Source organism: Miscanthus floridulus, chromosome 13 (assembly GCF_019320115.1).
Source record: "Miscanthus floridulus cultivar M001 chromosome 13, ASM1932011v1, whole genome shotgun sequence".
NCBI classification, from domain to species: Eukaryota; Viridiplantae; Streptophyta; class Magnoliopsida; order Poales; family Poaceae; genus Miscanthus; species Miscanthus floridulus.
This window is the reverse complement of record NC_089592.1, coordinates 18,158,006-18,301,104: the sequence shown is the minus strand read 5'-3', so window position 1 is coordinate 18,301,104 and position 143,099 is coordinate 18,158,006. Positions and strand designations below refer to the sequence as shown.

General features: G+C 43.3%; 9 protein-coding genes across 17 annotated transcripts; 4 read left to right on the top strand and 5 right to left on the bottom strand.

Moving 5' to 3' along the window:
* Positions 1-45,619: 45,619 nt before the first annotated feature.
* On the top strand, positions 45,620-48,226 carry LOC136501097 (uncharacterized). 2 transcript variants are annotated; one of them, XM_066496589.1, is made up of 3 exons: positions 45,620-46,411; positions 46,835-47,256; positions 47,471-48,226. In XM_066496589.1, the coding sequence occupies exons 1-3, from the start codon at positions 46,244-46,246 to the stop codon at positions 47,922-47,924; spliced, it is 1,044 nt and encodes a 347-aa protein (XP_066352686.1). In that variant the 5' UTR covers positions 45,620-46,243; the 3' UTR covers positions 47,925-48,226. The 2 variants fall into 2 exon arrangements, with proteins under 2 accessions (XP_066352686.1, XP_066352685.1); XM_066496588.1 differs by having other exon boundaries at positions 46,835-47,243; positions 47,471-47,604.
* A 734-nt stretch (positions 48,227-48,960) lies between these two features.
* LOC136501551 (choline-phosphate cytidylyltransferase 2-like) lies at positions 48,961-51,110 on the top strand. 2 transcript variants are annotated; one of them, XM_066497069.1, is made up of 8 exons: positions 48,961-49,290; positions 49,676-49,789; positions 49,896-49,991; positions 50,068-50,110; positions 50,204-50,359; positions 50,448-50,516; positions 50,601-50,711; positions 50,808-51,108. In XM_066497069.1, exons 1-8 carry the CDS (start codon positions 49,028-49,030, stop codon positions 50,895-50,897), a joined length of 942 nt encoding a protein of 313 aa, XP_066353166.1. In that variant the 5' UTR covers positions 48,961-49,027; the 3' UTR covers positions 50,898-51,108. The 2 variants fall into 2 exon arrangements, with proteins under 2 accessions (XP_066353166.1, XP_066353165.1); XM_066497068.1 differs by having other exon boundaries at positions 50,448-50,711; positions 50,808-51,110.
* An 806-nt stretch (positions 51,111-51,916) lies between these two features.
* Positions 51,917-118,184, bottom strand: LOC136500599 (secretory carrier-associated membrane protein 6-like). 4 transcript variants are annotated; one of them, XR_010770064.1, is made up of 13 exons: positions 118,072-118,184; positions 117,562-117,672; positions 117,377-117,439; positions 117,183-117,216; positions 116,980-117,102; positions 116,801-116,863; positions 116,629-116,722; positions 116,489-116,534; positions 116,218-116,285; positions 116,091-116,139; positions 115,907-115,972; positions 115,328-115,596; positions 51,917-51,996 (listed from the first exon to the last, which is right to left on the bottom strand). XR_010770064.1 is itself a non-coding variant. In XM_066495989.1 (12 exons), the coding sequence occupies exons 1-12, from the start codon at positions 118,120-118,122 to the stop codon at positions 115,564-115,566; spliced, it is 801 nt and encodes a 266-aa protein (XP_066352086.1). In that variant the 5' UTR covers positions 118,123-118,184; the 3' UTR covers positions 115,222-115,563. The 4 variants fall into 4 exon arrangements, 3 of the variants coding, with proteins under 3 accessions (XP_066352086.1, XP_066352087.1, XP_066352088.1); XM_066495989.1 differs by lacking the exon at positions 51,917-51,996 and having other exon boundaries at positions 115,222-115,596; XM_066495990.1 differs by lacking the exons at positions 51,917-51,996; positions 115,907-115,972 and having other exon boundaries at positions 115,222-115,596.
* LOC136500601 (secretory carrier-associated membrane protein 6-like) lies at positions 51,934-60,038 on the bottom strand. Of its 2 annotated transcripts, XM_066495992.1 has the most exons (11): positions 59,933-60,038; positions 59,423-59,533; positions 59,238-59,300; positions 59,044-59,077; positions 58,841-58,963; positions 58,662-58,724; positions 58,490-58,583; positions 58,350-58,395; positions 58,079-58,146; positions 57,953-58,001; positions 51,966-52,025 (listed from the first exon to the last, which is right to left on the bottom strand). In XM_066495992.1, exons 1-11 carry the CDS (start codon positions 59,981-59,983, stop codon positions 51,993-51,995), a joined length of 735 nt encoding a protein of 244 aa, XP_066352089.1. In that variant the 5' UTR covers positions 59,984-60,038; the 3' UTR covers positions 51,966-51,992. The 2 variants fall into 2 exon arrangements, with proteins under 2 accessions (XP_066352090.1, XP_066352089.1); XM_066495993.1 differs by lacking the exon at positions 57,953-58,001 and having other exon boundaries at positions 51,934-52,025.
* Positions 60,738-63,046, bottom strand: LOC136501070 (NADH dehydrogenase [ubiquinone] iron-sulfur protein 6, mitochondrial-like). The gene is made up of 3 exons (XM_066496563.1): positions 62,853-63,046; positions 61,143-61,227; positions 60,738-61,025 (listed from the first exon to the last, which is right to left on the bottom strand). Exons 1-3 carry the CDS (start codon positions 62,985-62,987, stop codon positions 60,913-60,915), a joined length of 333 nt encoding a protein of 110 aa, XP_066352660.1. The 5' UTR covers positions 62,988-63,046; the 3' UTR covers positions 60,738-60,912.
* On the bottom strand, positions 94,512-94,955 carry LOC136499543 (uncharacterized). Its single transcript, XM_066495160.1, has one exon. The coding sequence runs from the start codon at positions 94,953-94,955 to the stop codon at positions 94,512-94,514; it is 444 nt and encodes a 147-aa protein (XP_066351257.1).
* On the top strand, positions 109,250-111,859 carry LOC136501020 (uncharacterized). The gene is made up of 3 exons (XM_066496511.1): positions 109,250-110,041; positions 110,465-110,874; positions 111,102-111,859. The coding sequence occupies exons 1-3, from the start codon at positions 109,874-109,876 to the stop codon at positions 111,553-111,555; spliced, it is 1,032 nt and encodes a 343-aa protein (XP_066352608.1). The 5' UTR covers positions 109,250-109,873; the 3' UTR covers positions 111,556-111,859.
* LOC136501576 (choline-phosphate cytidylyltransferase 2-like) lies at positions 112,480-114,684 on the top strand. Of its 3 annotated transcripts, none has more exons than XM_066497092.1 (8): positions 112,480-112,860; positions 113,246-113,359; positions 113,466-113,561; positions 113,638-113,680; positions 113,774-113,929; positions 114,018-114,086; positions 114,171-114,281; positions 114,378-114,684. In XM_066497092.1, the coding sequence occupies exons 1-8, from the start codon at positions 112,592-112,594 to the stop codon at positions 114,465-114,467; spliced, it is 948 nt and encodes a 315-aa protein (XP_066353189.1). In that variant the 5' UTR covers positions 112,480-112,591; the 3' UTR covers positions 114,468-114,684. The 3 variants fall into 3 exon arrangements, with proteins under 3 accessions (XP_066353189.1, XP_066353188.1, XP_066353187.1); XM_066497091.1 differs by having other exon boundaries at positions 113,756-113,929; XM_066497090.1 differs by having other exon boundaries at positions 114,018-114,281.
* A 563-nt stretch (positions 118,185-118,747) lies between the features above and the next one.
* On the bottom strand, positions 118,748-121,200 carry LOC136501223 (NADH dehydrogenase [ubiquinone] iron-sulfur protein 6, mitochondrial-like). Its single transcript, XM_066496721.1, has 3 exons — positions 121,006-121,200; positions 119,282-119,366; positions 118,748-119,164 (listed from the first exon to the last, which is right to left on the bottom strand). Exons 1-3 carry the CDS (start codon positions 121,138-121,140, stop codon positions 119,052-119,054), a joined length of 333 nt encoding a protein of 110 aa, XP_066352818.1. The 5' UTR covers positions 121,141-121,200; the 3' UTR covers positions 118,748-119,051.
* Positions 121,201-143,099: the final 21,899 nt, after the last annotated feature.

Here is a 143,099-nt window from a genome sequence, read left to right as displayed (position 1 = left end):
CCACCCTCTGATCTAGATCTATCAGGGGCTACTTGGGAGACTCCAAGGGTTATGGCCCTACCCTTTGGGTTCGCCAACAGTCGTCGCTGCTTACCAAGATGCCCCAAGGGGTAGATTCACTGACCAGGTTGGAGATGTCCATCCTTCCATCGACCAGATCACCGACCAGCCTCCGCCGACCATCAACATGCTGCACATCGGCCGATGCCCCAGAGCATCCCTCTAAACCATCTTGGAGGAGAATCCGGACTCTGAGTCCCATAGCTCTATGGAGACCACCACCAAAACCACCACCGAGCTACTTCCTCTCTCTCCTTTCCACGGCGGTGCAATCTTCAACGTCAGTGTTGGCAGCCCCCCTCGGAATGGAAAAACCAAGGAGGAACGCACCGCTCGTGAGAACCGAAACGTCAACCATGAGCAGCATCGAGCAAATGAGGTTGCCCTTGTGAGGGCCAAGCAGCAGCTTGACTTGTAAGGAAGGCCACTCCGACGCAACCTCGATGATAAGTTTGTCCATGTTGATGGCCACGATGTCTATAAGATTCCAAGCGCCAATCTAGTAGTGGCCGCCAACGAGCTCGCCTGGCTCTCGTAGACACCATAGGTCGCCGCCATGCTTAAAGCGGCACACTATCAGGTCAATGAGATCCGCCAGGATTAGAGACCTTCATGCTGCACAACCTCAATTCACCGATTAGCCACACAAAGATCCAATCGCCTGCCCAAGTCGCTTCACCGACTAGCACCGCGACGACAAGCAACCCCTCTAGGGCAGAGCTAGGGCAACTGCATCGAACATCACCACCAACACGACCAGGAGGTCGACCAGGCCATCCGAGTGCACCTCAACAATCTCTGAGATGCACGATGATGTATTAATGAACGCTGCTTTGGTCGCCATGAAGAAGAAGTATGCCACTGCTAGGAGTACGAGCAAGAGTACAGTAACCCGGACTCAGCTCTCGAGCCGCTCAACATCGACAATGCTATAGATGATGGCACCGCCAACCCCGAAGGGCCCCCAACATTCATGAGGATGCTCCAAACACTTTAGTAGCCCTATGGTTTTAAGATCACTAGGGTCGAGCCATATGAAGGAAAGATGAACCCAACACAGTGGCTATAGGCTTACACCATTACTGTCCATGTCCGCCGGAGGAGACACCAGTGTCATGGCAAACTATCTTCCCATCATGCTCACGCCAATTGCCATGAACTGGTTCATAAGCCTTGCCCCAGACTCTTTCAGATCCTAGGAAGAGCTGAAAAAAGTCTTCACCGATAATTATATGACTACAGTGTACTTGGCTGAGCACCAAGCATGATCTCAATCGCATCAACTAGAAGCCATACAAGCTCCTCCGTAGCTACATCAGACACTTTTCTGAGATGAGGAATTCTATTCCCAAGCTTACATCAATGATATGGTCATCAAGTCCAAGATAACCGATGATCTTATCAGCCGACCTCGAAGAAATGTTCGCTAACCTAAAAAGGTACCGATGGAAGCTGAACCCTTCAAAGTGCATCTTTGGAGTTCCATCCGGTATACTCTTGGGCTACATCGTTAGTGCATGAGGCATCGAACCCAACCCTGACAAGGTCTTTGTCATCACCAACATGAAACAGACAACATGCGTCAAGGATATACAGAAGCTTACAGGCTGCATGGCTGCTTTAAGCCACTTCATATCGCGCCTCAGTGAAAAAGGGATATTGTTCTTCAAACTCCTCATGGCCTTCGAGCGCTTTCCTGGTTGGAAGAGGTAGACATAGCTTTCGAGCAGCTCAAGTTGTTCCTAACAAAGCCTCCGATCATGACTGGCGCCATGACCAGACAAAACTCTCCTGATCTACATCACCGCTACTTCTCCTATCGTCAGCACAACCATCATGGTCGAACACGAGGAGACCGAGCACGCCTATAAGGTGCAACATCTGGTATACTTCATCAGTGAGGTCCTTAATGAGCCTAAAACTCGTTATCCTCAGGTCCAAAAGCTGTTATACGCCATTCTGATTACGTGGTACAAGCTCCGCCACTACTTCGAGTAGTACAAGATCGCTGTGGTTATCGAGTTCCCTCTAGGGGACATTCTCCACAACAAAGAGGCCAATGGCCACATCATCAAGTGGGCTATTGAGCTTGGCACTTACTCCATCAAATTTAGAAGCAGGCCTACCATCAAGTCTCAGGCGCTTGCTGATTTTGTTGCTGAGTGGACTGAGAATCAAGAGCCCATTGCCGCTACTTGCCCCGAGCACTAGGGTGATGTACTTTGATGGCGCTCTCAACATCAATGGTGCTAGTGTGGGCATTCTGTTCATCACACCGACCAAGGATAAGCTCCGATACATTCTCCGAATACATTTTTTGGCCTCCAACAACACTGCTGAATATGAAGCATGTCTCCATGGACTCCATATAGCCATTGAGCTCAGCGTTAAACGCATCATGGTATACGGGGACTCCTGTGCTAGTCATCAAACAGCTCAATAAAGACTGGTCCTGCTCTAGTGAGAAGATGGATGCATACTGCGCCAAAATCAAGAAGCTTGAAGGGAAGTTCTATGGTATCGAGTACCACCACGTGGTACGCGATCAAAATTAGCTCGTAGACCACCTATCCAAGTTAGGCTCCTCTCATGTCATGATTCCATTAGGGGTCTTCATTCAAGATCTTCTGGCATCATCTATTAAGGAAGATAACAAAGTTTAGGAAGTTTCCCCCACCGAGCAGCTGGTACTTATGGTACCTTTGTCGGCCGCCGATTGGAGGGAATAGGTCATCAAGTACCTCACCAGCACCAAAGTACCGACCAACAAGACTGAAACTAACGCCTAATCCATCGAAGCAAGCATTACATGCTTGTGGATGGCAACTTGACGAGGAAAAGTGCTAAGGAAGGGATACTTCAGAAATGCATCACCCAAGAAGAGGGAGTGAAGCTACTTCTCAAAATTCACTCTGGTTCCTATGGCAACCATGTGGCCTCGAGAAACCTGGTTGGCAAAGCTTTCTGAGTTGGTTTTTACTGGCCCACGGCCATCTCTGATGTAGAATACCTCGTCCGATGTTGTGAAGGATGCAAATTTTTCGCCAAGCAAATACACGTGCCGACACAAGAGCTGCAGACCATCCTAGCTTTCTAGCCCTTCGCATACTGGGGACTGGATATGATTGGGCCTTTCAAGCCAGCGCTAGGTGGTTTCCGATATGTATACGTCGCCATTGACAAGTTCTCCAAGTGGATCGAGTACCATCACTTTTGGGACTTCTGTGAAGACCGATGCATCTTCATCAAATATGTCTCTGCTGCCCATCCTAGAGCCAACAGCCAGGTCGAATGGGCGAATGGCATGATCCTTGATGCCCTCAAAAAGAGGTAATATCAGAAAGAAGAAAAGCATCTAGGGCAGATGGCTCAAAGAGCTACCAGCTATGGTCTGGGGACTACGCACTCAAGCTAGTCAGCAGCACCGGTGTGTCTCCATATTTCTTGGTCTTTGGCTCAGAAGCCATACTACCAGCAGATATTGCCTTTCGAGCACCAAGGGTGGAAAATTATGATGAAGAGCAAGTCGTAGCTATTCAAACAGAGGACATCGATAGGGCCAAGGAAGAATGCCTAATCACCTACGTCTGCACAGCCAAATATCTAGAAGGCTTGCGAAGGTACTACAACTGCAACATCAAAGGTTGTTCATTTGCTGTCAGGCGACCTTGTTCTCCATAGAAAACAAAAATCTAAGGGATGCACAAGCTCTCCTCCCCCTAGGAAGGGCCTTACATTGTCAAAGAGGTTACCCGACTAGGGTCTTATCACCTATGTGACTTAGACGAAATCGATGTCCCCAACTCATGGCACATCGAGCACCTTATGCGTTTCTATCTTTGAAATGCTCTAGATATGTATTCTCCACTCCATGATGAATAAAGTTTTTGTCGCCACAATTTGTCTCCATTATTTCTCCATTATGGTTTAATCTCCACTTACGGTCGCCGAGCTCTAAGCTACTCCATAACGAACTCCAATACGAAATCGCCATAACTGTGCCGACCACATTTCTACAAATCTCCAATGTTTTCGCTGAACAAGTTTCTCCAAATCGCCCACCACATTTCTCCAAATCTCCAATGTATTTCACCAAATAGGTTTCTCTAAATCGCCGACCACATTTCTCCAAATCTCCAACATTTTTGCTGAACAAGTTTCTCCAAATTGCCGACCACGTTTCTCCAAATCTCCAACATATTTCAGCCGAACAGGTTTCTCCAAATCACCGACCATGTTTCTCCAAATCTCCAACGTTCTCCAAATCACCGACTACAGTTTCTCTAAATCTCTAATGTATTTTGCCGAATAGGTTTCTCCAAATCACCAACCACATTTCTCCATATCTCCGAAACATTTCAGTCGACCATCGAGCAGCACACGTTTCGCTCTATGTTCTATGGAGAAGACCTAGTCTCTGATCTCTCCCTACATGTGCTATGGGCTCCGCGCTCTGCTGTTATGGGTGGTCGGCTATGCGGTTCCTTGGTCATGCCTGTTCCTCCTACATGTGCACGGGCTCCGCGCTCGACGTTATATACTATGTGCTAGCCAAGGACCGAGAGCTCAGTAAAGAACTAACTGCTTGGATGCCACTTATACTACGTTTATCTCCAAGTTATTTTGCCAACCGCCAAGCAGCACACGTTCTGCTCTACGCTCTATGGAGAAGACCTAGTCTCTGATCTCTCCCTACACGTGCTATGGGCTCCGTGCTATGCGTTATGGGTGGTCGGCTGTGGTTCCTTGGTGATGCCTGTTCCTCCTACACGTGCATGGGCTTCGCGCTCGACGTTATGGACTATGGGCTAGCTAAGGCCAAAGAGTTCAATAACAAACTAACTGCTCGAACGCTACTTATACTATCTATAATTGCGTTAGGGTTATTACTACAATGATTCTTCACCACAAATACCAGCAAACTACATAAACATGCACTTTATAACATTTATGCACATACATAAATGTCTTCTACACTCTCGCGCACTCTAATATTCTCTGAGTAGATCAACAAGCCTCGCCATCGCTGTTCGTCTCGCTAAATAGGTCGATGTCGCCGGCTAGCTTCTTCACCTTGTCCTCTACCTCATCCTCCAGCTGCTGGTGCTCCGCCTCACCCATCCCTTTGATGAACCCAGCCCCTATCACCTAAAGGTCAACTGCTAGATAACCACCTGCAAGGGCGTGAGTAATGGCGGTCACAATGGCATCGCGGTTGAAGCTCTTGAAGTTCTCCCATGCTGCCATGCACCTTTCAATGATGGTGTCCGGACATGGCGGCCTGTCGTCAGGCTAAGGAGCCACCTCTAGGTCGACGTAGTCGAGCACCAATTTGACACCAGCAACTATGGCATTGAACTTGTCCCTCTAGGTCTAGGCATCCTACTCTAGCACATCGAACTGTGCTTTAACCCTCTGATGATAATCTACGGGTGTCACAAGAATCCATTGAGCCAAGCTATTACTCCAGCAATAACTCCAACCAAGAAGTACTCACCGTTTAGCTCCTTGGCCAGTTTGTTTGCTTGCCCTAACTCCTTCGCCTTCTCCTCTTGGAGTTGCTCAATGGCCTAGCGCAGCTGGCGGAGCTTCACATCTTGCTCTACAAGCACAACAGTCATCACCAAAAATATGGCTATTCAACTATACAAAGTACATTCGCCGATACGCCATACCTGCTTTCTACTCGGATACGTTCCTGAGCTGCTCGGACTTCCACTCCAGCTACTCAAAAGCACTTAATAGCTGCTCAGACTTGCCACATGGCTACTCGGACATGGTCGCCAGCTGCTCAGACAGGATGCCCTTCTAGTATTCCAGGTCCCGCGTGTTGGACTCCGCAAGGTCTCGCTCACGCTGGGCCCTTTGGATGTTTCTCTCTATAAGGTTCATCACCTCCTTGAGTTTATCGTTATCCTCAGTGAGAGGCTCCATCCTCTTTATTAGCTGGCGCTGCTGCTTGGTAGTCTAAGTTATCCCCTGCAAAAATGCCAAGATTATGAAGAACTCCGGTCTCCAACATCAAAGAGGAGCATTCTAGACGTAGTACTAACCTTGATCTGCTTCATCACCCTAGCAAGGGTAGACTCCAGTCTCCTAAGCTCCCTGGCGGTGTCCTCCTCCTTGACAATGACCACCTCATCGCTGTGCTTTCAGAGGATTTGAACAGCTTGGGGTCAAGGTTCATCACGCTCAATCTCCTCCACCTCGTCCTCCTCCACTGTAGCTGGAGGCACCACCTAGGGGCTTGGTGGCCAGGTAGCATGTTTGACCACACCCTCTGACGCCTTAGGGAGCGCTGTCTGCTCCTCCGACGCTGTAGGCTTCTCTACTCTAGATTCTGGTATGACGCCGACAATCTAGCCTATGCTCCCGAGGACCCAGCAGTTCTCGCCATTGCCTCGAGCGCTACTACCGACCCATCCACCGTCGACGCCAACCGTTTATCACTGCCAAGTCTAGCAGAAGGGGTGGTTGACTCCTTCGTAGGTTGTGGAGCACCTAGGGGCTCTGGGATGGGGTCCACCGGCATCTCCTCCACCCTAGGACCAGCCTTTGGCTACTTGTCATCCACCCTAGGGCTGGCCTTTGGCTGCTCGCCAGTCTAGACAGGCGGGGTTGGATCCTCCATACACCTCGCTCTGCATCAGATCAGGTCATCAATCGTCAAAAAGGATAAGGAATGATGACAAAGTAACTCCAAGGCTAGGATACTTATGGTTTGGTCTGTTGGTATAATTTCTTGAACCGACACTGCCTACTTGAGCCCCTAGGTGCGGCCATGGGGTCGATGCCTACGTCTTGGGGTGGAGGTCCCGTAGTCTCTACCATTGGCCTCTCCTCCGCTCGCCACTCTAGGACTCCCCTTGCCTGCTGCTCAGGGGCTCCTGTCACCTGCTATTAGGGAACTTCCTCCCTTTCCCTTAACTGTTCCTCTACGTGCGTGCTACTTGGTGGCGCCTTCATGCTCGATGGAGTAGCAACTAGAACTTTGTCATCATCCAACCACTCACACACTGTGGTCCTCCACGTTCGAGTGGTCTGGTCACCGTTAAGCGAGATGCCACCCAACTTGAGGGGGGTAGCACCCGCCGTCTTTCTCTTCTTCTAGTCCGGCTCGTCTACCGCTGCCCTCTTCCCCCAAACCTTCTCTGACACTAGGGGAGAACTCTCTATTCGACCAGCAGTCCGTGCCTCTAGACTCTGATGAGCCATTGGCCTGCATCTTCTTTAGGCCAAGCCAGTGGCCGGGCATCTACTCCCCTCAGCCAATCACCCCTCGACACGCCTGAGAAGTACACCACTCTTTCCTACAAATGGATCTTTGCATAAGTGAATAACTTCACTGCTCGGCAACTAATCATTGCTAAAAAGCATCACGAAACAAAGCAATTGGGATGGTTACCTAAGGAGGCAGATTTGTATAGTTGAAGACCCTCGTCTGCCTTGACACGCTGAACGAGGCATTTGGAGCAAATAGCTATGCAACCCACTTTAGCACTTCACTCCTCTTTAGCCTCCCTCGGTCTCTCTCAAGTGCCGTCGTCATCGCCCTTGAAGTCAAAGCCTAGGTGGGCCCTCTCCTTATAGGGCTAGACGCGACTGCGCAATGAAGCTTGCCACTACTAGTCCACCATTAATCTCCACGCCTTTTATTAGGTCGAGGAGCTCCCTCACCTGCTCCATGTCGGCACTGCTCAGTTTCTTCGACCAACTCTTTTGGTTCTCCAGGATGTGGTCAACGTCACAACAGATTGTAGGATGGCTTTGCTTCATGTAGAACCACCTGGTGTTCTATCCCTTCCGAGAAGTATTCAGTGATATAGCGATATAGTAATGGGCCATTGAAGGGTCAAGATGGTGGACTAGAGGGGGAGGTGAATAGTCCTTTCTAAAATTAATCACGTCGGCTAACCGAAACAAGTGCGGAATTAGAACTATTAGTCTAGCTAAGACTACACCCCTCTCTCTATGTTCTCTAGCACCTTCCAAAGATACTAATTAAGCAACAAAGGTGCTGGGCTAGCTAGAGCTCACCTAACCAATTCTAGGAGCAAGGTCACACAAACCTATGCCACTAGTACTTTATGCAACAAGGGAGCTCGTACACATGCTAGTAAGCAAAAGCACAAAGCCAACTAAGCTCACTAGCAATGCTCAATAACAAGGCAACCAATGCCAAATTAGAGAGCGCAAATACTTAGCTATACAAACTAACCAAAGTGATTAACAAGGTTACACAAACCAAACTAGCCACGCAAGGGAGCTACTTCTATGCTACACAAGCAAGAAGGTAACTAGTAAGCTACACAAGATAACTAATTACAAGAGCAACTACACAAGCACAATGTAATGAAAGTAATTACAAGCTTGTGTAACGAGGATGCAAATCAACGGGAAGAACAAGGTTGACACGGTGATTTTCTCCTGAGGTTCACGTGCATGCCAACACGCTATGTCCCCATTGTGTCGACTGCTCACTTGGTGGTTTGGCGACTAATTGGCATCACCCGCCAAGCCCTGCATGTCAGGCACCGCAAGAACCTACCCCAAAAGTGAGGGTGGCTCAATGACACGCTCAACTAGAGTTGCTCTTCGTGGCTCCTACGGGGCGAGCACAATGCCCCTCACAAAGCTCTTCTCTAGAGCACCGCACAAGCTTCTTGCGGGCTTCAACAGGAGACCACCACCAAGCCGTCTAGGAGGTGGCAACCTCCAAGAGTAACAAGCACCACCTGGCTTGCAACTCGATCACCTAGTGCCACTCGATACAACCTCATGATGCAATCGCACTAGAATCGCTCTCTCACACAATCGAATGATCACTATCAAGTATATGTGAGATGGAGGGCTCCCAAGCACTACTACACAAGCCACCAAGGCTCTAGTGTGCTCAGCTTACAGCCCAAGGCCTGACCATGGCTTCTATTTATAACCCCACAACCAAATAGAGTCGTTACCCCTTCACTAGGGCAAAAGTTGGGACGACCGAATGCTCCAGTCCGATCGACCAGACGCTGAACCTTAGCGTCCAGTTCGTGCGATGCACTGCCACGTGTCCCCTTCTTCAAATACTGTTTACCCAATCTCAACATGGTCATCTGTCGATCGGACGTAGTAGCTTGAACTTGACCAGACTCAGCAACCCCAGCATCTGATCATTTCCAGTAAGGTACCAGACATGACCGGACACGTCTGGTCGGTCGCTGATCGGACGTAGCACCAGCGTCCGGTCACCTCTAGCAACAATGCTATATCTGCATCATCATATGTCACCTTGACCGGACGCATACGCCCAGCGTCCAGTCACTTCTAGCACCAGCGTCCTGGTCGATGACCGACGCCTGCCCTGCTAACTGCCACTACTGACCGGACGCTAGAACCCAGCGTCCGGTCACTATGTGACTAGTGTCTAGTCCACTCTGTGAGACCCTATCTTTTTGAAACAGGGCGCCGGTGGAGTTCCGAACCCTTCTCACCTCTGTTCCATCGCCGAGTTGATCCACATCAACTCCAACTTCATCTCCTTTAGAAATGTGCCAACAGCACCAAGTGTACGTCACCATGTGTATGTGTGTTAGCATTTTCACAATCATTTTCCAAAGGATTAGCCACTCAACTTACCACGCCACTCAATCCTAGCGACGATGCAAAGTTAGATCACTCGAGTGGCATTAGATGACCGATATGCAAACAAGTTTGCCCCTCTTGATAGTACTGGCCATCTATCCTAAACCCAGTCATCAACTTCTCTACACACCTATGACCGGTGAAATGAAATGCCCTAGGTTATACCTTTGCCTTGCGCATTCCATTCCATCTTCCTCTAATGTTGATGCAACACATTCACCAACATGATCAATAATGATATGATCCACTTCATATCATCATGTGATCATATTGGTTCATCGATCTTGACTTCACTTGCTTTTCACCGTTGCCTTCGTCCATCGGCACCAAGTCTTGCTTAAGCTTCATCACCACAGCGGTCCATCGCTCCAAAGCCTCCGACTTGCCCTTCACGCTTGCAACCGGTCCTATCAAGCCAAGTCTTGTCTTGATCTTCTCCACCTTGATCACATGACTCAATGTCATGTCTCATGTGCAATGAGCTCCTTCATCATCACACGTGTGAGCTTTGCAACATCTCCAAGCCATTTTCACCTTCATGGCATATGTTGCTCACACATATGTACCTATGGACTAATCACCTAGTGTATCTCATATAAACACAATTAGTCCACCTAGGTTGTCACTCAATTACCAAAACCACACAAGGACCTTTCAGCCGTTACCTGGGCCTTCGTGCAACCATGCGACCCGTATCACCCATTTATCGCTGCAATTGGTTAATACTCGCCGAATATTCGCTGACTTCGTCGCCATTTATTGAGGCTCAGTAACCAATACTGAACAACCATTACTTTTGTTTTTTCTCCATGGTTTGACTTCGCTGATACTTTCACTTGTGGCTCTAGGACTATTCCATCTCTACAAGTTGGTTCTCCATGACGCTGGGGATTTTCTTCAGTTGTCTACTATTTCTAACCCTGGCACCACGTGACCATGTCATCTACTATCAGGCTCGAGGACTAAGTGGGCATACTTTCACCTTGCAGTGAATGTGCTTGTTCTCATCTTGGGGCTATGCATGAGGACTAGCTGCCTGCTTAGCTGGTCTTTTACTATTTTTCTACTTTAGGACCCTGGCACCACATGACTACGTCATCTACTGTCAGGCTCGGGGACTAAGTGTGATGAGGACATGGCACCTTTGGATACGAACAATGATTATAAGGTGCGCTCGTTCCTACATTTGCATAGTGGCTTTGGTTATAATTCACTTGGTTCCATATGTACATGTCGCTATTTGATTGTAGGTTCAAATGTGTTTCATAATGAAAGTTCATCAAAGTTGAACTTTTGGTTCATCGGCAGCCCGACAGTGCCTCATTGGGAAGGCCATAACTCATCCATCTAGGAGTGCGATCGAGGTCAATGAGCACTTGATGGAAAGCTTGTTTGATAAGCTTTCAAATAGATCTAGTCCCATCTCAATATCATGTCGACAAGGCCTCCAAATCACCAATATATTCTGTCGTTATTTTTGGCGGAAGCTACACTATCGTCATGGGCTTGTTAGACATCCTTGGGACCCAGGCCCAAGTTAGAGCATGCCCCAAGAAGATGGAGAACACCTAAGAGATGGCCTTGGACGTCCTCCTCCTTAGCCACCACCTTAGGAGGCCAGCAATGGCATCCAAGCCAAGCCAGAGGCCCAGTCCAATCCGAGTTCGAGTCTGCCTCGGCCGTCAGGACCAGTCTGCAATAAAACTGGACTGCCCAGGACGCATCCTGAACTCCGTTTTCAATGATCCATATATGGATGAAAGCTAATTTGATAAGTAAGCCAATACAAGTGGTTTCATATCAAAACCTCTTCGGAATCAACAGGCATAGTCAAAACAAGTCAGTGTCCAGAATCTAGTCAGGGTGCTGCGACACCTACTTTTGGTCCATTGGACCGTGTATCGTGTTTGGGCCCATTAGGGGGCGCGTCCAGGGTAGGCGATGACCCTAAGACCTTTATAATCATATGCCACCGCCATCATTAGGTTTTGGGTTTTGCTTAGATTATTCTATCATGAATAGTTTCACCGTTCATCGGTTTGTGAGACCCCAACTCGTGAGATTAATCATACATCTGCAATTTGATTGCGATCTTTCTTGTTCTTGCTTGTGTTCTTTGTTGCGCAGGTAGGGATTAGCCTTTTTGGCGAGGTCAATCTAGGTCCATGACTCGGTTGATAACCAAAGGAGTTGTGGTGCTAAGATTGCAGGGTTCAATCTTTCGATCTGAAGCCGGATCGGTGTGTCATTCTCCGCCACAACGATAGTTACCATCACCTGACGGAAGATTAGGATCCCCATCTCCATTAAGTGGTATCAGAGCTAAGGTATGCCGTCAGGTTCACTTTTATTCCCTAGTTTGAGTGTTTCGTATTCGTCCCATAGTCCAATGTCATATTTGTTTCCTATCCTATAACCATCCGCACCATAGCCTTTGCATGATTCAGTTTCAGAGTCCGCTTTGTTGAGTTTGTGTCCTAGGTCAAAGTCTTGTTGCTGGTTTAGATTGTGTTCTTTTCTAGTTTGTGTTGATCCCTCCACCCGCCGCTATGCCGTATCACCATCGGTTTGCATCTTGTGTCCACTAAAACCCTTATTCGAGCAGCTTCCTTAAAATAGTCATAACTTTTGTATCCGAACTCGAAATGGGGAAAATTTTATATCTACGGAGAACGCCAGAAAATTTTAGATCTATTTCATCCTAGCATAGCTAGGGTTCACAAAAATTAGATTTACGAAATTCGATTAGGAAAATTGAGTTTCTAGGGCCCACAAGTTTTGGTATGCTTTTTAGAGCACAGTCCTAATTTTCTATAGGCCACATCTTTTATTCAATTGAGCTCAAATTTTTTTGTGGTTTATTCTTGTGTGCTCCTTGCTGAGAAAAAAAATATCAAAAGAAGCAAAAGCAAGAAAAAAAGATTGGACAAAAAAAATAAAAGAAAAAAAATAGTAAAAGAGAATAGAAGATATCGAAAAGGAGCACATAAGGAACACTCAATAGCTCTATTGTTTGTGGTACCTTTTGCCTTATTCATATCCGTTGCTACCTTTAATACTTGTTTTCCTTTCATCCTTGTTTCCCCTCTTGTTTATCACAACTGGTGATAGGAACACGTATAGGCCAGCAACTAGGACAAGTGCTCTGGACATTTATTCAATATTGCTGTCTGTCACTGACTTGTGTGCCACATATATATTTGTTTTTTTTCGTGCCTCCCAAGCTCCACATATATACTTCAGATCAGTACAGAAAAAAGGTCCTTGCAATCTCAGGTACCACTACCTCATAGGTAGTCACTGAACCGGTCACCGGTTGTACCGCCCACTGCTTGCATTGGTAAGAACTTTGTAAGAGCTTGGTAAGACGCTTCCACTTGCTGTCAAAAGTGACACCACTGCAACCATGTAGTCATTTGATAGGGATAATATTTTTGTATTGTCTTTTGCTGTCTTCTAACAATGATAGGTTGTTCGTATCCACCGACTTATGATGGTATAGGTGCTGATGAGTACACGGAGTGGGAAATTGCCATCGACAACATATTTGCTACACGCTTTATGTGTCCAAGGAGGAAGGTAAAAATGCAGCTAGTGTTTTGCGACATTCTGCTTTATCTTGGTGGGAGTCTTTAGATCCTTCTGATAAACCTCAAACTTGGAATGATATGAAACTTCTTATGCGAGAAACCTTTGTTAATCCACCTCCTGTTTTGATTTCATATGATGAGGTGCACCATTGGGAGAAAGAATCTGTTGTTATTCCTCTTGCTATGACTAACCTTCTGCTAGGATAATATCCATAAGCGAGAGGATGACATGGAAGAAAATGAGGAGCTCACAACCTCATATGCAAATTCAGAACCATCACTTCACAATGCACCTATTACTCCTGCTGAGAACACAGGTAATGCCCATGGTGCTACACTCACTGAAAGGTGAAAATTGTCTTAATGTACTAAATTTTTCCACAAACCTATGCTATCATAGAGCAATTGTTAGTGGAACCCTCTCTTGATTTATCTTTGTCTCGTGATAATTTGCCTTGATGTTCCTTGTGATAAAGATGAATTAGTTGATGATGCTTTAGTTTTCCATGTTTTGGAACCAATTACTTATGCTGAACATAACATGTTGCTTCCCATTGCTACCGAAAAAAAGAAAAGAAATTATTGTATTCTTCAAATACTTTGGGTTATATTGAGTTTGATACTTTATATGCTCTTAGTAGTTTAGAAGAGAAACTTAAATGTGTTGAATTTCCATGGTTGTCTACTTGTACATATCATTTTATTGGAAAATATAATTGTAATGGAGAGTATATGGTGTATCGTGTCTATATTTGTTCAACTCTAAAATATCCTAATATTGCGCAAAAGTATGATCAACCAAATGATTCCAATTGCTATAATCTTGTCATGTCGAGTTTCCCTAGTTTTGTTATAAAGAAACATGTTAAATTTCAAGAAGGGGAGCAATGTTGGCTACTACCAACAACGTTTCCTTCAGCTAATCCTAAACCGAGGACGGTTTGTTATCAAGAAGGGGAGGATGATGAGGATATGGCACCTTCGGATACGAACAATGATTATAAGGTGCGCTCGTTCCTACATTTGCATAGTGGCTTTGGTTATAATTCACTTGGTTCCACATGTACATGTCACTATTTGATTGTAGGTTCAAATGTGTTTCATAATGGAAGTTCATCAAAGTTGAACTTTTGGTTCAGTCGGCAGCCCGATAGTGCCTCATTGGGAAGGCCATAACTCATCCATCTGGAAGTGCGATCGAGGTCAATGAGCACTTGATAGGAAAGCTTGTTTGATAAGCTTTCAAATAGATCTAGTCCCATCTCAATATCATGTCGGACAAGGCCTCCAAATCACCAATATATTCTGTCACTATTTCTAGCGGGAGCTACTACTGTCGTCATGGGCTTATTAGACATCCTTGGGACCCAGGCCCAAGTTGGAGCATGCCCCAAGAAGATGGAGAACACCTAAGAGATGGCCTTGGACAGTCCTCCTCCTTGGCCACCACCTTAGGAGGCCAGCAATGGCGTCCAAGCCAAGCCAGAGGCCCAGTCCAATCCGAGTTCGAGTCTGCCTCGGCCGTCAGGACCAGTCTACAATAAAACGGACGCCCAGGACGCATCCGAACTCCGTTTTCGATGATCCACATATGGATGGAAAGCTAATTTGATAAGGAAGCCAATACAAGTGGTTTCATATCAAAACCTCTTCGGAATCAATAGGCATAGTCAAAACAAGTCAGCGTCTAGAATCTGTTAGGGTGCTGCGACACCTACTTTTGGTCCGTTGGACCGTGTATCGTGTTTGGGCCCATTAGGGGGCGCATCTAGGGTAGGCGATGACCCTAAGACCTTTATAATCATACGCTGCCACTGTCATTAGGTTTTGGGTTTTGCTTAGATTATTCTATCAAGAACAGTTTCGTCGTTCATCGGTTTATGAGACCCCAACTCGTGAGATTAATCATACATCTGCAATTTGGTTGCGATCTTTCTTGTTCTTGCTTGTGTTCTTCATTGTGCAGGCAGGGATTAGCCTTCTTGGCGAGGTCAATCTAGTCCATGACTCGGTTGATAACTAGAGGAGCTGTGGTGCTAAATTGTAGGGTTTGATCTTTCGATCTAAAGCCAGGATCGGTGTGTCATTCTCCGCCACAACGATAGTTACCATCACCTGACGGAAGATCGGGAGCCCCATCTCTATTAAAGTGGGCACACTTTCACCTTGCGATGAATGTGTTTGCTTTAATCTAGAAGACTCCGTGCCTCTTAAGCTGAAGAAGACTATCTCCCTTTTGTCGTGGTCGGACTCTAAGTGGGCACACTTGGTCCACTGCGAAGAAATTTTGATTCTGAACTTGAGCTCCTTACACCCTTATGGTAAGTCGTACTTGGATTACACTGCTCGGCAATGGTTCATGCTGCTCAATAATGGTTCGCGCTGCTCGGCAATGGTTCACGCTGCTCTGGCAATTGCTCACAACTACTCAGCAACTCATCAGGGTGGTCGGACCATGAGTTTGACTGCTCGACTTTGTTCGCACCTGCTCGAACGAGCTCAAGACGGCGTTGCACAACAAGTACAAGGCTGCTCGGGGACTAGCTGTGGGGGGTACAACCCTAGATACCCATGACAGCCCACAAGATGAAGCCTTGCGGGGCACTGACTCTGCTCGGTGCCTCCAGCAAGACACCGAGAAGATATCCTAAAGATACTACGAGATCTATTAGGATATGTATGATCCCAAGATTCTTGTAATCTGTTATTACTTTCTAGGTTATCTCTCAGATCTAACCAACTTGTAACCCTACCCCCTGGACTATATAAGGCGGGTAAAGGACCCCCTCCAAACTCACGCAATATCATACGATAGCTAATACAAACCAATAGACCACATGAGTAGGGTATTACGTCATACTAATGGACTGAACATGTCTAACTCGTGTGTCTCTGTTGCCTTCTTGTTCTTGATTACACGTCTCTCTGCCGATCAATCTACCTTCGTGGGATACCCCTCGAAGGACTACCGACGAATATTCTGTCGACAATCACTCTAATTTAATTAGCAAATGTGATCCAAATTTCTTCATACTTGGCAAAGGTGATATAGAATAGATATAGGTTCCATTTTTTTGTGCAACAAGGCCAGGTTCTATTATCTGTGACATATGTAATTTCAAAACTGTTCAAAACATTGTTTTTGACAAAATTGCATTAGTGATCAGTTAAGACTTTTTGATACTCACTGACATTTTCTCTTCCTTAGCAATCCACATGTAATATGTGTATTTTGAGTGACCTCAATCCTGGCAACCGGCAATTGCAGCGTGGATGTTGGTCTGTTTTGATTTCGCTGATTGTAAGATATGTTAGGCCAGACGGCTGAAGTAGTAGTCAGTGTGATGGTGAAATTTTGGAAGGCATGACAGAGTGCACAAGGTCCGCCTTTCTGCATCGCCCTCCTTTGAACAGATGAACATGATAGACAAAGACAAGAATAGTAATATTTGTGATAGTTGGAATTACAGTAATTGGCTGATTAGGCTATAAATTATTAGTTCGTAATTATTTAAAAAAAACTCCCGAAATGGTTAAATCAATAGATTAACATATGCAAGCAATAAATGGCCATGTTCGCTTCTATTAAAATCCAGCTTCTTTGGCTTCTTTTTCCGACCGGAATAATATTTTTCTCTCACAACAAATCAGCCAAAACAGTGTTTTAGTTTCTTTTTTCAGCGAAGCGAACGGAGCCAATATAGATGAACAACAGATAATGTGATAAAAATACATATGCAAGCAACATATGCAGCAGAGACTGGGATCTAGCGTTGGCGATCTGTAGGGATGAAGGTACTCATAGAAGCTTCTCTCTCTCTCCCCCCATGTCTCCTTTATCTGACAGGGCTATAGGATAGGGTGTTGTTGACGCCTTGGATTCTCGGGCCGCTACTGGACCAAAGAACGCAGCGAGGATGCCACTCTTTTGTGGTGAAGAATAGAGAGGTTTACAAGCAAACCACCAAAGGATAACCAACGTGCTTACGTGACTGAAGAACCAGCTAGTTTTCAGGCAAACTAGCAAAGAAACCGTCGAAGCTCTCGCCCGGGAGGGACCCCGTTAGGACAAGGATGTCGTCGGATTGCCCTAGGTCAGGCCAGCAAGCCTAGGGTGCCATCCTTAGGTCAGTCGGATCAAAGGATGAACAGCATGGGGGTTGGAGAAGAGGATAAAAGGGTTGGAAGTAGAGGTAGTAGATTGATTTGTTTGATGATTGGATAGATGAGAACTCAATCGACCATGATCCTCTCATATATATAGAGGGGGGTGGTCTTATCCGAGTAGGAAACCTCTCCAAACCTTATTTTCCAAGTTTCCCATGAGTTTGGAATAGTTCGGATCGGAATCCAAAAGGACCAGATCCGAACATGATTTTCTGTCAGATATGTCGGAAGTTCCAACTTGGGTCGGAAGTCCCGATAGTCGGAACTTCCGATTTTTGTCGGAACTACTGACGTAGGGATAACCCTAGACACCAGAGCAGATTTCTTTAGGCTTCCCAGAAGTCCTAACACCCATCAGAACTTCCGACAGTCGGAAGTCCCGACTTGGGTCGGAACTCCCGACAACAGTGACATCTTTCTGAGGGCATAACTTCTTCATCTGGACTTCGAATTAGACGTTCCATATATGTTTTTTGACCATCTCAATGAGAGGAACGCAATGGTGAAGTCCATTTCACATTTTGACAACTTCACAAAATGGACATTTTTGGTTGTCAACATATGCCCCTTGTTTTCAGGTGAATGGTGCATAAACCTGAAAACACTTAATCAAATAAATTAAAACCAAACAGCGACGATACCCATCTCATTGGCTGCTCAGTGGCTAAGGATGATGTATACATTGGCCATTTTTTCTAAGGGCAATACATGTATCAGCCATTGTTTGGTGAGCACTTAGGCTTCTTGCCAAACACTTGGAAAGTACCCTTTCAAGTACCTCCCATTGAATGCTCTCGTGAGATGTTCACCTTGCAATGTCTCTAGCACATATGAATTTCCGAATATAACTTTGACCACTTTGTAAGGACCTTCCCAATTCGATGACCACTTGCCAAACTGATTGCTCTTCGATCCAATTGTAGTATGGTTTTTCACACCAATTCTCCCACTTGGAAGGATTTGCTCCTGACTTTCTTGTTGTGTGCTTTGGCAACTCGAGCTTTATCCTTCTCTATTTCCTTGAGAGCTTTTAATCTCACATCAGTCACCTCATCAATGTTATCAATCATCAAATCATGATACACAACAACTGATAAATCATTTTGTTTAGCAAGCCTGTATGCATCCAAATTCACTTCGACAGGCAACACGGCCTCTTGACCATATACTAACTCAAAAGGAGTAACCTTTGTAGTATCATGCCTTGAAATGTGATGTGCCCATAGAGCCTTAGACAAAACTTCATGCCATCTCCTTGGATTATCCTCAATTTTCTTTTTGATGAGCTTGATCAAAGTCTTATTACTAGACTCAGCTTGGCCATTGGCTTGAGCATAGTATGGAGATGAATTGAGCAACTTGATCTTATATAATTCAACAAATTCCCTCATCTCTTTAGACACAAATGATAGTCCCTTGATCTGTAGTTAATGTTTGAGGGATGCCTGAATCTATGAATAATATGCTCAGTAATGAACTCAATTACTTCCTTGTGTGTCATATTCTTCAAAGGAACTCCCTCGGTCCACTTAGTAAAGTAATCCTATAGCAACTAATACAAATCAGGTGTCCCTTCGAAGATGGGGGATATATTTGGCTAATGAAGTCTAACCCCAACCACGAAAAGGCCATGGTTTGATGATAGGATGAAGCACAACAGCAGGCACAAGCTGAATATTTCCAAACTTCTAGAACTCTTCACAACCTTTGTAGTAGCGAAAACAATCGGCCATCATAGTAGGCCAATAGAAACCGGCTCTATGCAATAACCACTTCATCTTTGGGGCCGATTGGTACATACCCATAGATGCCTTCATGGACTTCTCCCATAGCCACTCTTTCCTAATCTGATCCCAAGCACTTAAGCAGCAAATCTTCGGCGGTTCTTCGATAGAGCTCATCATTATGCAATACATATTTGAAAGCGCTCCGCCGAACACTTTTATCAATTTTGGCACTTGGACCGAACACTTTTATCAATTTTGGCACTTGGACCACGTAGATATCTCAACAAGGGAGTCCTCCAATCTTCTAAATCGGCCCCAACATCACTAGAAGTTATATTGGGCCGATTTGATAGCTTCTTGGGCGAATTGACCTGGGCTGGTCACAGGGGAGTCGGCTGAGCCAACAGGGCCAGTTGGCTTAGCCTATTTGGAGGTGTTGGCTTGGCCGACTAGGGTAGTCGGCTTAGCTGACTTGGCCGCAACAGAAGAGTAGTCGGCTGAGCTGAACTTGGTCAGTCGGCTTAGCCGACTGGTCTGTACCTACATAGGAAAAATTGAAATCTTCATGCATCGGCTATTCTTGAATATGGAAATTATGTCTACTGATTTCATAGCCAGATGCTTGTTGAGCTAACATGTTGGCCTTTTGATTTTTATGCCTCGAAATATGCCAAATTCGAAATTCGGCAAAATAATCAATAACATCAAGGCAAGCATCAAGACAAGCTCTTAGTGATCCTTCTAAACATTGAAATTCACTAGCAACTTGTTGTACCACTAGCAAGGAATCACCATAGGCTTCAACATGTTATACCCCATGGATTGCAATATGGCCAAGCCGAATAAGAAAACTTCACATTCGGCTCAAATGTTGGTGCAGATATAATTTTCATCGGCTTGATGTCTCCAATAGCACCATTGTGAGAAATAATGATTATGCCAATACCTTGGCCTTATTTGCAAGTCGACTAATCACATTGTCACATCCATGAAGTAAATCAAAATGCATATATCATGCCCCCCGGGCCTTAAGGCCATCAAAGTAAATTCCATGGGGGCTTTCTAATAGCACGATGGTTGCAAGCATTCATCGACTATATTTTATACTAAGGGTGATATCAAAATATCGGCCATATGAATTCATCCACATAAATATGCATAGCCAAAACAAAATATTTTGGCTCTTGATTATTGGTAAGAAAAATAATTTGGCAATCCTCCATAACATAAAGATCCACACCAAGGATCAAAATAAGAAGCTAAGGGATAACCATGCATACCTAGGGGATGAATTCCACATAGGCATAGGCAAAGAATATGGATGATGCCATGACCAATAATTTTGATGATTTGGTGCAAACATCCAACTTGGCAATTGTTTCTTGAATCTCCTCTCCTTTGTTTCTGTTGCACCACTTGCTTGAACATCATCCTTCTGGGCTTGAATACTTCCTTTAGGAACCCATGCCAAGCCTTTTCCCTTCAGCTTCTCTGCACTAAGCTTATGTAACTTCTTCTCTTGCCACTTTGGTAAACTGACTGAGCATATCAATTTTATTTCTATTTTGGACAGCGGCAAATCTTTCTTGATTTTGGGCACTCCCATCTTCTTTTGTTCAGATTTGGCACCTACAATATCAATAGATGATTTCCCCACTTCTTTGCCATCAATAGCCAAATTTTTCAGCAATGTAATCGGCTTTTCAATAGTTGAATTAGATCTGAACTCTTGTTCTTTCGGCCATCATACTTCACGTGGTAAACTTGCTTTACCGCTTTCTTCTTTGGTTGAGCTCTAGACCAATTTTGATCAAAATGGTCTTTATAAGATGATGATCTCTCTAAATTTCTAGGAGCTGCATACTCTACATATTCTGGCCTCAAATATGGTGGAACATGGTTCTCTTCATCAAACCAGCCCCAAGATGAATAAGGATAAAAATATGTGGGTTGTGGTCCATACGACATGGGAATTGGATGCATAAAAGGAGAATATGATACTGCTGTGTGAGGTTTATCTCCTTGCCGATTCCACTCTTGAGACTTACGCTTTGGAGGCAATTTTGATGAATGAACTTTCTTTGGCCGCTTGGTGATATTTGCTTCTCCTATCTTCTCATATTTAGCTAGAAGTTCCTCGAAGCTGAGTTTTGGCCTTTTACTTCTTTGTTTGTCATGGCCTTTACCTCCATTAGCTTTACAAGCATCCTCTTTCTCCCCATCTTGACAGACATGCTCCAAAGGAGGATCCTTAGCCGATTCCCCTTGCTCAACGAGATCAATCGGCTTTTGCTTTGGTTGGAGAGATTTCAGCTGCCCCCAGTGTCTTCTGGAACTATGATAACTTTGTTGTCCTCTAGAATATCTTCCATTTGCAATTCATTAACAACAACCTTGCCTTCACTTGAGGGCTCCACATCTCTCTCTTAGGCGTTCAAGCTTTGAGCTTTGAGTGAATCGACTAATACAAGCCGATTTAAAACCTATTTGCCATCAAGACCAATTGAATCCAATTGGTCTATGTGTTGAGCTTTAGAAAATCTCAATCATCCTTTATCAATGGCCGATTGGATTACTCGACGAAACATATTGCAACTAGAGGTATTATGATTATAAGAATTGTGCCATTTGCAATATGTAAGCTCTTCTAAATTTTTAACAGATGGCAAAGCATTATGATCAATGATTCTAATAAAATTATTCTTGAGCAAGACATCAAAGACATGATCACAAAAAGCAAAGTCAAAGGTGTACTTTGATTTCTTTAGCCGATTCTTTTGTGGAGTCGGCTTTAAAGCTAGGCAAATGAATGGATCGGATTTATTATCAATCCATTCGGTCACACCTTTGCAATTGCTTACAAGAAGCTTTAGCTTTGACAAATTACCACTATCGGCCTTGCCATATGGAACAATGTCTTGGCCGATAGAATCTGAATTTATTTTATCATCAACAAATAAATTGCTATTCTCAATCGGTCTATTACAATAATTAGCAAGGATATCTCTAATAGATGTAGAAATTAAAATAGTATGACCAGATTGGAATTTGAGCAAAATATTTGTGTTTTCTACCTTGTTGATCATGTTGAAAAGGTGCACGTCCTTGATTTGCATGATGTTGCTCTTCATCTCTAGAGAATGATCAACAATAAGTGCTGAATCATCCAAAGATGCATCGATAGCTGCCGAGACCGAGAAAGTTGGCTTAGCCGACTAGAAATCGGCGAGGCCGACTTGAGCACTAGCAAGGGCAGTTGGCTTGGCTGACTGGGAAGTTGGCCTAGCCAACTCAGGGAAGGTGGTATAGGCAGTCAACCTAGTTGACTCAGGACAGACAACAATCAGCTCAGCTGACTTTGAAGTTAGCTTAGCCGATTCTGAGTAGGCAGGCAGCCCTCCTTTGTTGCTTATAGGGGCTTGATCTCCATCAATGATGCGGTAATCACTAGATAAGTGTACAACCCCTTTAGCTCCTAAAAAATCAAGTCTAGCTAGTTTCTTGCATTTTCCATATTTTTTTGTAGCAAGACTTGTTTTTTGAGATGTGATTGATTCAGAAAGGATATTGTATTGTTCGGCTTTTGTAGCCGAACCTTTGCTTACATCCGGATCAATTCTTTCTTTCATGCCCACTAGCAATCCTCTTTTAGCCGATGACTCAACTGTGATCGGTCTTTTCTCTTTAGTCTTTCCAAAATATTCATAGAATTGCTCCTCTAATTGAGACCATGAACCAATAGTACATTGCGACAAAGATGTAAATCATGCAAAGGCAATACCGGTGAGAGATAAAGGAAAATTTCACACTCTCATATAGTCTTCTTTACCGGCAAAACCCAGCTGTGAGAGATATATACTAATATGTTCCATAGTGGCTTTATCATCTTCACCACTAAATTCATAAAAATCAGGTACCCACCAACCATTAGGAGTTTTCAAGTAATCATAGCATAATGGGTACGGTCTATGATAAGTGGGCACCTTCCATTTAGAGGAACCATATGGATTCCTAGCATGGGCTAAATCTTCATCGATTCGACTTGATTTGAGAGCAACAAATGAAGCTAAATCATGATTGTTTGCAAGTGCACACATTGCTGAATTTTCATTGATTCGGCTACAATTATTAGCAATATGTGGAGCCAAATCACGAGTTTTAGCACTCGAATGCCTTGCTAAAATTTCACTAATTCGGCTATGGTCAAGAGCGAAATATAAAGCCGAATTGTGAGCATTGATCTTTGCATAATGTGCTGAATTTTCATTGATTTGGCTATGGTTAATAGTAACACGTGAAGCCAAATCATAAGTATTAGCACTTAAACACCTTGCTAAATTTTCATTAATTTGGCTCAAGTTGGGAGTAACATATGGAGCCGAATTATGAATAGGAGCATTGGCATATGGTGCTGAATTTTCAGAGCAATTGGCTAAATAATTAGCATTGTTATAGCCAATTCTCTCATTCATCGGCATGTCTTGTGGTGGAACCACACATTGTGAACTTATAGCCGATGAATAACAATTTACGTGTTGTATGTTGCTAGTAGCATCAAAACTCGAAGAATTTACAACATGCATCAGCTCTTGACCATAATATTCATAATTATGATGTGTATGATGAGGAGCATTAACAAAAGTATTAGACGATGTAATATATCTAGTATCATAACAGCTAGCAACACCAATATGAGAGCTCATAGAACTTGCAAAATAACTATTAGGATCATAAGATGCATTTGCAAGTTGTACCTCAGGGTGATTGTAGTAATATTGTGATGCAACACCTTGGCTACTTCATGACTTATAACTTGACCGCCTTGCTGAATTTTTCAATAAGTAGCGCAACTTGTTGCAAAATCACAAACAAGATCACAAGGGGTCAAAACTAGATGCGATCGACCTTTTGGGCCAGATGTAACGGTAATGGCGAGCTCAAGAAGATAGATCAATGAAAAGTAAGGCTACGGTCAGAGAGATCGGTTATAAGAGATAGCTGAACCAATCGTCCCCAGCGGAGTCGCCAAAAAGTGTGTTGACGTCGGAAGTGATCCGAATCAAACACCAATAGGGCCTTGAACAACCAGGCCACTACAGGACCAAAGAACTCAGCGAGGATGTCACTCTTTTTTGGTGAAGAATGGAGAGGTTTACAAGCAAACCACCAAAGGATAACCAACGTGCTTACGTGACGAAGAATCGGCTAGTTTTTAGGCAAACTAGCAAAGAAACCGTTGAAGCTCTCGCCCGGGAGGGACCTCGTCAGGGCAAGGACGTCCGTCGGATTGCCCTAGGTCGGCCGGCAAGCCTAGGGCGCCATCCTTGGTCGTCGGATCAAAGAATGAAACAGCATGGGGGTTGGAGAAGAGGATAAAAGGGTTGGAGTAGAGGTAGTAGATTGATTTATTTGACGATTGGATAGATGGGAACTCAATCAGCCATGATCCTCTCATATATATATAGGGGGGTGGTCTTATCCCTAGTAGGAAACCTCTTCCAAACCTTATTTTCCAAGTTTCCCACAAGTTTGGAACAGTTCGGATCGGAATCCAAAAGGCTAGATCCGAACAGGATTTTCTGTCAGGTATGTCGGAAGTCCCGACTTGGGTCGAAACTCCCGACAGTCGGAACTTCCTGACTTTTGTCGGAACTCCCAACATAGGGATAACCCCAGACACCAGAGCAGATTTCTTCAGGCTTCCCGGAAGTCCCGACACCCGTCGAACTTCCGACACTCGGAAGTCCCGACTTGGGTCGGAACTCCCGACAACGTGGCATCTTTCTAAGGGACATAACTTCTTCATCCGGACTTCGAATTAGACGTTCCATATATGTTTTTTTACCGTCTCAACGAGAGGAACGTAATGGTGAAGTCCGTTTCACATTTGGATAACTTCACAAAATGGACATTTTTGGTTGTCAACTAGGTGTACTGCAACTACTGTTGATCCAGTCCACACATGGACAAATATAGGGCATCGATAATAGAGGCCCAGACAGATGAGCACATAATTGTATTTGTGCCTGGAATGGAGTTTCTATGATTTGTTTGGAGGATATAACGACACATTGTTTACCAAACCTTGCTTGGTCATGACAAAAGACCGGTCAGATTATACCTCAATTCTCATATGTATATGTATGATGACATATGAGTTAAATGCAATTTTCGACTAATGGGTGACAGACAAGGAAGATCGGGAAGAGTTATATTACATGACTATGAATCTAACCATTGCAGTGGCAAGCTCGAGTTTAGCATCAAGCTCAATTGGTTAATTAGGAAAAAGGGTTTAGATTTTGAGAGCACTCCTACATAAATACCGACAATAGGTATTGTGTTAGTGAGATGTCATGAATGGCATATTATAGGGCTGTTTGGTTCTTTAGTCGTTCCTAAAATTTATATCGCATCGAATGTTTAGATACTAATAAGGAGCATTAAATATAGATTAATTACAAAACTAATAACATAGATGGAGACTAATTTGCGAGACGGATTTTTTAAGCCTAATTAATCAGTCATTAGCACATGTTTACTGTAGCACCATGTTGTCAAATCATGAACTAATTAGACTTAAAAGATTCGTCTCGCAAATTAGTCGCAAGTATGTGCAATTAGTTTCGTAATTAGTCTATATTTAATACTATATGTATAGTGTCTAAATATTCGATGTGACAAAAATTTTAGGAGCTCCAATAAAAACCAAACATTCCATATGTCAAGTTCAGAGCGTGACATAAAGTGGTTTAAAGTAGACCGGGTCGCGACGGCAAGGATAGGAGTTAAACGGCGTGAAAAGACAATTACAACACCACCAATCATTTTAGAAGACATGTAGCAGAAGAAAGCGCGTACCTAGCAATAGCAAATTACTTGATCACTTTCACACTCTCACCTCGCATATATGGCCCCGTTCAGCTTGCTGAAACTTAGCTGAAATAACTAACTTAGCTGAAATAACTAAAAAATACTGTTATGGCTGAATTGTTGTGAGAGAAAAATACTATTCTAGCTAAAAAAACAAACTAAATAGTGCGGATTATAAGGTAAGTCGAACGGAGCCATTATATTGTACAGCAAACTACATACTTAACCTGTCTTCATCACATCTCTTTGTTGACCTTTTCTTCTCCCCTGGGCTACACTGAGGGGTGTTTGGATACTCCTCCTAAATTTTAGTCGCTGTCACATCGAATGTTTGATACATGAATGAAGTATTAAATATAGATTAATTACGAAACTAATTGCATAGTTTGCGACTAATTTACGAGACGAATCTTTTAAACCTAATTAGCCCATGATTTGATAATGTGGTGCTATAGTAAACATGTTCTAATGATGAATTAATTAGACTTAAAAAATTCATCTCGTAGAGTACCGACGGATTATGTAATTTATTTTTTTATTAGTGTCTGAACACCCCATATACCACACTCCCAATATAGCTCCTAAATTTTAATCAGTGGTTCCAAACACCACCTAGAACCAAACACTCTGTGACTGTCTGGCTCTGTCATTATAGGTTGTGATGTGATTGGAAGTGCTTCTGCAGCACTATTGTTGCTTGCTGCAGCCACACCACTCAGCGGCTACTGTACGAATCAAATAACCTCTGTAGAGCTGCTGTAGTCAAGCAGGACAAAGGAAAATATAGTTTAAGAGCAGGACAAGGTAAACAAGGAAGCTATATTTTTTTCCTCGGAGTCTGGCCGGCTGTCTTTGCTCACGACCTCACGTGGTTATCCTACTGTACGTGAGCATTATTTCTCTCCATGAAAGAAACGAAACCTCTTCATCATAAGTCATGGGCTAGGCAAGTGACGAGGATCAGGAGATCGATGGGGGACTGATGGTGTCCAATATATAAATGTTGCTCCGTTGAGAAGAATTGAACAGTGAGCGACACTTGTGTTGAGCTAGAATGCGTGGCGGTTTCGTTTCGCTGCCAAACATTATAAAGCCACGGTTTTTTAGGTAGTTGTTTGATGGCTACTGTATTTTTTTTTCACGAGCATGCCTCGTAACACGTATTTCATTAAGCAGACACAGAGTTTGACCGGTTCCAACATCCCCCAAGTAATCCATAGATTGCCGTGAAAGGATAAAAGCCAACACGACCCAAATAAACCTAACTTAAATTACATTACATAAAAGTTATGGAACCAATTGGGCAGGTGCCAACGAGACTAGTAAGCCTCCACAAACATACACTCGAACCCCGCCACGTCGAACTTCGTAAGCGCGCGAAGTGTGGCCCTTTTTGCGGAGTCGAACGGGCCCTGGAAAGACCGCTGGAAGTCTACCACTACCTAGTTATCCGATGACTGTGAGATGGTGGGTTCCCACTTGGACACAAGCACCTTCTGCGCTTGAAGGGTGGCATTAGGGGCCCGAGAGGCACACTTTGCCGCCAGACGTGTGCTACGACGGATGGTGACAGACGACGGAGGGCGACAGGTACGACATCGAGGTGGCGCCTTGAGGATAGGAGTCTTCAGCGGGGTGGAGACGTGCCTAGCAAACTCCCTGACGAGGCCCGAAGGAGAAGTTGGCATAGAGGTAGGTGGCCGATCATCACCATCCACCCCCAGCGCCTCAGCATCCGCGAAGCTGAGCTGAACCATCCGTGGTGGCGAACGGGTGTCCGTCAACAATGCCTGAACCTCCAGAGAGGCCGCAGTCGGAGTAGACGGGCGCCCAAGCGCTAAAGCACCCGCTGATCGACTGACAACAAGCGAGGCAGCGAGCTCAAGCAAGGCAGCAAGCTCATCGAGCATCGGGTCGACACAAATGGGAGGCCCAGTGCCCTCGCACAGCGCCACCACGAGCGGATCAGACTCTTGGGAGCAGCGTGCGACAGTAGAAGTAGCAATGTTGCCCGTCAAGGCAATGTTGATCTCCCTCGGTAGCTTCCTCTGGCGCCGCTGGCGTCGACGATGGAAGCCGTTGGTGCCCCCCATAGCCACCTACATGGCTCCATCAGAGCCACCATGTGGCACGTGCAGGGAGGGCCGTGAGCCGCCACCCTACCTCCGACGCCGTCGCTGCGGCATGCCTAGGCCACTTGTAGTCCCTAGCGAGGTGACGATAGCCGTGATAGTGCAGACAATGCCGTGGCAACCAGCAGGTCGCTACTCGGTGTAAGTAGGAAAGGCAGTTTGAAACATCTGCCGTGTAGCTCTGTCGGGATCTTCTGGGCCTATGGAAGCCGCTTCTTGGTCGAGGCGGCTGCAGATTGTGTCTCCTGTCGTTAGAGAATCTCACGCTACCCATCAGCGTCAGGGCAGGAGACTTGACCACACCGGCCAAGGCGTTAGAGGGCCGAGACACTGACCCTCCATTGGTCGAGCAAGTAGGCCACGCACCAGCTATGGACGCGGTAGTCTGCGACTCCACTGTCTTTGTCCATGTCCCTGTCATGCCGTGCTCGCTCTACCACAACTCGAAACCACAGTTGAGCAATTCTAGGCATGCAACAGGGATGTGGGCTGGTCGACAGACAACATCTAGGTAGGTTGTCGGGTGGTCATCATCGGACTCCTCACCGTCATCATCCGCCCACCAATGGCGCTTTGTGCGCCCTCCCGAAAGCGAGTAGAATGGAGCCACGTTGGGCGAGAGCATGGATTTCAGCGTCAGCGACGGCTATGATGGAAAGGGGATGTGTGGATACGCTCCAATGCTGCATCCCACAGAGGTGAGCTCGACGTTGGGGTGTCGATGGCAGATGCAAGGGCGACCTAGACGATGCGGACCCAGAAGCGGGCTGCACGGCTCGAGGTCCATCTCCGCCGAGGCTTCTCGGCACCGTTTGCTGCAGCAGCGATGTGCAGGGCACCACAGGAGCCATCGTGGCCATCGATGACTGCTGTGCGAAGGGCCCATAGTCCTTTTGGCTGTTGGCGTCCACACCGGCATTCGCCGGAGGTGGCCAAGATGGCCTCATCAACCGCTGTGTCAATGGCGCCGCTAAGGACATGTGCCCTCCAAATCTGGCACTCACACACTTCCCTAGGGCGACCACAACAGTGGATGCGGTGGCCACGGTGGCGACATCAATGGGGATGGGGACGGGGAGGGAACCCATGATGAGGCAATAGCGGAGGGGTTGGGGGAGGTGGAGGGGAAGTGAAGAAGGGGTGCCGGTGCTGCGATGCTGGCCGCCGCCGCCAACGACGATGACTTTGGGGAGATCAGGGCCGGTGGGCTAGGGTTGGCCTTCTCGGTCTACGCGTCATGAAACTACGAGCTGGCTGTAGTGGCAACGGCGGGGGAGGTGGAGGGGGAGGGGGAGAGGGGCGTCGGTGGGGTCGGGGCCTTAAGCATTGGGTGGGTCAGGGGGCTTTGGGGTTCCGCTCCACCGCAAGCCCAAGATTTGAACTTGCTACCGTAATTATAGCATGTCATACTTTTTAGTACCATGTCTCACACGTTATAGGCTCATTTTTTCTAAACTTTGTTACAAATATGACTTCAATTTTTCTCACCATGAACTGTGACACCCATATAGTGGGGATAATGTTTAGGATACATACACACATGTTCATTTTCCATGACTCCAGATTATTCGAAAAGCTAGGAACTTGTCTTGGTTGTTTGGGTTGTGTTGACCTCGGAAGTGATCCGAATCACACACCAACAGGGCCTTGGATGCTCGGGCCGCTATGGACCGAAGAACACAGCGAGGATGTCACGCTTTCATGGTGAAGAATGGAGAGGTTTATAAGCAAACCACCAAAGGATAACCAACTATGCTTGCGTGATGAAGAACCGGCTAGTTTTTAGGCAAAACTAGCAAAGAAACCATCGAAGCTCTCACCTAGGAGGGACCCCATCAGGGCAAGGACATCATCGGGTTGCCCTAGGTTGGCTGGCAAGCCTAGGGTGTCATCCTTGGTCCTTGAATCAAGAGATGAACATCATGGGGCTTGGAGAAGAGAGTAAAAGGGTTGGAGTAGAGGAAGTAGATTGATTTGTTTGTCGCTTGGATAGATGGGAACTCAATCGGCCATGATCCTCTTATATATATAGAGAAGGGTGGTCTTATCCTAGTAGGAACCCTCTCTAAGCCTTATTTTTCAAGTTTCCCATGAGTTTAGAACAGTTCGGATCGGAATCCAAAAGGCTAGATCCGAACAGGTTTTTTTGCTAGGTCTGTCGAAAGTCCCGACTTGGCTTGGGGATAACCCTAGACTCCCGAGCAGGTTTCTTTAGGCTTCCCGAAAGTCTTGACACCTATCAGAACTTTCGATAATCGGAAGTCCCGACTTGAGTCAAAACTCTTAACAACAGAGCATCTTTCTGGGGGCATAACTCCTTTATCTAGACTCCAAATTAGACGTTCTATATATGTTTTTTACCGGCTCGACGAGAGGAATGTAATAGTAAAGTATGTTTCACATTTTTACAACTTCACAAAATGGACAATTTTGGTTGTCAACATATGCCCCCATGTTTTCAGGTGAATGATGCATAAACCTAAAACACTTAATCAAATAAATTAAAATCAAACAGCGACGATACCCATCTCATCGGCTGCTCAGTGGCTAAGGGCGATGTATACACCATCTATTTTTGTTCTAAGGGCAATACATGTATCGGCCATTGCTTGGAGAGCACTTAGGCTTCTTGCCAAACACTTGGAAAATACTTTTTCAAGTACTTCCCGTTGAATGCTTTATTAAAACATTCACCTTACAATGTTTCTAGCAAATAAGAGTTATTGAATATGACTTTGATCACTTTGTAAGGACCATCCCAATTTAGTGACCACTTGCCAAACCGATTGCTCTTCGATCCAATTGGTAGTATGGTTTTCCACCCTAATTCTTCCACTGAAAAGGATTTGCTCTTGACCTTCTTGTTGTATGCTTTGGCAACTCGAGCTTTATCTTTATCTATTTCCTTGAGAGCTTTTAATCTCACATCAGTCACCTCATCAATGTTATCCATCATCAAATCATGATGCACAACAGCTGATAGATCATTTTGTTTAGCAAGCCTGTATGCATCCAAATTCACCTTGATAGGCAACACGGCCTCTTGACCATATACTAACTCAAAAGGAGTAACCTTTGTAGCACCATGGCTTGAAATGCGATGTACCCATAGAGCCTCAGACAATACTTCATGCCACCTCCTTGGATTTTCCTCAATCTTCATTTTGATAAGCTTGATCAAAATCTTATTACTAGACTCAAGCTGACCATTGACTTGAGCATAGTATGGAGATGAATTGAGCAACTTAATTTTATATAATTTGGCAAATTCCCTCACCTCCTTAGACACGAATGATGTCCCTTGATTTGTTGTTAATGTTTGAGGGATACCAAATCTATGGATAATATGCTCAGTGATTAACTCAATTACCTCCGTATGTGTTATATTCTTCAAAGAAATTGCCTCGATCCACTTTGTAAAGTAATCCATAGCAACTAACACAAAACGATGTCCCTTTAAAGATGGAGGATGTATTTGGCCAATAAAGTCTAGCCCCCAACCACGAAAAGGCCACGGTTTGATAATAGGATGAAGCATAGCAGCAGGCACAAGCAGAATATTTCCAAACTTCTGGCACTCTTTGCAACCTTTGTAGTAACAAAAACAATCGACCATCATAGTAGGCCAATAAAATCGGCTCTATGCAATAACCACTTCATCTTCAGGGCCGATTGATGCATACCATAAATGCCTTCATGGACTTCTCCCATAGTCACTCTTGCTTGATCAGATCCCAAACACTTAAACATCAAGTCTTTGGCGGTTCTCTGATAGAGCTCATCATTATGCAATACATACTTGAAAGCGCTCCGTCGAATACCCTTATCAATTTTAGCACTTGGATCACATAAATATTTTAGTAAGGGAGTTCTCCAATCTTCTAAATCGGCCCCAACATCACTAGAAGTCACATCGGGTCGATTTGGGAGCTTCTCGGGAGAATTGACCAGGCTGGTAATAGGGGAGTCAACTGAACTGAGTGGGGCAGTTGGCTTAGTTGACTTGGAGTAGTTAGTCTAGCCAACTATGTCAGTTGGCCTAGCCGACCTGGCTATGGTAGAGATGGAGTTGGCTAAGCCGACTGGGTTAGTCAGCTTAGCCAATTGGTCTGTACCCGCACGGAAAAAAATTAAACTTTCATGCATCGGCTGTTCTTGAATATGAAAATTACACCCACCGATGTCATAGCTAGATGCTTGTTGAGCTAACATGTTGGCCTTTTGATTTCATGTCTCAGAATATGCTGAATTTAGAATTCAACAAAATAGTCAATAATATCAAGGCAAGCATTAAGACAAGCTCTTAGTGATCCCTCTAAGCATTGAGATTCACCAGCAACTTGCTGCACCACTAGCAAAGAATCACCATAGGCTTCAACATGTTTTACCTCCATAGAACGCAACATAATCAACCCTAAATAAGAGAGCTTCATATTCGGTTTGATTGTTGGTACAATAGAAATTTAATCAGGTTGACATCCCAATTTTAGCACCATTGGGAGAAACAATAACAATGCCAACTTAGCTTCATTTACAAGCCGATTAATCATATTGTTAGATCCATGAAGTAAATCTAAATGCATATATCATGCCCCAGGGCTTTAAAGCCATCAAAGTAAATTCCATGGGGCTTTTTAATAGCACGATGGTCGCAAGCATTCATCAGCTATATTTTTACACTAAGGGTGATATCAAAATATCGCCCATATGAATTTATTCACATGAGTATGCATACTCAAAACAAAATATTTTGGCTCTTGATCATTAGTATGCATAATAATTTGGCAACCCTCCATCACATAAAGATCCACACCAAGGATCAAAATAAGGAGCTAAGGGATAACCATACATACCATAGGATGAATTCCACATAGGCATAGGCAGAGAATATGGATGATACCATGACCAATGATTTTGATGATTCAGCGCAAACCTCCAACTTGATAATTGTTTCTTGAATCTCCTTTTCTTTGCCTTGGTTGCACCACTTGCTTGAGCATCATCCTTCTAAGCTTGAATACTTCCTTTTGGAACCCATGCCAAGCCCTTTTCTTTCAGCTTCTCTACACTAAGCTTCTGTAACTTCTTTTCTTGCCACTTTGGTAAATCGATTGAGCATATCGATTTTATTTCTGTTTTGGACAGCAATAAATCTTTCTTAATTTTGGGCACTCTCACCTTCTCTTGTTTAGATTTGGCACCTAGAATATCAATAGATGATTTTCTCATTTCTTTGCCATCAATAGCAGGATTTTTCAGCAATGTAATTAACTTTTCGATAGTTAAATTCAGATCTGAACTCGTCTTCTTTCGGCCATTATACTTCACGCGGTAAACTTGCTTTACCACTTTCTTCTTCGGTTGAGCTTCGAACCAACTTTGATCAAAATGGTCTTTATAAGATGATGATCTCTCTAAATATCTAGGAGCTACATACTCTACATATTGTGGCCTAAAATATGGTGGAACATGTGCCTCTTGATCAAACCAGCCCCAAGATGAATAATGATGAAAATATACAGGTCGTGGTCCATATGCCATGGGAATTGGCTGCTCAAAAGGAAAATATGTTGTTGCTGTGTGCGATCTATCTTCTTGCCAAATGCACTCTTGAGACTTGCGCTTTGGAGGCAATTTTGATGATTGGACTTTCTTTGGCCAATTAGTGACATTTGCTTCTACTACCTTCTTGTATTTAGCTAGAAGTTCCTCGAAGCTGAGCTTCGACCTTCTACTCTTCTGCTTGTCATGGCCTTTGCCTCCAATAGCTTTGTGAGCATCCTCCTTCTCCTTACCATATTGAAAAACATGCTCCAAAGGAGGATCCTTAGCCGATTCCCCTTGCTCAATGAGATCAATCGACTTTTGCTTTGGCTAGAGAGATTTCACCTGCCCCCAGTGTCTTCTAGAACTATGATAACTTCGTTGTCCTCTAGAATATCTTTAATTTGCAGTTCATAGACAACAACCTTGTCTTCACTTAAGGGCTCCACATCTCTCTCTTAGGCATTCAAGCCTTGATCTTTGAGTGAATCAGCTAATGCAAGTCGATTCAAAACCTGTTTACCATCAAGACCAATTGAATCCAATTGGTCCATTTGTTGAGCTTCAGAAAATCTCAATCATCATTTATCAATAGCTGATTGGATCACTCAATGAAACATATTGCAATTAAAAGTATTATGATCAAAAGAATTATGCCATTTGCAATATCTAAGCTCTTCTAAATTTTGAATATATGGCAAAGCATTATGATCAATGATTCTCATAAAATTATTCTTGTGCAAGATATCAAAGACATGATCACAAAAAGTAAAGTCAAAGGTGTAATTTGATTTCCTTAGCCGATTCTTTTGTGGAGTTAGCTTTAAAGCTAGGCAAACGAATGGATCAGATTTGACATCAATCCATTTGGCCACAGCTTTGTAGTTGCTTTTAAGAAGCTTTTGCTTTGACGAACTACCACTATCGGCCTTGCCATATGGAACAATGTGTTGGCCAATAGAATTTGATTTTATGTTATCCTCTACAAATAAAATGCCTTTCTCAATCGGTCTTTTACAACTATTAGCAAGGATATCTCTAACAGATGCAGAAATTGAAATAGTATGACCGAATTGAAATTTGAGCAAAATATTTATGTTCTCTAACTTGTTGATCATGTTGGAGAAGTTCATGTCCTTGATTTGAATGATGTTTCTCTTCATCTCTAGAGAACAATCAACAATAGGTGCTGAATCATCTAAAGATGCATCGACAGCTGCCGGAACCGAGAAAGTCAGCTTAGCCAACTAGAAGTCGGCTAGGCCGACTTGGGCACTAGCAGGGGTAGTCGGCTTGACTGACTAGGAAGTTAGCCTAGCCGACTTAGGGTAGGCAATAGAGGTAGTCAGCCTGGCTGACTCCTAGTTGGCCTAGCTGACTTAGGGAAGGCAGCAATCGACTCAGCTAACTTTAAAGTCAGCTCAACCGATTCTGAGAAGACAAGCAACCCTTCTTTGTTGATTGTAGGGGCTTGATCTCCATCAATGATACGATAATCACTAGATAAGTGTACAACTCCTTTATCTCCTAAAAAATCAAGTCTAGCTATTTTCTTGTGCTTCTCATGTTTTTTTGTAGCAAGACTTGTTTCTTGATATGTGGTTGATTTGGAAAGGATATTTTGTTGTTCGACTTTTGTAGCCGAACCTTTGCTTACATCTGAATCAATTCTTTCTTTCATGCCCACTAGCAATCCTCTTTTAGCAGATGACTCAATTGTAATCGGTCTTTTCTCATTAATCTTTTCAAAGTATTTATAAAATTGCTTCTCTAAATGAGACCATAAACCAATAGTACATCGGAGCAAAGATGTAAACCATGCAAAGGCAATACCAGTAAGAGATAAAGGAAAATTTTGCACTCTCATATAGTCTTCTTTACCGGCAAAGCTCAGCTGTGAAAGATATATACTAATGTGTTCCACGACAGTCTTATCATCTTCACCACTAAATTTATAAAAATCAGGTACCCACCAACCATCAGGAGTTTTCAAGTAATCATAGCAAAATGGGTACGGTCTATGATAAGCGGGCACCTTCCATTTAGAGGAGCCATATGGATTTATAGTGTGGGCTAAATCTTCATCGATTTGGCTTGATTTGAGAGTAACATATGAAGCCGATCACGATTGTTTGCATGTGCACATATTGCTGAATTTTTATTGATTTGGCTATAATTATTAGCAATATGTGGAGCCAAATCATGAGTTTTAGCACTCGAATGCCTTATTGAAATTTCACTAATTCGGCTATGGTCATGAGCGATATACAAAGCCGAATTATGGGCATTGATCCTTGCATAAGGTGTTGAATTTCCATTGATTTGGCTATGGTTACTAGTAACATGTGAAGCTGAATCATGAGTATTAGCACTTAAATACCTTGCTGAATTTTCATTAATTTGGCTTGAGTTGGGAGTAGTACATGTGAAGCTGAATTATGAATAGGAGCATCGGCATATGGTGATGAATTTTGAGAGCAATTGGCTAAATAATTAGCATTGTCATAGCTAATTATCTCATTCATCGGCATGTCTTGTGGTGAAGCCACATATTCTAAACTCATAGCTGATGAATAAGGATCTACATGTTGTATGTTGCTAGTAACATCAAAATTCATAGAATGCATAGTAGACATTGGCTCTTGACCATAATATCTCTAATTATGATGTGTATGATAAGGAGCATTATCAAAAGTATTACCCGATGCAACATATTTCTTACTATCAAAGCAGCGAGCCTCGGCCGCTCCTCAGGCTGGCCACGTCGCCACCATCGTTTACAGCCCTTCGATCTTTGCTTCGACATCCAGAAATCGTTTCTTCGACTGTTCTTGTCCACTGGTTTTGGAGCCTTCGGTCCTTCATTTACTCTCCGTGTCGGTGCTATGCCCGTCCTCATCCTCTCGCCTCTACTCTCCCTCCCTCGCTCATGAGTCGCCACACCACTGAGGCGACGATGCCGGCCAAACTCGGCGGTCGATGGCCCTCCGTGTGGCGGCGGCCACACTCCTCCTCCTCTTCCTGCTCCTCCTCCTCCTCCACCAACACCACCGCCACGCCACTTCCTACTCGCAAAGCAAGCCAGCGGGTCGCGTGGCCTAGGGTTTGGCCCCTCTATCACCGGTCGTCCCCACGGCCGTGCGGCCAGCCACCTGAGGCCCTGACATGGCGGATGGCTCTAGCGGCGGAGGGGCCTCCGTGGTAGCCGTGGATGGACATGGGAAGGTCACGTCAGCAAACTCGGCGGTGGATCTGAAGCGGCCGCTCGCGGGGCCCCTCTTGGTGGAGGATCTAAAGCTGGACCATGCCCTGGACCTCGCGCCGGCAACGGAGGCGTCTGATCTGTGCCGAGCAGGCGGATCCAGTGCGAGGCGTCCCTGTCTCCACTGGATCCAACTGGCGCTTTCTTCGCTGTTCTTTTGAGTTTGGCTCCAGCTTCAGCAAATTAATCCTCTATTTTCCAGGGCATAGCGTATGATGCTAATGCTTAAACAAACAAAAGATCGTCCACAAGCTTCTTCAAGATCAGTTGGAGATTATAAAAAGGTACTTTCCTCAGGTATCGCTTCTATGTGTCTTCCTATTGCCTCTACTTCCATTCTATGTACAAACTTTTTCCAAGTCTTCTTATGTGGGTTTGCTCACCATGAATAGGCAGGAGGAACATGTGGCCAGTAAACTCCATTTCTGTTGGACGACCAATTATTAGAGTAATGCCCAACACCCCTTTAACTATTGGACAGCTTGCATCAGGCGCAATTCACTGACAAGCCATGAGTCATTTTAAACCTATTAATAGTAGTCATATGCAGTATGCGATTGCTCAATGAATGAAAATTTGTTAGGCAGTCTCTGTCATCAGATTAGCTGGTTTGTGTACTTCACCGTTACAATCTTAGATTATCTTTTGTAGTGCTATACTAAATCAAATTGTCAGCGGACGTAGCAACATGAAACATTACATGATATTTTAACTTCTTAGTCATGTGCTTGGGAGAGATGGCTACTCACCCTGATGAGAACTATGTACGAATTCAATCCCATTGGGAATTCTAGAAAGATGGACATAAATATTTTCATCCTATAACTGGCTTGACGTATGTACCTGATTATGTATGTAACCTAAAAAATAGGATGTCAGTGTTTGAGAGCGAGAATTTTTTCTATAGCATTACAGTCTGATGAGTCCTGTTAGCTTCACAGACCCCTTAGGTTTGGATTTATGATTCCATGCATGAATACCTTTTATGTATCTTGTCCAATTCTGCGTTTGTATTGCATAACTTGATTTTGGCTCTAGGTGTGCATTGTTGACATAATTCACGGTCGCTGCATCCTCAGGTCTCCAATCCCAGCTCCAAATCCAAATATTATTGCAGCTGGATTTTACTTACTATTTCTGTGTTTGGTTCTTGGTATTTTCCAAAATAATTTGTAATTTTAAGACTAGACCTACATTTAAATTGCTCTGTGCTTTGCCATCTACTGGAAAAAAAAACAGGTCTAGTTGCAATAGTGATGCCCCTGCAAAATAGTTAGGGTAAACCCGCGGCTTCCAATTAAAATTAATATAGTTGGATATGAGCAACTTTCCACTGCATTCCCATTTAAGATGTCCAACTGATTAAAGAAACTACTCGCATGTCTGCCTCTAAATTACATTAAAGAAAGGTCAGTAACGAAGCTACAAAGGACGACCCTTGTCTATATCAAAGTAAGTTCCAAGAAGTTCAATGAGATACAGTGAATCCTGCCTAATTTCAGCTCACGTTGTTTTGCCTCGCTGCTAAACCCTATAGGTCTCGCAACTTAGAAGCTTTGGCCCGGTTTGCTTTCTACTGCTCTCGGCTGTTCGTTTTGCATGCAGTTTAGCTTCTAAGCTTTGGGCCAATTTAGTCGGTTTTGCATACAATTGTTTTGTACTTTGTTATCGATGATATTAATATCACAGCGAACTCTTGTTTGGTATATTTGAGTCTGGTTGCTTGGACTGCCCAATAATGTAGTACGTATAGATCTTTGGACGTGTCTATTTTATAATCTTTGATTCTATATACATGTATAGGTCAACTAATGATACACTTCTTATATTTGGATAAGGTGCACAGTTTAGATCAATGTTCAAGTTATTTGATCAAGCATCAGAGTGATCGGCTTTTATCAGTCAGCGGCATTGATGTAAGAGGTCAATCTGCATTTCACGCCTCATCCATGTTGCAAGGTCCAAACAAGAAGTTGGTTACGATGAAGGTAATGGGCAATCTAAATAAATTCTGTCTTCTGGATTATCTCAGGAGTCAGGATCTTTCTTAACTATCTGACTATTGTGATCTTCCTTATGTTATCTGTAGGTTAAACATGGTGACTGCGCTCCTATTAAGACAATGAAGATGTAGAGACGACTGGTTGTTACAACTACAGCTTTCTGTGGTTTGCAAAAAAGAGAAAATGATGATTCATCTGTTGGATATATTGAGTTCAATGCGGTGTCCAAAAATGATTTGGTTAATGCTGTGTACCAGGTTTGTTCACCTTATCTTCTACCTTTTTTTCCTTTTCCATATCCTGAATGCAGTAATTGAGTTGGTCTGTGCCTGGTGCAATCTATTTTTTTAGTCTACACTCCCAGCTACTCACAGTACAGTTAGTAACTCCCTAAAGAGCATGGTCTTTACCTCTCTTAACAAAGGCAAGGGGAACTATCACCCTATGGTTAGGTTTTCTAAATGTCTAAACTGAGAGATCTATGTTTACATCTGCGATTCCATGCTCTAGTCTTGAAAAAATATGTAGACATATTTAGATTTGCGATTCCATGCTCTGTTCCTTGTGAAAGTAAACTTATATGTACTGGAAAAGTGATATTCTATAGTTCAATGTGCTGAACCATGCATATCAGTTGATGAAAGTGGGGATCGCATTTTAATCTCTGACATTAACCAGCATAGGATCATCATTAGCAACAGCCATGGGATAATTCTAGATTATGCAACCATAGCTTCCTGTTACCTTGAGTTATGATTTTATTTATATGACCACAAGGTTTACATCCATGCAGAGTTATGAATTGCCATTTTCCTTCACTTTGCAGATTGGATCTTCCGTGAACTTTGAGGATTAAGAGTTTGAGTCAGTCAAATTCTTGCACCCACCTTCAGCATTTTAGCATGCTGCCAAAGGCTGTCTATTTATTATGGATTCAGAGGTATTATCCTTAGTAGATTGCCTTCTCCTGTTATTTTTTAAACTGTTTAAATATCCATGATATTTTCTGATCCAATTATGATATGTCTATATTTTCTAGGTTGGCCTCTCTTGCTGATCTAGGGGTAGTATTTTCTCAATCCTATAGAGAACACCTTCCAAGTTCAGTTCATCGTTTGGGTGAGTTATCCTCTTTCTCTGCCTTTCTTACATGTTATTCTGGGAATGATAATAATTTTTGCTAGACACAACACTGATCATGTTCCTTGATCATTGATATGTCCACAGCCTTCTTTCTCAGTCCTTCCTATTTTTCAAGACATTTGTAAATTTTAGGTTCTGTGGAGGTGTTTCCTGTCTAAAATGATGCAACGTATTTCACATATTAGACAATGTGCATTTGCTGTCCGAAAAGAAGATTGTGAACAAATTTACAAGTAGTTAGTTCTTTGATCTATCGTGTGTCCTAAAAAAGAACATAGTGAAATCAGAAGAGATTTATTGCTCCATGATATTTTCCGATCCAATTATGATATATATGTCCGTATTTTCTAGGTTGGGCTCCCTTGCTTATCTAGGGGCAACACTTTCTCAATCCGTAGAGAACACCTTTCAAGCTCAGTTCATCGTTTTGGTGAGTTATCCTCTTCCTCTGTCTTTCTTATATGTTATCCTGGAAATGGCAATGATTTCTGCTAGACACAACAGTGCCTCTACATTGTTCCAGTTAACCGGTCACCGCATGTCAAAATCTTGCTGCCTCTTTTAACTTCAGGCATGTATGAACCGCGTTATGGATTCAGTGCTACACATCTCTGCAGGCTGTACAACATAATAAGTGTTGCCCACCTGCATTTTTTCCAACTTAGGTACTTCCTCTCAAATCACTAATTTAGTCTCCACTTATGCTTTGTTTCACTACATTTTATTGAAACACAAGCCACATGGAATCGCAGCTGAACCTCCATCTCAGCAAAACAAAAAAAAAGAAGCTCCACTCTCTTGTTCTAATATTTCTTGGACGTAGGTTCCATACCGTGCTATGTCAGCAAATCTAACATTCAACATATGAATTTGGTGTCAACTTTTCAGGTTTGCCTTCCTAGGTCTTAAGATCAGGAATACAGTCAAGATACCCAACGCTTCTTCCTTCACTGTAGCAGCATGAAAAAAGAATAGCCTTCAGATTATTTTATGTACATTGTTTCTATCTATGCCTTTAACTGACGATGACGTAATATTATTATATGCTACATAAAATTTCTATTTCAAAGATATCTTTTCCAACTGCTCCAAAAAAAAGGCCACGTATTGGTTGCTGTGTCATAATGGGCATGTATTTCTGCTGCTGTGATAGTTCCCCAAAAGATATATGCCTCCTAATTGTTGACAAAAAGTTAAGTACACACATCTATCTTCGTATGACAAGTTAGTTAAAATTGTGGCTGCTCTATAGCTAATGCTCTTGTGTTCGAACCGGCATATTTGTGGGGTTTTGAATCATATATATATATATATATATATATATATATATATATATATATATATATATATATGCTGGTGAATATAGCAAGTTCTACTTTTTGTTACTGCCCTTGCATAGGATATGTGTACTTGCATAGGATATTCTTTTCTGGTTTCTTAAAAAAATAGTTATACACCTGCATAGGATATGTGCACCTGCTTCGAACCTAAGGTGATTTTTTCTGGTTTGCTATGTACTTAATCTATTCTGATTGGTTAGGGACTATGATTCATATTGCATTGCTACAATACATGATTCAGAAGGTACATCCTGATCAATGTCTACGGGCTACTGTTGCCTTGGCGATTCTTATGCAGAGTCCGCAGTCATGAACAAAACGAGAGTGGTAAAAGTTTTTGTGATTGTTTGGCGTCACAGTTATGGTTTAAGCTATGCAGCACTTCTAATTGTCCATCTCATCTTTTTCAGGTGTCCAAGAAATAAAAAAGCACAGATGCGAACTCTGCCGAAAATGGACTCATCTGACCATAGGTACTTGCATTTAGTTTACTTTTGTTGTGCTTCCTACAACCTTACAAAATGGCCAGTCTCAGCTTCCTTCCAAGTTTCACTCTGTACTTCGTTATCTGCAGTCCAAAGTTAGGCGAAAGAAAGGCTTAGGTTCCTATATGTATCATCATTTTTTCCATTCACTCAGATTATGAATATCCATAAGTACTTCATGGTATATCTCAAACCAATGGCTTAGGTTCTTATATGTATCATCATTTTTTCCATTCACTCAGATTATGAATATCCATAAGTACTTCATGATATATCTCAAACCAATTCAGTCTCTGCATTTGTAACTGCACGTGCGCGCGATGGTGCGAGCCCTTTCACCAGTCTATATTAAACTCCTAATATTGTTTCCATCCAAAGATTAAACATATTTTTTGCCTGCGCCTTAATTAGGTGATTTGCCGATGCGCGTGAGGGCGCGCGTCATGGACTAGTCTAGTATGATTATGACTAGCAGCATCAACATGAGAGTTCATAGAACTTGCAAAATAATTATTGGGGTCATAAGATGCATTTGCAAGCTGTACCTTAGGGTAATTGTAATAGTTTGTGATGCAACGCCTTGGTACTCCATGATTTAGAACTTATTCGCCTTGCTAAATTTTCCAATAGCAAGCGCAACACGCTGCCAAATAGCAAACGAGAACACAAGGGATCAAAACCAGATGCGATTGGCCTTTTGGGACAGATGCAATGGTAATGGCGAGCACTAGAAGATAGATCAATGAGGAGTAAGGCTAGGTTAGAGAGATCAGCTATAAGAGATAGCCGAACCAATCTTCCCCAGCGGAGTCGCCAAAAAGCGCGTTGACATCGGAAGTGATCCGAATCACATACCAACAGGGCCTTGGATGCCCGGGCCACTACGGACCGAAGAACGTAGCGAGGATGTCACGCTTCCGTGGTGAAAAATAGAGAGGTTTACAAGCAAACCACCAAAGGATAACCAACGTGCTTGCGTGATGAAGAATCGGCTAATTTTTAGGCAAACTAGCAAAGAAACCGTCGAAGCTCTCACCCGGAAGGGACCCCATTAGGGCAAGGACATCGTCGGGTTTCCCTAGGTCGGTCGACAAGCCTAGGACGCCATCCTTGGTCATCGGATCAAGAGATGAACAGCATGGTGGTTGGAGAAGAGAGTAAAATGGTTGGAGTAGAGATAGTAGGTTGATTTGTTTGTCGATTGGATAGATGGGAACTCAATCGGCCATGATCCTCTCATATATAGAGGGGGTGGTCTTATCCCAATAGAAAACCTTTCCAAGCCTTATTTTATAAGTTTTCCACAAGTTAAGAATAACGAGAACACAGGGTTTTTTGTTAGGTCTGTCGGAAGTCTCGACTTGAATCGGAACTCCCGACAGTCAAAAGTCCCGACTTTTGTTGGAATTCCCGAAGTGGGGATAACCCTAGACTTCCGAATAAGTTTCTTCAGGCTTCCTGGAAGTCCCAACAACTGTCGGAACTTCCGACAATCGGAAGTCCCGACTTAAGTCTGGAACTCCCGACAACGGAGCATCTTTTCGGGGGCATAACTCTTTCATCCGGACTCCGAATTAGACGTTCCATATATGTTTTTTTTACCATCTTGACGAGAGGAACGCAATGGTGAAGTCCGTTCCATATTTTAACAACTTCACAAAATAGATAATTTTGGTTATCAACAGGTTGTATTAAGACTACCACAAGCAACAATTAATATTTCCTCCCTCCATTCCAAATTATAAGACATTTTGGCTTTTCAAGATACATTGCTTTAAGTATGTATCTAGACATAGTGTATATCTATGTGTATAATAAAAACTATGTATCTAAAAAAACTAAAACGTCTTATAATTTAGAATCGATTGAGTACTATTTATGCTAGTATATATGATCTCGAATTTCATATATCGAGCGTTCATGATACCCTACGCATCTCATGTCTGTGTACGTAACAATAATAATTGATGGCTCATTGGTTTCTGCAAATTCTGCACGGGCGGCAACGTGCAGAGATCCTAATCGTGCCTCCCTCCACTAGGCCTTTTTCTTGCTCCGATCCTTCGCTCCCTTTGTCTACCAAATCACTATGGTCTGGTTTAAATTTAGGGTATAAAATTTTAGAGGTGTCCTATCGGGTGTTATATGGGAGTGTCGTATAGGGTGTTTGGATACTAATAAAAAAATAAATTACAGAATCCGTCAGTAATACAAGAGACGAATTTATTAAGCCTAATTAACCCATTATTAGCGCATGTGTTACTGTAGCACGCATTGTCAAATCATGACCTAATTAGGCTTAAAAGATTCGTCTCGTAAATTAGTCGTAAACTGCGCAATTAGTCATTTTTTAGTCTATATTTAATACTCCATGTAAACATTCGATGGGATATGGAGTAAACTTTAGGGGAGAAACTAAACAAGGCCTAACTTGCAATGTCGTCTACCGATGTTTCGGTATGTTTATTGTAGAACATTTGCATGATATAGTGTATACCACAATTCGAATTTTATTATTTGTAGCAAGCATTTGTTTTCAAACAGATCAGCAATCCAGCGATGAAGAATGGGTGTTTCATAATTATTCATTGCTATGCTAATGATGGCTGGGACCTATTTTGCACGGCTTCTTGTGGCTCCTGCTCCTCCTTACACGAGCCGTTTTTCTCTCTTCATAAAATGAATGTGGAGTCAGAAGAAGCCATGATCTGTGGCTCTTATAGCACTGTAGTGAGGAGGCAGAGCACGAAAGAGCCTGGCCAAACCGGCCCTAAAACCTTTTCTCTTTTTCGTTTATGGTGCCAGGGTTTCCTGTGGCAGTGAAAAGCAAACCTGAATCTGTCATGGAAGCAAATCATATCGAATCAAACTAATGGAGTATTCAATGCATGAGCAAGTAAGAGAAGATTTGACTCTTGTTAATGAGTGGAGGCAAGCACATTATTGCTGCCTAAGTTTTGTTGTCCATGGGAGTACTAATAAATGCCCTCTTTGCTTTGGCTAATAAGACATAACTGAAAGTATTGTTGGCTGATTTATTATGAGAGAAAAATATTATTCATTGACTGAAAAAGTACGGCTCATAACTCAAACGAACAGGGCGAAAGACATCGTTGCACTATTATCTTTAATTATTTAATCTTTTTTATGGGTTTACCTATTTAATCTTGTTGTAGAGTTACTTGTTCAAGTCGATTATTTATACATGCCAATATAGATGGTGGCAATGAACCGATGCACCTTAGTTTGGAAGGGTAAATAATCCAAAAAAAGAAGACATTCAACCGAACAATAATTAAAACGTTGCCTACAGACCACACTAGAAGCCCTATTTTTGCTATCTAATGAGGACACTAAATACGAAGAATTCCTATCAACATATTCTAAAAATGAAACATGGGGAAACCATTTCTAGCCAAAAACTGCCCCAGAGAATCCCTTCAAGCACGCCTCTCGCATGTCCTTGTCTCTGAGCAAACAAAGCATCATCCAGAAATGCTCAAATACGCACACAAAACAAACCCAGGAGCCAGGTGGGTCTCGTGGGGCCCACATGTCGGTGCCAGCGGGGACGCCCCGGGATACGTTTCCCCGATGGCGCGTAGCTATTTTTGCAAACGGAAGCCGGATTTGGGCCAATAATAGCGCGTCTCCCCTGTTCCTTCTCCCTGTCGTCTACGTCCCTTCCGGCCGCGTCCTTCGCCTCCCAAGATCTCCCCCCGTTGTCTCCTTCCCCCGGCCATCTCCATCCTCCAGCACCGGATTGTCGTCGCCGTCTTGCCCTGGCCCCTTCCGCGAAGACCCATTCCCACACCGCTTTATGCCAAGTTGCCGCCTCCGCGTATTCGCGCGCGCCGCGGTCGGTGTCTCAGCTTGATTGGCCCGGATTGGCCCAGGAGCACGGCGAAAGGCGGCGTCTTGGTGTGACGCGGCCGCACTGAATTAGTTGCCGCCGCCGCTGGTGCCGCGGTTTGAGAGTGCACGCAAGGCTTTTCGCTCTTCCTGCCCTGTGTGGGGAATGGTCGGCAGGCAGGGTCAAAGGAGGCGGTTTTTCCTCTTGTCCCTATGGCATTGTTGATCTGACGCGGTTCTTGGGGAATTCAGATTGGGGATCGGCGGAGGGGGAAGTCGTCGTGAAGGATACGACAGCGGTTCGCGTGGATCCAGGAAGGGTTTTGATTGCGTTGGGATTTGGGAGGTGGTGGCTGTTCTGTTGCTGCTCTTGTGCTCTGTTGCCGCTCTTGTGCTCTGTTGCTGCTCTTGCTGTTCTTGGCATGAGCGTTGGAGATGGGGACGGACTACTACAATGTGCTCAAGGTGAACCGGAACGCCACGGAGGAGGACCTCAAGAAGTCGTACCGCCGGCTGGCTATGAAGTGGCACCCCGACAAGAACCCTGGCGACGTCAAGAAGGAAGCCGAGGCCAAATTCAAGAAGATCTCCGAGGCCTACGAGGTATGGGAATTGCAGCGCAACATTTTCTTTTAATTTGCAGTTACGTTGGATGTAACTGCAGCGCCTCCTAGCTTTAGCTTTTGCGGCACAGCCCTGATTAGTATTTGGTACAAGTTGCTACTGGTTTACCTCTGAATTGCAAGCACGTTTTGGATATATTTTCGTGTGCTTGTTGCAGAGAAAAATACATTTTGGCTAGTAGAGATTAATAGTACTACTAGTTGTTTTGTTTGCGAATTCGTGTCAACTGTGTGTTATGTCGGTTTTGAATATGTACCTTTGTGGTATCCTGATCGAGTGGTCGATCCTGCCTCGAGTGATAACGTTGTGTGTAATATCTATGGCTGCTCATTTCTGCTCCTTCAGATATGACAGGAAGTTTTTTGAAAAGAGAAGTTGACAGACAATGCTCGCTTCTTTCAGGTTTTGAGTGATCCCCAGAAGAGGGCGATATATGATCAGTATGGCGAGGAAGGTCTGAAGGCCTCTGCAGATGGTGGTGGTTCCACATCCATGAATGGGGCTGCCAAGCAACGTTTCAATCCTCGCAATGCTGAAGACGTGTTTGCTGAGTTCTTTGGCAGCAGCAAGCCTTTCGAGAACATGGGGCGAGCGAAGTCAATGAGGTTCCAGACAGAAGGTGCTGGCACTTTCGGTGGGTTGGGTGGGAATGAAAACAAGTTCAGATCATACAATGAATCGGTTGGCACCAGTTCGAGTCAGGCTCGGAAGCCGCCGCCTGTGGAAACCAAACTGCCCTGCTCACTTGAAGAGTTATACGCAGGTTCAACACGCAAGATGAAGATATCCAGGAACGTTGTGAAGCCGAATGGTAAGCATTTTTTGTAGCTGGGTTCTTGCTTTGCATCATCTTTCACTTTTGAGACTACTCAGCTTACAATTAGAAGCTAGACGTGTTTCACCTACAAAAGCACACCCTTGTTTGTAGTTACAAGGATATTGTATTTCAATTTTCAGGTCATAAATAAACTAAAAATGCTAATTTGAACAGATTAACACAGTCTTACCTCAGCTCTCTTACTGCTGGGTTTTAAACAGGCAACTAGGGACCGAATCGGAGATTTTAACAATCGATATAAAGCCTGGCTGGAAGAAGGGAACGAAGATCACATTCTCCAACAAGGGCAACGAGCAGCCAAACCAGCTCCCTGCCGATCTCGTCTTTGTTATCGATGAGAAGCCCCATGATCTGTACACAAGAGAAAGCAACGATCTCCTGGTCCACCGGAAGATTGATTTGGTGGATGCATTGGCAGGAACTACGGTCAATCTGAAGACCCTCGACGGGCGTGACCTGGTGATTAAGCTCACAGATGTGGTGACACCTGGCTATGAACTTGTGATTGCAAAGGAAGGGATGCCTATCGTCAAGGAGAACGGGAGAAGAGGCAACCTGAGGATCAAGTTCGATGTCAATTTTCCTAAGAGGTTGTCGTCAGAGCAGCGGCACAGCATTAGGAAGGTTCTTGGAGGTCAACCTCAGCAGCAGTGAGTACAGACCTTCGAAACAAGATCACCTGCCCTGTCGTTACCCCTGCAATGCAGAATTGCAGACTAATTCAGATGTTCTTCTCTTTCTTCGGCTGGCTTGTATGTTTTGCTAATTTTCCTTTGTGGTATTTTCTAATCTTCTCCCTTATTGGAAAAATAGTGATGTTGAAGACCACAGGTGTAATACAAGAATGTTGTCTTTGTGTCAATGTGTCTTCACTTACATATTTCAGTGTTAGGGCTGTCCATATCCTTTTCCTATGAATTATGTTTATTGATGTAAACAACCTGATATTGGCGTTGCACAACGATGAAGGTTACAATCATGGTATTATGTGAAAAAATACTGAAATTTCTGAAGGTTATCATGCTTTGCAGCCTCAGACCCCAGGTGTATGTATTAGTAAAAATGCAATGCTTTTGAGCATTCATTCAAGAAAAAGAGCAGGAACCTGAAACATTTTCCAAATCCTCTTTTTCTTTTGCTTTGGAATCATTTCAAACCAACAACAATATGAGTCGAATTAAATCACCATATCCAGACTCTTAACCCATTTAGTTCATCATAAGGCAGTCCTGACGGGGCAGCCTTCCAATTTTGTTGCTAAAAAGGAGCAAGCAGCACTGATGCGGTGATGCCTACGAGATCATACCCAAGTTTAGAGCATAGCAGGATGGAGAACATGTGATTGCATAGTTTCGGGTGATGCCTACGAGATCATACCCAAGTTTAGAGCATAGCAGGATGGAGAACATGTGATTGCATAGTTTCGGAACAAAGAAAACTTAGAATTGCTAAGATTTTTCTAGCAAATTCTATCATATACAACGCGTTGCGAATAAGAAACTTCACAAATGAAATAAATCCCCCCGGCCATTGTAAAAAAATTTACTAGTACGTATACCCACAGCATTTCCCCTTCGCCGTTCCGTAAATAGCAACGGCCTCCCTCGAATTGTGCGACCCACAGCGTTCCTGCAATCTACCAACCGTCACTTTTTCCCCTTTGGCCGTTCCAGTTGCGCCGGTCGTTATTTTCCCGCGTCCACCAAAACAGTTGCCGCCCTTTTTTCGTCGCCACGGACCAGGATCCAGCGGTGCCGATGAAGCCAGCGGAGGACGCGGCCGTCCCGGAGGCAACGGCAACGGCGACGCCGCCGCCGCCGGCGGCGCAGACGGTTTGGTACGATCCCATGTCTTCGCCACAGGCGCCGGCGCCGCACCAGCAGCCGGCGATAGAGGCTGTGGCGGAGACCTCGCCATCGTCGGTGAGCTCCGACGCGCGGCCTCTCAGGGTGTACGCCGACGGCATCTACGATCTCTTCCACTTCGGTCATGCGCGCGCGCTCGAACAGGCTAAGAAGTCGTGAGCGCCTCGCCATGCATTCGATCTTTAATTTTTCCCGTCTTATTTTGCCTCGTTCCAGATCCTGTGCTTACCTCGCAACTGGATTATTCAGAGATCCTGTAAAGTCGCTCAGATTGTTTTATTTTCGTTTACTCATTAATTTGAACATCAAAAAGAAAATCCATGTGGAACTGGTCGAACATGCAGCTGCCAACTGTCATTAATTGTCCTGAAAAGATTGGCAGACTGCTTGTTGATTATTTAGCGATATAAATAGTATAGGTGATTAGTTAGAAGAAATGATGAAAAGTTCGTTTAAAAAAAAGAAATGATGAAAAGTCCGGAAATTCATATATTCTGATATCAGTTTTTAACTTGAATTCTGCTAAATTTCTCTCGGCAGATTTCCCAACACCTACTTGCTGGTAGGTTGCTGCAGTGATGAGATCACCCACATGTACAAAGGAAAGACCGTCATGACCGAGGACGAGCGCTATGAATCGCTTCGGCATTGCAAGTAAGCTTCCACCTCCCCATTTTTCAGGGTTTCAGTGGTGGCACTGCCACCGAAACTGATGGGGGTTCTCTCTGACTATTTTGGTTACCTGTATTGAATTCCAAAGGTGGGTTGACGAGGTTATACCGGATGCTCCATGGGTGATCAACCAGGAGTTCATCGACAAGCACAACATCGACTATGTCGCTCATGACGCGCTCCCGTAAGTGTGTGTTGATGCAACAAAGTTTGACCAAATGATCAAAGGAGAGGTGACTAATGCAATCTGACTGTTTCAGATATGCTGACACGAGTGGAGCTGCCAATGATGTCTATGAATTTGTTAGGACCTTTGAATCTCCCCGTTTTGTCATTTAGGCATCTATGAATTCTGATGATCAGGTGAAGGAATGCCAGATGATTGTGTCTATACAGGTGAAAGCTATTGGGAAGTTCAAGGAGACAAAGCGCACTGAGGGCATCTCGACATCGGACATCATCATGAGGATCTTGAAGGACTACAACCAGTACATTATGCGGAATCTGACCCGGGGGTACAGCCGTAAAGACCTTGGCGTCAGCTATGTTAAGGTGATTTGTTCGTCCACAGGAATTTCTCCCGAAGACAGGAGAATGAGAATAGCCTCTCAATCGTGTCATTTTGTTGTGATTTAATCAGGAGAAGCAACTGAGAGTCAACATGGGGATTAGCAAGCTAAGGGAGAAGGTGAAGGAGCATCAAGAGAAGGTGATCAAGTTGCTTTGCAACTATTTTGAGACAGACCTTCACATGATTCGTAAAACTCTGATATCAAATGTGCTGCACACGCAGTTTCACAGTGCGGCAAAGATAGCTGGAACCAACCCTGTGGAGTGGATGGAGAATGCAGACCGTTGGATTGTTGGGTTTCTTGAGAAGTTTGAGGAAGGTTGCCACATGATGGTAAGCAAGTTATAAGGAATATTCTAGTAACCTATCATTTCTAGAAGTAATTTGTGACCACAAACTGCATTTGGTTTGGTTTCGTTCCTTCGACAGGAAACTGCCATTAAAGATCGAATTCAGGAGGGATTGAAGAGGCAAGGCAGGTCAGAGTCAAACCTTTCTGGAGATGACTCCGACTCGTAATGTTCTGTAATATCCAAATCAAACTAGACAAAAGCAGAACTGGAGATCATATTCCCACAGTATGTGTAACAGTATGAGATTGATTAGCATGTTCTTGTAGGACATCAGGAATCATTGTTTAGTTGTACCAGGAGATTACGTAATGTTAAGAACAATCGTATTTCTGTATGCAATCAGTTGTTCCTTGATTGAGCATTGCATGCACCTGCTAGGTGCTGTTATTATTTCCATAGAACTAAAGATGCGAAGAATCTGACCCTTTTCTTCTGAGTATGTTCTGACCTATGTGCTACACCGCCAAATGAACTGAATATTGCTCATGTATCTCTTCTTGTTTAATTTATCGTCCATTGGGACATAATGATAAATTTATGGGTACCACGTATTGTTGAGACTCCATTTTTTGTGGTCATAGCTAGGAGTAGATACTGCAAAATTCGCTCATCTGATGATATGTTAGAGCATATTTCGAAATTTTCAGATGAGCATCATTCCATGGATCAAAACAGGACTTAAGTCGACTGAGAAAGTTTGTAACTTAAACATTAGAAGGATGCATGTTTGTCTTAAGGGTTAAACTTGCCTCCATAGTGTTAGAATGAGAGAAGAGGAGGAATGGATGGATAATCAGTTCTATTGAACAGCCCCAAATGGGGTATATGTAGTACATGAGAGCACCCAAATACTAGATTAGTACAATGACTATAATACCCTTAACACAGAGTATACTGATAAATCTGAAATAGATTGGAAACATAAACACAGATACAACTATTAACTTGGGGATGTCAAATGGTGGAACACACATACTATTCTGACCAAAGGATTAACATCTGATCATAGCATTTCCTTTCTAAAACTCTGCAACTGATTTTTGATGGGGGACTAACACTACCATACAAACATCGCAATAGATCTGAACACAACAATAACTAGGCACAGCCTTATCAAAAAAATTATCTTCTAAAAAAATAACCAGGCATAGCGAATTCATTATTTTCTAATCTTGAACTTTCTGCTTTACACCCTGTCACCCTGATATTGCTCTCAGATAAACTACTTTTCTGAATGACTTCATTATCTCATTGCCATTCTTCACCTATGCCCTCTGAAATACATGTACACTCTCTGCAAAAAGAGTTACAAAAAAGAGAGAGGGATCAGGATCATGGTACCACCAGTTTAGTATACAGTTGCAGTAAATTTGATAATGATACCGCGTGGTAGATGCGGAGAGCAATACTCATACAAACAAAAAAAAATGATAATGATACAGGAAAAACTTATCTGATGCAGTAATTGAGTGAGGAATTTATAAAATTCATGCAACTGATGCTAGGACTTTCATCTTTGCCAAATCAGATGAGTTCATAAAGATAAACTGTAATAAGCAGCTAAACAAGAAAAGGATGAAATAAATGAAGAAATAGGCAATGACCTCAAGCACCCAGATGCTTATAAGAGATTCCAAGGTAAACAGTGCAAAACCGAAAAGATAAAGCACCTGCGGTACTCCAAAAAATCTGACTATTAGTGTTATGGTGGGCAACAAGTATCAGAGGAGGAAGCGTGCACGTGGCTAGAGCGTGTGCCAGGGAGCCGCCGAAACGACGAAAGCTGCGTCGCGCGTTCGGTGGCGCGGTCACCGGGCAGTTTAGTCAGTTAGTTTAGTCATTAGGAGTTTGTTTGGGATCCTAAACTTTAGCATGCAGTTTGTTAGCTTTTGAACTGGAGTCTTTATGTATTGAACGATTGTGAGCAAATAAGATCATCCAGAGATTAGAGTTATCTCTCTGGCCTCCTGGCGCCTGAGCGCCCTCACCTCCCATCTCCGAGCTCTAAACTCCGGCGCCGAGCATGGCGCCGCCAGCTCGCCGTCGGGCCTTCAAGCCTCGTCCGCACACCTCCCACTCATACGCGTTACGCAGTAGATCGGGTCACAACAATCTGGTATCAGCCAGCTCTGGGCTGATGTCGGGAGCTTCCGCACCCATCCCTGTCACCTCCACCGCCATGCATCAAACCTCTGCCCCACCAGCCACCACCAACGCCGCCGCCATACCGCAATCCACTGTTCCATTGTCCGTTGGTCCCCCCCCAGGCGGTCGCCTCTGCGGGCGCTCTGGACACCCTGACCACCGCCATCTATGGGCTGCAGAGGCAGATGGGTCAACTGGCCACGAGGATGGCCGGTGGCGATGGGCGTCCGGGCTCGTCGGTGCACCCGCAGTCGCTGCCGTTCGGGATGCCGGGCTACGGGGGCTTGCCTTCTGCGCCGTCATCCGGGTCGGCCATTGTTCACCCAACTATGGCAAGCCGCCCTGTACCCATCACGCAGATCTCCTTCCCGCCGTCACCATCGCCGCTCCCGGCCCCATTCAACACGCCCGTCTACCCGGCTGCCGGGGATCCAGAGGACGGTGGTGCGGTGCCCAGGTTTCATAAGCTCACGTTCCCCACGTTCGACGGCAAGGCAGACCCTCTGGATTGGCTCAACAAGTGTGATCATTTCTTCCGCGCCCAGCGAACGCGCGAGGCCGACAAGGTGTGGTTGGCTTCGTTCCACATGACGGGGGCAGCACAGCACTGGTACTACATGTTCGAGCGCGATGAAGGTGGTGTCGCCGCCGTCTCCTGGGAACGCTTCCGTGCCATGTGCCAACAGCGTTTCGGGCCCCCCCTTGGCACCAACCACTTGTCAGATTTGGCTCGGCTTCCGTTTCGTGGTTCAGTTGATGACTACACCGAGTCCTTCCTCGCCCGTTTGGCGCACGCCGGTGTGTTGGCCCCAGTCCAACAGGTGCAGCTTTACACGGGGGGCCTGCCAGATCCGATCCGGACAGACGTCGAGTTGCAGATGCCGGCGGATCTCCAACGCGCGATGATGTTGGCGCGTGCGTATGAGTGCCGCAACGTCCCAGCGGTGCTCCCTGCAACAGCGCGACCGCATCGTCCACAAGGAAGACAGTACGCAGCGCCACCTGCTGTCACGGCGCCAGCGGCTCTGCCTCCGGCAACTGCCCCACTGGCTTTGCCCGCGCCACCGACGCCGCCACGGCCGTTTCGCCGCTTGACACCAGCAGAAATGACAGAGCGCCGTCGCATGGGCCTTTGTTACAATTGTGACGAACAATACGTCAGGGGCCATCGCTGTGCAAGGCTGTTCTACTTGGAAGTCAGTGATGATGTCAACGAGGAAGCGGAGCCAGCCATCGAGCAGTCGATCCTGGATGATGACCATCCGTTGATTTCCCTTCACGCCATCGCCGGCATTCGCACTGAGGAAACAATGCAGCTCAGGGTCACCGTCGGAGCTCACGAGTTCACGGCCCTGATCGACTCGGGCTCCACACACAACTTCATCAGTAGCAGTGCGGCACAGAGAGCCGGCTTGGTCTTCCATAGCAGCGAGGGCGCCCACGTCACGGTCGCCAACGGTGATCGGGTGGCCTGCCGTGGATTGGCACGTGATGTTGGCCTGCGTGTTACACAACAGGGAGTTGGACATGAGGACTTCACCCTTGACTGCTTCACGATCCCCCTTGATTGCCATGACATGGTGCTCGGCATAGCTTTCCTCCGTACCTTGGGGCCGATATTGTGGGATTTTGATGATCTGTGCATGGCGTTTTGGCGCGGTGGTCGCCGAGTCTTTTGGAAGGGCATTGGATCCACGAGAACTGACATTGCACCCACTGGTCGTCTTCATTCTATCCGCAAGGACGAGCCGGTCCTCCTCGATCGGCTGTTGGATTCTTTTCAGGATGTCTTTGCAGCTCCGACGGGACTTCCTCCGGCCAGACCCTGTGACCATCGCATTCACCTGAAGCCCAACACGGATCCTGTGGCAGTAAGACCTTATCGATATCCACAATTGCAGAAAGATGAGCTCGAGGCACAATGTGCCACAATGATGGCTCAGGGCATCATTCGACCGAGTACATCACCATTCTCAGCTCCGGTTTTGCTGGTGAAGAAACAAGATGCATCCTGGCGCTTTTGTGTCGATTACAGAGCCCTGAATTCCTGTACAGTGAAAGACAAATTCCCTATCCCAGTCGTCGAGGAACTCCTTGATGAATTGCACGGTGCTCAGTTCTTCACGAAGCTGGATCTTAAGTCCGGGTATCACCAGGTGCGAGTCCATCCAGATGATGTACACAAGACAGCATTTCGCACTCACCACGGGCATTTTGAATTCTTGGTCATGCCCTTCGGATTATCTAATGCGCCATCGACATTTCAAGCTCTTATGAATATGGTATTGCGCCCATTTTTACGCCGAGGAGTGCTAGTCTTCTTTGATGATATATTGGTTTACAGTAATTCTTGGTCTGAGCACCTCCGGCTCCTGCGAGCAGTGCTAGCCACCCTCAGGGAGCATCAACTCCATGTCAAACGGTCGAAGTGTTCATTTGCCACCTCTACTGTCTCCTATCTGGGCCATGTAATTTCAGCACAAGGAGTGGCAGTTGACAAAGACAAGATTCAGGCCATTCAGTCATGGCCGCAGCCACGATCAGTGCGGGGTCTGCGCGGGTTCCTCGGATTAGCTGGTTACTACCGGCGCTTTATTCAGAGTTTCGGCACTGTTGCAGCTCCACTGACCCAGCTTCTAAAGAAGGAAAGCTTCCACTGGACGGACTCAGCTACGGCCGCTTTCAACGCCCTGAAACAAGCTCTATCAGAAGCGCCGGTACTGCATTTGCCGGATTTTGAACAGGCTTTTGTCGTGGATTGTGATGCGTCCGGGACAGGGTTCGGCGCTGTCTTACACCAAGGTGCCGGCCCATTGGCTTTCTTCAGCAAGCCTTTTGCACCACGGCACATGAAGCTGGCAGCATATGAAAGGGAATTAATCGGATTGGTGCAAGCAGTCCGACATTGGCGTCCTTACCTTTGGGGCCGTTCTTTTGTCGTCCGTACAGATCACAACGCACTCAAGTTCATCCTCGATCAGCGTCTATCGACGATTCCACAGCACCAATGGGTTAGCAAACTCTTCGGGTTCGATTTCAGTGTAGAGTTCCGGCCCGGTCGCCTGAACGTAGTCGCGGACGCCTTGTCCCGGCGCGACGCCGAAGAGCTGCAGCTGTCAGCGGTTACTGCACCATCATTCAGCTTTTATGATGAACTTCGGCGGGAGCTCGTGAACCTGCCTGACACTTGAGCAGCTACGGAAGGACGTTGCCTCCGGTGCGCGTGGCGAGCCCTGGGCGGTGACTGACGGCCTGATCACCCACCATGGCCGCGTCATGATACCGGCGACATCACCCCTGTTGACGGAAGTACTGCGCCTTGCACACACAGGGGCGCATGAAGGAGTACAGAAGACACTTCAGAGACTCCGAGCTGATTTCTACGTCGAGCATGACCGCCGCATTGTGCGTGACTTCGTTCGCGCGTGCACGACATGCCAGCGCAACAAAACGGAAGCTCTGCACCCCGCTGGCCTGCTCCAGCCGCTGCCGGTTCCGTCGCGAGTTTGGGCGGACATCTCGATGGACTTCGTCGAAGCACTTCCTAAGGTACACGGCAAAAGTGTTATTCTAACCGTGGTTGATCGCCTCTCGAAGTACGCCCATTTCATCCCGTTGGGACACCCATACACAGCAGCGTCAGTTGCCAGAGCTTTCTTCGCTCGAAATTGTTCGCCTCCATGGATTCCCGGAGTCCATCGTGTCGGACCGCGATCCGGTCTTCACTGGACATGTCTGGCGCGACCTATTCCGGTTGGCAGGGGTCCAGCTTCGTATGAGTTCGGCGTTCCACCCCCAAACGGATGGGCAATCGGAGGCCGTTAACAAAACCATTGCTATGTATCTCCGTTGCATGACAGGTGATCGTCCCCGCGCGTGGCTGGATTGGCTCCCGTGGGCTGAGTATTGTTACAACACGGCGTACCACTCCGCGCTGCGCACTACCCCCTTCCAGGTGGTGTACGGTCGGCCGCCGCCGGCGATCGTGCCCTATCAGCAGGGTGCGGCGCGCACCGACACCGTCGACACCATGCTGGCGGACCGGGATGCGTTCCTGGACGAGGTCCGCGCTCGACTCTTGCAGGCGCAGGAGTACGCTCGACGTCACTATGATGCCACTCATCGTCGCTTGGAGTTCGCGCCCGGAGACTGGGTCTGGCTGCGCATGCTACACCGACCGGCCCAAACTCTGGCGACGGGCAGCCGCGGCAAGCTTGGCCCGCGTTACGCCGGGCCTTTCCAGGTGCTGGAGCGCGTCGGAGCGGTGGCGTACCGACTGCAACTGCCAGAAGGTGCCCGGATCCACGACGTCGTCCATGTTGGTGTGCTCAAGCCGTTCAGGGGCACCCCGCCGTCGTCGACACCGGCACTACCTCCACTACGACATGGCCGTCTACTTCCGAAGCCAGCGCGCGTTCTGCGTGCCAGCCTGCGTCGCGACGTCTGGCACGTGCTCGTTCACTGGGAGAACATGCCGGAGTCGGAGGCCACCTGGGAGCCACTCGAAGCGTTCCGTGAGGCTCATCCAACGTTCCAGCTCGAGGACGAGCTGTTTCTCCAGGGAGGGAGAGATGTTATGGTGGGCAACAAGTATCAGAGGAGGAAGCGTGCACGTGGCTAGAGCGTGAGCCAGGGAGCCGCCGAAACGACTGAAAGCTGCGTCGCGCGTTCGGTGGCGCGGTCACCGGGCCGTTCAGTCAGTTAGTTTAGTCATTAGGAGTTTGTTTGGGATCCTAAACTTTAGCATGCAGTTTGTTAGCTTTTGAACTGGAGTCTTTATGTATTGAACGATTGTGAGCAAATAAATCATCCAGAGATTAGAGTTATCTCTCTGGCCTCCTGGCGCCTGAGCGCCCTCACCTCCCATCTCCGAGCTCTAAACTCCGGCGCCGAGCACGGCGCCGCCAGCTCACCGTCGGGCCTTCAAGCCTCGTCCGCACACCTCCCACTCATACGCGTTACGCAGTAGATCGGGTCACAACAATTAGTTCTCTCAGAAGGGATTTCACTTAGCTTAAAGGATCATGAACTGAGATAAAAATGTTATTAAAAAATAAATAATGCAGGACAGCTTACGCCAGCGAATATATCTCCATCTAAAACTTCTATTGCAACAAGAACACCCCTGATTTAGTAAAGAAATGGTGGTGAGAAATCGCAAAGGAAATTCAGAAAAAATAGAACTTTACTAATTATACTCACGTGAGAGTTTTTCCCCTAAATATTATTGGAGGAGCAATTGCAGCAATGACACAAAATCCAACATGCACCTGGCACATATCAAGCCATTGTGATACTCAGTACATAGAATTCCATTATATGATCAGAAGATGACGAGTGAGAAAACTTTTCTAATAAAAAAGGTGAGAAAATTCAAGCTATGAGAATATATTAGTAGAAATTTTACTTTTCTAGAATTTTCCAAGATTTTAAATTTGAGATTCATGAAACTTGACTAAACACAGAAAATTACCGAGTAGAAGACGAAGAACTGGCCGAAGGTTACCATGCTGTCAGTTCTGGACAACAGATGGCAGAGAACCAAGTTCAAAATTTGCATATCTATAAAGTGCTGTTTAATAATGACCGAAACTTGAAATAGTTTGAAGAAACCTCATCGCACGGTACAGAGGTCTGTACCAAAGTATGTATGAAAGAGGACACCCAGATATTGCATAGATTACAGCGAGGAGGAAAATAACGATGTCTGCAAATCAGAAATCTATCAGAAAAAAATGTACATATATACTGAAGAGGATTGACTGGACGTTGAAACATTGGTCACCATCAGTATGAATTGATTCCACCAACACAGCAAACAGATTCCAAACAAGACAGGCAATCAGTCCTGGAAAAAAGAACCAACACAAATGATGAACTCTATGAATGGCAATTCAGGGTGAAAAAAATATCAGCTATGATTTCAAGAAATAGGGAAAGATATATAGGTTCAAAGTCAAGTACCTAGCCAGCTAGCAAACGCCGTGTATTGCAACTTTTGAGCATGGATTGGTATTTCGCTGGCTATATCATGATGTATGATGGGATAGAACTGCGGCCAATTTCTCACTTCCACAGTGACACCAGCTGCGCAAACAAATGAATCTTCAGTACTCTGACGAAACTGAACACACTGAAGCATAAAGCAAATGGTATAGTAGATCTACCTCTGTTCATTGCATCCTCCCTCCGTTTAATATCCTGCAGCAAATCCCACACTTTTTAGGACTTGGTTAACAAAATCAACACTGAGAAAGAGTTCTATACCAATTAAAATGAACACATGGCACCTAAAAAATTCTAGTTGATTATGGAAGTGATCTCATAGGATCAATAGGAATGAAAAGGTATTCGACTGAACCTGTTCCCGCCGTTTCAGGTCCTGCTCCCATGACAGCAGCTCTCTCTCCTTCTTCTTAGGATCCTACAAGCAACAGAACACCATAATACAAGGATAAAACATCATGCTAATCTTGTAAGAACACCAAGATTATGTAGTGTGCATCGACTTTCAGTACAAGAACATTGAACAATTCAATAATGTACCCCGAGGGGAATGTCGATGGTTGCGCCTTGCTTGCCACTTCCTCCGAAGCCTGCCGGGAGCCATGATTTCCTGGACGGCACAGAAGCTGGTGTTGTTGTTGCCGCTGCTTTCTGAAAGGCATTGCAAATGATAAACTGATAATGTTATTTTGCTGCATTGACACCCTGACTAAATTCATGAATATATATGATGAGCGTTGCATGGATGAGATAGAACCCATGAGGCATGCAAGATCTAGCATTGGATGCTTCTGATAAATTTCAATTCACGTATCAATAGTTCCTTGCAGCCAGATCAGAATGCAAAAGAATTTACCAGAAATCCCAAACGTTCCCAACCAGAGGAACATTGGTGCATTTAGAACAAATTGTTCACATAATCTAGAGGTATTGATGCAAGATCATCCAACACGTGACTTCTTCCAAGAGAATAGATTGAACTATAGAAAATCGTTGTTTATAGATGAAATGATCATTGGAAAGAATATGAATTTGAGTGACCATGAATACCGCGGTAGGATTGACATTTTCTTCGTCGAAGGGATTGTTGTTACGAGGCATGGAGAAGATCAATCACTTGCGTGAATAAATCCTAGCGTCCTTTGGCCTCTGGGATGACTCGGAATCTGAGTGGCCAAATGGTTTTTGTGTGGCCAGTGGAAAGAAGTTATTTTCAGTTAATGACCGTTTTTGCACTTTGGTCCTTTTCAGCGTCCAGGTCATGCCGATTTGCCCCTATACTAACAGGCTTGGGCTTTTTCAAATGCAAGGGAAGGGTAGTTTAGGAATTTAATGTCATTGATAACCAAAAGGCCATAAAAATGCTGGAAATTTTTTTTGTTCACTTCGATACAACACGTCAGTGTTCTTATTCACAATCAGGTTGAATTATGACTTGAATCAAGTAACATACATTTTATTTATTTGAACAATCAAGTTGAACTATGACTTTAATCAAGTACATACATTTTATTTATTTGAACTTCTGAAATCACTAAAACACTTTGATCTTGTAGGAACATGAAGATGTAGATGGATACACAACCAGGAAAGCTGCTCAACGAATCCCTGGAAGACTGGAAAAAATTCTGCGTCGAAGGAAGCACGGCACTTAAGCACATGGGTCCCAAAAGTAAGTCAAACTGGCTCAGCAAGGAAATCGCTTGGATCATGGATCTCCACAAAATTAAAACTTCTGACATTAAACTGCCCTCGGAATTATTTCCGTACTTTTCATATTCAGAGTAGGATTTCAATACACATAGCTTGTATAGATTCTGAAAGGGAGCATATTCGTCTATAGAAAAATCAACCCACAGTTAACACAAGATTATTAAAAAGTCATCTGGAAAGAGGATGATCATCAAAGGTAATATTTTGCCCTCAAGCATAGTACAAAGTACACTAGCAGAACATTGTGAAACAAATGTGCATGCATAAACTCCTCAACTCCAAACTTCTGCAGCGGTAAACGCCCATATCTTCCCTATTTAGTGATGGTGAACTTGAACATAACGGAGACCGCAGTATTTGCATACATTAGGTGCCTCCAGATCAAGGCAGATATACTCGATCGGGTGGCCAAGTCCAACACCTTCAGAAGCTGAAACAATGCAGCAAGCACACAGGTAAGTCAGTTTTACATAAAATGTATGATATGATCATCAGTTTGAGAATGTGCAAGATAAACAGAGTTTGCATATTCAGCTTTGGTGCCTACCCCCTTCACAGACAGCAATGCGACCATCAACCTTGATTGGAGGTACCTCATTGATCAGTTCCATTGGTGACTTCTTGCTCGTGTCCTAAAACAAATAAACTTAATGAAAGAAAAATAGAATGGGAAGAAAAGTGATCCAGATGAGAAGGGGGGGGGGGGGGGGGGGAGGGAAGAAAAGGTCTGCAACTTTAGCAAATATCATAGCAGCCAAAAAGCAAAAACTTTATCATGGTCTCACAGTGATAAACTATTAAACTGAATGAGAACTCAGGCAGTCAGGTGGCAAGACTCTTCTCATGTGTGCCTGGCCCAGGGTTCAAATCCTGGCTTTACTTTTCCAATACAAACAATGACTAACTGATGCTACCCACCAGATATAGATACAAATCCTGAAGTAGTTCCAAGTTTCAAGGATATTTATTGGAAACTACAGAATTAATAAATCATTTCCGGTAGTCATTTTGTTTCTACAAACAAGGAACTTTGGTCTTTACTCCACTCAATAAATCATTTCAGGAACATTCAGCATTCAGGATAGTGCTTGATGTGAATTGTGAAGTCATCATAATACTAGATGAAAAAACAAAATATAAGAGCCATGTTGAGAACCTGCTTTGTCTGCTTGCTCTGTAACAACCACCTACCTTTCCTAAGTGAAAAAACTTGTTTCATGTGATCAACAATGGAAACTCATCTCAACACACAAAAAACATAATAACCTACAGGACATGTTAAACACATGGCGCAAAACTGTGTGATTCAAACATTCAATAGTGAGCTCCCATTCATCAGCTGAAACCTATACACATTGCATCAAGATGATAGCTTCCTTAGGAATCAGCTAAATAAAACCTAAATCTCATCCAGGCATAACTGAAGTCTGCAAACCTATACAAAATAAATTACTTACTTCAGAAAACAGTGCTTATTACCAAATGGTGCACCCTTAGGAATCAGCTAAAAAAACTTAAATCTAATCCAAGCATAACTAAAGTCTGCAAGCCTATATAAAATATATTCTTTTACTTTAGGAAACAGTGCTTATTACCTAAAGGCGCACCCACTACATGTTAAGCTTATAGGTACTGCAGAAAAAACTATCGATTCCATTCCCGTGTCCTTGAAGGCACATAGCTATGTGAACAAGGCACGATAAACAAAATGTCATATAGAAGCAGTGTCTGCCTGAACAGGAAGTCACTAACATGATCCTATAGCCCGTTCACAATGCTACTAGCCAACTACTACAGTAAACCATTGCATGGGCATCAAAGCATACTTAGTTTACCAACGATCAATAATTTGTGATAACTATGATCTCTGAGAGATTCACATACGCTAGCAATATAATGATGACTGGTAAATCTAAAAGACAGGACCTGCAGATCTAACAAGGAACACACAGAAACGTCAACATAAAACATGCATCCAGCAGCCTGTAAGAACTAATCGATGACCAGGACTCCTCAGGCGCATCAAAATGTCTCAACGACACCGAGGACGACCTAAACTAGAAACGGGCAGTGAGCCAGTTAACCGGCGCGGGCTACACACCGAGCATAACCACACGCGGAACCCTAAAGCCAAGGTCTTCCCGCCGAATCGGGCAAGAACCGCACGGAAATGGTCTGGGTTCGCGAGGCCAAGGCGGATCGGAATCTAGAGATTATGGGGGCACGGTGAGGAGAGGGGGTATATGTATGCGTATACCTGCATCCACTTAGCGGTGTGGCTGCCGACGACGGCGGCGACGCCGACAGCCTTCTCAGTGGAGAGGCCGCGCGCACCGGCTGGAGCTAGGGTCTTGAGGAGCGCGGGGAACAGCCTCCGCGTCGCGGTCGCCATGGCTGGGGAAGGTTGCGAGCGAGGTGAGCCTGGGGAATTTCGGGAAAAAACAAGGAGGATGAGAAAGAGGAGGGCCTTTTTCTGCGGATGTACCTACTGGATCAAGCTCGGCCCGTTTTGGCCCAGTTTGTGGTATGGGCTTCTCATGCTGGGCTACTAATATGTCATGTGGCTAAGAGAAGAAAGGTAGGCCCAGAAAATAATGGATTGAAGGGAATTCGGTACGGGGGCTCTAGTTAGTTTGATGCTAGTCTTTTCTTTTTCCAGATGGAGCACAGCAGTCAGCAGACATACAAAGCACACTCACCTTGTAGACGCTCACTCGAGCTACACTTTCGAGACAAGTTTGCATTTGTAACCTCAGTGCAAAAGCATTCGGCCCAAGAAGTTTTCAAATCTTGAGTTAAAAATACGTCCTCTGATTCTGCAACTCTCCTGATGGCCATGAATTGGTTGGCTGCTGAGCTGATGTCGGTCTCTTGCAGCTACTAGCTCCGTTCTTGTTGCGTGGTGCATTGCTTGCATCAAGATCAAGGCACCAACTTGCATTGAGACCCGACACCCTCCTGCAGCAAGACCCAAACACTCAACGTCAGATCACGCCTCGCCACTTTGTCCGGTCAATTTGGTCTTATTGGACTTCTGCTTGTCTGTTGTCTCCCACCGGCCCTCAAGTTGCTCGTCCTCTCGCGCACGTGCACGCACGTGTGCGTGAGTCCACGACAAGTGGACCAAAGTTCAACGATCCCACTTGTCAGCTAGTAATCATACGGGGAGTATATGATCGCATCATTACAATATTAATCGTTCTTGGGACTCCGATACTAAACAACCGTTGGAAGATCACGGTCGCTTTGCCCCAGAGGATCCGATGTTGAGTGGCTCAAGGGTGGTAACGATGCAAGTGCCCAGTTTTCTTTCGCATTATCATGCATGCATGCACCTAAGCCCTTGTTTAAGTGGCCGGCCACATGCTTGGCGTGTTGGCGGCTTGGAATAATCCCCATGTCATGCTGGTGGCAGAGAGCAGGGGATAGGGCGCAGCCTTTGTTTGTGAGTGTATTCTATTCGAAATCGAATCATGATGCCATTAGGGCGTCGGCAAACGTAGCGAAGACTATTTTATATATTCTTATTTTTCTATATACTATTGGGCCTACATGTTCCTCTCTCAGATTCTTGGACTACGTAAAATAGATTAGCTATTTGTTCATCGCTAATGACTACTCTCTCTCCTACTTTTTTTCCCGTCGTGAGAATAGCTAGTTGTTTGGGACGTCCTTACCATTAGCTAGGTGGACGACTGCCTGCACAATGCACAATGCACAATGCACAGTGCCATTAGCTAGGTTGGTTGAATCTATCTAGGTCTTGGGGTGCTGAAACTGCTGAGCTGAGCTGAATTTATAGCATGGTATGGGAAGACGGGGGTTGGGTTAATGGAAATGCTCAGCCAGTCAGTCAACAGCAGAGCATACAAGTGGCTGCAATTGTGGATCGTTTGCATCCAGTGTAGGAGGGTGCTTCTTTTGGTTTTGGCATGACAGGACTCTGCATATGCAAAGCGATGTTAGAGCCTCTTTGGTAGAGCTTCTCTGTATGGGCTCCGTCGGTGAAGCTGAAGCATTCAGCCAGAGCCAAAAAAAAAAGAGTAGCTTCATCTCTGTACAAACAAAATGGCTCTGGCTCCTCTTTCATGGGTATAGAAGCACTTCTCCTTGTTTCATGCGGCTCCTCTTACTATGGTATTGGAGCTATCGACGGAGCCAAAGCCGAAGTCGCACCAAGTAGACCCTTAGTTTGATTGTGTATAAAATTGGAGGGGGAGGGCTTGCTATAGTACTTGGGTTACCCTGGTCTCAAGGAATCATGGCTATTGATCTTTGAATTTATCAAAACTTAAATAATCATAATAATCAAAAAGTGAAAAGTAAAGTCTCGCTCCTTGCCATATCGATTTTTTTTAATTTTAACCCTTTTTTAATATAATTTTAAATCTAACATTGTCGTTTTTTAAAAAAAACTAACACTTTTAGCCGTGCCTATTGCCCTGGCACGGCCAAATGCCTGTGCCGCGCCATGCATGGTGGCGCGGCACATGGCTGACGTGGCGTGGGCCGGCCGGGGGGGGGCGCTGACGTGGCGGGTCCTGTCACGCCATCGACCATGGCGCGGCAGTGTCGCGTCAGTGCCATGTCCTGTTGCGTGGCGCGGCCGGACCGACCATACCGCGCGAGCAGCCACACCACCTGGCCGCTGCGCCTGCCGTCGGCCCGGGCTACCTGGATGGAATCGAAACGCGTCGCGCTCGTATTTTGTTGAGTTTTTTTCACGGCCAAATAGAGAATTTGATAAGCCAATGATTAGTTTTTCGTCTTTCATAATACGGTTATGCACCATTTTAACTAATCAATTACGAAAAATTGCCACCGGTGTCCAGATACGTCGGGACTGCCGGTTCCCGAACGCAGGGTACTGCCGGCAGTGCTGCCACGACTCAACGAAACGAATAAGAAACAAGTTGACAAGCTGTCACATAACATATTCATTGTTTTGACATAAGTTTGACATAACATAACCAAATAACCCCGCAAGTTTCGGATGCCAATATTCGTTTGACCTAAACAAACTAAGACCTAAGAGTGTAAGGATCCCTCGGACGCCTCTGTCTCTTTGGATTTGTTGGCAACACATTGGGGGTGTAGCCAACGTCGGTATGGTCGCGTCGACGGTGCGTACGGCTCGTACCCTGTAGGTATATGATACGCACGATTACTTATAATTCTTTATGATCGTTAGTTCATGGAGCATACGTATTGAAACAAACTATCTTTGTTAGTACCTGTGAGGCTCCTTGGGTGCCAAACGGGGCACCACCTAGCTGAGACATGCCGATCTCGTCCTGCGGCCATTCGTCCCACTGGCCGTGCTGTCCGCGGAAGCCCGGGGGATCGTCATCGTCGTCATCGTCCTCCTCCTCGTCCTCGGTTGAAGGGTCCTTCCCAGCGCTATGATGTGGTGGTGTACGCACCGCGGAAGTGGCACCCTGCGTCATCGGCTGAGAAGAGCCTGCTGGTGTCCTCAAAGAGGCTGAAGACGTGCCACCCAACCACGCAGGGAGTGGCGGTTCCTCGTAAGGAGTGTCCATACAGCTCAACTTCTGAGCTAGCTTCCTGCAACTCTTCTTCACCTTCTGTATAAATAGACGTTAAAGTTAGTTCATTAGCCAAACGCATATACAATAAAGACATATTTTTGAAACGGACAAGTTTATGTTTACCTCCACAAAAGCTACGAGAACGCCTAGCCCCTGCCCTCTAGACTCGTGAAGTCAGAACGCTGCTTCATTGGACAGCCTTGCCAATTGTGTCGCCTAGGTACAGAAACGCGGTTAGACAGTTTTAATACACATACTTAATACCAAAATGATAACTAATTGTACTATTCAAGTATCTTACCATGTATCTTTGAAGCGGGGCTCTCTGTAGCTGTGTGTCCTCCCTAGTGGTAACGTTGTACACATCTTCGATGGCATCTTCCTCCGAGTCCTCGTCGATCGCCACGTCAGTGTACGGAGGCTTGATATGTGTCCTCGTAGACCTGTGAAGCCACCGCAGGTACTCATCGAAGGTGTGCTGGTCGTGTGGAGGACCCGCAAGGACCGCATGTGGTACCCTGGTCTGCCACAAATGGATGTACGAGTTGTGTGTCACGTGCCAATCCTTAGTCTTGTACCTCTTCCTGCGGTCAAACCTGCAACAAAACGATATTAGTTGTACCAAACACACATCTGAATTGTAGCATTGTTATTAATTGATAACGCACCCATGCAATATTTGATTGGTGGAGTAAAGCGGTGGTGGGCAGCCTGTCATTCTTCCAAACTGTCTGCAAATCCGGATGGGCAAGTAAATCTCGACCACATGGAAGAAAATAAGAGGGACGTCGCAGCGATACTCGTGTGACCCGTCCCTAGTGACAGGACTCAGATAGTCCTGGAGCTTCAGAGAATCCCAAGGACACCAAAACACCCGAAATTTCGTAATTATGTTAGGTTGTGATATAGTGTACATTGAAGAAGACACTGCTATGATAGTATAGAGAGCATAACTTGGTGCTGTGTCAGGATGTTGAGACCGTTCGTATACTCCCTGTACTTGCGCCACGCATTCCCTCTAACTAACTGTGCTTCCGTCCAGATATACAGAGCTGTAGGGAGTGTATCATGCCCGTTCCATTGCTGCATTGAACACGATAATGAATTAACAACAAATAATCTCATCATATCTAACTGCCTGGAAGAATATAATGAACCGAAGTACTTACCGGTAAACCATTATTAAGGGGCCTCCCAACGGGCAATCATTCCCAACACCAAACCTGGAGTAGGTAGGAGCAACCCTCAAGGTTCGCATGTCCTGAGGTGCGACGGTAGGCAACGCATAGCTGTTGATACGTCCATGCTAGGACTGCGCTGTCCCAGCTGTACCCCGCTATGTTCTCTCATGGCTGGCAAAGTATGTCAAGGAAGATCTAGCTGATGGTGTTGCCCGAGGCGTCTGGGAAGAGGAAAGCACCAAGAAAGTGCTAGAGCCACACTCGAGCGAACCTGTCGATCTGTGCCTCCTTAGCTTGTGGGTCCAAGTACTCAAAGCGCTCTGTGATCTAGGATGACGAAACACCGAAACTTTTCCTGTAATTGATCAAAGAAAATGAGACCTGATGCCAGCTGTAAAGCAATACAAGTATTAAATAGGCTTGAATTACTCACTTATTTTTCTTGGAAGCATCATCGTCCAGTGGAAGAAAATCAGTAAACTAAGCCACCAGCTCCCTCCAGTGATCGTTGTCAACTATCCCTGTCACTAGAAGTCCCCCCAACCGAAGGCCTAAAATAGCCTTGACGTCCTGCAACGTCAAGGTCATCTCTCCACACAGTAGGTGGAACGTGTGGGTCTCATGCCTCCACCTGTTATAAGAATAGAACGACTGTTAGTTGCCTCCAATTTGTTACAAGAAAGTTTACGTACAAAGAATGCACTCGCACCTGTCCACAGCTGCAGTAAGTAGTGCTGGATCAAGGGGCGAAAGACCGTGGTTGACAACACGGACAAGCTCGAGAAAGCCGGCACGCCGTATGTATGGCGTATAACGCTCATCCCACTGATGCGCCCTGGTGTGAGTGCAGGGCCTCAAAGGAGGTAAGGACACCTCTACGTCGTTGTCACACAAGATGTGTGCTCGGTGCTGGTCGTCGTACTCCACCTCCAGAATGGGGTACAACGGGTGCTACGTAGGAGGGGCCATCATGTTACAAATTGATAAACAAAGCGTTAGAGTATTCAAATTAATAAAATTCAAGTTAATATTAGTAAGCTCACAAACAAATTCACTAACCTAACTAGCCTAAATCTCTAAACCCAAAATCCTAACTATACTAGATAATAAATACATAATCAATCCATATAAAACTTTGGTTCTAAAATTACAAGTAATCTCTCCGTCTCAAAATAAATACACATCTTGCTTCTCGAGTAGTCAAATATGTTTAAGTTTGATCAAAACTAAATAAACGGTATCAATATTTCTATCTCCTAATAAGTTTATTACGAAAGAATACTCCATGCTTAATGTAATAGTACATATTATGTTTCATAAATATTAGTACGCTATTATATAAATTTGGTCAAAGACACTAATAGTAGATACAAAAAATACTAACTATACTATATAATAATAAAAAAATATGAAATTGAGAGGGAGATACCTTAGGAGCGGGCGGTCTTGACGCGTCGGCGTTCGTGGCGCGGCCGGCTAGGGCGCTGCGCGGCAGGAGTGGACAGGCGCGGCATGGGCGAGCGAGCGAGGACGGGCCGTGCGGGCGCGGTCGGGGCGAGGCGAGGCCAGGCGGGCGCGTGCGCGGCGTGGACGGGCGGGCAGGTAGGGCAGGCGTGCGTGCGGGCGGCCGGCCGGGCTCGCGCGCGGGGTATATATCTGCTCCTGCCGCGCCACAGATCAGGGCGCGGCACTGTCGGGCCATGGTCGGTGGCGCGGTAGGACCCGCCATGTCAGCCCTATGCCGCGTCACCATGCATAGCGCAGCACAGGCATTTGGCCGCGCCAGGGAAATAGGCACGGCCAAAAGTGTTAGTTTAAAAAAAATGACAGTGTTAGATTTAAAATTATATTAAAAAAAGGGTTAAAATTAAAAAAAAAGGCCCGTCTTTTTTACGGAGGTAAACCTTACTTTTGTAGAAAGCAATAGAGTTTAAAGTAACAAACTCAACCAAAAAAAGAAATGAAAAAAAAACACTCGATACTACTCTAGGTTCAGAAACATCATCAACGTAATGCCCTAGCTAGGTACCCAAACAACAGCATACCACAAAAAGAAGAAGGGACCAAAGAAGAAAGACCGCCGACACCTAGCACAAACCTACTTCTACTGCAGAGAACTGCACATCTTCACAAAATGCCTTCTACTTCGAAATCTTTAGTTTGCCTCCAAAATTCTTTCAACCACGTATTCATTCTTCTTATCTTGTTGTCCAAAAAATATAGTATCTCCATCCTTCAGTAAAATTCGCCATTTCTATAAGAATGTAAAAATTTTGTAGAAAACTTCATTAGACGAGCTCAGGAACCTTTTCTCTATCCCCATCTTATTCCTAACATTCCAAATACCCCACAGAACAATGGAACATGAAAAGCTTAATGTCATAATCCATGCATCCTAGGGGAATCCAGTAATAAAAAATATCCTACAAATTGTTAGGCACATTTTCCCACCCTAAGGCCTCCTTGAAGCAAAACCATAAGACTTTTGCTATATGACAGTGAAAAAAATATGTGATCAGTAGTCTCATTGATCCCACACAGACAACACTTAATGCTCACCTCCATGCTCTTTCTTTAAGTTTACTCCCGTTTGTATTACATCTTGTGTGTAGTCAACTAGACAAATGTCTTGAGTTTATTTGGAAGTCTATTCTTCCTAAGTTTCATGGTCCTTCTATTGGTTATACCTCTAAAAGTTAGTCTTCTGTGGATGGATCTAGTGGTATAGTCCCCTGATTTGTCCAAAGACCAAACAAACTTATGTTCTTCTTCATTGAGCCGACAATCTTCTAAAATCTCCATTGACCTTTCCCATTCTAACATATCCTCATTTCCTAACACCCTCTGAAAACTAACGTTGAATTCGTGCCCCTCTCAACAGTCACTCACTACGCATTTCTTACCACCACATAAGTAGAAAAGATAGGGAAACTCTAGTTTCAAGGGAATATCCCCCAACCTATATTTCTTCCGAAAAAATATTAGGCCCTCCCTCATGAGCAGCTCCTTTCCTTATCTAGACATCACCTATCACGGAACGTGGAGGGAACACAACCGCAAGAAGTGCAAGTGCTAGTTCATAGAATCCAAGGGAAGTGCTTTCACATAGGTAAAATTTGAAGCAAACATGAAATTTTGTAACAAATAACACTTTATCATCACTCATGAAGATTTGAAGAACATGCATAAGAGTCTTGGTCCACCAAAACCGTTTATATCACACAATTTTGAGTACATGCTTGCACGAAGGATCATGCTAAAACAATCTGGAGGACTATCTACAAAGCTACTAGGTTAACTCCATGTATCCCATAAGTTAGGAAGTTAGCAATCAAGTTTTAATTTAAAAGAGAAGAAATATATTTTGGTTGGGTAGCCATATTATTTGGGGTAACTTGGAGATGTCGTGAAGATCTAATCTTTAAAAATTGCAAATATACATCTTTTATGTAGGCCATTTTCAGGGGGAACGTACTGGCCATGGTTTTTTGGGCATTATGCTTCTACGTGATGATGAAACAAAGGAGTCTTCCCAATTAGCGAGCAAAAAATTAGATACCACTGTGTTGGAGTTATTCGCCTTTCACGGATGGAAATTTAATAATAGGCTTTGTCATGTATAGTTTTACATTCCTTGTTTTCCTGATTCATCTGCAATGTCGTTAAAACTATGTAATAATATAAACGTTGTATGTGGACATGCAGAGACAGGATGTTTCTTCCATTTTTCTAGAAAATGCTTAGACGAAGGAAACAACAGAGGGACACCTCACATTTCATTCACTACAAAATTCATACTTATAGAAGTACCATTCTAGATTTTTAAAGCATACATTTAAACATGTTCCATTGCAACATGGGAGTCAAAGAACACATGTTCTCTTTTTTTTTAAAAAAGTAATTGGACATGTGTCATCCCAAATGTTATGTATGATTTGACTGTTGTTTCCAAGTGTAGATCAAGAAGTGGATGGGTTATTTTAACTAAAGTCGCAAACATTGGCATGCAACAATTTAGTATAGAAGAATGTAAAGCTCTCAAAGTAAATTGCACGAAAGGAAATTGAGCACAAGAGATAATAATTGATCTCGAGACAAGAATTGTATCTTGTGGCCTTGATGACTTCCAGTCACCCCTACTCCATGTTGACATGGGTTCAATGTTCAAGTCCTCCTCTATTAATACATCGCTTATTTTTAAACCGGTTAGAACCAAAGAGTATCTCCACACTTTGATTTAACTAGAGTTGCTCAGCACCGCTCGATGGGAGCACACAACCTCTTACAATCAACTCCTCGGGGCATCATCACAATCTTCTTTCAAGTGCTTCATAGATCCACAAGCTCCAAGCTGAAGGGGACAACAATCTTCAAGAGTAGGAAGTCAATGGCGCTTGCTTAAAGACTCTCTAGTGCCACAAAGCTCAAGCTCTTGATACACTACACTAGGATGCTCTCAATTTCACCAAAAATACAATCCTAAACAAAAGTGTGAGAGAGAGAGAGGTGGAAGAAGACCCAAGTATGTCAAGGAAGCTTTCCAAATAGCACAGATACATCCCCATGACCGCGGGGATGTATATATAGCAACCCAACTATTTTCTAGCTATCACAATGCCTTCTTCATGAAAACAACGATTTTGTGGAACGTCTGTTACCATGCCCAGAAAGTCTACCTTTCTATCTAACAACTATATTCTCATTTTTATGCGCTTGTGAGAGTCGACCATTAGTGACTCATGGACCATCCTCCTCGGAGGGTGCGAACCTTCCACGGTTCAAAGTTTTCATGCATGCTCGTGACTCCACTAGGCAGTAGCACTACACAATCTAGTTTTCTCAATGGCGCGGACATGGTAGGGGGAATGAGGGGGGCTCCAATGGCGTGGCATGGTACCTACCCCGGCGGAAGATCTGCCCGATGGTCATGTTGGCGAACACGTTACCACTCCGCCGTCACCTTCTCCTAGCTGGAGATCCACGTCCTGTCCGCCAACCTCACCGTCACTGTGGTCCGCGCCAAGCCGTTCCGGGTACCCGCCGGGGGCACGTCCGTGGTGCGCGCGCGACTTCCCGATGGACGAGGCTGCGACCAGCGACCGCAACGTGCCATTCGTGCTGGATGGAGAGGCCAACACACACAGGACGGTCGCGGGGAGCGTCGCTGTCAACCAGCGCACACGCCTGAGTTGCCACGTTCACTTTTTTTGGCCAAACGGCTCGGCGGTTCCCTTCAACTGCAGGTCAAGGACAAAATATCTCTTCTGGTGACCGCCATGCTCTGAAGATTGGACATCAGCAAGGCTAGCTGCTTTTTATGTGGCTGCATCCTTCTAGATATGCAATTTGATTCGTTTGGTGACTGTAAGTCAGTGTAAGCTCACTTATGTAGTTTTGCTTTTTGTGCTTGCTTTTTCCATTGGCTGTGAGCTATTGAGTGGACTTAGTAACAATTATATCACAATGTCTGGCCGGTATGGTGGGTTCACTACTAATTTTGTTTGCTTGACTCTAGACCCATTGAAAGTGCAATCAGAAAGCTTTGCGGGATAGATGGAGGAAGTACTGTAGTAGACTGGTCGCTAGTATGCTGTTTGCCCTGCTTATTTGATAATAATAATATAACCCAGATAATCCAAGCAGAGGCGGAATAGGGAGGGGCTAGCAGGGGCCGTACCCCCAACACAATACAAAAAATATTAATACTCCTGTAAATATTCATTTTACAACATAACAATGCATCAAATTAGCTATTTTTTTATGATAATCTTGTGATTTCTCTTTATAAATACTAACTACATATGTAAAAATATTAAAAAAATTGTTGAGAAATACATTTAGGTATATATTTATCACATTTAGATATGTCATCATATTTGCCGTGCCCTCCTAATCAAAATGGCTGGTTTCGTCTATGAATCCAAGGGATTTGACAGATATAAAAACTAGAAAATAGTAGGAGCATATACTACTAGCCTTTTATCCTAATCCCAGAGATGACCATACAGATAGCCACGTAGGGATAAGTTGACAAATAAGCGAGCAGTAGAGGGAACGAAAAGGCAGGCAAATTAAAGAAAGCCTTTGTTTTTGGCCTTTGAAGACCCTAAAGAAATGGTTCGTGTGTGATGGAGACAAGGCCATAATCTCTAGGTAGAACATTTGTCACCTTTCCCTGTGCAAGATCTAGAGTGGTCCTCAACTGGAAGCCGTCTCTTCCATTCCATCATCAAAGGCCAAGGGAGAAGAAGATGCAAGATGTGAACCAACACTGTTTTAACCATACGTTGGTCAGAGTTAAAAACTTCTACGACAATTTTACTGAAATTTTTACACACGCTGATCAGTAAATTTGCTGCGCTAGAAATTGAAAGCTGTGACCTTTCCGTTGCTGGCTCGCTGTGTTCACAAGTCACTCACCCCACATGACATAGTTTCTGTGCAAAATGAACCGGACTGGATAGAGTACACAGGTGAAACAGTAGGGCCATCCATGATCCATCCATGTAGCCGATGCGAGCAGGAGCACTGTGCTCCGAACAAAAGCTGCCACAATTTTTGTCAGCTAATAAAAGTCTTTTGGAATCCCTTCAACAGTGAAGCAAAAAAAGTAGCGGTGGGGTGCAGTGCTGAGGTGGAGATTGTTCACGTTGAGTTAGGGATGAAAACAGTACGGATATTTTCCGATCGTATTTGAAACCGAATCCGTTTAGAGGGGTTGAGATCTGTCCTTATCCGAGTCTGGATATCTAACATCCGATACCATATCTGTATCCGAATACTCAAATCTCATATTTATGATGTCGATATCCAATCGTATCATATCCGACATAGTTGACACTATTCGTATTTGAATCTGAATCCAGACAAAAATACGAAAACAAATGTAATATCGATGATATCCGTCCGTATCCCATTCGTTTTCATCCCTACGTTGAGGCCTTGAGGCGGGTCACTAGTTCGTCCACATCCTTGCTGCTTCCTTCCTGCCTTTTACAACGGTGAATGTGACGCCATGCATCAGATCGGTCTAGTTTACCACCACAGACTGAAATCATTGTAGTACGTACGAGTACATCCATGAAGTGGTAAAGAGAGACACTTGACACAGACTGAATTCTCGCGTGACACTTCAGCAATTTGGTCTGATGCGATAAAGATGGAACGGCGACAGAAGATGATGTGCGAGTCTACTCTCTCTAGTACTAAGTAGTACAGTACAGTGTTCAAAGTTTCACATCAACGTCAAAGGTGCAAACTTTTGTGCTCGGGCAAGCCAAGGAAAAGTTTGCACTAACAAGTGAGGTTGGCATCAGCAAACACTACGTCACATAGGGTTTATAGGAGCGACTTAAGATCATTTATAGGGATAGTTTGACCAACCACCTCTATCAAAACGTCTCTATAAATTATGTATTTGTAGGAACGGTTCCCTGACCGCCCATACAAATCGATTTGTAAAGACGGCTGGTGTTATCAGCCGCCTCTACAAATTGATTTGTAGGGGCGGCTGTAGTATCAGCCGCCCCTATAATACCTGTTTGTAGGAGCGGTTCAGTCTAGAACCGTCCCTACAGTATATTTTTCCACTAAAAAAATAAATTTACAATTCAAATTCGACCAGAACATACATATGGCCCTGTTTGTTTCCGCGTATTCCTGCGTTCGCGTTGCGAGTGAGCGAGGAAAGCGAGATAATCCCGCCGAACACCCCGTGACCAACGCGCGACCGGGAATCGCCCGCGGCATGGAACGCGCGAAACTTAACTACGACCCGCGATTCGCAAAACGCAGCCTCCGAACCGCGTTCGCTCAAGAGTATTATATAAACTACAATTACAAGTACAATTCACAAGAATATATACAATCCATCTTTAAATAGACATAATTCACAAGGTAAAATCAATATCAAATTCTATACATATTGTTATCAACGGTCTAGAGCTAGCCTTTCGGTCTCACGAAGGTGTTGGTACTGAGGATTTCTACCTAAGTCAGACTCTCGGTCATGGTAGGTGCCTTTGACGTGTACAATCTAGTCCAATATAAAGTTGCAAAGGTCGCCGACGAGCTCTAAGAGTTGATCATCCTTGTATGGGTCTCTTTTTATTTCTTTCTCTTCTTTCCACTACAAGAGAACAAGTTTCGGTTTAGTATTTCATACCATGTCCGAAGTTTTTATACTACGGGTGAAGAGGTTCAAACTTACCCGTAAAGGGTGTCTCCTGTAGGCACCGGTGTTACTCATCATAGAACATACATATTATCCACAATGTACACTCTCAGGCTTCTGCTTAGGGCACTGTGTGTTTTACATATGGAAATGTTAAGTAATGCTTTTAACAGCCATGTAATGGAGTACTGAAGAAGTAAGTTGCACTTACCATACATAGTGTTTTTATAGCCAACTTTCCCTTCCTTGCTGCATCATGTCTTCCGTGATGTTTAGTGACATAGAACCTAAATGCCCTATTCGAATTATTTTAGCAAATACAACTTGTTAGTATCCAAAAATGAACGTTACAAGTATACATACAAACATATAAGCTAATGAGGATTGTCGATATGTATACATCTTGAGAATCGATATGAAGTCCTTGTATGTCACCGGGTCCCTATCTATTGAATCAAAGACCCATGCTGTGCTCCTCCCGACATCGACGCCTATACAAATCCAGTGATTGTTGCATGGATTTAATTATTGAACTAGATAAGCTCTTTTGCATCGAATGAAATATATTGAACAAAGCTTTAAGTATAGAGTTGAACTTACTCGAAGTTGTATGGTAGCCATATAGTTGAACTTACTCGAACTAGAATTTTGGAACAACTAGCAGTAGATAGAGCAGCAGCAGGTAAAAATCTAGTGAACCAGTGAACTTAGTGCAGCAGGCAGCTCCATTAGTAGATAAAAATGACATATGCTTAGTTGAAACATAATAGAGGCATCATAGGCAGTAACAATCATAGAAAATGACATATGCTCAGTGCTCAGGTTAAAAATGGCATCAAAGGCAGTGGTACATGCTGCTAGGGTACATCACATGCATCATAGGCACCTAGGGTGGTTCATCACAGGCAACACAGGCAACAAGAAGATGGCGCGTGAAAAACTGTTGTAGGCATCACAGGGAGTTGCTGTGAAATATCTCTCAATGCAAGGGCTGGCCTGCAGGCTAGCTGCATCTACATGCAGAGGTAGCAGCCAAGGCCCATGATATATATGTGGAAGGAATAATATGATGGACAGGTGTACCAGCAGCAAAAGAGCTAGTTAGCAGGGAATGAAGAGCATATATGAACATGATGATGCAGAGCAGTAGCATCCATCTCATATCATTGCAAACATGAGCAGTGGTAGTTCATGATGAAGGAAGGAACCAATGCTAGATGGATGGATCGAAGATAGATAGATAGATGCAGATCGATGAAAGCAAGTATAAGATGTTGATAAGATGAGGGTTAGTTCAATCGATTTGCCTCGGATTTAATTGCCTTTTTATTTGACCTTAAACTTAGAGCTTAAGAAACATAGACAGCTACAAACCTCAAATAGATAGTAGAAAATCAAGATCATGATAGGCATGAAACCATGAGAGACATCTAGCCCAGCCATCAGATTATCACAACCGCCTAGCTGTTGCTTGGGCATGGATGTCTCACATGGTTTGATGACAGCGATGAGAAGCATAAGCAGAAGATAGAAGAAACAATACTCCAGTACCTCATAAGTCCAAGGTCATCAATGTGCATAATCCATTACTCAACTGGCACTGTTATCTTCATAGGCATAAAAAGGATCTCACAATTGTATCAACCTCAGTCAAAAAAATGGTTGACATCATAGGCACACAAAAATGCAGGCCTCAGCTAACTGCAAACTAACTTATGATCATCTTGCAAGCTAACTGCAGTCATCCTAGGTGGCAAATAAGAACACAAATTGCTGAGGCAAGTTCATGGCTCCTATGGAAGCATGGGACATGTCCATCCTAGCCATCAGGTAGGCATGCCTACAACAATTGCTTTGGAATGGATGTATCCCACAGTTTGATGACAGACATGAGAAAACACAAGAAGACAAAAAAAGCACCAATAGGAAGAATACCCACAGCCACCTTAGATTGCTATAGTTTGCATCATCGGCCAAATAATGCGAGTAGAGCAACCAAACATAGGCGAATGCACTAAAGGATGCGGGATGGGCCATATGACGGTCCGGTTCAGGCAACCAATCATGCCCTACATCCAAAAAAATATGATGTATGGATGTCCATTATTATTGTTACAAAGTTTCAGCATCTTCTAGCACACGGTGTTTTTTTAATGCGAAAGAAGCTAGACCACAGTTCTATGACCAAAGCAGCAACAACACTACTCAGTAAAACCTAAAGAAATCAAGCAGCCTCAGCTGCTGCAGCTGTGGTAGAAGTGCAACTGTGGTAGAAGTGCAGCCGACCAGAGATATTATTGTTTTCTTTGATAGTCTACTTCAATAACTTGCACATCGACCACACCATAGCAAAATAGAATTCAGACTGCAAACTGTTTAGACCCGCTTAAAGCTAAAGCCATTTGTATAATGGAATTATTTCTTATAGGAATATAATTGCCATCCCACAACAAATCAAGAACTGAAGCAATCCATTGGAAGCTGCTGCTGCTGCTCCTCGTACAATGATAGTTGTGATGTACGGAGTACTAAATTCTTCAATTTTGAACATGTATAAGAAAATATATATTTTTGGTACATTAAGGTTAGGTTATCAAGAAAAAACATAGTATCTACCTAGCAAGGGGCCCTAAGCAAAATAGGTCATTGCTATTTTGATTTGAGCATATGATTTTAGTAAAATGGCCATGTTTAATAATTTTGCTATCCATCAATTCCGTGTTACCAGCATATATATATATTCATCAATTCTTGAGGCACCTAAAATCATATCCCAGAAGAAGAAAAATATTGAAAACAAATCCATCGATTAAACCATAGCAATCGTGTTCTGCTAATGTGTTCTACTACTGATAATATGTGTCCTGCTATTCAATTTGTAAACACAGGCAATTGAAACACAGCAAGAGAGACAATACAGGAAGATGGCTGGCAGCAACCGAGGGGTGTGGGGGTACCTGCTGTCCTAGTCGAGGGAGGGATGTTGCGGCTCGACGGAAGACTTGAGGAGGTGGATCAGTGCACCATAGCGCCACCACCGGTTGTACCACGCGCACCATAGCGCCGGAAACCCTAGCCACCGTGGGAGGGGGAACAGCAGCGAAAACCCTAGCCACCGGGGGGAACGGTGGCACGCAGGGCAGAAGACGAACCGAGGGTTGGAGGCAGATCGGGGGAGGTAGGGCATGGCGGAGGTATAGCATGGAGGCAGTGGAGGTAGGGCACAGAGGCGTCGCCCATGGCTAGGGTTCCGCAGCGGGTCCCAGCGGCGGATGGAGCCAAGGAAGCTTGGGGGAGGAATGCCAGAGCGCACGGGCCGACGGAGGTGAGAGGAAGCGGCGCTACGGCATAAAGACGGTGGCGGTGACAGCGGGTTTGGTAGCCTTACGACGTCCACAAGGAAGAAGCGAGCGCACTGACTTAGAAAAATTTTGGCCTCCGGCGGACTCTAGTATATATACCGAAGGTCATTTATAGGGGCGGCTCCTGAGTTAGCCGCCCCTACTGGAAAGCTCTAGTTTGGTTTTGGTTAATTGATGAAACCCTCAGTGCTAACCTAGTTTATCAAAGTAATTATGAGATAGGTAGCACTACTCCAAGTGATGAAGCAATGGCGAAGATCATGACGATGGTGATGGCATGGTGATGATCAGATACTTGAACTTGGAAAAGAAGAAAGAGAAAAACAAAAGGCTCAAGGCAAAGGTATAAATAGTAGAAGCCATTTTGTTTCAGTGATCAAGACACTTAGCGAGTGTGATCACATTTAGGTTAGATAGCCGTACTATTAAGAGGGATAAAACTCGTATTGAAATACGGTTATCAAAGTGCCACTAGATGCTCTAACTCATTGCATATGCATTTAGTATCTAGTGGAGTGCTAACACCCTTGAAAGTATTTGTGAAAATATGCTAACACATGTGCACAAGGTGATACACTTGGTGGTTGGCACATTTAAGCAAGGGTTAGAAACTTCACCAGCAGAGTGTCTGCCCATAGAGTGCGGATAGTCCGATGGTGCCACCAGCGCCCTATAAAGAAAAGACAGGGTCTCACAGAGTGGACTGAACGCTAGTCATGTGGTGACCAGACACTGGGGTCCTGCGTCTGGTCAGTGGTAGCAATGAGTGCATAGTTTCAATCTTTGATCGGACGCTGGCGCTAAGAGTGACTGGACGCTGGCAGGGTGCGTCCGGTCAGTGCTGACGTACATTGATGTGAGGTGCACAGAGGAAACGTTAAGTGACCGGACGCTGGGTGTGTCCGGTCGAGCATGACCGAACACGACCGGTCATGAAATTTCATGTTTGGAACCTTACTGGAAACAACCGGACGCTGGGGTCCTACGTCCGGTCACTTTCTAACTGACGCGTCCGGTCATCACTTGACCATTGAGATCAGGCGATCGGCGTTTGAAGCCAATGACACGTGGCAAGCATCGGGCGACCGAATGCTGGGGTCCTGCGTCCGGTCGAACTGACCGGAGCATCCGGTCACCCCGTGTTGTGCCCAGTGAAGGGGTATAATGGCTCTATTTCATGGGGGCTTCTATTTAAACTCCATGACCGGCTTAAGCTCACTCTCTTGGCCATTTGCATTGACATAGCAACCTTATCAGCTTAGCAAAAGCCCTCCCACTCATCTCCATCATTGTTTTATCATCATTGTGAGATTAGGAGAGAATCCAAGTGCATTGCTTGAGTGATTGCATCTAGGGGCACTTGGCATTCGTGTTTCGCTGCAGGATTCACTTGTTACTCTTGGTGGTTGCTGTCACCTAGACGGCTTGGAACAGTGAGGATCGTTGAGCGGAGGTTTGTGATTATCTCCGGCTTCGATCATGGTGATTGTGAGGGTCTTGTGCCTTCCCCAGCGGAGAGCCAAAAGATAACTATAGTGGATTGCTCGTGTCTTTGAGTTACCTCACTTGTAGGTAGGTTCTTGCGGTGTCCAATTATGTGGACGAGGTTGTGCAACACCTCTTAGCCACCAAACCATCAAGTGTTGGTCGATACAACAGAGACTAGCATGCCGGCAAGCACGCTGAACCTCAGAAGAAAAATTGGTTATCTCTTGCCCTTTGATATTCTCCTGATGATTGATTTAGTATTCATCTTGTGATTGGTTCACTCCTCTACATGGTGGTATAATTACCCTACTCATTCATTTATATTCTTGCAAACTAGTTGTGGCAAGCTCTTTAGTGTAATTAGAATTGAGAGCTTGCTTTGTTATTTTAAGTTCATCTAGTGGAGCTCTTTAGAGTAGCAAGATTGAGAGCTCTTAGTGAGTAGTAACATTGCAAGTTGTGTGCCTAGTAATCATTGCAACTAGAATTATTGGATAGGTGGCTTGCAACCCTTGTAGAGCTAGAGCAAGTTTGTATTTCGCTATTTGTCATACTAATCAAATTGCTCTAGTTGATTTGTAGATTTTTAAATAGGCTATTCACCCCCCCTCTAGCCATATTAGGACCTTTCAAGTGGTATCAGAGCCGTGGTCACCGTTTGATTGAAGGCTTAACAACCTCGGTGTCAAATTATGGCTCAAGTTGTGTTCAACCATGTGGGGGGCAAACCACCGTTCTTTGATGGCACATGCTATGATTATTGGAAGAGAAAGATGAGGATGTATCTTGGTTCAATCAATGATCAAGTATGGGAGGTGACCGAGAATGACTATGCTATCATTGATCCCGATGACCCCACCAACCAAGACAAGACCAACAAGCAATGCAATACAATGGCTCTCAACACCATATACAATGCCATTGATTCCAAGGTGTTTGAGCAAATCAAGGATTGTGAAAGAGCAAATGAGGTGTGGAGGAGATTGGAGGAAACATATGAGGGCACACCGGCGGTGAAGAGTGCTAAGTTGTACATTCTCAAGGATAAGTTGACAAGCTTCAAGATGAAGGAAGATGAGAGCATTCCAGAAATGTTCCATCGGTTGCAAGTGATTGTAAATGACTTGAAGGCCTTGGGAGAGAAGATCAAGGATGATGATGTCTCTCATCGGTTCTTGATGTGCTTACCTCCAAGATTTGAGATGTTGAGATTGCTTATCATAAGAGGAGGATTGAAGGAGATTACCCCTAACCAAGTACTAGGTGATGTCATGACCCAAGAGACATACCGTGTGGAAAGGGAGGGGGATGACAAGGATGACAAGAAGGAAGAAGAAGAAAAGAAGAAGAAGAGTATAGCATTCAAGGCTAGCTCATCATCATCCAAGAACAAGGGCAAGTCCAAGAAAGAATCAAGTGATGATGATGATCTTAGTGATATTGATGATGAAGCTATGGCCCTCTTTGTACTGCAAGATGGGAAAATTCATGAAGAAGAAGGGCTATGGTGCAAGAAAGAGAAGAGATCACACCAAAAGCAAAGAATATGTGAGAAGATGCTACAATTGCAAGAGTCCCGATCATAGTTGTAGCAAATTGTCCCTACAATAGTGACAATGATGAGGATGAGAAGAAGAAGCACAAGAAGGATAAGAAAGAAAAGAAGGAGAAGAAGGAGAAGAGAATGACCTTCCAAAAGAAGAAGAAGGGTGGAGGCTATGTGGTCACTTGGGATAGTGATGGCTCTTCGGATAGTGATGACTCTAGTGATGATGGCAAGAAATCTATCAAGAAAGCACTAGCAAGCATCGCCATCAACAACAAGCCCTCCATCTTCGACACTCCTTCGACATGCCTCATGGCAAAACCTACCAAGGTAAAATATGATGTGAGTGATGATGATGAATGTGAAAGTGATGCTTGTAGGAGTGATGATGATGATGAGAGTACTCCAAGGAGGAGCTCATGGACATGTGTGAGCAAGTGCATACTTGCTTTGAGATGAAGAGAAAGGAGTGCAAGGAATTGAACAAGAAAGTCAAATTTCTTGAGCAATCCCTTGATGAGCTCAATGCCACTCATGAGAGGCTAATGGAAGCCCATGAGAAGCTTAGGCAAAGCTCACTCTAAGCTTGAGAAAGCTCACTCCTCTCTCATCGAGCAAGTCAAAGAGGAAGCCAAGAAGGAGCAAGTGATTGTATCATGTGATGTGGGACTAACATGTGATCTTATTGATGAATCTTTTTATAAGCCCATTATAGTTGCTCCCACTAACACTTCTTGTAGCACTACTACTTCTACTTCACCTTTGAGTGATGGTCTCACTTGTGATGCCTCATTAATGGTGGAAAATGAGACCCTCAAGAAGGAGGTGAATGAGCTCACTCGTGCCTTAGGCAATGCCTATGGTGGAGATGCCTGCTTGCTAAAGTGCTTGGGTAGCCAAAGGTTTTCTCTCAACAAAGAGGGATTAGGCTATACCCCTCAAGAAAGGCAAGGCTGGCCTTTGTCACTCCCAAAGTTAACTTTGTGAAGGGCAATGGTCGGTTTTGCAATAGATGCAAGCAAGTTGGGCATGTAGAGCAATATTGCAAGATTAACAAGAACAAGCTACCTATTGTATCCTCAATTAAATTTGATTCTTGTTACATGCTTGTTAAGGGTGCCAATGGTGTGAAGGCTAAGTTCATTGGTACACCAATTGTGGGCCTAAAGAAGAAGGCTATTTGGGTACCAAAGACCTTGGTAACTAACCTTCAAGGACCCAAGCAAGTTTGGGTACCTAAAAAGAATTGATCTTCTTTTGTAGGTCAATTATAAAGCTAGAGGAAGGCATTGGGTGCTTGATAGTGGGTGCACACAACACATGACTCGGTGATCCAAGAATGTTCAATTCAATCAATGAAAACAAGAGCAATGGGATTGATAGTATCACATTTGGTGACAATGGCAAAGGCAAGGTCAAAGGGCTTGGTAAGATTGCAATATCCAATGACTTGAGCATTTCCAATGTGCTACTAGTAGAGAGCTTGAACTTCAACCTTCTGTCGGTAGCTCAATTGTGTGATCTTGGTTTCAAGTGCATATTTAGTGTGGATGATAGTAGAGATTATAAGTGTAGATGGCTCTAACTTGATATTCAAAGGATTTAGATATGAAAATCTATACTTGGTTGATTTCAATGCTAGAGAAGCTCAATTGACAACATGTTTGATCACTAAGTCTAGCATAGGTTGGTTATGGCATAGAAGGCTTGGTCATGTTGGAATGAAACAATTGAACAAGTTGATTAAGCATGACTTAGTTAGAGGCTTGAAAGATGTCACATTTGAGAATGATAAGCTATGTAGTGCATGTCAAGCCAGAAAACAAGTTGGTAACACACATCCTAAGAAGAGCATGATGAGCACATCTAAGGCATTTGAGTTGATGTATATGGACTTATTTGGACCAACCACATACACAAGCATTGGTGGAAACAAATATGGATTTATGATTGTGGATGATTTCACTAGATACACATGGGTGTTCTTCCTTATTGACAAGAGTGATGTATTTGCATCATTCAAATCATTTGTCAAGAGCATTTACAATGAGTTTGAAACAACTATCAAGAAAGTTAGAACTGACAATGATAGTGAATTCAAGAACACTAGAATTGATGAGTTGTGTGATGAATTTGGAATTAGACATCAATTCTTGGCCAAGTACACTCCTCAATCAAATGGCTTAGTTGAAATGAAGAATAGAACATTGATTGACATGGCAAGATCAATGTTGAGTGAGTACAATGTGAGTCATTCATTTTGGATCGAAGCGATCAATATGGCTTGCTATTATAGCAACCGACTCTATTGTCACCCTATGATAGAGAAGACATCTTATGAGCTTTTGAATGGAAGAAAGCCCAACATCAGCATACTTTTAGGTTTTTAGTTGTAAATGCTACATATTGAAGAAAGGCACTAGATTGAGCAAGTTTGAAAAGAAATATGATGAATGTTTCTTGCTTGGTTACTCCACTACTAGCAAGGCTTATAGAGTTTAGAATTTGGCTAGTGGTACTCTTGAGGAGGTTCATGATGTGGAGTTTGATGAAACAAATAGTTCCTAAGAGGAAGATGAGAATCTAGATGATGTAAGAGGCACTCAATTGGTCAATGCAATGAAGAACATAGACATTGGTGATATAAGGCCTAGAGAGGTGATTGATGTTGAAGATGACAAGAATCAAGTGCTCTCTAACTCAAATGTGCAAGCTAGTGGTTCTCATGATCAAGTTCAAGCAAGAACTAGTGATGACAAAGTACAAGATCAACAACAAGTGGCTAGTTCATCATCTCAACCAAGTGAATCTATCAAATGCAAGCAATCAAGTGCAAGTGATTCAACCAACCAATGTTATAAGAGATCATCCCTTGGACACTATCATTGGTGATATTTCAAGAGGTGTGCAAACTAGATCAAGATTGGCTTCATTTTGTGAGCACTTCTTATTTGTGTCATCCATTGAACCTAAGAAGATAGATGAAGCTTTGAAGGATGTTGATTGGGTCAATGCTATGCATGAAGAGCTAAACAACTTCACAAGAAACCAAGTATGGGAGTTAGTTGAGAGGCCTAAGGATCATAATGTGATTAGGAACCAAGTGGGTCTTTCGGAACAAGCAAGATCAAGATGGGATAGTAATAAGGAACAAAGCAAGATTAGTGGCTCAAGGTTACACTCAAGTTGAAGGTCTTGACTTTGGAGAAACATATGCCCCGGTTGCAAGATTGGAAGCAATTAGGATCTTGTTAGCCTATGCTTGTGCCCACAACATCAAGTTGTACCAAATGGATGTGAAGAGTGCATTTCTCAATGGGTACATCAATGAGCTTGTGTATGTTGAGCAACCTCCTGGTTTTGAAGATGAAAAGAAACCCAACCATGTTTATAAGTTGAGAAAGGCTTTGTATGATTGAAACAAGCACCAAGAGCATGGTATGAGAGATTGAGGGATTTCCTACTCTCTAAGGGATTCAAGATGGAAAGGTTGACACCACTCTCTTCACCAAGAAGCTTGGAAATGACTTGTTTGTAATGCAAATCTATGTCGATGATATCATATTTGGGTCAATAAATCAAGACTTTTTGTGAGGAGTTTGGCAAGATGATGGCAAGTGAGTTTGAGATGTCTATGATTGGAGAGCTTAGTTACTTCCTTGGTCTTCAAATCAAGCAAATGAAGAATAGGCACATTTATGAGTCAAGGCAAGTATATCAAGGACATGCTCAAGAAGTTTGGAATGGATGATAGTAAAGCTATTAGTACACCAATGGGGACAAGTGGAAGCTTGTATAGTGATGCTAGTGGCAACATGGTGGATCAAAAGATGTATCGGTCTATGATTGAAAGCCTACTCTATGTGACCGCATCAAGGCCGGATAGTGATGTTTAGTGTATGCATGTGTGCTAGATTCTAAGCCTCACCAAAAGAAAGTCATTCGAAAGCAATAAAGAGAATATTGAAACATATACAAAATGTTGGATTGTGGTATCCCAAAGGGGCAAGATTTGAGTTGATTGGATATTTGGACTCTGATTATGCGGGATACAAAGTTGAGAGAAAGAGCACATCGGGCACATATCAACTATTAGAAGATTACTTATGTCTTGGTCATCAAAGAAGCAAAATAGTATAGCACTTTCAACCGCCGAAGTGGAGTACATTTTGGCCGGTAGTTGTTGTGCTCAATTACTTTGGATGAAGGCTACTTTGAGTGACTTTGAAATTAAATTCAAGCAAGTGCCATTGCTATGTGACAATGAGAGTGCCGTAAAGCTCACCAACAACCCGGTTCAACATTCAAGAACAAAGCATATTGATGTCTGTCATCATTTCATAAGAGATCACCAATAAAAATGAGATATTTGCATTGAGAGTGTGGGCACCGAAGATCAACTTGCCGATATCTTCACCAAGCCACTTGATGAAAAGAGGTTTTGCAAGCTAAGGAATGAATTGAACATACTTGACTTCTCAAATATGTGTTGATGCACCCCCCCCATTATATGACATGCCTCTCCTTCGAGCAAAGCAAGGTAAAGTTGATTGACATGTCATCCATCTATTGCTAAGGACTTATTTAGTGCATCTAGTATTTCTATCATGTCCTAGGCTCATTCATTAAAATCAAATGAATTTTATGCTTGTATGGTACCACTATTGCTTGTATGTTTGAAATGATCTAGTGGTAACATATGACATGTTTGTGGGCTTATAAACCTAGTATTTGATCTAGAAAATAAGCTATAAGTGTTTAACTCAACATGGTACAAGATAACCCTTATTTAGAGGTGTGAAGAAGCTTGTCCTTGGATCAAACCGAGTTAAATATCTTTTGCAAGTGATCTAGATTGAACCAAATTAGAAAATGATCCTCATTTCATATGGTTTCACCCTTAACCTATCTATAATTTGAGCTCACCTTTTGTGCTAATTGTTGACAAAGGGGGAGAGAAATTCACAAAGATAGGAGAAGCAAACAAATGAAACGACATTGTAAGGGAAAAAATAAAAAATACACACAAGTAGGGGGAGCAAGCTCATAAACTTGTATGTTGCATTTAAATGTGCACTTCATATATTTGCTTGCATGGAACAAGTTCTAAATTTCAATATCCATGCTTGTGTGGTGTATGCTAGTTATATGCTTGAATGGTGAAATGAAAAACTAGCATGCATAGGGTAAAGTAACTAGACTTATGATCATTTTATGAAACTAGACCCTTACTTGTAATGTTGATCTCATGGGGTATTCTAGTTTTTGTGTATGTATAGTTACTAATGGTGCTAAGGATGGTATATTGGTGCACTCTGATTGGTATCACACTTCAAAGGTCCATCTCTTATACCTTAGCATCATACGGTAGAAATTGTCTCCTATATTTCCTATCTAAACATATGTGCAAGCTACAATCTAAACTCTTAGCACATATATAGGGGGAGCAATTGCTACCATTTGGAATTTATGAAACTTGTCCATATCCTTTATACATGGTAAATATGCTTGGGCAAGCAACATGGATTCAATTAAATTTTAACTCATATCTTTGTGAAAGGGTTGTCATCAATTACCAAAAAGGAGGAGATTAAAAGTTCTAGTTTGGTTTTGGTTAATTGATAAAACCCTCAGTGCTAACCTAGTTTATCAAAGTAATTATGAGATAGGTAGCACTACTCCAAGTGATGAAGCAATGGCGAAGATCATGACGATGGTGATGGCATGGTGATGATCAAATGCTTGAACTTGGAAAAGAAGAAAGAGAAAAACAAAAGGCTTAAGGCAAAGGTATAAATAGTAGGAGCTATTTTATTTCGGTGATCAAGATACTTAGCGAGTGTGATCACATTTAGGTTAGATAGCCGTACTATTAAGAGGGGTAAAACTCATATTGAAATACGGTTATCAAAGTACCACTAGATGCTCTAACTCATTGCATATGCATTTAGGATCTAGTGGAGTGCTAACACCCTTGAAAGTATTTGTGAAAATATGCTAACACATGTGCACAAGGTGATACACTTGGTGGTTGGCACATTTGAGCAAGGGTTAGAAACTTCACCGGTAGAGTGCCTGCCCGTAGAGTGCGGACAGTCCGACGGTGCCACCGCGCCCTATATAGAAAAGACAGGGTTTCATAGAGTGGACTGGACGCTAGTCATGTGGTGACCGGACGTTGGGGTCCTGTGTCCGATCAGTGGCAGCAGTGAGTGCGCGGTTTCGGTCTTCGACCGGACGCTGGCGCTAAGAGTGACCAGACGCTGGCAGGGTGCGTCCGGTCAGTGCTGATGTACGCTGACATGAGGCGCACAGAGGAAACATTGAGTGACCAGACGCTGGGTGTGTCCGGTCGAGCATGACCGGATGCGTCCGGTCGTGAAATTTCACATTTGGAACCTTACTGGAAACAACCGGATGATGGGGTCCTACGTCCGGTCACTTTCTAACTGACGTGTCCGGTCATCACTTGACCGTTGAGATCGGGCAATCTGCGTTTGAAGCCGATGACACGTGGCAAGCATCGGGCGACCGCACGCTAGGGTCCTACGTCCGGTCGAATTAACCGGAGCGTCCAGTCACCCCGTGTTGTGCCCAGTGAAGGGGTACAACGGCTCTATTTCGTGGGGGCTTCTAATTAAGCCCCATGGCCGGCTTAAGCTCACTCTCTTGGCCATTTGCATTGACATAGCAACCTTGTGAGCTTAGCAAAAGCCCTCCCACTTATCTCTATTATTGTTTCATCATCATTGTGAGATTGTGAGAGAATCCAAGTGCATTGATTGAGTGATTGCATCTAGGGGCACTTGGCATTCGTGTTTCGCTATGGGATTCACTTGTTACTCTTGGTGGTTGCCGCCACCAAGATGGCTTGGAGCAGCGAGGATCATTGAGCGGAGGTTGGTGATTGTCTTCGGCTCCGATCGTGGTGATTGTTAGGGGTCTTGTGCCTTCCCCAGCGGAGAGTCAAAATGTAACTATAGTGGATTGCTCGTGTCATTGAGTTACCTCACTTGTAGGTAGGTTCTTGCGGTGTCTAATTGTGTGGACGAGGTTCGTGCAACACCTCTTAGCCGCCGAACCACCAAGTGTTGGTCGACACAACAGGGACTAGCGTGCCGGTAAGCACGTAAATCTCAGGAGAAAAATTGGTTGTCTTTTGCCCTTTGGTATTCTCCCGATGATTGATTTAGTATTCATCTTGTGATTGGTTCACTCCTCTACACGGCGGTATAATCACTCTACTCACTCATTTATATTCTTATAAACTAGTTGTGGCAAGCTCTTTAGTGTAATTAGAATTGAAAGCTTGCTTTGTTATTTTAAGTTCATCTAGTGGAGCTCTTTAGAGTAGCAAGATTGAGAGCTCTTAGTGAGTAGTAACATTGCAAGTTGTGTGCCTAGTAATTATTGCAACTAGAATTATTAGATATGTGGCTTGCAATCCTTATAGAGCTAGAGCAAGTTTACATTTCGCTATTTGTCATACTAATCAAATTGCTCTAGTTGATTTGTAGATTTTTAAATAGGCTATTCATCCCCTCTTTAGCCATATTAGGACCTTTCACCTACCAATATTTTTTAATTTATTTTAATTACTAATTCTGTAATTTATTTTAATTTATAATTTAAATTTCGAAATAACTAATAGAATTTTAGGACACTAAATGACCTCAAATGAAAATTTTGTAAACATCAAAGTTGTAGAACTCATCAAGATGTACAACTTATATTTCGGTCATCTTTTCATTTGACAAAATTTGAAAAGTTCAAATTTTGAATTTCAATAAATAGCAACTTTAAACAAGATTTTGAAACCTTAAATGATTTCAAATAAGAAAGTCATAAACATAGAAGTTGTTGGACACATTACTATCTACAATTTTTTATTTTGATCATCTTTTTATTTGACTAAATTTGTACAGTTTTAATTTTAAATTTTAATAAATGACAACTTCAAACAAGATTTTAAAACCTTAAATCATTTCAACTAGAAATGTCATGAACATAGAAGTTGTTGAACTCATCACTATCTATAACTTTTATTTGGATCATTTCTTTATTTAACAAAGTGTTAGTAAACATTGTTCACAAATCCACATATCACTCATAGTTTCATAAACTATACGAGAGATATGTTGATTTGTGAACAAAGTTTACTATCATTATGTCAGATGAAAAAATATTCAAAATAAAAGTTTTAGATCTTGATGAGTTATACAATTTTAGTATTCATCACTTTTTTAGATGAAATCATTTGGTGTTTCAAAATCTTGTTAGAACTTGTCATTTTTTAAATTTGAATAATTGAATTGTTCAAACTTTGTCAAACGAAAAGAATGACCAAATCAACACAGTAACTTGATAGGGCATGATTTTAGAAAATTTTAGAAAAAAATCATCACATTTGGAGTTAGTATGAGGGAGAAAGACTAGTTACAAATTTTACCCAGAGATTAAAAAGAAAAATCGCAACTGTTCATGATGATCAATGATGAACAAGTGTGATTTCTCTTTTTAATCTATGACAGAAACTTGTAACTAGTTTTTCTCCATCATACTAACGCCAAATATAATGGTTTTTTTTCTAAAATTTTCTAAAATCATGCTTTATCATTTTAATCTAGTCATCTATCTTTGTGACTTCAATAAATTTATCCACCTCTTCACGGAAACCTGCCTTAAACCTTAACGAACCATACATCCAAGAGTTCATGTACTCCATCTTTTACAATAACAACAAAACAAACATTGTATATACTTCAGATATATATAAATATAAATCAAATATGAATTACATGAAGCATACAACCACACCATGGTAGAGGAAAATTAATTAATGACTCATTTATCCATAAATAATTAAAATACATATTTGTTGATTACGATAAACAATTTTAAAGACAACAATTAGTAACAATTATATTTTACCCAATATCTTTCATGCAAACCCTAGTCCAATTTCATCAAACATAAATTCACAAAAACAAAATTAATAAAAAAACAAACCCTAGATCTAGATCTACATGCATATGAAACATCCATAAAATTAACTAATTGTTCACTAAAATCAAGAAATATGGACCAAATAAAGGTATGATCTTGTTCCCATACCTAATTTATCCAAGTACATTCAAAACTTGGGTCTAATTTGCTTCATAATTAGCTCAAGCACCATAGAAGAGAGAGAAAAATAAAACTCTAATTACTCATTAACCAACCATTAAAACTTTTAAAAAGTGTGGAATAACATTTTCTTACCTTCTACAACCTCTCCATCAAAGAATTTGAGACCAAAACCTTCCCTCTCTTAGTAGAGTAATTTTTGGGAGGTATGCTCAAGACCTCCCCACCTTTTTTTCACGGGTTGGAGTGAGTGACCCGAGGAGAAAGAAGGTGCTGCAGTTTTTTTATATGTGGGTCATTTTGTAGGGACGGCTGGTGATTGAGCCGTCTCTACAAATCGGAGGTATTTATACATGGGGCATTTGTAGGGACGGCGGACCGCTCAATCACCAGCCGCCCCTATAAATAGAAACACCGGGGGCGACTAGTGAGTGAGCCGCCCCTACAAATCCGACCCATCTGTAGGGGCGGCTCGTATCACCAGCCGCCCCTGTTGTTCCATTTATAGGGGCGGCTGGTCTCGTGGCTTCCGAACATGTCACTGTAGGAACGGCTCCATTACCAGTCGTCTCTATAAAAAAATTTATTTCGTTGCTACAAACCGTTTTTCACGTAGAGAAAATCTCGGCATTTTGCCCCCTCCTTTGGCCGCTGGTCACTAACTTTGCAAATTCATTGGCCACCTACACATACATCGTGTCCTTCCTACTCGGTAGCTGTTGCATGGATTGCATCGCATCGCATGTTGCAGCTTCTTTCAGGAGAGGATGAGACGAGACCGAGAGGGAGCCCTGTCTGCATCTGCATCAAAGAAAGGAAACCGGAAAGGCTACCCTCTCTGAATCCGGACACGAGGACAGGGGCCCATTTCCCTTTATTATTTGTTTTGTAGGAGAAAGTACAGAGGCTTCAATTGATGTGCCCCCGTGCGCGCTGTTTGGCACAGAATCCACAACCAGCTCCACGCGTTTGAGTAATAGAAGACGCCTTCTTTCCTTTCCTCCTGGCCCTCGAGGTACTGTACCCCACTTATCTAGTGGAAAGAGTACAACCTCTGCACAAGATCCATGTCTTTCAAGGTACTTAGGGTATTTGATTCTCTAGTCGTTTCTAAAATTTATGTCACATTAAATATTTAGATATTAATAAGAAGTATTAAATATAGATTAATTATAAAATTAATTACATAGATGAAGGTTAATTTCTGAGACGAATTTTTTAAGTCTAATTAATTTGTCATTAGCACATGTTTACGGTAGCACCACGTTGTCAAATCATGGACTAATTAGACTTAACAGATTCATCTCGTAAATTAGTCGCAAGTTATGTAATTAGTTTCATAATTAATCTATATTTAATATTCCATGCATGTGTCCAAACATTCGATGTGATAGGAATTTTAGGAGCTTATGCAAGAACCCAACAGCCCCGTATTTGGTGAGCCATTACACCCCGTATTTGGTGAGCCATTACACTTGCCTTCCTTCCTGCTGCTTCAGGCTCAAACAACAGAGCTACTCACAAAAGATTTTGTGGAGTACCACAAATGAACATGAAAGGAAGTGCTAAACCACCAAACCACATCAAGTGCTCAACATGGTCGCGGGCATGCACCTAGAATCGTGGAGCAAAGCCAGGAATCCCTCTGCCAAACGTTGAAACAAGGAGATCAAAACCCTGTTGGAAGGATGAAAGGAGGAGGGAAAAAATAGTCCGGCAGGAAGGTGAGGGAGAGTTGCTACTTGCAACTTGCTCAGTAGGAGTGGGGGGAATGGGGTGGAGTGGACAGCCTAAACTCTAGTATAGTACTGGTCTACTGAACTCTCAATTCCAGCCTACTGATAAACTTAGGCACTGTTTAGTTCGCGAAATAAAAATTTTTGGTTGTCACATCGGATGTTTCGGAGATGTCGGAAGAGGTTTTCGGATACTAATAAAAAAAACTAATTACATAGCTTGCCTGGAAACTACGAGACGAATTTATTAAGCCTAATTAATCCATCATTAGCGCATGTTAGTTACTATAACACTTATGGCTAATCATGAACTAATTAGCCTTAAAACATTCGTCTCGCGATTTCCAACCAAACTGTATAATTAGTTTTTTTGTCTATATTTAATACTCCATATGCCGCAAGATTCGATGTGATAGTTTAGGGTGAAAATTTTTGGGAACTAAACCAGGCCTTAGATCCTTCGTGTACACAGAGCTCCTTGTCTTTTGCCAAAGCATGTAAGCGACCTATGCCACCCTATATTACGTAAGTAATAACGCTTTTATTAGTGTTGATGCTATATCAGCACATGCAGCTTGGGCCTTTGGGGTCACGTGGTACTGGTGGTGTGGTGATCTTGTAAATAATGAACCAGTAGATAGAGGTGCTCGATTTCTTCTTTCCGTTTTTTCTCCTGATGATGTCTTCCTTTACGCTCATAAATACACACTCACTCTTGTGGACAATCCTACTGCCATGAACATCTCTGGAGCACATCTCAAATTGAAGAAATCATTGATGACCCATAACACACATATCAATTATCATTAAAATTATAGAATCACTAAGGGCTTATTTAGCATGGCTTTTCTAGAGGAGGCAGAGCACTTGAGGAAGAGACAACGTGTAGTTCCTCCTATAGACCGAATAGCTCTGACTCTTTTACTATTTCACTCCTACAGACCGAAAAATAGCTCTACTATTGACCAGAAAATGAATCCTCCTCCAAACCCAAAAACAATTCTAACTCCTCTACTATTCACTAGAAGACGAGTCATCCTTATAAAGTATTTGATACAACTCCTCATAAAGTTGGTCTTATCCTAGTAGGAACCCTCTCTAAGCCTTATTTTTCAAGTTTCCCATGAGTTTAGAACAGTTCGGATCGGAATCCAAAAGGCTAGATCCGAACAGGTTTTTTTGCTAGGTCTAGTCGAAAGTCCCGACTTGGCTTGGGGATAACCCTAGACTCCCTGAGCAGGTTTCTTTAGGCTTCTCCGAAAGTCTTGACACCTATCAGAACTTTCGATAATCGGAAGTCCCGACTTGAGTCGAAACTCTTAACAACAGAGCATCTTTCTGGGGCATAACTCCTTTATCTAGACTCCAAATTAGACGTTCTATATATGTTTTTTACCGGCTCGACGAGAGGAATGTAATAGTAAAGTATGTTTCACATTTTTACAACTTCACAAAATGGACAATTTTGGTTGTCAACATATGCCCCCATGTTTTCAGGTGAATGATGCATAAACCTAAAACACTTAATCAAATAAATTAAAATCAAACAGCGACGATACCCATCTCATCGGCTGCTCAGTGGCTAAGGGCGATGTATACACCATCTATTTTTGTTCTAAGGGCAATACATGTATCGGCCATTGCTTGGAGAGCACTTAGGCTTCTTGCCAAACACTTGGAAAATACTTTTTCAAGTACTTCCCGTTGAATGCTTTATTAAAACATTCACCTTACAATGTTTCTAGCAAATAAGAGTTACTTGAATATGACTTTGATCACTTTGTAAGGACCATCCCAATTTAGTGACCACTTGCCAAACCGATTGCTCTTCGATCCAATTGGTAGTATGGTTTTCCACCCTAATTCTTCCACTGAAAAGGATTTGCTCTTGACCTTCTTGTTGTATGCTTTGGCAACTCGAGCTTTATCTTTATCTATTTCCTTGAGAGCTTTTAATCTCACATCAGTCACCTCATCAATGTTATCCATCATCAAATCATGATGCACAACAGCTGATAGATCATTTTGTTTAGCAAGCCTGTATGCATCCAAATTCACCTCGATAGGCAACACGGCCTCTTGACCATATACTAACTCAAAAGGAGTAACCTTTGTAGCACCATGGCTTGAAATGCGATGTACCCATAGAGCCTCAGACAATACTTCATGCCACCTCCTTGGATTTTCCTCAATCTTCATTTTGATAAGCTTGATCAAAATCTTATTACTAGACTCAAGCTGACCATTGACTTGAGCATAGTATGGAGATGAATTGAGCAACTTAATTTTATATAATTTGGCAAATTCCCTCACCTCCTTAGACACTGAATGATGTCCCTTGATTTGTTGTTAATGTTTGAGGGATACCAAATCTATGGATAATATGCTCAGTGATTAACTCAATTACCTCCGTATGTGTTATATTCTTCAAAGAAATTGCCTCGATCCACTTTGTAAAGTAATCCATAGCAACTAACACAAAACGATGTCCCTTTGAAGATGGAGGATGTATTTGGCCAATAAAGTCTAGCCCCCAACCACGAAAAGGCCACGGTTTGATAATAGGATGAAGCATAGCAGCAGGCACAAGCAGAATATTTCCAAACTTCTGGCACTCTTTGCAACCTTTGTAGTAACAAAAACAATCGACCATCATAGTAGGCCAATAAAATCGGCTCTATGCAATAACCACTTCATCTTCAGGGCCGATTGATGCATACCATAAATGCCTTCATGGACTTCTCCCATAGTCACTCTTGCTTGATCAGATCCCAAACACTTAAACATCAAGTCTTTGGCGGTTCTCTGATAGAGCTCATCATTATGCAATACATACTTGAAAGCGCTCCGTCGAATACCCTTATCAATTTTAGCACTTGGATCACATAAATATTTTAGTAAGGGAGTTCTCTAATCTTCTAAATCGGCCCCAACATCACTAGAAGTCACATCGGGTCGATTTGGGAGCTTCTCGGGAGAATTGACCAGGTTGGTAATAGGGGAGTCGACTGAACTGAGTGGGGCAGTTGGCTTAGTTGACTTGGAGTAGTTAGTCTAGCCAACTATGTCAGTTGGCCTAGCCGACCTGGCTATGGTAGAGATGGAGTTGGCTAAGCCGACTGGGTTAGTCAGCTTAGCCAATTGGTCTGTACCCGCACGGAAAAAAATTAAACTTTCATGCATCGGTTGTTCTTGAATATGAAAATTACACCCACCGATGTCATAGCTAGATGCTTGTTGAGCTAACATGTTGGCCTTTTGATTTCATGTCTCAGAATATGCTGAATTTAGAATTCAACAAAATAGTCAATAATATCAAGGCAAGCATTAAGACAAGCTCTTAGTGATCCCCTCTAAGCATTGAGATTCACCAGCAACTTGCTGCACCACTAGCAAAGAATCACCATAGGCTTCAACATGTTTTACCTCCATAGAACGCAACATAATCAACCCGAATAAGAGAGCTTCATATTCGGTTTGATTGTTGGTACAATAGAAATTTAATCAGGGTTGACATCCCAATTTCAGCACCATTGGGAGAAACAATAACAATGCCAACTTAGCTTCATTTACAAGCCGATTAATCATATTGTTAGATCCATGAAGTAAATCTAAATGCATATATCATGCCCCAGGGCTTTAAAGCCATCAAAGTAAATTCCATGGGGCTTTTTAATAGCACGATGGTCGCAAGCATTCATCAGCTATATTTTTACACTAAGGGCTGATATCAAAATATCGCCCATATGAATTTATTCACATGAGTATGCATACTCAAAACAAAATATTTTGGCTCTTGATCATTAGTATGCATAATAATTTGGCAACCCTCCATCACATAAAGATCCACACCAAGGATCAAAATAAGGAGCTAAGGGATAACCATACATACCATAGGATGAATTCCACATAGGCATAGGCAGAGAATATGGATGATACCATGACCAATGATTTTGATGATTCAATGCAAACCTCCAACTTGATAATTGTTTCTTGAATCTCCTTTTCTTTGCCTTGGTTGCACCACTTGCTTGAGCATCATCCTTCTAAGCTTGAATACTTCCTTTTGGAACCCATGCCAAGCCCTTTTCTTTCAAGCTTCTCTACACTAAGCTTCTGTAACTTCTTTTCTTGCCACTTTGGTAAATCGATTGAGCATATCGATTTTATTTCTGTTTTGGACAGCAAGTAAATCTTTCTTAATTTTGGGCACTCTCACCTTCTCTTGTTTAGATTTGGCACCTAGAATATCAATAGATGATTTTCTCATTTCTTTGCCATCAATAGCAGGATTTTTCAGCAATGTAATTAACTTTTCGATAGTTAAATTCAGATCTGAACTCAGTCTTCTTTCGGCCATTATACTTCACGCGGTAAACTTGCTTTACCACTTTCTTCTTCGGTTGAGCTTCGAACCAACTTTGATCAAAATGGTCTTTATAAGATGATGATCTCTCTAAATATCTAGGAGCTACATACTCTACATATTGTGGCCTAAAATATGGTGGAACATGTGCCTCTTGATCAAACCAGCCCCAAGATGAATAATGATGAAAATATACAGGTCGTGGTCCATATGCCATGGGAATTGGCTGCTCAAAAGGAAAATATGTTGTTGCTGTGTGCGATCTATCTTCTTGCCAAATGCACTCTTGAGACTTGCGCTTTGGAGGCAATTTTGATGATTGGACTTTCTTTGGCCAATTAGTGACAATTGCTTCTACTACCTTCTTGTATTTAGCTAGAAGTTCCTCGAAGCTGAGCTTCGACCTTCTACTCTTCTGCTTGTCATGGCCTTTGCCTCCAATAGCTTTGTGAGCATCCTCCTTCTCCTTACCATATTGAAAAACATGCTCCAAAGGAGGATCCTTAGCCTGATTCCCCTTGCTCAATGAGATCAATCGACTTTTGCTTTGGCTAGAGAGATTTCACCTGCCCCCAGTGTCTTCTAGAACTATGATAACTTCGTTGTCCTCTAGAATATCTTTAATTTGCAGTTCATAGACAACAACCTTGTCTTCACTTAAGGGCTCCACATCTCTCTCTTAGGCATTCAAGCCTTGATCTTTGAGTGAATCAGCTAATGCAAGTCGATTCGAAACCTAGTTTACCATCAAGACCAATTGAATCCAATTGGTCCATTTGTTGAGCTTCAGAAAATCTCAATCATCATTTATCAATAGCTGATTGGATCACTCAATGAAACATATTGCAATTAAAAGTATTATGATCAAAAGAATTATGCCATTTGCAATATCTAAGCTCTTCTAAATTTTGAATATATGGCAAAGCATTATGATCAATGATTCTCATAAAATTATTCTTGTGCAAGATATCAAAGACATGATCACAAAAAGTAAAGTCAAAGGTGTAATTTGATTTCCTTAGCCGATTCTTTTGTGGAGTTAGCTTTAAAGCTAGGCAAACGAATGGATCAGATTTGACATCAATCCATTTGGCCACAGCTTTGTAGTTGCTTTTAAGAAGCTTTTGCTTTGACGAACTACCACTATCGGCCTTGCCATATGGAACAATGTGTTGGCCAATAGAATTTGATTTTATGTTATCCTCTACAAATAAAATGCCTTTCTCAATCGATCTTTTACAACTATTAGCAAGGATATCTCTAACAGATGCAGAAATTGAAATAGTATGACCGAATTGAAATTTGAGCAAAATATTTATGTTCTCTAACTTGTTGATCATGTTGGAGAAGTTCATGTCCTTGATTTGAATGATGTTTCTCTTCATCTCTAGAGAACAATCAACAATAGGTGCTGAATCATCTAAAGATGCATCGACTAGCTGCCGGAACCGAGAAAGTCAGCTTAGCCAACTAGAAGTCGGCTAGGCCGACTTGGGCACTAGCAGGGGTAGTCGGCTTGACTGACTAGGAAGTTAGCCTAGCCGACTTAGGGTAGGCAATAGAGGTAGTCAGCCTGGCTGACTCCTAGTTGGCCTAGCTGACTTAGGGAAGGTAGCAATCGACTCAGCTAACTTTAAAGTCAGCTCAACCGATTCTGAGAAGACAAGCAACCCTTCTTTGTTGATTGTAGGGGCTTGATCTCCATCAATGATACGATAATCACTAGATAAGTGTACAACTCCTTTATCTCCTAAAAAATCAAGTCTAGCTATTTTCTTGTGCTTCTCATGTTTTTTTGTAGCAAGACTTGTTTCTTGATATGTGGTTGATTTGGAAAGGATATTTTGTTGTTCGACTTTTGTAGCCGAACCTTTGCTTACATCTGAATCAATTCTTTCTTTCATGCCCACTAGCAATCCTCTTTTAGCAGATGACTCAATTGTAATCGGTCTTTTCTCATTAATCTTTTCAAAGTATTTATAAAATTGCTTCTCTAAATGAGACCATAAACCAATAGTACATCGGAGCAAAGATGTAAACCATGCAAAGGCAATACCAGTAAGAGATAAAGGAAAATTTTGCACTCTCATATAGTCTTCTTTACCGGCAAAGCTCAGCTGTGAAAGATATATACTAATGTGTTCCACGACAGTCTTATCATCTTCACCACTAAATTTATAAAGATCAGGTACCCACCAACCATCAGGAGTTTTCAAGTAATCATAGCAAAATGGGTACGGTCTATGATAAGCGGGCACCTTCCATTTAGAGGAGCCATATGGATTTATAGTGTGGGCTAAATCTTCATCGATTTGGCTTGATTTGAGAGTAACATATGAAGCCGATCACGATTGTTTGCATGTGCACATATTGCTGAATTTTTATTGATTTGGCTATAATTATTAGCAATATGTGGAGCCAAATCATGAGTTTTAGCACTCGAATGCCTTACTTGAAATTTCACTAATTCGGCTATGGTCATGAGCGATATACAAAGCCGAATTATGGGCATTGATCCTTGCATAAGGTGTTGAATTTCCATTGATTTGGCTATGGTTACTAGTAACACTGTGAAGCTGAATCATGAGTATTAGCACTTAAATACCTTGCTGAATTTTCATTAATTTGGCTTGAGTTGGGAGTAGTATGTGAAGCTAAATTATGAATAGGAGCATCGGCATATGGTGATGAATTTTGAGAGCAATTGGCTAAATAATTAGCATTGTCATAGCTAATTATCTCATTCATCGGCATGTCTTGTGGTGAAGCCACATATTCTGAACTCATAGCTGATGAATAAGGATCTACATGTTGTATGTTGCTAGTAACATCAAAATTCATAGAATGCATAGTAGACATTGGCTCTTGACCATAATATCTCTAATTATGATGTGTATGATAAGGAGCATTATCAAAAGTATTACCCGATGCAACATATTTCTTACTATCAAAGCAGCAAGCCTCGGCCGCTCCTCAGGCTGGCCACGTCGCCACCATCGTTTACAGCCCTTCGATCTTTGCTTCGACATCCAGAAATCGTTTCTTCGACTGTTCTTGTCCACCTGGTTCTGGAGCCTTCGGTCCTTCATTTACTCTCCGTGTCGGTGCTATGCCCATCCTCATCCTCTCGCCTCTACGCTCCCTCCCTCGCTCGTGAGTCGCCACGCCACTGAGGCGACGGTGCCGACCAAACTCGGTGGTCGATGGCCCTCCGTGTGGCGGCGGCCACACTCCTCCTCCTCTTCCTGCTCCTCCTCCTCCTCCACCAACACCACTGCCACGCCACTTCCTACTCGCAAAGTAAGCCAGTGGGTCGTGTGGCCTAGGGTTTGGCCCCTCTATCACCGGTCGTTCCCCACGGCCGCGTGGCCAGCCACCTGAGGCCCTAACACGGCGGATGGCTCTGGCGGCGGAGGGGCCTCCATGGTAGCCGTGGATGGACATGGGAAGGTCACGTCAGCAAACTCGGCGGTGGATCTGAAGCGGCCGCTCGCGGGGCCCCTCCTGGTGGAGGATCTAAAGCTAGGACCACGCCCTGGACCTCGCGCCGGCAACGGAGGCGTCTGATCTGTGCCGAGCAGGCGGATCCAGTGCGAGGCGTCCCCTGTCTCCACTGGATCCAACTGGCGCTTTCTTCGCTGTTCTTTTGAGTTTGGCTCCAGCTTCAGCAAATTAATCCTCTATTTTCCAGGGCATAGCGTATGATGCTAATGCTTAAACAAACAAAAGATCGTCCACAAGCTTCTTCAAGATCAGTTGGAGATTATAAAAAGGTACTTTCCTCAGGTATCGCTTCTATGTGTCTTCCTATTGCCTCTACTTCCATTCTATGTACAAACTTTTTCCAAGTCTTCTTATGTGGGTTTGCTCACCATGAATAGGCAGGAGGAACATGTGGCCAGTAAACTCCATTTCTGTTGGACGACCAATTATTAGAGTAATGCCCAACACCCCTTTAACTATTGGACAGCTTGCATCAGGCGCAATTCACTGACAAGCCATGAGTCATTTTAAACCTATTAATAGTAGTCATATGCAGTATGCGATTGCTCAATGAATGAAAATTTGTTAGGCAGTCTCTGTCATCAGATTAGCTGGTTTGTGTACTTCACCATTACAATCTTAGATTATCTTTTGTAGTGCTATACTAAATCAAATTGTCAGCGGACGTAGCAACATGAAACATTACATGATATTTTAACTTCTTAGTCATGTGCTTGGGAGAGATGGCTACTCACCCTGATGAGAACTATGTACGAATTCAATCCCATTGGGAATTCTAGAAAGATGGACATAAATATTTTCATCCTATAACTGGCTTGACGTATGTACCTGATTATGTATGTAACCTAAAAAATAGGATGCTAGTGTTTGAGAGCGAGAATTTTTTCTATAGCATTACAGTCTGATGAGTCCTGTTAGCTTCACAGACCCCTTAGGTTTGGATTTATGATTCCATGCATGAATACCTTTTATGTATCTTGTCCAATTCCTGCGTTTGTATTGCATAACTTGATTTTGGCTCTAGGTGTGCATTGTTGACATAATTCACGGTCGCTGCATCCTCAGGTCTCCAATCCCAGCTCCAAATCCAAATATTATTGCAGCTGGATTTTACTTACTATTTCTGTGTTTGGTTCTTGGTATTTTCTAAAATAATTTGTAATTTTAAGACTAGACCTACATTTAAATTGCTCTGTGCTTTGCCATCTACTGGAAAAAAAAACAGGTCCTAGTTGCAACTAGTGATGCCCCTGCAAAATAGTTAGGGTAAACCCGCGGCTTCCAATTAAAATTAATATAGTTGGATATGAGCAACTTTCCACTGCATTCCCATTTAAGATGTCCAACTGATTAAAGAAACTACTCGCATGTCTGCCTCTAAATTACATTAAAGAAAGGTCAGTAACGAAGCTACAAAGGACGACCCTTGTCTATATCAAAGTAAGTTCCAAGAAGTTCAATGAGATACAGTGAATCCTGCCTAATTTCAGCTCACGTTGTTTTGCCTCGCTGCTAAACCCTATAGGTCTCGCAACTTAGAAGCTTTGGCCCGGTTTGCTTTCTACTGCTCTCGGCTGTTCGTTTTGCATGCAGTTTAACTTCTAAGCTTTGGGCCAATTTAGTTTCTACTGCTCTCAGCTGTCGGTTTTGCATACAATTGTTTTGTACTTTGTTATCGATGATATTAATATCACAGCGAACTCTTGTTTGGTATATTTGAGTCTGGTTGCTTGGACTGCCCAATAATGTAGTACGTATAGATCTTTGGATGTGTCTATTTTATAATCTTTGATTCTATATACATGTATAGGTCAACTAATGATACACTTCTTATATTTGGATAAGGTGCACAGTTTAGATCAATGTTCAAGTTATTTGATCAAGCATCAGAGTGATCGGCTTTTATCAGTCAGCAGCATTGATGTAGGAGGTCAATCTGCATTTCACGCCTCATCCATGTTGCAAGGTCCAAACGAGAAGTTGGTTACGATGAAGGTAATGGGCAATCTAAATAAATTCTGTCTTCTGGATTATCTCAGGAGTCAAGATCTTTCTTAACTATCTGACTATTGTGATCTTCCTTATGTTATCTGTAGGTTAAACATGGTGACTGCGCTCCTGTTAAGACAATGAAGATGCAGAGACGACTGGTTGTTACAACTACAGCTTTCTGTGGTTTGCAAAAAAGAGAAAATGATGATTCATCTGTTGGATATATTGAGTTCAATGCGGTGTCCAAAAATGATTTGGTTAATGCTGTGTACCAGGGTTTGTTCACCTTATCTTCTGCCTTTTTTTTCCTTTTCCATATCCTAAATGCAGTAATTGAGTTGGTCTGTGCCTGGTGCAATCTATTTTTTTAGTCTACACTCCCAGCTGCTCACAGTACAGTTAGTAACTCCCTAAAGGGCATGATCTTTACCTCTCTTAACAAAGGCAAGGGGAACTATCACCCTATGGTTAGGTTTTCTAAATGTCTAAACTGAGAGATCTATGTTTACATCTGCGATTCCATGCTTCGGTCTTGAAAAAATATGTAGACATGTTTAGATCTGCGATTCCATGCTCTGTTCCTTGTGAAAGTAAACTTATATGTACTAGAAAAGTGATATTCTATAGTTCAATGTGCTGAACCATGCATATCAGTTGATGAAAGTGGGGATCGCATTTTAATCTCTGACATTAACCAGCATAGGATCATCATTAGCAACAGCCATGGGATAATTCTAGATTATGCAACCATAGCTTCCTGTTACCTTGAGTTATGATTTTATTTATATAACCACAAGGTTTACATCCATGCAGAGTTATGAATTGCCATTTTCCTCCACTTTGCAGATTGGATCTTCCGTGAACTTTGAGGATTAAGAGTTTGAGTCAGTCAAATTCTTGCACCCACCTTCAGCATTTTAGCATGCTGCCGAAGGCTGTCTATTTATTGTGGATTCAGAGGTATTATCCTTAGTAGATTGCCTTCTCCTGTTATTTTTTAAATTGTTTAAATATCCATGATATTTTCTGATCCAATTATGATATGTCTATATTTTCTAGGTTGGCCTCTCTTGCTGATCTAGGGGTAGTATTTTCTCAATCCTATAGAGAACACCTTCCAAGTTCAGTTCATCGTTTGGGTGAGTTATCCTCTTTCTCTGCCTTTCTTACATGTTATCCTGGGAATGACAATAATTTCTGCTAGACACAACACTGATCATGTTCCTTGATCATTGATATGTCCACAGCCTTCTTTCTCAGTCCTTCCTATTTTTCAAGACATTTGTAAATTTTAGGTTCTGTGGAGGTGTTTCCTGTCTAAAATGATGCAACGTATTTCACATATTAGACAATGTGCATTTGCTGTCCGAAAAGAAGATTGTGAACAAATTTACAAGTAGTTAGTTCTTTGATCTATCGTGTGTCCTAAAAAAGAACATAGTGAAATCAGAAGAGATTTATTGCTCCATGATATTTTCCGATCCAATTATGATATATATGTCCGTATTTTCTAGGTTGGGCTCCCTTGCTTATCTAGGGGCAACACTTTCTCAATCCGTAGAGAACACCTTCCAAGCTCAGTTCATCATTTTGGTGAGTTATCCTCTTCCTCTGCCTTTCTTACATGTTATCCTGGAAATGGCAATGATTTCTGCTAGACACAACAGTGCCTCTACATTGTTCCAGTTAACCGGTCACCGCATGTCAAAATCTTGCTGCCTCTTTTAACTTCAGGCATGTATGAACCGCGTTATGGATTCAGTGCTACACATCTCTGCAGACTGTACAACATAATAAGTGTTGTCCACCTGCATTTTTTTCAACTTAGGTACTTCCTCTCAAATCACTAATTTAGTCTCCACTTATGCTTTGTTTCACTACATTTTATTGAAACACAAGCCACATGGAATCGCAGCTGAACCTCCATCTCAGCAAAACAAAAAAAAAGAAGCTCCACTCTCTTGTTCTAATATTTCTTGGACGTAGGTTCCATACCGTGCTATGTCAGCAAATCTAACATTCAACATATGAATTTGGTGTCAACTTTTCAGGTTTGCCTTCCTAGGTCTTAAGATCAGGAATACAGTCAAGATACCCAACGCTTCTTCCTTCACTGTAGCAGCATGAAAAAAGAATAGCCTTCAGATTATTTTATGTACATTGTTTCTATCTATGCCTTTAACTGACGATGACGTAATATTATTATATGCTACATAAAATTTCTATTTCGAAGATATCTTTTCCAACTGCTCAAAAAAAAAGGCCACGTATTGGTTGCTGTGTCATAATGGGCATGTATTTCTGCTGCTGTGATAGTTCCCCAAAAGATACATGCCTCCTAATTGTTGACGAAAAGTTAAGTACACACATCTATCTTCGTATGACAAGTTAGTTAAAATTGTGGCTGCTCTATAGCTAATGCTCTTGTGTTCGAACCGGCATATTTGTGGGGTTTTGAATCATATATATATATATATATATATATATATATGCTGGTGAATATAGCAAGTTCTACTTTTTGTTACTGCCCTTGCATAGGATATGTGTACCTGCATAGGATATTCTTTCCTGGTTTCTTAAAAAAATAGTTATACACCTGCATAGGATATGTGCACCTGCTTCGAACCTAAAGTGATTTTTTCTGGTTTGCTATGTACTTAATCTATTCTGATTGGTTAGGGACTATGATTCATATTGCATTGCTACAATACATGATTCAGAAGGTACATCCTGATCAATGTCTACTGGCTACTGTTGCCTTGGCGATTCTTATGCAGAGTCCGCAGTCATGAACAAAACGAGAGTGGTAAAAGTTTTTGTGATTATTTGGCGTCACAGTTATGGTTTAAGCTATGCAGCACTTCTAATTGTCCATCTCATCTTTTTCATGTGTCCAAGAAATAAAAAAGCACAGATGCGAACTCTGCCAAAAATGGACTCATCTGACCATAGGTACTTGCATTTAGTTTACTTTTGTTGTGCTTCCTACAACCTTACAAAATGGCCAGTCTCAGCTTCCTTCCAAGTTTCACTCTGTACTTCGTTATCTGCAGTCCAAAGTTAGGTGAAAGAAAGGCTTAGGTTCCTATATGTATCATCATTTTTTCCATTCACTCAGATTATGAATATCCATAAGTACTTCATGGTATATCTCAAACCAATGGCTTAGGTTCCTATATGTATCATCATTTTTTCCATTCACTCAGATTATGAATATCCATAAGTACTTCATGATATATCTCAAACCAATTCAGTCTCTACATTTGTAACTGCACGTGCGCGCGATGGTGCGAGCCCTTTCACCAGTCTATATTAAACTCCTAATATTGTTTCCATCCAAAGATTAAACATATTTTTTGCCTGCGCCTTAATCAGGTGATTTGCCGGCGTGCGTGAGGGCGCGCGTCATGGACTAGTCTAGTATGATTATGACTAGCAGCATCAACATGAGAGTTCATAGAACTTGCAAAATAATTATTGGGATCATAAGATGCATTTGCAAGCTGTACCTTGGGGTAATTGTAATAGTTTTGTGATGCAACGCCTTGGTACTCCATGATTTAGAACTTATTCGCCTTGCTAAATTTTCCAATAGCAAGCGCAACACGCTGCCAAATAGCAAACGAGAACACAAGGGATCAAAACCAGATGCGATTGGCCTTTTGGGCCAGATGCAATGGTAATGGCGAGCACTAGAAGATAGATCAATGAGGAGTAAAGGCTAGGTCAGAGAGATCAGCTATAAGAGATAGCCGAACCAATCTTCCCCAGCGGAGTCGCCAAAAAGCGCGTTGACAGTCGGAAGTGATCCGAATCACATACCAACAGGGCCTTGGACGCCCGGGCCACTATGGACCGAAGAACGTAGCAAGGATGTCACGCTTCCGTGGTGAAAAATGGAGAGGTTTACAAGCAAACCACCAAAGGATAACCAACGTGCTTGCGTGACGAAGAATCGGCTAATTTTTAGGCAAACTAGCAAAGAAACCGTCGAAGCTCTCACCCGGAAGGGACCCCATTAGGGCAAGGACATCGTCGGGTTTCCCTAGGTCGGTCGACAAGCCTAGGACGCCATCCTTGGTCATCGGATCAAGAGATGAACAGCATGGTGGTTGGAGAAGAGAGTAAAATGGTTGGAGTAGAGATAGTAGGTTGATTTGTTTGTCGATTGGATAGATGGGAACTCAATCGGCCATGATCCTCTCATATATAGAGGGGGTGGTCTTGTCCCAATAGAAAACCTCTCCAAGCCTTATTTTATAAGTTTCCCACAAGTTAAGAATAACGAGAACACAGGGTTTTTTGTTAGGTCTATCGGAAGTCTCGACTTGAATCGGAACTCCCGATAGTCGGAAAGTCCCGACTTTTGTTGGAATTCCCGAAGTGGGGATAACCCTAGACTCCCGAATAAGTTTCTTCAGGCTTCCTGAAAGTCCCAACAACTGTCGGAACTTCCGACAATCGGAAGTCCCGACTTAAGTCTGGAACTCCCGACAACGGAGCATCTTTTCGGGGGCATAACTCTTTCATCCGGACTCCGAATTAGACGTTCCATATATGTTTTTTTTGACCATCTTGATGAGAGGAACGCAATGGTGAAGTCCGTTCCATATTTTAACAACTTCACAAAATAGATAATTTTGGTTATCAATAGGTTGTATTAAGACTACCACAAGCAACAATTAATATCTCCTCCCTCCATTTCAAATTATAAGACATTTTGGCTTTTCGAGATACATTGCTTTAAGTATGTATCTAGACATAGTGTATATCTATGTGTATAGTAAAAACTACGTATCTAAAAAAACTAAAACGTCTTATAATTTAGAACCGATTGAGTACTATTTATGCTAGTATATATGATCTCGAATTTCATATATCGAGCGTTCATGATACCCTACGCATCTCATGTCTGTGTACGTAACAATAATAATTGATGGCTCATTGGTTTCTGCAAATTCTGCACGGGCGGCAACGTGCAGAGATCCTAATCGTGCCTCCCTCCACTAGGCCTTTTTCTTGCTCCGATCCTTCGCTCCCTTTGTCTACCAAATCACTATGGTGTGGTTTAAATTTAGGGTATAAAATTTTAGAGGTGTCCTATCGGGTGTTATATGGGAGTGTCGTATAGGGTGTTCGGATACTAATAAAAAAATAAATTACAGAATCCGTCAGTAATACAAGAGACGAATTTATTAAGCCTAATTAACCCATCATTAGCGCATGTGTTACTGTATCACACATTGTCAAATCATGACCTAATTAGGCTTAAAAGATTCGTCTCGAAAATTAGTCGTAAACTGCGCAATTAGTTATTTTTTAGTCTATATTTAATACTCCATGCAAACATTCGATGGGATATGGAGTAAACTTTAGGGGAGAAACTAAACAAGGCCTAACTTGCAATGTCGTCTACCGATGTTTCGGTATGTTTATTGTAGAACATTTGCATGATATAGTGTATACCACAATTCGAATTTTATTATTTGTAGCAAGCATTTGTTTTCAAACAGATCAGCAATCCAGCGATGAAGAATGGGTGTTTCATAATTATTCATTGCTATGCTAATGATGGCTGGGACCTATTTTGCACGGCTTCTTGTGGCTCCTGCTCCTCCTTACACGAGCCGTTTTTCTCTCTTCATAAAATGAATGTGGAGTCAGAAGAAGCCATGATCTGTGGCTCTTATAGCACTGTAGTGAGGAGGCAGAGCACGAAAGAGCCTGGCCAAACCGGCCCTAAAACCTTTTCTCTTTTTCGTTTATGGTGCCAGGGTTTCCTGTGGCAGTGAAAAGCAAACCTGAATCTGTCATGGAAGCAAATCATATCGAATCAAACTAATGGAGTATTCAATGCATGAGCAAGTAAGAGAAGATTTGACTCTTGTTAATGAGTGGAGGCAAGCACATTATTGCTGCCTAAGTTTTGTTGTCCATGGGAGTACTAATAAATGCCCTCTTTGCTTTGGCTAATAAGACATAACTGAAAGTACTGTGGCTGATTTATTATGAGAGAAAAATATTGTTCGTTGGCTGAAAAAGTACGGCTCATAACTCAAGCGAACAGGGCGAAAGACATCGTTGCACTATTATCTTTAATTATTTAATCTTTTTTATGGGTTTACCTATTTAATCTTGTTGTAGAGTTACTTGTTCAAGTCGATTATTTATACATGCCAATATAGATGGTGGCAATGAACCGATGCACCTTAGTTTGGAAGGGTAAATAATCCCAAAAAAAAAGACATTCAACCGAACAATAATTAAAACGTTGCCTACAGACCACACTAGAAGCCCTATTTTTGCTATCTAATGAGGACACTAAATACGAAGAATTCCTATCAACATATTCTAAAAATGAAACATGGGGAAACCATTTCTAGCCAAAAACTGCTCCAGAGAATCCCTTCAAACACGCCTCTCGCATGTCCTTGTCTCTGAGCAAACAAAGCATCATCCAGAAATGCTCAAATACGCACACAAAACAAACCCAGGAGCCAGGTGGGTCTCGTGGGGCCCACATGTCGGTGCCAGCGGGGACGCCCCGGGATACGTTTCCCCGATGGCGCGTAGCTATTTTTGCAAACGGAAGCCCGATTTGGGCCAATAATAGCGCGTCTCCCCTGTTCCTTCTCCCTGTCGTCTACGTCCCTTCCGGCCGCGTCCTTCGCCTCCCAAGATCTCCCCCCGTTGTCTCCTTCCCCCGGCCATCTCCATCCTCCAGCACCGGATTGTCGTCGCCGTCTTGCCCTGGCCCCTTCCGCGAAGACCCATTCCCACACCGCTTTATGCCAAGTTGCCGCCTCCGCGTATTCGCGCGCGCCGCGGTCGGTGTCTCAGCTTGATTGGCCCGGATTGGCCCAGGAGCACGGCGAAAGGCGGCGTCTTGGTGTGACGCGGCCGCACTGAATTAGTTGCCGCCGCCGCTGGTGCCGCGGTTTGAGAGTGCACGCAAGGCTTTTCGCTCTTCCTGCCCTGTGTGGGGAATGGTCGGCAGGCAGGGTCAAAGGAGGCGGTTTTTCCTCTTGTCCCTATGGCATTGTTGATCTGACGCGGTTCTTGGGGAATTCAGATTGGGGATCGGCGGAGGGGGAAGTCGTCGTGAAGGATACGACAGCGGTTCGCGTGGATCCAGGAAGGGATTTGATTGCGTTGGGATTTGGGAGGTGGTGGCTGTTCTGTTGCTGCTCTTGTGCTCTGTTGCCGCTCTTGTGCTCTGTTGCTGCTCTTGCTGTTCTTGGCATGAGCGTTGGAGATGGGGACGGACTACTACAATGTGCTCAAGGTGAACCGGAACGCCACGGAGGAGGACCTCAAGAAGTCGTACCGCCGGCTGGCTATGAAGTGGCACCCCGACAAGAACCCTGGCGACGTCAAGAAGGAAGCCGAGGCCAAATTCAAGAAGATCTCCGAGGCCTACGAGGTATGGGAATTGCAGCGCAACATTTTCTTTTAATTTGCAGTTACGTTGGATGTAACTGCAGCGCCTCCTAGCTTTAGCTTTTGCGGCACAGCCCTGATTAGTATTTGGTACAAGTTGCTACTGGTTTACCTCTGAATTGCAAGCACGTTTTGGATATATTTTCGTGTGCTTGTTGCAGAGAAAAATACATTTTGGCTAGTAGAGATTAATAGTACTACTAGTTGTTTTGTTTGCGAATTCGTGTCAACTGTGTGTTATGTCGGTTTTGAATATGTACCTTTGTGGTATCCTGATCGAGTGGTCGATCCTGCCTCGAGTGATAACGTTGTGTGTAATTTCTATGGCTGCTCATTTCTGCTCCTTCAGATATGACAGGAAGTTTTTTGAAAAGAGAAGTTGACAGACAATGCTCGCTTCTTTCAGGTTTTGAGTGATCCCCAGAAGAGGGCGATATATGATCAGTATGGCGAGGAAGGTCTGAAGGCCTCTGCAGATGGTGGTGGTTCCACATCCATGAATGGGGCTGCCAAGCAACGTTTCAATCCTCGCAATGCTGAAGACGTGTTTGCTGAGTTCTTTGGCAGCAGCAAGCCTTTCGAGAACATGGGGCGAGCGAAGTCAATGAGGTTCCAGACAGAAGGTGCTGGCACTTTCGGTGGGTTGGGTGGGAATGAAAACAAGTTCAGATCATACAATGAATCGGTTGGCACCAGTTCGAGTCAGGCTCGGAAGCCGCCGCCTGTGGAAACCAAACTGCCCTGCTCACTTGAAGAGTTATACGCAGGTTCAACACGCAAGATGAAGATATCCAGGAACGTTGTGAAGCCGAATGGGTAAGCATTTTTTGTAGCTGGGTTCTTGCTTTGCATCATCTTTCACTTTTGAGACTACTCAGCTTACAATTAGAAGCTAGACGTGTTTCACCTACAAAAGCACACCCTTGTTTGTAGTTACAAGGATATTGTATTTCAATTTTCAGGTCATAAATAAACTAAAAATGCTAATTTGAACAGATTAACACAGTCTTACCTCAGCTCTCTTACTGCTGGGTTTTAAACAGGCAACTAGGGACCGAATCGGAGATTTTAACAATCGATATAAAGCCTGGCTGGAAGAAGGGAACGAAGATCACATTCTCCGACAAGGGCAACGAGCAGCCAAACCAGCTCCCTGCCGATCTCGTCTTTGTTATCGATGAGAAGCCCCATGATCTGTACACAAGAGAAAGCAACGATCTCCTGGTCCACCGGAAGATTGATTTGGTGGATGCATTGGCAGGAACTACGGTCAATCTGAAGACCCTCGACGGGCGTGACCTGGTGATTAAGCTCACAGATGTGGTGACACCTGGCTATGAACTTGTGATTGCAAAGGAAGGGATGCCTATCGTCAAGGAGAACGGGAGAAGAGGCAACCTGAGGATCAAGTTCGATGTCAATTTTCCTAAGAGGTTGTCGTCAGAGCAGCGGCACAGCATTAGGAAGGTTCTTGGAGGTCAACCTCAGCAGCAGTGAGTACAGACCTTCGAAACAAGATCACCTGCCCTGTCGTTACCCCTGCAATGCAGAATTGCAGACTAATTCAGATGTTCTTCTCTTTCTTCGGCTGGCTTGTATGTTTTGCTAATTTTCCTTTGTGGTATTTTCTAATCTTCTCCCTTATTGGAAAAATAGTGATGTTGAAGACCACAGGTGTAATACAAGAATGTTGTCTTTGTGTCAATGTGTCTTCACTTACATATTTCAGTGTTAGGGCTGTCCATATCCTTTTCCTATGAATTATGTTTATTGATGTAAACAACCTGATATTGGCGTTGCACAACGATGAAGGTTACAATCATGGTATTATGTGGAAAAAATACTGAACTTTCTGAAGGTTATCATGCTTTGCAGCCTCAGACCCCAGGTGTATGTATTAGTAAAAATGACATGCTTTTGAGCATTCATTCAAGAAAAAGAGCAGGAACCTGAAACATTTTCCAAATCCTCTTTTCTTTTGCTTTGGAATTATACATTTCAAACCAACAACAATATGAGTCGAATTAAATCACCATATCCAGACTCTTAACCCATTTAGTTCATCATAAGGCAGTCCTGACGGGGCAGCCTTCCAATTTTGTTGCTAAAAAGGAGCAAGCAGCACTGATGCGGTGCTGCCTACGAGATCATACCCAAGTTTTGAGCATAGCAGGATGGAGAACATGTGATTGCATAGTTTCGGAACAAAGAAAACTTAGAATTGCTAAGATTTTTCTAGCAAATTCTATCATATACAACGCGTTGCGAATAAGAAACTTCACAAATGAAATAAATCCCCCCGGCCATTGTAAAAAAATTTACTAGTACGTATACCCACAGCATTTCCCCTTCGCCGTTCCGTAAATAGCAACGGCCTCCCTCGAATTGTGCGACCCACAGCGTTCCTGCAATCTACCAACCGTCACTTTTTCCCCTTTGGCCGTTCCAGTTGCGCCGGTCGTTATTTTCCCGCGTCCACCAAAACAGTTGCCGCCCTTTTTTCGTCGCCACGGACCAGGATCCAGCGGTGCCGATGAAGCCAGCGGAGGACGCGGCCGTCCCGGAGGCAACGGCAACGGCAACGGCGACGCCGCCGCCGGCGGCGGCGCAGACGGTTTGGTACGATCCCATGTCTTCGCCACAGGCGCCGGCGCCGCACCAGCAGCCGGCGATAGAGGCTGTGGCGGAGACCTCGCCATCGTCGGTGAGCTCCGACGCGCGGCCTCTCAGGGTGTACGCCGACGGCATCTACGATCTCTTCCACTTCGGTCATGCGCGCGCGCTCGAACAGGCTAAGAAGTCGTGAGCGCCTCGCCATGCATTCGATCTTTAATTTTTCCCGTCTTATTTTGCCTCGTTCCAGATCCTGTGCTTACCTCGCAACTGGATTATTCAGAGATCCTGTAAAGTCGCTCAGATTGTTTTATTTTCGTTTACTCATTAATTTGAACATCAAAAAGAAAATCCATGTGGAACTGGTCGAACATGCAGCTACCAACTGTCATTAATTGTCCTGAAAAGATTGGCAGACTGCTTGCTGATTATTTAGCGATATAAATAGTATAGGTGATTAGTTAGAAGAAATGATGAAAAGTTCGTTTAAAAAAAAGAAATGGTGAAAAGTCCGGAAATTCATATATTCTGATATCAGTTTTTAACTTGAATTCTGCTAAATTTCTCTCGGCAGATTTCCCAACACCTACTTGCTGGTAGGTTGCTGCAGTGATGAGATCACCCACATGTACAAAGGAAAGACCGTCATGACCGAGGACGAGCGCTATGAATCGCTTCGGCATTGCAAGTAAGCTTCCACCTCCCCATTTTTCAGGGTTTCAGTGGTGGCACTGCCACCGAAACTGATGGGGGTTCTCTCTGACTATTTTGGTTACCTGTATTGAATTCCAAAGGTGGGTTGACGAGGTTATACCGGATGCTCCATGGGTGATCAACCAGGAGTTCATCCACAAGCACAACATCGACTATGTCGCTCACGACGCGCTCCCGTAAGTGTGTGTTGATGCAACAAAGTTTGACCAAATGATCAAAGGAGAGGTGACTAATGCAATCTGACTGTTTCAGATATGCTGACACGAGTGGAGCTGCCAATGATGTCTATGAATTTGTTAGGACCTTTGAATCTCCCCGTTTTGTCATTTAGGCATCTATGAATTCTGATGATCAGGTGAAGGAATGCCAGATGATTGTGTCTATGCAGGTGAAAGCTATTGGGAAGTTCAAGGAGACAAAGCGCACTGAGGGCATCTCGACATCGGACATCATCATGAGGATCTTGAAGGACTACAACCAGTACATTATGCGGAATCTGACCCGGGGGTACAGCCGTAAAGACCTTGGCGTCAGCTATGTTAAGGTGATTTGTTCGTCCACAGGAATTTCTCCCGAAGACAGGAGAATGAGAATAGCCTCTCAATCGTGTCATTTTGTTGTGATTTGATCAGGAGAAGCAACTGAGAGTCAACATGGGGATTAGCAAGCTAAGGGAGAAGGTGAAGGAGCATCAAGAGAAGGTGATCAAGTTGCTTTGCAACTATTTTGAGACAGACCTTCACATGATTCGTAAAACTCTGATATCAAATGTGATGCACACGCAGTTTCACAGTGCGGCAAAGATAGCTGGAACCAACCCTGTGGAGTGGATGGAGAATGCAGACCGTTGGATTGTTGGGTTTCTTGAGAAGTTTGAGGAAGGTTGCCACATGATGGTAAGCAAGTTATAAGGAATATTCTAGTAACCTATCATTTCTAGAAGTAATTTGTGACCACAAACTGCATTTGGTTTGGTTTCGTTCCTTCGACAGGAAACTGCCATTAAAGATCGAATTCAGGAGGGATTGAAGAGGCAAGGCAGGTCAGAGTCAAACCTTTCTGGAGATGACTCCGACTCGTAATGTTCTGTAATATCCAAATCAAACTAGACAAAAGCAGAACTGGAGATCATATTCCCACAGTTTGTGTAACAGTATGAGATTGATTAGCATGTTCTTGTAGGACATCAGGAATCATTGTTTAGTTGTACCAGGAGATTACGTAATGTTAAGAACAATCGTATTTCTGTATGCAATCAGTTGTTCCTTGATTGAGCATTGCATGCACCTGCTAGGTGCTGTTATTATTTCCATAGAACTAAAGATGCGAAGAATCTGACCCTTTTCTTCTGAGTATGTTCTGACCTATGTGCTACACCGCCAAATGAACTGAATATTGCTCATGTATCTCTTCTTGTTTAATTTATCGTCCATTGGGACATAATGATAAATTTATGGGTACCACGTATTGCTGAGACTCCATTTTTTGTGGTCATAGCTAGGAGTAGATACTGCAAAATTCGCTCATCTGATGATATGTTAGAGCATATTTCGAAATTTTCAGATGAGCATCATTCCATGGATCAAAACAGGACTTAGAGTCGACTGAGAAAGTTTGTAACTTAAACATTAGAAGGATGCATGTTTGTCTTAAGGGTTAAACTTGCCTCCATAGTGTTAGAATGAGAGAAGAGGAGGAATGGATGGATAATCAGTTCTATTGAACAGCCCCAAATGGGGTATATGTAGTACATGAGAGCACCCAAATACTAGATTAGTACAATGACTATAATACCCTTAACACAGAGTATACTGATAAATCTGAAATAGATTGGAAACATAAACACAGATACAACTATTAACTTGGGGATGTCAAATGGTGGAACACACATACTATTCTGACCAAAGGATTAACATCTGATCATAGCATTTCCTTTCTAAACCTCTGCAACTGATTTTTGATGGGGGACTAACACTACCATTCAAACATCGCAATAGATCTGAACACAACAATAACTAGGCACAGCCTTATCAAAAAAATTATCTTCTAAAAAAATAACCAGGCATAGCGAATTCATTATTTTCTAATCTTGAACTTTCTGCTTTACACCCTATCACCCTGATATTGCTCTCAGATAAACTACTTTTCTGAATGACTTCATTATCTCATTGCCATTCTTCACCTATGCCCTCTGAAATACATGTACACTCTCTGCAAAAAGAGTTACAAAAAAGAGAGAGGGATCAGGATCATGGTACCACCAGTTTAGTATACAGTTGCAGTAAATTTGATAATGATACCGCGTGGTAGATGCGGAGAGCAATACTCATACAAACAAAAAAAAATGATAATGATACAGGAAAAACTTATCTGATGCAGTAATTGAGTGAGGAATTTATAAAATTCATGCAACTGATGCTAGGACTTTCATCTTTGCCAAATCAGATGAGTTCATAAAGATAAACTGTAATAAGCAGCTAAACAAGAAAAGGATGAAATAAATGAAGAAATAGGCAATGACCTCAAGCACCCAGATGCTTATAAGAGATTCCAAGGTAAACAGTGCAAAACCGAAAAGATAAAGCACCTGCGGTACTCCAAAAAATCTGACTATTAGTTCTCTCAGAAGGGATTTCACTTAGCTTAAAGGATCATGAACTGAGATAAAAATGTTATTAAAAAATAAATAATGCAGGACAGCTTACGCCATTGAATATATCTCCATCTAAAACTTCTATTGCAACAAGAACACCCCTGATTTAGTAAAGAAATGGTGGTGAGAAATCGCAAAGGAAATTCAGAAAAAAATAGAACTTTACTAATTATACTCACGTGAGAGTTTTTCCCCTAAATATTATTGGAGGAGCAATTGCAGCAATGACACAAAATCCAACATGCACCTGGCACATATCAAGCCATTGTGATACTCAGTACATAGAATTCCATTATATGATCAGAAGATGACGAGTGAGAAAACTTTTCTAATCGAAAAGGTGAGAAAATTCAAGCTATGAGAATATATTAGTAGAAATTTTACTTTTCTAGAATTTTCCAAGATTTTAAATTTGAGATTCATGAAACTTGACTAAACACAGAAAATTACCGAGTAGAAGACGAAGAACTGGCCGAAGGCTACCATGCTGTCAGTTCTGGACAACAGATGGCAGAGAACCAAGTTCAAAATTTGCATATCTATAAAGTGCTGTTTAATAATGACCGAAACTTGAAATAGTTTGAAGAAACCTCATGGCACGGTACAGAGGTCTGTACCAAAGTATGTATGAAAGAGGACACCCAGATATTGCATAGATTACAGCGAGGAGGAAAATAACGATGTCTGCAAATCAGAAATCTATCAGAAAAAAATGTACATATATACTGAAGAGGATTGACTGGACGTTGAAACATTGGTCACCATCAGTATGAATTGATTCCACCAACACAGCAAACAGATTCCAAACAAGACAGGCAATCAGTCCTGGAAAAAAGAACCAACACAAATGATGAACTCTATGAATGGCAATTCAGGGTGAAAAAAATATCAGCTATGATTTCAAGAAATAGGGAAAGATATATAGGTTCAAAGTCAAGTACCTAGCCAGCTAGCAAACGCCGTGTATTGCAACTTTTGAGCATGGATTGGTATTTCGCTGGCTATATCATGATGTATGATGGGATAGAACTGCGGCCAATTTCTCACTTCCACAGTGACACCAGCTGCGCAAACAAATGAATCTTCAGTACTCTGACGAAACTGAACACACTGAAGCATAAAGCAAATGGTATAGTAGATCTACCTCTGTTCATTGCATCCTCCCTCCGTTTAATATCCTGCAGCAAATCCCACACTTTTTAGGACTTGGTTAACAAAATCAACACTGAGAAAGAGTTCTATACCAATTAAAATGAACACATGGCACCTAAAAAATTCTAGTTGATTATGGAAGTGATCTCATAGGATCAATAGGAATGAAAAGATGTTCGACTGAACCTGTTCCCGCCGTTTCAGGTCCTGCTCCCATGACAGCAGCTCTCTCTCCTTCTTCTTAGGATCCTACAAGCAACAGAACACCATAATACAAGGATAAAACATCATGCTAATCTTGTAAGAACACCAAGATTATGTAGTGTGCATCGACTTTCAGTACAAGAACATTGAACAATTCAATAATGTACCCCGAGGGGAATGTCGATGGTTGCGCTATGCTTGCCACTTCCTCCGAAGCCTGCCGGGAGCCATGATTTCCTGGACGGCACAGAAGCTGGTGTTGTTGTTGCCGCTGCTTTCTGAAAGGCATTGCAAATGATAAACTGATAATGTTATTTTGCTGCATTGACACCCTGACTAAATTCATGAATATATATGATGAGCGTTGCATGGATGAGATAGAACCCATGAGGAATGCAAGATCTAGCATTGGATGCTTCTGATAAATTTCAATTCACGTATCAATAGTTCCTTGCAGCCAGATCAGAATGCAAAAGAATTTACCAGAAATCCCAAACGTTCCCAACCAGAGGAACATTGGTGCATTTAGAACAAATTGTTCACATAATCTAGAGGTATTGATGCAAGATCATCCAACACGTGACTTCTTCCAAGAGAATAGATTGAACTATAGAAAATCGTTGTTTATAGATGAAATGATCATTGGAAAGAATATGAATTTGAGTGACCATGAATACCGCGGTAGGATTGACATTTTCTTCGTCGAAGGGATTGTTGTTACGAGGCATGGAGAAGATCAATCACTTGCGTGAATAAATCCTAGCGTCCTTTGGCCTCTGGGATGACTCGGAATCTGAGTGGCCAAATGGTTTTTGTGTGGCCAGTGGAAAGAGGTTATTTTCAGTTAATGACCGTTTTTGCACTTTGGTCCTTTTCAGCGTCCAGGTCATGCCGATTTGCCCCTATACTAACAGGCTTGGGCTTTTTCAAATGCAAGGGAAGGGTAGTTTAGGAATTTAATGTCATTGATAACCAAAAGGCCATAAAAATGCTGGAAATTTTTTTTGTTCACTTCGATACAACGCGTCAGTGTTCTTATTCACAATCAGGTTGAATTATGACTTGAATCAAGTAACATACATTTTATTTATTTGAACAATCAAGTTGAACTATGACTTTAATCAAGTACATACATTTTACTTATTTGAACTTCTGAAGTCACTAAAACACTTTGATCTTGTAGGAACATGAAGATGTAGATGGATACACAACCAGGAAAGCTGCTCAACGAATCCGTGGAAGACTGGAAAAAATTCTGAGTCGAAGGAAGCACGGCACTTAAGCACATGGGTCCCAAAAGTAAGTCAAACTGGCTCAGCAAGGAAATCGCTTGGATCATGGATCTCCACAAAATTAAAACTTCTGAGATTAAACTGCCCTCAGAATTATTTCCGTACTTTTCATATTCAGAGTAGGATTTCAATACACATAACTTGTATAGATTCTGAAAGGGAGCATATTCGTCTATAGAAAAATCAACCCACAGTTAACACAAGATTATTAAAAAGTCATCTGGAAAGAGGATGATCATCAAAGGTAATATTTTGCCCTCAAGCATAGTACAAAGTACACTAGCAGAACATTGTGAAACAAATGTGCATGCATAAACTCCTCAACTCCAAACTTCTGCAGCAGTAAACGCCAATATCTTCCCTATTTAGTGATGGTGAACTTGAACATAACGGAGACCGCAGTATTTGCATACATTAGGTGCCTCCAGATCAAGGCAAATATACTCGATCGGGTGGCCAAGTCCAACACCTTCAGAAGCTGAAACAATGCAGCAAGCACACAGGTAAGTCAGTTTTACATAAAATGTATGATATGATCATCAGTTTGAGAATGTGCAAGATAAACAGAGTTTGCATATTCAGCTTTGGTGCCTACCCCCTTCACAGACAGCAATGCGACCATCAACCTTGATTGGAGGTACCTCGTTGATCAGTTCCATTGGTGACTTCTTGCTCGTGTCCTAAAACAAATAAACTTAATGAAAGAAAAATAGAATGGGAAGAAAAGTGATCCAGATGAGAGGGGGGGGGGGGGGGGGGGGGGGGGGGGGGGGAAGAAAAGGTCTGCAACTTTAGCAAATATCATAGCAGCCAAAAAGCTAAAACTTTATCATGGTCTCACAATGATAAACTATTAAACATTAAACTGAATGAGAACTCAGGCAGTCAGGTGGCAAGACTCTTCTCATGTGTGCCTGGCCCAGGGTTCAAATCCTGGCTTTACTTTTCCAATACAAACAATGACTAACTGATGCTACCCACCAGATATAGATACAGATCCTGAAGTAGTTCCAAGTTTCAAGGATATTTATTGGAAACTACAGAATTAATAAATCATTTCCGGTAGTCGTTTTGTTTCTACAAACAAGGAACTTTGGTCTTTACTCCACTCAATAAATCATTTCAGGAACATTCAGCATTCAGGATAGTGCTTGATGTGAATTGTGAGTCGTCATAATACTAGATGAAAAAACAAAATATAAGAGCCATGTTGAGAACCTGCTTTGTCTGCTTGCTCTGTAACAACCACCTACCTTTCCTAAGTGAAAAAACTTGTTTCATGTGATCAACAATGGAAACTCATCTCAACACACAAAAAACATAATAACCTACAGGACATGTTAAACACATGGCGCAAAACTGTGTGATTCAAACATTCAATAGTGAGCTCCCATTCATCAGCTGAAACCTATACACATTGCATCAAGATGATAGCTTCCTTAGGAATCAGCTAAATAAAACCTAAATCTCATCCAGGCATAACTGAAGTCTGCAAACCTATACAAAATAAATTACTTACTTCAGAAAACAGTGCTTATTACCAAATGGTGCACCCTTAGGAATCAGCTAAAAAAACTTAAATCTAATCCAAGCATAACTAAAGTCTGCAAGCCTATATAAAATATATTCTTTTACTTTAGGAAACAGTGCTTATTACCTAAAGGCGCACCCACTACATGTTAAGCTTATAGGTACTGCAGAAAAAACTATCGATTCCATTCCCGTGTCCTTGAAGGCACATAGCTATGTGAACAAGGCACGATAAACAAAATGTCATATAGAAGCAGTGTCTGCCTGAACAGGAAGTCACTAACATGATCCTATAGCCCGTTCACAATGCTACTAGCCAACTACTACAGTAAACCATTGCATGGGCATCAAAGCATACTTAGTTTACCAACGATCAATAATTTGTGATAACTATGATCTCTGAGAGATTCACATACGCTAGCAATATAATGATGAATGGTAAATCTAAAAGACAGGGCCTGCAGATCTAACAAGGAACACACAGAAACGTCAACATAAAACATGCATCCAGCAGCCTGTAAGAACTAATCGATGACCAGGACTCCTCAGGCGCATCAAAATGTCTCAACGACACCGAGGACGACCTAAACTAGAAACGGGCAGTGAGCCAGTTAACCGGCGCGGGCTACACACCGAGCATAACCACACGCGGAACCCTAAAGCCAAGGTCTTCCCGCCAAATCGGGCAAGAACCGCACGGAAATGGTCTGGGTTCACGAGGCCAAGGCGGATCGGAATCTAGAGATTATGGGGGCACGGTGAGGAGAGGGGGTATATGTATGCGTATACCTGCATCCACTTAGCGGTGTGGCTGCCGACGACGGCGGCGACGCCGACAGCCTTCTCAGTGGAGAGGCCGCGCGCACCGGCTGGAGCTAGGGTCTTGAGGAGCGCGGGGAACAGCCTCCGCGTCGCGGTCGCCATGGCTGGGGAAGGTTGCGAGCGAGGTGAGCCTGGGGAATTTCGGGAAAAAACAAGGAGGATGAGAAAGAGGAGGGCCTTTTTCTGCGGATGTACCTACTGGATCAAGCTCGGCCCGTTTTGGCCCAGTTTGTGGTATGGGCTTCTCATGCTGGGCTACTAATATGTCATGAGGCTAAGAGAAGAAAGGTAGGCCCAGAAAATAATGGATTGAAGGGAATTCGGTACGGGGGCTCTAGTTAGTTTGATGCTAGTCTTTTCTTTTTCCAGATGGAGCACAGCAGTCAGCAGACATACAAAGCACACTCACCTTGTAGACGCTCACTCGAGCTACACTTTCGAGACAAGTTTGCATTTGTAACCTCAGTGCAAAAGCATTCGGCCCAAGAAGTTTTCAAATCTTGAGTTAAAAATACGTCCTCTGATTCTGCAACTCTCCTGATGGCCATGAATTGGTTGGCTGCTGAGCTGATGTCGGTCTCTTGCAGCTACTAGCTCCGTTCTTGTTGCGTGGTGCATTGCTTGCATCAAGATCAAGGCACCAACTTGCATTGAGACCCGACACCCTCCTGCAGCAAGACCCAAACACTCAACGTCAGATCACGCCTCGCCACTTTGTCCGGTCAATTTGGTCTTATTGGACTTCTGCTTGTCTGTTGTCTCCCACCGGCCCTCAAGTTGCTCGTCCTCTCGCGCACGTGCACGACAAGTGGACCAAAGTTCAACGATCCCACTTGTCAGCTAGTAATCATACGGGGAGTATATGATCGCATCATTACAATATTAATCGTTCTTGGGACTCCGATACTAAACAACCGTTGGAAGATCACGGTCGCTTTGCCCCAGAGGATCCGATGTTGAGTGGCTCAAGGGTGGTAACGATGCAAGTGCCCAGTTTTCTTTCGCATTATCATGCATGCATGCACCTAAGCCCTTGTTTAAGTGGCCGGCCACATGCTTGGCGTGTTGGCGGCTTGGAATAATCCCCATGTCATGCTGGTGGCAGAGAGCAGGGGATAGGGCGCAGCCTTTGTTTGTGAGTGTATTCTATTCGAAATCAAATCATGATGCCATTAGGGCGTCCGCAAACGTAGCAAAGACTATTTTATATATTCTTATTTTTCTATATACTATTGGGCCTACATGTTCCTCTCTCAGATTTTTGGACTACGTAAAATAGATTAGCTATTTGTTCATCGCTAGTGACTACTCTCTCTCCTACTTTTTTTCCCATCGTCAGAATAGCCAGTTGTTTGGGACGTCCTTACCATTAGCTAGGTGGACGACTGCCTGCACAATGCACAATGCACAATGCACAGTGCCATTAGCTAGGTTGGTTGAATCTATCTAGGTCTTGGGGTGCTGAAACTGCTGAGCTGAGCTGAATTTATAGCATGGTATGGGAAGACGGGGTTTGGGTTAATGGAAATGCTCAGCCAGTCAGTCAACAGCAGAGCATACAAGTGGCTGCAATTGTGGATCGTTTGCATCCAGTGTAAGAGGGTGCTTCTTTTGGTTTTGGCATGACAGGACTCTGCATATGCAAAGCGATGTTAGAGCCTCTTTGGTAGAGCTTCTCTGTATGGGCTCCGTCGGTGAAGCTGAAGCATTCAGCCAGAGCCAAAAAAAAAAAGAGTAGCTTCATCTCTGTACAGACAAAATGGCTCTGGCTCCTCTTTCATGGGTATAGAAGCACTTCTCCTTGTTTCGTGCGGCTCCTCTTACTATGGTATTGGAGCTATCGACGGAGCCAAAGCCGAAGTCGCACCAAGTAGACCCTTAGTTTGATTGTGTATAAAATTGGAGGGGGAGGGCTTGCTATAGTACTTGGGTTACCCTGAGATACTAGTCTCAAGGAATCATAGCTATTGATCTTTGAATTTATCAAAACTTAAATAATCATAATAATCAAAAAGTGAAAAGTAAAGTCTCGCTCCTTGCATATCGATTTTTTTTTATTTTAACACTTTTTTAATATAATTTTAAATCTAACATTGTCGTTTTTTTAAAAAAACTAACACTTTTAGTCGTGCCTATTGCCCTGGCACGGCCAAATGCCTGTGCCGCGCCATGCATGGTGGCGCGGCACAGGGCTGACGTGGGGCGGGCCGGGGGGGGGGGGGGCGCTGACGTGGCGGGTCCTGCCACGCCATCGACCATGGCGTGGCAGTGCCGCGTCAGTGCCATGCCCTGTTGCGTGGCGCGGCCAGACCGACCATACCGCGCGAGCAGCCACACCACCTGGCCGCTGCGCCTGTCGTCGGCCCGGGCTACTTGGATGGAATCGAAACGCGTCGCGCTCGTATTTTGTTGAGTTTTTTTCACGGCCGAATAGAGAATTTGATAAGCCAATGATTAGTTTTTCGTCTTTCATAATACGGTTATGCACCATTTTAACTAATCAATTACGAAAAATTGCCACCGGTGTCCAGATACGCCGGGACTGCCGGTTCCCGAACGCAGGGTACTGTCGGCAGTGCTGCCACGACTCAACGAAACGAATAAGAAACAAGTTGACAAGCTGTCACATAACATATTCATTGTTTTGACATAAGTTTGACATAACATAACCAAATAACCCCGCAAGTTTTGGATGCCAATATTCGTTTGACCTAAACAAACTAAGACCCAAGAGTGTAAGGATCCCTCGGACGCCTCTGTCTCTTTGGATTTGTTGGCAACACATTGAGAGTGTAGCCAACGTCGGTATGGTCGCGTCGACGGTGCGTACGGCTCGTACCCTGTAGGTATATGATACGCACGATTACTTATAATTCTTTATGATCGTTAGTTCATGGAGCATACGTATTGAAACAAACTATCTTTGTTAGTACCTGTGAGGCTCCTTGGGTGCCAAACGGGGCACCACCTAGCTGAGACATGCCGATCTCGTCCTGCGACCATTCGTCGCACTGGCCGTGCTGTCCGCGGAAGCCCGGGGGATCGTCATCGTCGTCATCGTCCTCCTCCTCGTCCTTGGTTGAAGGGTCCTTCCCAGCACTATGATGTAGTGGTGTACGCACCGCGGAAGTGGCACCCTGCGTCATCGGCTGAGAAGAGCCGGCTGGTGTCCTCAAAGAGGCTGAAGACGTGCCACCCGACCACGCAGGGAGTGGCGGTTCCTCGTAAGGAGTGTCCATGCAGCTCAACTTCTGAGCTAGCTTCCTGCAGCTCTTCTTCACCTTCTGTATAAATAGACGTTAAAGTTAGTTCATTAGCCAAACGCATATACAATAAAGACATATTTTTGAAACGGACAAGTTTATGTTTACCTCCACAAAAGCTACGAGAACGTCTGGCCCCTGCCCTCTAGACTCGTGAAGCCGGAACGCTGCTTCATTGGACAGCCTTGCCAATTATGTTGCCTGGGTACAGAAACGTGGTTGGACAGTTTTAGTACACATACTTAATACCAAAAGGATAACTAATTGTACTATTCAAGTATCTTACCATGTATCTTTGAAGCGGGGCTCTCTGTAACTGTGTGTCCTCCCTAGTGGTAACGTCGTATACATCTTCGATGGCATCTTCCTCTGAGTCCTCGTTGATCGCCACGTCAGTGTACGGAGGCTTGATATGTGTCCTCGTAGACCTGTGAAGCCACCACAGGTACTCATCGAAGGTGTGCTGGTCGTGTGGAGGACTCGCAAGGACCGCATGTGGTACCCTGGTCTACCACAAATGGATGTACGAGTTGTGTGTCACGTGCCAATCCTTGGTCTTGTACCTCTTCCTGCGGTCAAACCTGCAACAAAACGATATTAGTTGTACCAAACACACATCTGAATTGTAGCATTATTATTAATTGATAACGTACCCGTGCAATATTTGATTGGTGGAGTAAAGCGGTGGTGGGCAGCCTGTCATTCTTCCAAACTGTCTGCAGACCCGGATGGGCAAGTAAATCTCGACCACATGGAAGAAAATAAGAGGGACGTCACAGCGATACTCCTGTGACCCGTCCCTAGTGACAGGACTCAGATAGTTTTGGAGCTTCGAAGAATCCCAAGGACACCAAAACACCTAAAATTTCGTAATTGTGTTAGGTTGTGATATAGTGTACATTGAAGAAGACACTGCTATGATAGTATAGAGAGCATAACTTGGTGCTGTGTCAGGATGTTGAGACCATTCGTATACTCCCTGTACTTGCGCCACGCATTCCCTCTAACTAACTGTGCTTCCGTCCAGATGTACAGAGCTGTAGGGAGTGTATCATGCCTGTTCCATTGCTGCATTGAACACGATAATGAATTAGCAACAAATAATCTCACCATATCTAACTGCCTGGAAGAATATAATGAACCGAAGTACTTACCGGTAAACCATTATTAAGGAGCCTCCCAACGGGCAATCGTTCCCAACACCAAACCTAGAGTAGGTAGGAGCAACCCTCAAGGTTCGCATGTCCTGAGGTGCGACGGTAGGCAACGCATAGCTGTCGATACGTCCATGCTAGGACTGCGCTGCCCCAGCTGTACCCCGCTATGTCTCCCATGGCTGGCGAAGTATGTCAAGGAAGATCCAGCTGATGGTGTTGCCCGAGGCGTCTGGGAAGAGGAAAGCACCAAGAAAGTGCTAGAGACACACTCGAGCGAACCTATCGATCTGTGCCTCCTTAGCTTGTGGGTCCAAGTACTCAAAGCGCTCTGTGATCTAGGATGACGAAACACCGAAACTTTTCCTGTAATTGATCAAAGAAAATGAGACCCGATGCCAGCTGTAAAGCAATACAAGTATTAAATAGGCTTGAATTACTCACTTATTTTTCTTGGAAGCATCGTCGTCCGGTGGAAGAAAACCAGTAAACTGAGCCACTAGCTCCCTCCAGTGATCGTTGTCAACTATCCCTGTCACTGGAAGTCCCCCCAACCGAAGGCCTAAAATAGCCTTGACGTCCTGCAACGTCAAGGTCATCTCTCCACACAGTAGGTGGAACGTGTGGGTCTCATGCCTCCACCTGTTATAAGAATAGAACGACTGTTAGTTGCCTCCAATTTGTTACAAGAAAGTTTACGTACAAAGAATGCACTCGCACCTGTCCACAGCTGCAGTAAGTAGTGCTGGATCAAGAGGCGAAAGACCGTGGTTGACAACACGGACAAGCTCGAGAAAGCCGGCACGCCGTATGTATGGCGTATAACGCTCATCCCACTAATGCGCCCTGGTGTGAGTGCAGGGCCTCAAAGGAGGTAAGGACACCTCTATGTCGTTGTCACTTAAGATGTGTGCTCGGTGTTGGTCGTCGTACTCCACCTCCAGAATGGGGTACAACGGGTGCTACGTAGGAGGGGCCATCATGTTACAAATTGATAAACAAAGCGTTAGAGTATTCAAATTAATAAAATTCAAGTTAATATTAGTAAGCTCACAAATAAATTCACTAACCTAACTAGCCTAAATCTCTAAACCCAAAATCCTAACTATACTAGATAATAAATACATAATCAATCCATATAAAACTTTAGTTCTAAAATTACAAGTAATCTCTCCGTCTCAAAATAAATACACATCTTGCTTCTCGAGTAGTCAAATATGTTTAAGTTTGATCAAAACTAAATAAATGGTATCAATATTTCTATCTCCTAATAAGTTTATTACGAAAGTATACTCCATGCTTAATGTAATAGTACATATTATATTTCATAAATATTAGTACGCTATTATATAAATTTGGTCAAAGACACTAATAGTAGATACAAAAAATACTAACTATACTATATAATAATAAAAAAATATGAAATTGAGAGGGAGGATACCTTAGGAGCGGGCGGTCTTGACGCGTCGGCGTTCGTGGCGCGGCCGGCTAGGGCGCTGCGCGGCAGGAGTGGACAGGCGCGGCATGGGCGAGCGAGCGAGGACGGGCCGTGCGGGCGCGGTCGGGGCGAGGCGAGGCCAGGGCGGGCGCGTGCGCGGCGTGGACGGGCGGGCAGGTAGGGCAGGCGTGCGTGCGGGCGGCCGGCCGGGCTCAGCGCGCGGGGTATATATCTGCTCCTGCCGCGCCACAGATCAGGGCGCGGCACTGTCGGGCCATGGTCGGTGGCGCGGTAGGACCCGCCATGTCAGCCCTATGCCGCGTCACCATGCATAGCGCAGCACAGGCATTTGGCCGCGCCAGGGAAATAGGCACGGCCAAAAGTGTTAGTTTAAAAAAAATGACAGTGTTAGATTTAAAATTATATTAAAAAAGGGGTTAAAATTAAAAAAAAAGGCCCGTCTTTTTTACGGAGGTAAACCTTACTTTTGTAGAAAGCAATAGAGTTTAAAGTAACAAACTCAACCAAAAAAAGAAATGAAAAAAAAACACTCGATACTACTCTAGGTTCAGAAACATCATCAACGTAACTGCCCTAGCTAGGTACCCAAACAACAGCATACCACAAAAAGAAGAAGGAACCAAAGAAGAAAGACCGCCGACACCTAGCACAAACCTACTTCTACTGTAGAGAACTGCACATCTTCACAAAATGCCTTCTACTTCGAAATCTTTAGTTTGCCTCCAAAATTCTTTCAACCACGTATTCATTCTTCTTATCTTGTTGTCCAAAAAATATAGTATCTCCATCCTTCAGTAAAATTCGCCATTTCTATAAGAATGTAAAAATTTTGTAGAAAACTTCATTAGACGAGCTCAGGAACCTTTTCTCTATCCCCATCTTATTCCTAACATTCCAAATACCCCACAGAACAATAGAACATGAAAAGCTTAATGTCATAATCCATGCATCCTAGGGGAATCCAGTAATAAAAAATATCCTACAAATTGTTAGGCACATTTTCCCACCCTAAGGCCTCCTTGAAGCAAAACCATAAGACTTTTGCTATATGACAGTGAAAAAAATATGTGATCAGTAGTCTCATTGATCCCACACAGACAACACTTAATGCTCACCTCCATGCTCTTTCTTTAAGTTTACTCCCGTTTGTATTACATCTTGTGTGTAGTCAACTAGACAAATGTCTTGAGTTTATTTGGAAGTCTATTCTTCCTAAGTTTCATGGTCCTTCTATTGGTTATACCTCTAAAAGTTAGTCTTCTGTGGATGGATCTAGTGGTATAGTCCCCTGATTTGTCCAAAGACCAAACAAACTTATCTTCTTCTTCATTGAGCCGACAATCTTCTAAAATCTCCATTGACCTTTCCCATTCTAACATATCCTCATTTCCTAACACCCTCTGAAAACTAACGTTGAATTCGTGCCCCTCTCAACAGTCACTCACTAGGCATTTCTTACCACCACATAAGTAGAAAAGATAGGGAAACTCTAGTTTCAAGGGAATATCCCCCAACCTATATTTCTTCCGAAAAAATATTAGGCCCTCCCTCATGAGCAGCTCCTTTCCTTATCTAGACATCACCTATCACGGAACGTGGAGGGAACACAACCACAAGAAGTGCAAGTGCTAGTTCATAGAATCCAAGGGAAGTGCTTTCACATAGGTAAAATTTGAAGCAAACATGAAATTTTGTAACAAATAACACTTTATCATCACTCATGAAGATTCGAAGAACATGCATAAGAGTCTTGGTCCACCAAAACCGTTTATATCACACAATTTTGAGTACATGCTTGCACGAAGGATCATGCTAAAACAATCTGGAGGACTATCTACAAAGCTACTAGGTTAACTCCATGTATCCCATAAGTTAGGAAGTTAGCAATCAAGTTTTAATTTAAAAGAGAAGAAATATATTTTGGTTGGGTAGCCATATTATTTGGGGTAACTTGGAGATGTCGTGAAGATCTAATCTTTAAAAATTGCAAATATACATCTTTTATGTAGGCCATTTTCAGGGGGAACGTACTGGCCATGGTTTTTTGGGCATTATGCTTCTACGTGATGATGAAACAAAGGAGTCTTCCCAATTAGCGAGCAAAAAATTAGATACCACTGTGTTGGAGTTATTCGCCTTTCACGGATGGAAATTTAATAATAGGCTTTGTCATGTATAGTTTTACATTCCTTGTTTTCCTGATTCATCTGCAATGTCGTTAAAACTATGTAATAATATAAACGTTGTATGTGGACATGCAGAGACAGGATGTTTCTTCCATTTTTCTAGAAAATGCTTAGACGAAGGAAACAACAGAGGGACACCTCACATTTCATTCACTACAAAATTCATACTTATAGAAGTACCATTCTAGATTTTTAAAGCATACATTTAAACATGTTCCATTGCAACATGGGAGTCAAAGAACACATGTTCTCTTTTTTTTTAAAAAAAAGTAATTGGACATGTGTCATCCCAAATGTTATGTATGATTTGACTGTTGTTTCCAAGTGTAGATCAAGAAGTGGATGGGTTATTTTAACTAAAGTCGCAAACATTGGCATGCAACAATTTAGTATAGAAGAATGTAAAGCTCTCAAAGTAAATTGCACGAAAGGAAATTGAGCACAAGAGATAATAATTGATCTCGAGACAAGAATTGTATCTTGTGGCCTTGATGACTTCCAGACACCCCTACTCCATGTTGACATGGGTTCAATGTTCAAGTCCTCCTCTATTAATACATCGCTTATTTTTAAACCGGTTAGAACCAAAGAGTATCTCCACACTTTGATTTAACTAGAGTTGCTCAGCACCGCTCGATGGGAGCACACAACCTCTTACAATCAACTCCTCGGGGCATCATCACAATCTTCTTTCAAGTGCTTCATAGATCCACAAGCTCCAAGCTGAAGGGGACAACAATCTTCAAGAGTAGGAAGTCAATGGCGCTTGCTTAAAGACTCTCTAGTGCCACAAAGCTCAAGCTCTTGATACACTACACTAGGATGCTCTCAATTTCACCAAAAATACAATCCTAAACAAAAGTGTGAGAGAGAGAGAGGTGGAAGAAGACCCAAGTATGTCAAGGAAGCTTTCCAAATAGCACAGATACATCCTCATGACCGCGGGGATGTATATATAGCAACCCAACTATTTTCTAGCTATCACAATGCCTTCTTCATGAAAACAACGATTTTGTGGAACGTCTGTTACCATGCCCAGAAAGTCTACCTTTCTATCTAACAACTATATTCTCATTTTTATGCGCTTGTGAGAGTCGACCATTAGTGACTCATGGACCATCCTCCTCGGAGGGTGCGAACCTTCCACGGTTCAAAGTTTTCATGCATGCTCGTGACTCCACTAGGCAGTAGCACTACACAATCTAGTTTTCTCAATGGCGCGGACATGGTAGGGGGAATGAGGGGGGCTCCAATGGCGTGGCATGGTACCTACCCCGGTGGAAGATATGCCCGATGGTCATGTTGGCGAACACGTTACCACTCCGCCGTCACCTTCTCCTAGCTGGAGATCCGCGTCCTGTCCGCCAACCTCACCGTCACTGTGGTCCGCGCCAAGCCGTTCCGGGTACCCGCCGGGGGCACGTCCGTGGTGCGCGCGCGACTTCCCGATGGACGAGGCTGCGACCAGCGACCGCAACGTGCCATTCGTGCTGGACTGGAGAGGCCAGCACACACAGGACGGTCGCGGGGAGCGTCGCTGTCAACCAGCGCACACGCCTGAGTTGCCACGTTCACTTTTTTTGGCCAAACGGCTCGGCGGTTCCCTTCAACTGCAGGTCAAGGACAAAATATCTCTTCTGGTGACCGCCATGCTCTGAAGATTGGACATCAGCAAGGCTAGCTGCTTTTTATGTGGCTGCATCCTTCTAGATATGCAATTTGATTCGTTTGGTGACTGTAAGTCAGTGTAAGCTCACTTATGTAGTTTTGCTTTTTGTGCTTGCTTTTTCCATTGGCTGTGAGCTATTGAGTGGACTTAGTAACAATTATATCACAATGTCTGGCCGGTATGGTGGGTTCACTACTAATTTTGTTTGCTTGACTCTAGACCCATTGAAAGTGCAATCAGAAAGCTTTGCGGGATAGATGGAGGAAGTACTGTAGTAGACTGGTCGCTAGTATGCTGTTTGCCCTGCTTATTTGATAATAATAATATAACCCAGATAATCCAAGCAGAGGCGGAATAGGGAGGGGCTAGCAGGGGCCGTACCCCCAACACAATACAAAAAATATTAATACCTCCTGTAAATATTCATTTTACAACATAACAATGCATCAAATTAGCTATTTTTTTATGATAATCTTGTGATTTCTCTTTATAAATACTAACTACATATGTAAAAATATTAAAAAATTGTTGAGAAATACATTTAGGTATATATTTATCACATTTAGATATGTCATCATATTTGCCGTGCCCTCCTAATCAAAATGGCTGGTTTCGTCTATGAATCCAAGGGATTTGACAGATATAAAAACTAGAAAATAGTAGGAGCATATACTACTAGCCTTTTATCCTAATCCCAGAGATGACCATACAGATAGCCACGTAGGGATAAGTTGACAAATAAGCGAGCAGTAGAGGGAACGAAAAGGCAGGCAAATTAAAGAAAGCCTTTGTTTTTGGCCTTTGAAGACCCTAAAGAAATGGTTCGTGTGTGATGGAGACAAGGCCATAATCTCTAGGTAGAACATTTGTCACCTTTCCCTGTGCAAGATCTAGAGTGGTCCTCAACTGGAAGCCGTCTCTTCCATTCCATCATCAAAGGCCAAGGGAGAAGAAGATGCAAGATGTGAACCAACACTGTTTTAACCATACGTTGGTCAGAGTTAAAAACTTCTACGACAATTTTACTGAAATTTTTACACACGCTGATCAGTAAATTTGCTGCGCTAGAAATTGAAAGCTGTGACCTTTCCGTTGCTGGCTCGCTGTGTTCACAAGTCACTCACCCCACATGACATAGTTTCTGTGCAAAATGAACCGGACTGGATAGAGTACACAGGTGAAACAGTAGGGCCATCCATGATCCATCCATGTAGCCGATGCGAGCAGGAGCACTGTGCTCCGAACAAAAGCTGCCACAATTTTTGTCAGCTAATAAAAGTCTTTTGGAATCCCTTCAACAGTGAAGCAAAAAAAGTAGCGGTGGGGTGCAGTGCTGAGGTGGAGATTGTTCACGTTGAGTTAGGGATGAAAACAGTACGGATATTTTCCGATCGTATTTGAAACCGAATCCGTTTAGAGGGGTTGAGATCTGTCCTTATCCGAGTCTGGATATCTAACATCCGATACCATATCTGTATCCGAATACTCAAATCTCATATTTATGATGTCGATATCCAATCGTATCATATCCGACATAGTTGACACTATTCGTATTTGAATCTGAATCCAGACAAAAATACGAAAACAAATGTAATATCGATGATATCCGTCCGTATCCCATTCGTTTTCATCCCTACGTTGAGGCCTTGAGGCGGGTCACTAGTTCGTCCACATCCTTGCTGCTTCCTTCCTGCCTTTTACAACGGTGAATGTGACGCCATGCATCAGATCGGTCTAGTTTACCACCACAGACTGAAATCATTGTAGTACGTACGAGTACATCCATGAAGTGGTAAAGAGAGACACTTGACACAGACTGAATTCTCGCGTGACACTTCAGCAATTTGGTCTGATGCGATAAAGATGGAACGGCGACAGAAGATGATGTGCGAGTCTACTCTCTCTAGTACTAAGTAGTACAGTACAGTGTTCAAAGTTTCACATCAACGTCAAAGGTGCAAACTTTTGTGCTCGGGCAAGCCAAGGAAAAGTTTGCACTAACAAGTGAGGTTGGCATCAGCAAACACTACGTCACATAGGGTTTATAGGAGCGACTTAAGATCATTTATAGGGATAGTTTGATCAACCACCTCTATCAAAACGTCTCTATAAATTATGTATTTGTAGGGAACGGTTTCCCTGACCGCCCATACAAATCGATTTGTAAAGACGGCTGGTGTTATCAGCCGCCTCTACAAATTGATTTGTAGGGGACGGCTGTAGTATCAGCCGCCCCTATAATATCTGTTTGTAGGAGCGGTTCAGTCTAGAACCGTCCCTACAGTATATTTTTCCACTAAAAAAATAAATTTACAATTCAAATTCGACCAGAACATACATATGGCCCTGTTTGTTTCCGCGTATTCCTGCGTTCGCGTTGCGAGTGAGCGAGGAAAGCGAGATAATCCCGCCGAACACCCCGTGACCAACGCGCGACCGGGAATCGCCCGCGGCATGGAACGCGCGAAACTTAACTACGACCCGCGATTCGCAAAACGCAGCCTCCGAACCGCGTTCGCTCAAGAGTATTATATAAACTACAATTACAAGTACAATTCACAAGAATATATACAATCCTATCTTTAAATAGACATAATTCACAAGGTAAAATCAATATCAAATTCCTATACATATTGTTATCAACGGTCTAGAGCTAGCCTTTCGGTCTCACGAAGGTGTTGGTACTGAGGATTTCTACCTAAGTCAGACTCTCGGTCATGGTAGGTGCCTTTGACGTGTACAATCTAGTCCAATATAAAGTTGCAAAGGTCGCCGACGAGCTCTAAGAGTTGGATCATCCTTGTATGGGTCTCTTTTTATTTCTTTCTCTTCTTTCCACTACAAGAGAACAAGTTTCGGTTTAGTATTTCATACCATGTCCGAAGTTTTTATACTACGGGTGAAGAGGTTCAAACTTACCCGTAAAGGGTGTCTCGTGTAGGCACCGGTGTTACTCATCATAGAACATACATATTATCCACAATGTACACTCTCAGGCTTCTGCTTAGGGCACTGTGTGTTTTACATATGGAAATGTTAAGTAATGCTTTTAACAGCCATGTAATGGAGTACTGAAGAAGTAAGTTACACTTACCATACATAGTGTTTTTATAGCCAACTTTCCCTTCCTTGCTGCATCATGTCTTCCGCTGATGTTTAGTGACATAGAACCTAAATGCCCTATTCGAATTATTTTAGCAAATACAACTTGTTAGTATCCAAAAATGAACGTTACAAGTATACATACAAACATATAAGCTAATGAGGATTGTCGATATATATACATCTTGAGAATCGATATGAAGTCCTTGTATGTCACCGGGTCCCTATCTATTGAATCAAAGACCCATGCTGTGCTCCTCCCGACATCGACGCCTATACAAATCCAGTGATTGTTGCATAGATTTAATTATTGAACTAGATAAGCTCTTTTGCATCGAATGAAATATATTGAACAAAGCTTTAAGTATAGAGTTGAACTTACTCGAAGTTGTATGGTAGCCATATAGTTGAACTTACTCGAACTAGAATTTTGGAACAACTAGCAGTAGATAGAGCAGCAGCAGGTAAAAATCTAGTGAACCAGTGAACTTAGTGCAGCAGGCAGCTCCATTAGTAGATAAAAATGACATATGCTTAGTTGAAACATAATAGAGGCATCATAGGCAGTAACAATCATAGAAAATGACATATGCTCAGTGCTCAGGTTAAAATGGCATCAAAGGCAGTGGTACATGCTGCTAGGGTACATCACATGCATCACAGGCACCTAGGGTGGTTCATCACAGGCAACACAGGCAACAAGAAGATGGCACGCGAAAAACTGTTGTAGGCATCACAGGGAGTTGCTGTGAAATATCTCTCAATGCAAGGGCTGGCCTGTAGGCTAGCTGCATCTACATGCAGAGGTAGCAGCCATGGCCCATGATATATATGTGGAAGGAATAATATGATGGACAGGTGTACCAGCAGCAAAAGAGCTAGTTAGCAGGGAATGAAGAGCATATATGAACATGATGATGCAGAGCAGTAGCATCCATCTCATATCATTGCAAACATGAGCAGTGGTAGTTCATGATGAAGGAAGGAACCAGTGCTAGATGGATGGATCGAAGATAGATAGATAGATAAGATGTAGATCGATGAAAGCAAGTATAAGATGTTGATAAGATGAGGGTTAGTTCAATCGATTTGCCTCGGATTTAATTGCCTTTTTATTTGACCTTAAACTTAGAGCTTAAGAAACATAGACAGCTACAAACCTCAAATAGATAGTAGAAAATCAAGATCATGATAGGCATGAAACCATGAGAGACATCTAGCCCAGCCATCAGATTATCACAACCGCCTAGCTGTTGCTTGGGCATGGATGTCTCACATGGTTTGATGACAGCGATGAGAAGCATAAGCAGAAGATAGAAGAAACAATACTCCAGTACCTCATAAGTCCAAGGTCATCAATGTGCATAATCCATTACTCAACTGGCACTGTTATCTTCATAGGCATAAAAAGGATCTCACAATTGTATCAGCCTCAGTCAAAAAAATAGTTGACATCATAGGCACACAAAAATGCAGGCCTCAGCTAACTGCAAACTAACTTATGATCATCTTGCAAGCTAACTGCAGTCATCCCTAGGTGGCAAATAAGAACACAAATTGCTGAGGCAAGTTCATGGCTCCCTATGGAAGCAGTGGGACATGTCCATCCTAGCCATCAGGTAGGCATGCCTACAACAATTGCTTTGGAATGGACGTATCCCACAGTTTGATGACAGACATGAGAAAACACAAGAAGACAAAAAAGCACCAATAGGAAGAATACCCACAGCCACCTTAGATTGCTATAGTTTGCATCATCGGCCAAATAATGCGAGTAGAGCAACCAAACATAGGCGAATGCACTAAAGGATGTGGGATGGGCCATATGACGGTCCGGTTCAGGCAACCAATCATGCCCTACATCCAAAAAGATATGATGTATGGATGTCCATTATTATTGTTACAAAGTTTCAGCATCTTCTAGCACATGGTGTTTTTTTAATGCGAAAGAAGCTAGACCACAGTTCTATGACCAAAGCAGCAACAACACTACTCACTAAAACCTAAAGAAATCAAGCAGCCTCAGCTGCTGCAGCTGTGGTAGAAGTGCAACTGTGGTAGAAGTGCAGCCGACCAGAGATATTATTGTTATCTTTGATAGTCTACTTCAATAACTTGCACATCGACCACACCATAGCAAAATAGAATTCAGACTACAAACTGTTTAGACCCGCTTAAAGCTAAAGCCATTTGTATAATGGAATTATTTCTTATAGGAATATAATTGCCATCCCACAACAAATCAAGAACTGAAGCAATCCATTGGAAGCTGCTGCTGCTGCTCCTCGTACAATGATAGTTGTGATGTACAGAGTACTAAATTCTTCAATTTTGAACATGTATAAGAAAATATATATTTTTGGTACATTAAGGTTAGGTTATTAAGAAAAAAAAATAGTGTCTACCTAGCAAGGGGCCCTAAGCAAAATAGGTCATTGCTATTTTGATTTGAGCATATGATTTTAGTAAAATGGCCATGTTTAATAATTTTGCTATCCATCAATTCCGTGTTACCAGCATATATATATTTGTCAATTCTTGATGCACCTAAAATCATATCCCAGAAGAAGAAAAATATTGAAAACAAATCCATCGATTAAACCATAGCAATCGTGTTCTGCTAATGTGCTCTACTACTGATAATATGTGTCCTGCTATTCAATTTGTAAGCACAGGCAATTGAAACACAGCAAGAGAGACAATACAGGAAGATGGCTGGCAGCAACCGAGGGGTGTGGGGGTACCTGCTGTCCTAGTCGAGGGAGGGATGTTGCGGCTCGACGGAAGACTTGAGGAGGTGGATCAGTGCACCACAGCGCCACCACCGGTTGTACCACGTGCACCATAGCGCCGGAAACCCTAGCCACCGTGGGAGGGGGAACAGCGGCGAAAACCCTAGCCACCGGGGGGAACGGTGGCACGCAGGGCAAGAGACGAACCGAGGGTTGGAGGCGGATCGGGGGAGGTAGGGCGTGGCGGAGGTATAGCATGGAGGCAGTGGAGGTAGGGCATAGAGGCGTCGCCCATGGCTAGGGTTCCACAGCGGGTCCCAGCGGCGGACGGAGCCAAGGAAGCTTGGGGGAGGAATGCCAGAGCGCATGGGCCGACGGAGGTGAGAGGAAGCGGCGCTACGGCATAGATATGGTGGCGGTGACAGCGGGTTTGGTAGCCTTACGGCGTCCACAAGGAAGAAGCGAGCGCACTGACTTAGAAAAATTTTGGCCTCCGACGGACTCTGGTATATATACCGAAGGTCATTTATAGGGGCGGCTCCTGAGTTAGCCGCCCCTACAAATATATTTCTAAAGGCGGTTCCTGAGTTAGCCACCCCTACTGAAAGCTCTAGTTTGGTTTTGGTTAATTGATGAAATCCTCAGTGCTAACCTAGTTTATCAAAGTAATTATGAGATAGGTAGCACTACTCCAAGTGATGAAGCAATGGCGAAGATCATGACGATGGTGATGGCATGGTGATGATCAGATACTTGAACTTGGAAAAGAAGAAAGAGAAAAACAAAAGGCTCAAGGCAAAGGTATAAATAGTAGAAGCTATTTTGTTTTGGTGATCAAGACACTTAGCGAGTGTGATCACATTTAGGTTAGATAGCCGTACTATTAAGAGGGGTAAAACTCGTATTGAAATGCGGTTATCAAAGTGCCACTATATGCTCTAACTCATTGCATATGCATTTAGGATCTAGTGGAGTGCTAACACCCTTGAAAATATTTGTGAAAATATGCTAACACATGTGCATAAGGTGATACACTTGGTGGTTGGCATATTTAAGCAAGGGTTAGAAACTTCACCGGCAGAGTGTCTGCCCATAGAGTGCGGATAGTCCGATGGTGCCACCAGCGCCCTATAAAGAAAAGACAGGGTCTCACAGAGTGGACCGAACGCTAGTCATGTGGTGACCAGACACTAGGGTCCTGCGTCCGGTCAGTGGCAGCAATGAGTGCATAGTTTCGATCTTTGATCGGACGCTAGCGCTAAGAGTGACTGGACGCTGGCAGGGTGCGTCTGGTCAGTGCTGACGTACGCTGATGTGAGGCGCACAGAGGAAACATTAAGTGACCGGACGCTGGGTGTGTCCGGTCGAGCATGACCGAACACGACCGGTCATGAAATTTCATGTTTGGAACCTTACTGGAAACAACCGGACGCTGGGGTCCTACGTCCGGTCACTTTCTAACTGACGCGCCCGGTCATCACTTGACCGTTGAGATCAGGCGATCGGCGTTTGAAGCCAATGACACATGGCAAGCATCGGGCGACCGGATGCTGGGGTCCTACGTCCGGTCGAACTGACCGGAGCATCCGGTCACCCCGTGTTGTGCCCAGTGAAGGGGTACAATGGCTCTATTTCATGAGGGCTTCTATTTAAGCCCCATGACCGGCTTAAGCCCACTCTCTTAGCCATTTACATTGACATAGCAACCTTATCAGCTTAGCAAAAGCCCTCCCACTTATCTCCATCATTATTTTATCATCATTGTGAGATTAGGAGAGAATCCAAGTGCATTGCTTGAGTGATTGTATTTAGGGGCACTTGGCATTCGTGTTTCACTGCAGGATTCACTTGTTACTCTTGGTGGTTGCTGCCACCTAGACGGCTTGGAACAGTGAGGATCGTTGAGCGGAGGTTTGTGATTATCTCCGGCTTCGATCGTGGTGATTGTGAGGGGTCTTGTGCCTTCCCCAGCAGAGAGCCGAAAGATAACTATAGTGGATTGCTCGTGTCTTTGAGTTACCTCACTTGTGGGTAGGTTCTTGCAGTGTCCAATTATGTGAACGAGATTTGTGCAACACCTCTTATCCACCGAACCACCAAGTGTTGGTCGACACAACGGAGACTGGCATGCCGGCAAGCACGTGAACCTCAGAAGAAAAAATGGTTATCTCTTGCCCTTTGATATTCTCCCGATGATTGATTTAGTATTCATCTTGTGATTGGTTCACTCCTCTACACGGTGGTATAATCACCCTACTCATTCATTTATATTTTTGCAAACTAGTTGTGGCAAGCTCTTTAGTGTAATTAGAATTGAGAGTTTGCTTTGTTATTTTAAGTTCATCTAGTAGAGCTCTTTAGAGTAGCAAGATTGAGAGCTCTTAGTGAGTAGTAACATTGCAAGTTGTGTGCCTAGTAATCATTGCAACTAGAATTGTTGGATAGGTGACTTGTAACCCTTGTAGAGCTAGAATAAGTTTGCATTTCGCTATTTGTCATACTAATCAAATTGCTCTAGTTGATTTGTAGATTTTTAAATAGGCTATTCACCGCCCCTCTAGCCATATTAGGACCTTTCAAGTGGTATCGAAGCCGTGGTCACCGTTTGATTAAAGGTTTAACAACCTCGGTGTCAAATTATGGCTCAAGTTATGTTCAACCATGTGGGGGGTAAACCACCATTCTTTGATGGCACATGCTATGATTATTGGAAGAGAAAGATGAGGATGTATCTTGGTTCAATCAATGATCAAGTATGGGAAGTGACTGAGAATGACTATGCTATCATTGATCCCAATGACCCCACCAACCAAGACAAGACCAACAAGCAATGCAATACAATGGCTCTCAACACTATATACAATGCCATTGATTTCAAGGTGTTTGAGCAAATCAAGGATTGTGAAAGAGCAAATGAGATGTGGAGGAGATTGGAGGAAACATATGAGGGCACACCGGCAGTGAAGAGTGCTAAGTTATACATTCTCAAGGATAAGTTGACAAGCTTCAAGATAAAGGAAGATGAGAGCATTCTAGAAATGTTCCATCGGTTGCAAGTGATTGTAAATGACTTGAAGGCCTTGGGAGAGAAGATCAAAGATGATGATGTCTCTCATCGGTTCTTGATGTGCTTACCTCCAAGATTTGAGATGTCGAGATTGTTTATCATAAGAGGAGGATTGAAGGAGATTACCCCTAACCAAGTACTAGGCGATGTCATGATCTAAGAGACTTACCATGTGGAAAGGGAGGGGGATGACAAGGATGACAAGAAGGAAGAAGAAGAAAAGAAGAAGAAGAGTATAGCATTCAAGGCTAGCTCATCATCATCCAAGAACAAGGGTAAGTCTAAGAAAGAATCAAGTGATGATAATGATCTTAGTGATATTGATGATGAAGCTATGGCTCTCTTTGTACGCAAGATGGGAAAATTCATAAAGAAGAAGGGCTATGGTGCAAGAAAGAGAAGAGATCACACCAAAAGCAAAGAATATATGAGAAGATGCTACAATTGCAAGAGTCCCGATCACGTTATAGCAAATTATCCCTACAATAGTGACAATGATGAGGATGAGAAGAAGAAGCACAAGAAGGATAAGAAAGAAAAGAAGGAGAAGAAGGAGAAGAGAATGACCTTCCAAAAGAAGAAGAAGGGTGGAGGCTATGTGGTCACTTAGGATAGTGATGGCTCTTCGGATAATGATGACTCTAGTGATGATGGTAAGAAATCTATCAAGAAAGCACTAGCAAGCATCGCCATCAACAACAAACCCTCCATCTTTGACACTCCTTCGACATGCCTCATGGCAAAACCCACCAAGGTAAAATATGATGTGAGTAATGATAATGAATGTGAAAGTAATGATGATGATGAGTACTCCAAGGAGGAGCTCATGAACATGTGTGAGCAAGTGCATACTTGCTTTGAGATGAAGAGAAAGGAGTGCAAAGAATTAAACAAAAAAGTCAAATTTCTTGAGCAATCCCTAATGCCACTCATGAGAGGCTAATGGAAGCCCATGAGAAGCTTAGCAAAGCTCACTCTAAGCTTGAGAAAGCTCACTCCTCTCTCATCGAGCAAGTCAAAGAGGAAGCCAAGAAGGAGCAAGTGATTGTATCATGTGATGTGGGACTAACATGTGATCTTATTGATGAATCTTTTTATAAGCCCATTATAGTTGCTTCCACTAACACTTCTTGTAACACTACTACTTCTACTTCACCTTTGAGTGATGGTCTCACTTGTGATGCCTCATTAATGGTGGAAAATGAGACTCTCAAGAAGGAGGTGAATGAGCTCACTCATGCCTTAGGCAATACCTATGGTGGAGATGCCTGCTTGCTAAAGTGCTTGGGTAGCCAAAGGTTTTCTCTCAATAAAGAGGGATTAGGCTATACCCCCAAGAAAGGCAAGGTGGCCTTTGTTACTCCCAAAGTTAACTTTATGAAGGGCAATGGTCAATTTTGCAATAGATGCAAGCAAGTTGGGCATGTAGAGCAATATTACAAGATCAACAAGAACAAGCTACCTATTGTATCCTCAATTAAATTTGATTCTTGTTACATGCTTGTTAAGGGTGCCAATGGTGTAAAAGCTAAGTTCATTGGTGCACTAATTGTGGGCCCAAAGAAGAAGGCCATTTGGGTACCAAAGACCTTGGTAACTAACCTTCAAAGAGCCAAGCAAGTTTGGGTACCTAAAAAGAATTGATCTTCTTTTGTAGGTCAAGTATAAAGCCAGATAAAGGCATTGGGTGCTTGATAGTGGGTGTACACAACACATGACTAGTGATCCAAGAATGTTCGATTCAATCAATGAAAATAAGAGCAATGAGATTGATAGTATCACATTTGGTGACAATGGCAAAGGCAAGGTCAAAGGGCTTGGTAAGATTGCAATATCCAATGACTTGAATATTTCTAATGTGCTACTAGTAGAGAGCTTGAACTTCAACCTTCTATCGGTAGCTCAATTGTGTGATCTTGGTTTCAAGTGCATATTTGATGTGGATGATATAGAGATTATAAGTGTAGATGGCTCTAACTTGATATTCAAAGGATTTAGATATAAAAATCTATACTTGGTTGATTTCAATGCTAGAGAAGCTCAATTGACAACATGTTTGATCACTAAGTCTAGCATAGGTTGGTTATGGTATAGAAGGCTTGGTCATGTTAGAATGAAACCATTGAACAAGTTGATTAAGCATGGCTTAGTTAGAGGCTTGAAAGATGTTACATTTGAGAATGATAAGCTATGTAGTGCATATCAAGCCAAAAAATAAGTTGGTAACACACATTCTAAGAAGAGCATGATGAGCACATCTAAGGTATTTGAGTTAATGCACATAGACTTGTTTGGACCAACCACATACACAAGCATTGGTAGAAACAAATATGGATTTATGATTGTGGATGATTTCACTAGATACACATGGGTGTTCTTCCTTATTGACAAGAGTGATGTATTTGCATCATTCAAATCATTTGTCAAGAGCATTTACAATGAGTTTGAAACAACTATCAAGAAAGTTAGAATTGACAATGGTAGTGAATTCAAGAACACTAGAATTGATGAGTTGTGTGATGAATTTGGAATTAGACATTAATTCTCGGCCAAGTACACTCCTCAATCAAATGGCTTAGTTGAAATGAAGAATAGAACTTTGATTGATATGGTAAGATCAATGTTGAGTGAGTACAATGTGAGTCATTCATTTTGGACCGAAGCAATCAACACGGCTTGCTATTATAGCAACCGACTCTATTGTCACCCTATGATAGAGAAGACACCTTATGAGCTTTTGAATGGAAGAAAGCCCAACATCACATACTTTCAGGTTTTTTGTTGTAAATGCTACATATTGAAGAAAGGCACTAGATTGAGCAAGTTTGAAAAGAAATATGATGAATGTTTCTTGCTTGGTTACTCCACTACTAGCAAGGCTTATAGAGTTTGGAATTTGGCTAGTGATACTCTTGAGGAGGTTCATGATGTGGAGTTTGATGAAACAAATGGTTCCTAAGAGGAAGATGAAAATCTAGATGATGTAAGAGGCACTAAATTGGTCAATGCAATGAAAAACATAGACATTGGTGATATAAGGCCTAGAGAGGTGATTGATGTTGAAGATGACAAGAATCAAGTGTTCTCTAACTCAAATGTGCAAGCTAGTGGTTCTCATGATCAATTTCAAGCAAGAACTAGTGATGACAAAGTGCAAGATCAACAACAAGTGGCTAGTTCATCATCTCAACCAAGTAATCTATCAAATGCAAGCAATCAAATGCAAGTGATTCAACCAACTAATATTGTAAGAGATCATCCCTTGGACACTATTATTGGTGATATTTTAAGAGGTGTGCAAACTAGATCAAGATTGGCTTTATTTTATGAGCACTTCTCATTTGTGTCATCCATTGAACCTAAGAAGATAGATGAAGCTTTGAAGGATGTTGATTGGGTCAATGCTATGCATGAAGAGCTAAACAACTT

Excerpts from the sequence above, each read along its gene's own strand:
- LOC136501097 (XM_066496589.1), top strand. The coding sequence starts at position 46,244 with ATGGGGACGGACTACTACAATGTGCTCAAGGTGAACCGGAACGCCACG. Across the intron at positions 46,412-46,834 it reads AGATCTCCGAGGCCTACGAG|GTTTTGAGTGATCCCCAGAA; the intron begins GTATGGGAATTG and ends CGCTTCTTTCAG. Across the intron at positions 47,257-47,470 it reads CCGAATGGTAAGCATTTTTT|GCAACTAGGGACCGAATCGG; the intron begins GTAGCTGGGTTC and ends GGTTTTAAACAG.
- LOC136501551 (XM_066497068.1), top strand. The coding sequence starts at position 49,028 with ATGAAGCCAGCGGAGGACGCGGCCGTCCCGGAGGCAACGGCAACGGCG. Across the intron at positions 49,291-49,675 it reads CTCGAACAGGCTAAGAAGTC|ATTTCCCAACACCTACTTGC; the intron begins GTGAGCGCCTCG and ends TTCTCTCGGCAG. Across the intron at positions 49,790-49,895 it reads GAATCGCTTCGGCATTGCAA|GTGGGTTGACGAGGTTATAC; the intron begins GTAAGCTTCCAC and ends TGAATTCCAAAG.
- LOC136500601 (XM_066495992.1), bottom strand. The coding sequence starts at position 59,983 with ATGCCTCGTAACAACAATCCCTTCGACGAAGAAAATGTCAATCCTACC. Across the intron at positions 59,534-59,932 it reads AAAATGTCAATCCTACCGCG|AAAGCAGCGGCAACAACAAC; the intron begins GTATTCATGGTC and ends AATGCCTTTCAG. Across the intron at positions 58,147-58,349 it reads AGTTCTTCGTCTTCTACTCG|GTGCATGTTGGATTTTGTGT; the intron begins GTAATTTTCTGT and ends GATATGTGCCAG.
- LOC136501070 (XM_066496563.1), bottom strand. The coding sequence starts at position 62,987 with ATGGCGACCGCGACGCGGAGGCTGTTCCCCGCGCTCCTCAAGACCCTA. Across the intron at positions 61,228-62,852 it reads ACACCGCTAAGTGGATGCAG|GACACGAGCAAGAAGTCACC; the intron begins GTATACGCATAC and ends TATTTGTTTTAG. Across the intron at positions 61,026-61,142 it reads CATTGCTGTCTGTGAAGGGG|CTTCTGAAGGTGTTGGACTT; the intron begins GTAGGCACCAAA and ends GCATTGTTTCAG.
- LOC136499543 (XM_066495160.1), bottom strand. The coding sequence starts at position 94,955 with ATGAAGATTGAGGAAAATCCAAGGAGGTGGCATGAAGTATTGTCTGAG.
- LOC136501020 (XM_066496511.1), top strand. The coding sequence starts at position 109,874 with ATGGGGACGGACTACTACAATGTGCTCAAGGTGAACCGGAACGCCACG. Across the intron at positions 110,042-110,464 it reads AGATCTCCGAGGCCTACGAG|GTTTTGAGTGATCCCCAGAA; the intron begins GTATGGGAATTG and ends CGCTTCTTTCAG. Across the intron at positions 110,875-111,101 it reads AACGTTGTGAAGCCGAATGG|GCAACTAGGGACCGAATCGG; the intron begins GTAAGCATTTTT and ends GGTTTTAAACAG.
- LOC136501576 (XM_066497090.1), top strand. The coding sequence starts at position 112,592 with ATGAAGCCAGCGGAGGACGCGGCCGTCCCGGAGGCAACGGCAACGGCA. Across the intron at positions 113,360-113,465 it reads GAATCGCTTCGGCATTGCAA|GTGGGTTGACGAGGTTATAC; the intron begins GTAAGCTTCCAC and ends TGAATTCCAAAG. Across the intron at positions 113,930-114,017 it reads TTGGCGTCAGCTATGTTAAG|GAGAAGCAACTGAGAGTCAA; the intron begins GTGATTTGTTCG and ends TGATTTGATCAG.
- LOC136500599 (XM_066495989.1), bottom strand. The coding sequence starts at position 118,122 with ATGCCTCGTAACAACAATCCCTTCGACGAAGAAAATGTCAATCCTACC. Across the intron at positions 116,723-116,800 it reads GGAATCAATTCATACTGATG|ACATCGTTATTTTCCTCCTC; the intron begins GTGACCAATGTT and ends TCTGATTTGCAG. Across the intron at positions 115,973-116,090 it reads ATGGAGATATATTCAATGGC|GTGCTTTATCTTTTCGGTTT; the intron begins GTAAGCTGTCCT and ends GGAGTACCGCAG.
- LOC136501223 (XM_066496721.1), bottom strand. The coding sequence starts at position 121,140 with ATGGCGACCGCGACGCGGAGGCTGTTCCCCGCGCTCCTCAAGACCCTA. Across the intron at positions 119,367-121,005 it reads ACACCGCTAAGTGGATGCAG|GACACGAGCAAGAAGTCACC; the intron begins GTATACGCATAC and ends TATTTGTTTTAG. Across the intron at positions 119,165-119,281 it reads CATTGCTGTCTGTGAAGGGG|CTTCTGAAGGTGTTGGACTT; the intron begins GTAGGCACCAAA and ends GCATTGTTTCAG.